This window comes from Magallana gigas, chromosome 9 (genome assembly GCF_963853765.1).
Source record: "Magallana gigas chromosome 9, xbMagGiga1.1, whole genome shotgun sequence".
NCBI classification, from domain to species: Eukaryota; Metazoa; Mollusca; class Bivalvia; order Ostreida; family Ostreidae; genus Magallana; species Magallana gigas.
Window position 1 is genome coordinate 40,890,275 of NC_088861.1, and position 144,179 is coordinate 41,034,453.

Here is a 144,179-nt window from a genome sequence, read left to right on the forward strand (position 1 = left end):
TTAAGTTATTTTATGAATATGAAATAATATAAACAAACGGACAATAATTAGTTTTAAGTTGTCTGTAAGTAAAATGAAAAATATAACAATCAGGGGTTTTTACCGAGTTCTTAAATTACCTTACCTTTCATATTAAGACAGTCAATATTGTTCATAAATACAGAGTATAGAAAAGAAAACAGTTTAAGTTTTAAATCTTAGAATTGTTTTTGTTGATTTCATGATGTAATTATTTTAACAATGGTTTTTAAAGAAGGATGAACAAAAAATATACAGTGTATTTGAATTGTAATATAACTCTAGTTTCTTCGCCATATTCCGAGATTTTTTCTTGTTTGGTCAAACAATGTTCATTATTATTTACACAATTAGGAAAGGTTGAAGTGATGGTTTGATATGAAAAAAATAAAGTAATTGTAAACTAAAATATCATGAACGAAATGTTGTCGAAAAGTATATTTAAAAACTACGAAGAGCTGGACTGTGTATATAAGAATCATTATTAATCCTGAACTGCATTTGGTTGTTTTTCATGATCTACTTTTATCTCAACAAACCAAAAGCTCATATCGTTGTTAAGGAAGAAGTATTGGTGTAAATTTTCTTAACGTCTACCTGTAAAGAAAAAAGGCCGAGGACTGTTGCTAGGATCCGTAAGTTAAGAACTTGTTTTTCGAGCTAAACAATAATGTCAATGAAAATCAGAATCGATCATTTGTTCATAAAGAGACAAGCCAATTGATGTCCTGACGTTCCGTTAATGTGCAATTATTACTGCTAAATTAATGAAGTATTTACCCCTCTCGTTTTTGGTTTGTTCGTTTGTTGGGTCTGTCGTTTGTCTTTTAATTTGTCGTGTTTAATACTTGTGTATTAACCAGCAGCAACAGAACAGTACCCCATGTAATATGTGTCCCCTCACTATTTTGAAACAATCCAATGCAAAGTTAGAAATTTTTTGAATGAACACTGTCTATTAAAGTTTTTTTGACTAAACAGAATACACCCAGTATAAAGTAATATTTTTTATTTTTTATTAACTACCAATTTGCAATATGAAATTATATCCACATTTATGAATTCAGGTAAACCCCAATTAGTTTTGTGTCTTTTAAGGAATTAGTGTTAGAGTTTACAGTTAAAGTGCCACTAATGATTTAAATCCCAGACTGTTATTTGATTTTGTAAATAAATATATGCTCCAATTTTTAAAAACCATTAGGTAATTCGGGAACAATCTTGTTCTTACAAAGTACAAATTAAACTGATTGCCATTGGGCCAAAAACACACAACTCTCATAAACCACTATTCAGCTAATGTTTTATAATACATGTACCATGCAAATAATCTGTCTTAAGTTGTTTTAAATCTTAATTCTATCTTAATTCAATCAATAAGTAACTTTTTACTATGCAAGCATCATAAGATAGTATGGATTTAAAAGTATTAAAAGTGTGATCCCTAAACCAGAACTGAGCATTTAGATAGGTTTGAAGTTCAACAAAGAAGTAAGTATTTCGGAAAAAAAATTCACAATTGATATATTCTTCTCGAGAACTACAATTCTACGTTTAGTTATTTATAAGGAATAAGGAATCATTCTTTGAGTATTATGAGGTGATCATTTCGGTCGGGGCGTGATCAAATCCAATAAAGCCCGAATTAGGGCTTAATGATAGATTTGATCACGCCACGACCGAAATTATCACCTCATAATATTCAAAGAATGATTCCTTATTACTTATATTTATATAATTTTTAGCCATTGTGCGATTAAATATTTAAATATAAATAAGCAAACCCCGCTGGCGCCTCAATTTGGCGTCACTTGTATTATGGGTTTTATAATACAAAATCGATACATAGTGTTATCACAGGCAAAGGCACTGGAAAATGTAAATATTACTAGATAACACGGTAACCTTCTTTCGCTTTGTATCTTTATCTATTATATAATAGTTCATTTTGTAGTTTTGTTATCTTTAATACGTTGACATCCAGGATAATAGTACTGGTAAGTTGACGCATCTTAAATCTTAGGATATAATGTAAAAAAAACCAAACTTCTTCGTATGTAATATGCTTGTAATTATCTTAAACTTTGAACTTCTCCAGGGACCCCAGTGTTGACTTAGGGCAAAGTTTTAATGATGTAGAATTTATATTATCCTATGATCGGTAATTTAGAACAATCAACATGATATGAAAGTGGCTAACAATGTATCTAAACTAGAAAGTCTACTGAATGCGTTACTCTAAGAAAGTTTTGTGAAACAGCCATGACAGATCTTAGGAACTCCCTAAGTTATAACTTAGACATATCTTAAGTTCAATCTTAGGAAACATCTTAGAAAATCTTTATGAAATTGGCTTCTGATGGCAATATTTTTTGTCAATCTGTGCAATTGTAAATACATATTTAAAATGCTGATAAAATTATACCAATTTATGATATACAAAATTAGTTTATAACTGTCTTTCAAATGCATTATTACAGCAATTACATAAATATCTATATCATGCGCGCAAAAAAGAAAATATAACTTTTTGTCTGTTTGAAATATATATCCGGTTGTCTCATTAATATTAATGTAAATAATGTTTTCTTTCAGGTTATTTTACTTATACCTAAGCTGAGGTTCTTTCCAGTTAACATTTAAAAAAAAAATAAAAAATGAAATCATTTACATTAGAAGATTGGAAAAAGGAAATACAATTGGCTCTTTCTGATGGTAAATACATACATCTAGTCAACCATGAAATACCAGAATTGAAGAAATACATGGAAACAGGCATAGGGGATGTTTTCCTCAAATTCGCCGATGCTATTGAATTACTAACAAGCATAACTGGAATTAATTCAATCCCAGTACATACATGTACATTTACCATATCCTTTGGCGTCATGTCAAACATCTTCAAAAAAATCGGCACACAATTTAAGTCCACTATTCCTCAGATAGACGAAGATAAAACATATTCAGCTTTACTACGCTTCCAAGACTCAGAGTTAAGAGCTGAAGCAGCGGGTTTGGAAGATTTACTTTTCCACACACACGCCTATTTAAACGAGATCGACGACCAAGCCCGTGAAAGTGTTGTAATCCGACTGGAGGACAAATTTCCAACCAACGACAGTGTGAGATTCCTTGGAAAATTAAAAGCGAAAACGTACGAACTACTGACGACGTCGGACCTACAGTCTGCTCATCGAGCATCAGTCTATGTGAATCTTTATTTTCGACTGGCAATATTGCGTACGTTAGTGTTATGGCAGGTTTTCTGCATCAAAGAACGAAGTGGCTTTGACAGACCAAGTACTCAAGGGGTTCTGGCATTGATCACCGAAAGTAATAAGTCTGACCTGGAAGTTCTTACATATGTCATGGAAACCAATTTCCAAAAGTCGGTGTTTCTGACCATATTTACTCCTACAGAATGCGAACATTATTTGCACTTTCTTCGCATTCACCGAATCAAAATTCCGACAGTAGGTGGAGATAAAAGCTTTTGTGGTTCAATACGTAACATTTGCCTGTCAAAATCGCCGGACATTAAGTTCAAAATGTCATCGCTCTACTGGGGCCGTATCTGTGGAAGTGAAAAAAAAAATTCTGCGTCTTGCAAATTCGAACTGGAACCTGTTGAAAATGAAAATATAAACTGTATATTTTACATCCGATCAACAAAGTATTCAGACTATTATGTTTATATGCACAAGGAAGGAAATTGCTTTTCCTTTAAAGGCCAACCAGGACCTGAAGGGCAATGGAAAGTCGTACAATTTGAGAATGGAAGCCAAGTGAAGTACATCATGTCCCCTGTCAAATGGCCCTGTCGATTTCTGTATCTTAAATCCTTTTTAGGAAATGCTCAGTTGTACATTGGAGGCACTTATGACTTAGAAGCAAACAAAGACCAGAGTCTTTGGGAAATTCCTGAGGCATAGAAAAAAATCGTCATTTGTCAGTGGGAACTGGGGATTTAACTTGCATTGGACTTTCCATGAGTTTGATTTAACACATACAAAGAAGCTTAAGTTACTTTTCAATTTATTCGATCAGGGCTTACAAACTATGCATGATATATTCCTAAAATCAGGTACATGTACTTTTTACACTATTGCGCTGAAAAATATATAGCTGAATTCCTGATCAACAGAAACAACGCTACAAAAAATATTTAGGATATCGATGAATATTTTATATGTGGAAGAAAACAAAATTGCCGTAAAACTATTTTTAAAAATTACCTTTCCTTAACGAATGTAAATGTGAATTCTTCATATGTCTGTGCCAGCTGTAAATTCAGTCTTTCTTTCGAAAATATAGGTCATTCTTCGACTGACAATTTGTTCACGAATGAATATTGCTTATTATATTATTACAGGGACCTATATCTTTAGTTAGTATATATACGTCCCTGATTATTACAATAATTTAGTTACTTTCGTGATTATTGTTTGTTTGTTATTTTCTTTACTTAAATACCGGAATGCTGTCGTGCAGACTCTGTAAAGGACGAGTGCACAGTTTGCTAATGATGCAAGACTAGTTGCAGTTTTAGCTACGGACATGGAGAACTATATACGCCATTTCCTTAATAAGTTTAGTGATACCCACCTATAGAGATCGGATTAGCAGAGTGAAAGTTTTTCAAAAGCCAAATATTTTGGATATGAAATAACCCGTATCTCTTCTTGTTATTACTGCAACCATCTAAGACTTTATCAATTTTGGTGCTCTGTTTTCAATCACATTGCCTTTTTCATGCATAAAGTATTTGATAATCAGAAAGAATATATAATTCTAACTGCGTTCTTTTCTTTCCATTTATGCAGTTTGACTTAGTATATGATAAGTCTACTTCATTCGAAAAATCAAGCCGTGGTTTATACAGAATGTTAAGAAGGAAACTGCATGGTCGTGATTTTATTATCGTGACAAAAAGTCATATCTGGTTAAAATATTGAACAGTGCGAGTAAATCACAGTCCAATATTGATTATTTGTATATCCGTTGATTATCTAAAGGCGGATTACAGAATCATTAAAATTATTGCTAATATATATATATTTCAATCTACCAAGTATTATTCCCTCTATTTCGTACGGAAACTTACAGTTAATTCATAGCTATATAGAAACAGTCGGACTGATATCTACACGCCCCGTTTATCGGTTGGTCGAAATCTACAGCGGCTGAAAGTGACGAGGTACTGACCACAGGGGCCAAGCCCGTTTTAACATTAATTTCAATGTAACCATAAATAAAGATTATGGTTACATTGAAATTAATGTTAAAACGGGTTTGGCCCCTGTGGTACTGACAGGACTGAAATTGAAACCGTGTTTATCGATTGGTCGCAAACCTACTGGACCTAAGAAATATCACGGACTGCACGAAAAAATCATGATGATGTAAGACTCAAAGTCTCACAGGTGGAGATTTGTCTGTTTCTTTAATCTAACATCCTTATGTACATTAACAGTAATTTAGTGAATTTTACTTACTTTTCATAATCAATTTACTAATAACTAGTTAAAAGAAATAATGTTAATATAAACAAACAAATTATAGTTGAAGAAAAAATTAACATAAGTAACTCGCTACTGCGGGTTATGTATTTTCTCTGCAATGTCGCTACACCTTTATATCCCGAATGAATCACCAAAGAAAGCATTTTATTGTTTGATTATTCACAGTGCGTTAATAAGGTCTAAAGAATCAAAACAAAAACATGCCAGAACGCATGGAACGTGAAAATTCAGTCTAAGAATACATGTACAAGTACCTAATTTGTGTGAAATCAGCTACATGTAGGACAGAATTACGCAGCTTCCAGACGGTGGCCTAAGACAGTTAGGCAGAATAATTTAGATATTCTTTTCATAACCTGTTTTTTATTTCCAACGTTTATATTCAAGTTCCTTAAGAAAAAGGTTTCTTTTAGCCGTTGCTGTTTTCATGAGTGGTATATAAAAATACGATTAAAGTTTTTCTAGGTTTACTTAAAGAAATGACTGTCACCACTGCTGATATTTTTAACTTCGTTTATTGATTGTCAATGGTTCTATAATTAGCAAAAATTTTACAATGGTGTCTTATGCAAAACGAAACTAAATCATCGTTGCTAAGGTAGATTTACTTTTGTTGTAACAATTGTTGTAACAATCTCATGTTTCGAAAACGGTGTAATGTTGAGTAGTTTTACTATCAAATAGACGGGTAAGTTGACTTTTTCTCTATATATATTGGTGAGAATTAAATACATAATACATATTATTTACTAAATTACACGAGACTTGCCAAGTATCCTTTAAAAAGATTTGATTTTGAGAATAAAAATTTGTATATAACAATTAAATTAAAATTGTTATTTTGATTCTCAATAATCTTAATATTTATAAAGGGCACCGGTCAAGTAGTATTTTGATTCCATTTAATAATTAGGGTCAAATTGTAAGTTCACATTCGTTTCATATTTAAATCAATGCCTTTTTCACATACGTTCCCTCCACATCTTTTTAGCTGATCTATTCTCAAAAAAAAAAATTCTCGAGTTTCATTTTAACTAAACATTTATCCTTACCGATAACCACCACTGTGTATCAACATTTATTTCAAGCTAACCTTAACATGTTCAATGTCTTTATAATGTAAACTACGTCTTGTGTCAAGAAGGAGTGCTGTTGGTTCAATCTTCAAAAAATCATTATATTGACCATTCAGCATTGTAATTAAAAAAAAAAGTTTGTATTTGTTATTAATCGATATGCATCGATATCTTAACCAAGGTAAATTTTATCCCAACCAATTTAACAATGTATATATTTTTTAATTTTTGTCTTCCTTTATTGCAGCTTATTCAGAAATGTCATCGTTTAGAATGCAAGATATGGAAGAAGAAATAGGATTGGCGTTTGGGAATGGAAAAACTGCATGTTCTGTAAAAGTTGAAATACAAGAATTAAACCAATCCATGGAGGTTGGAGCTGGGGATGTTTTCCTTAAAATATCAAAAGCTATTGCATTGTTGTCCAGCATTACTGGATATAATTCATTCCCGGTGCATCAATTTACAATATCCTTTTCAGTACTGTCGAACATTTTGCAGAAACTAGGCACACAACTCAAGTCCTCTACTCCTCAGGTAGAAGAAGATAAGGTATATTCAGCGTTACTACGCTACCAAGATTCAGAGCTAAGGTCAGAAGCAGTAGGTGTGGAAGACTTACTGTTCAACGCTCACGCCTATCTAAAAGAGATCGACGAAGAAGCCCACGAAAGTGTTGTAGTTAAATTGGAGGACAGGTTTCCAAATGACGATACCGTGAGATTTCTTGGAAAATTGAAAGCAAAAGCGTATGAACTCCTGACGAATTCAGACAGGGAGTCTGCTCATCGGGCATCGGTTTATATCAATCTTTATTTCCGACTTGCAATTCTGCGCACCCTGGTGTTATGGCAAGTTTTTTGCATCAAGCAGCGAAGTGGCCATGACAAAGCAAGTACTCAAGGGGTTCTCGCTATGTTGACAGAAAGTAAAAACTCGGATATGGAAGTTGTTAGATATGTCACCGAAACCAATCATCAAAAGGCAGTTTTTTTAACGGTCTTCCATCCAACAGAAAACGATAACTTTGTTAACTTTCTTCGCATACACCAAATCAAAATTCCCTGCATAGGTCAAAATAAACACTTTTTTGATCCAACACGTTATATTTGTTCTTCTCGTTCGCCGGAAATCAAATTAGAAATGTCTTCATGGTATAAGGGTCGTATTGGTGGAAGTAAGAGCAAATCGGCTGCTTGTGAATTTAAATTAGAACCTGTAGAAAAACTGAATATGGACAGTATATTCTTTATCAGATCGAAGAAGTGGTCTGACTTTTACGTTTACATGGAAGAAGGGGGGAAATGTTTTTCCGTTTCCGGTCAACCAGGGCCTGAAGGGCAATGGAAGGTCGTCCAATTTGAAAATGACGGAAGCCCTCCGAAGTACATGATGTCCCCCGTTAAATGGCCTTGTCAATTCTTAGTCGTGAAGTCTTTTCTGGGGATTGTTAGCATAGAAGGGACGAAAAATCTAAAGAAAGTAAAGGACAGAGGATCGTGGGATATTTTGGACGTGAAGGACAGTTCGCCAAAATAGAACTGCTGAAACAAAAAAGAGAAAAATGTACGCGAGCTGGTTTTCTTTAACATAATTAAGAGAATTTTTAGAAAAGAAACTCTTACTAGTAAGTTATATTTTGAAAGCTAAAAGTAGATCCAAACAACTTTTTAAGTGATTTGTAAAATAACTTTTTGCCCCAGAATTGAACACATGTACAAGATGTGTCGTCAAACGATAGCCATATCTTACAAAGACATCATACCGAGATTGTATTTGTAAGCTATGAAGAGCGAAAAAGGGGAACAACCTCTAATTTCTACAATTCAGTCACCGCACTCATTTCATAACTTTTTGGAAAGTAATTGGCGGGTTGTTAAAACATCAAAAAGGGGGAGAAATAAATGACTTGGTTGGGGATTTTATGTTAGCAAAAATTGTCATATGAAAGCAATGTATTTTTTATGGACAGATGAACATTAAAAAATATATTAATATAAATGACTTATAACTTATGACTTATAACATGACTTTTGGATTGTTAAATTATTATGAGTGAAATGAACATGACTGTTATGAGAAGCAAAACTTAACTTCTTCCTTTTGACGTTTTTCACGATTGATTTTCCTTTTAAAAACATGAAAAAAATAATTATTATATCTCTGAATATGCACCATGAAATCATCTATTTTAATTAAGAGAAAGTACCAAGCAATTTTTTACTAAACAAGAGGCCAATTGGCCTTAAAGGTCACCTGAGTAGCATATATCCCATACACAAACTTGTCATGGAGTCTCATATATGCATCTAATTAATTAGGTTTCATACTGGAGTAGAAAAATTATAAATTTGTAATGACCACCACATTTCAAAAAGAACTGTGAAACCTATAATTTGGTGAAAAACTAAAAGATCTGGTCTATAAAATCATGAATTCAGTTTTCCTTTCAGGTGTGTGGGAGTAAAGAAGATAATTTTTTAACGTTATATGCATTAACATCTATACACCCATTTTGGCCCTGCCCTAGAGTCAAAACCCATACCCCAGGGGACATGAAAATTAAAATTTCAGTAGAGGACTTCCTTGTAAACATAACTATTAGTCAGTTTTTTTTTATACAGATGTGTGAGAATAGAGAAAAATATTTTTAAACATTATATGCATTAACACTATATTGCCATATTGCCCCCCCCCCCCCCCCTCATGTCCTGAACCCTGACCCAGGGGCCATGATTTTCACAATTTAGGTAAAGGAGATTGTGGATATCATTACCATGCATTCAGTTTTTTGCCAACATGTGTGGGAGTAGAGAAGAAGATCTTTTAAGATTTAAAACATTTTTACTATATGGCCATATTGGCCCCACCCTAGAGCCTGAACACCTAATTAAGGGGTAATGAATTTCACAATTCTGGTAGAGGGCCTCATGGACATCATAACCTTGCATTTAGTTTTTAGCAAATATATATGGGAGTAGAGAAGAAGATTTTCTAATATTTAATACATTTTTACTATTTGGCCATATTAGCCCCACCCTAGAGCCTGAACCCATGACCAAGGGGTCCTAAATTTCACAATTTAGGCTGAGGGCTTCATGGATATCAATATCATGCATTTAGTTTTTAACAAATATATATAGGAGTAGAGAAGAAGATTTTCTTAGATTTAATACATTTTTACTATATGGCCATATTGGCCCCACCCTAGAGCCTAAACCCCTGACCCAGGGGTCATGAATTTCACAATTTTGATAGAGGGCTTCATGGACATCAATATCATGCATTTAGTTTTTAACAAACTCATGGACATCATAACCATGCAACCAGTTTTTTCCTCACATGAGTGGGAGTAGAGAAGAAGATTTTTGAAAATTTGGCTTCTTTTGCATATTTGGCCCCGCCCGTGGCACCCTAGGGGTGGTAGAGCCATAAATTTCACAATTTAGGTTCTTCTTACCACAGAGATGCTTCACACCAAAAATGGTAACGATTGGCCTGGTAGTTTTCAAGAAGAAGTTAAAAATGTAAAATTATTAACGCACGAAGACGGACGAAGACCAATTGCAATAAGTCACCTGAGTGACTCAGGTGACCTAAAAATATAAACATGGTAATCTATTAAACTAAAAAATAAATTTAAAAATAAGAACTTCAGACTAGGAACAGAGAAAGTGCAAGTGACATATAAGAGTAAAGCCTTGAAATATTTAGATTTTTTCAAGCTTCATCAAATACATACATGTATAACTTTAACACAATGGATGCACATTTCTCCTTTCATATTCATTTCATATACCATATTAATTAAGTCACAATTTTTTTTAAGGAATATGTTTAAAATACATGTTTAACATTAGAGTGATAAGACAGGTTTTTAGCAATGTATTTTAATATCAATTCAAATATCTATCAAGAAATTCAAAACAGAAATAGGCGAAGCTCAAACAACCAATACAAGCATTGTACAATGTAAAGCGAATTATCAAAGAACATATCTAAAAATGTTATGTCAAAAATGCACCTTGATACAAATAGCCTAAAATATTTGGCTAATATCTTATATTGTTTATATTCCCCATGCGCATATAGGTAAATAATGCTTACCGGTATTTGAATTTAACAAACAAATGTCAATCAATTTGTTCTTTCAGTCAAGCCTATAATATCATGTTACATGTAGCAATATGCATACAGTGCATAAACTTCTTTAGGATGTGCATTACACACAATCTTAATAATTGATACATGTATACGTATCTCATTCAGATGTGAATCATCAATAATAAAAGTCTGTAATTTTTAATATAATCATTGAATAATTATTAAAATTCCATTAAACAGTCCCATTGTTGGATATCTCAATGACGACTCTAACACAAGGTTCACCAAAAGTCACAAAATACATCAATCAATCAAGATCAGCCTTGCGTTGGACCGATATTGGCAGACAATTGCAGAATGTTTTTAGCTTGTAACACTGATGGCATGTCTATCATCTTTCCATGGAATGTGAAGGCTCCCTAAAATGAATAAAAATACATGTACACAATATTGTAAATGAACAATTTAGTTGACCAATAGTTTAGTATTTGAATAAGATGAAGCATTGACTGTTTACTGAATGCCTTCAACAAATCATGTTATTCTCTCTCTCGCTCTCTCTCTTCTCTCTCTCTCTCTCTCATTTCCTGTCTCAGTCTGTTTGTTGATTCAATCTCTCTCTCTCTCTCTCTCTCTCTCTCTCTCTCTCTCTCTCTCTCTCTCTCTCTCTCACCTTTCCTGACTCGGTGTGTTTACTGAATGCCTCCACTAACTCTGCGGCCCAGGCCACCTGTTCCTGGGTGGGGGAGAAGGCTCTCTGGACAATGGGGACATGTGAGGGATGGATGACCTGTTTCCCTGTGAACCCCATCCTTGCCCCCTCCAAGGACTGCCTCTCTATACCCTCCAAATCTAAAACAATTACAAATCACAGACTGGGATGAATTATCGGTGTACCATTCAAGCATGAAAATGAAATTCAAATACATGTTAATTTTTTGGCACCAACAGACATACCAACCAATAGAAAAATTACCTATCTATTACTGGTTTGAACAGTATGTTTCTGAAATCAAATGAAGGATTCTGACCAATGTTAAAGAGGACAAACAAACCTTTTAGATCAATATGCACCATGTCTATAGCCTGCAGTTTGAAGGCTTTGGCACAGGTTACAATTTTCTGTCTGGCATACAATAATTCTTTTGCATCAGCAGTTCTGGTTGCTCCTGTACAAATCAAAGGAAACATCAGTCATGACTTCTCCCCCATTTCTTATATAATCAAAATAGTGTGATAAATCTTACTACATGTAAAATGTTCATATAACATATCATTTTATTTCCTTTTAAATTTACTTTATTATATGGATTGCATTAAATCAAATTTTTTAAAACTTTTTTCACACCTGTTTTTACAATGGTATAAAACTATAATTATTGGTAGTCACTAAGCACTTCTGTAAAATAAGGAATCTATAGCAAACTAACCTATGTCTGCACAGAAGTCGTCCGATCCAAACACAACGCCATCCAGGACGTACAACTGTTCCTTGAGCTGTAGATCAATCGTCTTTTTAAACACGTCCCTTAGGTTCATCAGACCCATCGCACTCTCCACGTAAGTTATGAGGAAAGGACGGGTCTCCAGTTGTCTCCCTTGCAATACTTCTTTCAACCGTTTAGTAAACTGTTAAAAGGAAAAATTGCTGTTGCCATTAAAGTTATTATTACATTCAAGGTTCATGTTATTTTGCGACAAAAAATCTATGAAAATTTTTTTAAATTCTTGGTAATTGTGATGAAGAGTTCTCAATATATTCCGATTAAGATTTTACAGTCCAAAATACTAACTAGTGCTACCGTAGCAAAATTGAAACACACTCAGTGAGACCAAATTGAAACACATTAATCCAAAGACAAATTTCATAGAGTATGCAAGTTTAAGAACTGCAGTTACAACCAGACTACATACACAAGATATACACTTACCAAACCTACAGAACACATTACAATATGGACCAATTGTCCCTAATCATATTCTATTGTTTATTAATACTTGTAAAGGTTGTAAACCCATGTACAACATACTATTAGACAAAAAAAGAGAAATATGTACATCGATATCAAAATGGAGAGAAAAGGGTTATAACTATTCACAAACTTCTTGGAGTAGAATTTTTGAACTCCCTTTTAAGTGTACACAGGAATCAAAACTACATTGGCTGCAATATCAAATACTTCATAGGATTGTCCCTACAAATAAATATCTTTTTAATATAAAAAAAGCAGAATCTGCTGTTTGCACCTTTTGTAAAAAAGATGAAGAAAGTATTGGTCATTTATTTTATGAATGTAATATAGTAAAAGAATTGTGGTGTGATGTTGAAGAGTGGATTTTTACACAGTTTGAAATCTCGATTACATCTGATATTCAATCAGTTCTTTTTGGAAAATACAAAAATAAAGAAAGTTATAAATTTTTTAACCTGATAGCTCTTATTGTGAAGCAATATATTTTTTCATGTAAATATAAAAGTAATCCGACACCAAATATACATGCCTTGAAAAAGGTCATAACAGAAAGAATCTTAACTGAAAAATATTTGCTGTTGAAAAGATGTAATTATAAGGAATACGAAAGCCACTGGCAGAATATCTGTGAAAAATTGTAGTTATAGAGATAAGTTTGTTTTTTTTGATCGATGTGAACCCTCATATCATTTCATTTGTTTCCAGTATAGCATAGTCTATACTTGTATTGTAATCCACCTGCATAATCTCTATCTCTCTCTCTCTCTCTCTCTCTCTCTCTCTCTCTCTCTCTCTCTCTCTCTCAAAATCAGCTTCACTTCATATGAAATATACAAAACTGTACTATTAAGTAGAAATAGTATAAAGACTATGTAATATGTTTATAAAAATGTTACAATCAGTATTATGTTACATATGTACATGTGTTGTGAAATGAAAAACCCAATAAAAAAAAAAAAAAAAAAAAAAAAAAAAAAAAAAATTGAAACAGGAAAAATTTTAAACACAGAGTTACTGCTGAGGCAAGTTATTTGCATTTAATAGCATATCAAAAGAGATAAAATAAAATAACATTGCCAGTAAAGATTGGTATGAATTAAATTATATTATCATATAGTCAGTCTTGCAACATGTTTAATCTGTGCATTAGTTTTACAGAACAATATAAAAACACCAACATACATGACAATACAAACACAACCTTTATACCATGTCAATGTCCTGTGGCCGCTCGACTTTAGGCAGCATCAGAGTGTCTGGCATTCTCTTCGCCCCAAGCACCTCCCCGAGATCATCCTCCATGAGTCCACTCGTGACCGAGTTCACTCGTACAACACACTCAGTGAGACCAAAGTCACACTCGTCCAGTGCACGTCTTATTGTGGAGCGAGCTTCTTCCTTAAGATAAAAATAGAAAATATTTTGAATTGATAAAATGGAAATAAGTTTTTAATCAGGAGTAAAATGGGGAAGTTTGAATATATGCACAATGAATATTTCTGTGGTAGTAATAAATTCTCAGTCTTACATCAACATTTTCATTAAAATTTACATTAATATTTAATGAAATAGAAAACATAAAAACATTCACAAATTTAAAATCAAATGAATTAACCCCTTCACAGTAACTGCAGTTTTGCTCTTTTACAGGGGAAAATGACAAAATTTGGTGAAATATGATGTATCGTCAATTGTTTCATTTACATCATTTAACTATCTACCTACTAAAATTTCAGCAAAGTATATCAATTTGCCCTGCGAGAGAGCCGTACTGCAGTTATTGTGAAGGGGTCGATTGTGTATTGTATCCTTGATGTTCAAATTAAGAATACATGATGCAGATATTGGCCCTCAATCTTTATCCTGCTCTTAATCAATAAAATTCTCACTTTTTTGTTTGCTGCCACACCATCTTCACAGTCCAGAACCGCGCAGTCAAGGTCAAGGGAGGTAACCTTCTGAATTTTTTTCTGATCATTCCCGGGAACGTACATGACGGCTCTCCTGGGGGTGTAGGGCTTGGACTGGGATTCTGTCTGCCCTCCATAAACCCCTGCCACTAAAACATAAAAACCACAACGTCTGAAGACCATTATTGGTACAAATAGGCCTATATAGCCAATGACTGCTGGTTTTATATCTGCTTTGAACAGATGTCAATTAGTCTATGGAAATGTTACACTGATCTATACAGATCAGTAAAAATATATATACTGTACATGCAGTTATTGTAAACATACAATGATGTTCCTGTATATCCATTGGGCCTTTGCCAATTATTGTAATTGTGGTTGTGCCAATAAAATATTTGTATTTGTATATGCATGTATATATATTTTTATACTATCATCTGCAGGATAAATACCCTCCAGCTATAGTTGGGGTGATTAGTTTATAATTCAAGATTTTTTAAAATGAAAATAATACTTTACCTGCAGTTTGCCTTATGAAAGTCTTAAGACATAGCAAACTATTTTTATATCTCCAAAGTAACATGGTATCAGTTGTTTCCGACGGAAAGATCAGCTCAACATACTCACATCAGATGTCTGTCAAAAAAAAAATGTACAGGTGCATGCGATGAACACTAAAAATAAATAGCTTGAAAAACAAGAATTGAAATATGATAAATTAATTATGTTGCATACACTGTGTTCCAGCAAATGTCATGTGTAGCATGCTTAAATATTCCCTGACGAAATCAGTTTTACATGAAATTAAATAATTTTCAGTTTACGTGGTTAGTGCAGAGATATAAATAAATGTTATTTATGTCTCTGGTTAGTGTCTTATTAATACAATGGAGTAAATTCGGATAAAACAGTTTACCATAGTCCATTTATTCTCAGTCGAAGAAAATGTGATTTCTTTTGCGCCCGATTTAATCTGAGATATATCCTACACTTCCTAACAGCTATATAAATCCCAAAATTTTCGATTATCAAGCTGTGCAGTGTCCAGTTTTTTCATCCCGTCTCTGATGGCCAGTATTGGTTCTAAAATTACTTACTTAGCTTGCACCAAAAACGGTCTCAGCTGTGTTCGTGCTTCCTATAAATCATACACGGGAATAATCAAAGTACTGAAAGTACTGTTAGACGGTGGCGTCGTTTGAATATGGCATATTACATGTATGATCATCATTGTCGTCAAAAACCTGCGGTCAGTATCGCATACATGTATTATGGATAATTGTGTGGAAATCGTAGTTGTTATCTCAATCCATATTTCACAAAAGCTACGTTTGTTGGCCGTCGTCTTTGGCGGAAAACCCGTAGATTTATCATAGTATCCTTTGTAGTATAGAAGTTTGTATCTATATGTTTGTATTTATGTCATTTGAAATTAAAATCCGTTTTCGGTGTGTATTTGTCAATATATGGGTTGCCATATACACCACATAAAGAAAAAATAAATAAAATTCAAAACGATTTCATTACAGTACGCCCAAATACTTGATTGTATAAAGAAGGGAAATTTGGGGTTTTTTCCCATTTGACCTTTGGTTTAAACCTGCAAAGGGGAAAAAACTTTGAAAAGTGTGGATTGGACTATTATGCTTTAAAGATATTGTAGATTTCTCAAAGTAACGAACACAAATTTTAACAAATAAAATATACAATATACAGTAATTGTATATTTTGTTTGTTAAAAATAAGTTATAGCAGAAAGGTATACAATTGATATATAAATATAATTTATTTTAACAAATAAAATATATACCTCATTAATGTACTGTATATTTTATTTGCTTAAATAAATTATATAGAAAGAACACCATGTTTCTTTTTTGTGAATTTGTCATGTCACATGCAGGGAAGGTTGGGGATTCATTGATCACTATATATATTCTATTACTATTTGTTTATCTAAACAATACTCTTTTATTATGTTTTATCATTGTTGATTTGTAACATGCCAGGAAATCTCTCTTTTAATTTGCATGAAAGATTTATCACAGCATGGTTTGTAATAAATTTTTCTCTCACAAATTCACTAAGTTTACAATCAATGTCTCTTTCCCCAATTCGTGCTTAATTACAGAAAACACAAACCAAATAAAATAAGACATTTAAATAGTTTTTATTTTTCATTTTTTTCCACACTTCAAATGAAAAACATATTGTTTCAAGTTATGCTTGAAAAATTTAAAATAAAAGATTAAATGACGCATATAATTGTAGCGTATAACCTTATATTTGCATTTCCATTGTTCTTTCCCACTGTAAGCCCATACGGAGGAGCTGCAATTATTTCTCTATAATCGCAATTGCTCTGTCAGTATACTATGACGTCATAAAGGTGTAACGTTATATTATTTAAGAAATGAAGATAATAATTTTTCTATTGATCGACGTATCAAAGAAAAAATTGACCGGAAAACTTCATCAATGCGCGTAGCGCATTGATGAAAAAGTTTTCCGGTCAATTTTTTCTTTGATACGTCGATCAATAGAAAAATTATTATCTTCATTTCTTATCATTTAATAAAACATTTTCAAATAAAAAAATGTGATGTGTCATTGATCAAAAATGTAAATAATGTAAATGAAGCGGCGCGTATGAATACAAAACAACAACAGCAACAATATTCAAAATGGATGCGCCTCAGCTGATGCAGAGCTACTGAGCTGAATTAAAGGATGAAACACAAATAGTGAGTTAAAATCTGAACCGGCTGAATTGAAAACGAAAGGAAAATACATGCGATAGCTTGTGATATTATTCACTGTGCAGAAAAACTCGTAATAAAACTAGTTTTCATGTGAGATCGCTGGAATATGCAACTGGACATAACCATCCAAGGAAAGGCGATCGTGGATGAAAATAGCTGATATGTCGACAGAGAATAGTATGTATAAGCGACTTTTGTAAACGTTGTGGTAACTAGATAGCCAGTGATGTACTTAAATGGTATATTAGCCGCTTGGAATGCGCAGAAGGAGTTGATGCATCACTCATAGCTTTTCTTTACGACGCTTATTCTGATGACCGATCATGTACGTGTGTAAATTTAAAAATTATCGTTACCAAATTTGAACAGCAGTGTTACCTTGAAAGTTTATAGGCCTATATGTTCGTTATAATATTCCTGGAAAAGGAACAGCCAGCCTCGCTGTAAATGTTGATTGATCTCAAGCAGACGAAATCGTGAGAAGACGCTTAATTTTCTATTTCGTGAATCAAATAATGTGTTTTGTTTATTTTTGAAGGTTAAACTTTCAATTTTTTATATTCACAAGGTTGCATTTTGTTTGCTGACAATAAAACAGACACAACTTTACTTTTCTTGACAGTGTTTATCTTGGAAATTCCCGTTCTATAAATAGTGTTAGATCAGAACAGTTGAGAAAAGTAGATCCGGCAAAAATTTTATTGATGCAGGTATCAAAGAAATTTTTCGACCAATCAGAAGCGCCGATATCTCATCAAATGAATAAATATTAAATGATATACTTTTCCATGACGTTATAGATTTAAACCACTGTGTTTTTCTCCAACTCCATTAAAATTGACGTATTTACATGTAATATTAAAACATGTTTTTGATAACATTTAAAAGGAATTACTGTTATAACATATCATTGATTCTGTTAACAAATCTATGTGAATTAAAAAGATACATTACAGTCTGAATGTTTACTTTTGATGCGATAGCTAAATGTCAAGGTCTAGGCTAATACAGGGTATTTGCGAGTGGTAAAATGCAAATATAAGTAATAAACAATGATTATTTAGTGAACATGGCGTTATGAATAGCAATTGCTCTGCTGGCATATTTTCCATGATGCGCTAGCGCGCATCATGGAATATGCCAACAGAGCAATTGCTATTCATAACGCCATGTTCACTAAATAACGTTGTTTATTTCTTAAATAAATTACAAGATGACTGTTGCTCAGTCTGACGCTACACCCCCACATTCCACTCAGGCGGTGAGAGTCCAGATAGAGATGAGGGTGTGGAAGAAACTCCTCCCTTTCATTCGGAACTCAACCTTGTCTCCCTGCCAAAGCCTCTTCACCATCACGACTTTACTATCGTTAATGAAGTAGTCATTGTCCGGCCCGTCGCTAAGCAACATGTCAACAACATCCCCGTTTACGACAATCTGATACGTGGTATCCACTTGCATTCCGAGGAGATTAGCGGAAATGACGTAGGTGTCAGAGCGTTTGGCCGTGAAAATTCCAGTTGTGGCGTCGAAACTGGAATCGATGTCAAGAAAGACTTTTCCTTGGACGAGCAGGTTGCAGAAGTCAGTGCAGTCTTTTCGTGTCTGGTTCTGTTGCACTGTGACTGCTGTTACATCTGGTTCTGTAACATGGAGAAGTATTATGTCTAGTAAAGCAACTACTACGCAAAGATAAGCTTTAAGGTGGTAAGAGACACCTCCAAGTTGTGACGTAATGTTTATCGGTTAAAACACGAAAACCAAATGTAATTTTGTAAATATAGTTTCTTTTCCCCAAAATAATTGTCACATAACAGTGTAGTACATTGGGTTGAGGGTTTACTATGAATCTGTTCGTCTTAAAATCGAATTCCGCTGTGGATTCCACAGGTTTTAAAAAAAAGTTTTTTACCTTTCAAAAAATAACTTAAAAGTATTTTTGGGTTAAAATTTGTAAAATTTGAAATTTGTAAACCGGTGAAAGTATTTTAATTGATTTTAATGTACTTTAATCCATATTAATATCGACAGATGTCCCATACTATCTTAGGAGGCTGAGTGGTCTATACATATTACTCATAAGATCTGCAACAAACTTTAAAAAAAAATGTTTTCCAATATCTTTACTCAAAACTCTTATTTTTAATATTTATATATAAATTTTGAAAATAGCAACGAACATCTGGCTCGCTTAATAGCAAATATCCAGCTGAAAAAAGAAGCAAACCCACCCCAGATGACATGCATGTAGTAAATACGGATATTGTTAATCAAACTGAAAATGAATAATGATTCTAGACCATGAACAAACCGTCAATGCTGAAGTACTTGAACACAGCAATGGAGGTCTCGCTCGACAGATGAGTCTCGTTTTCAGCGTAAAATGTGTTGGAGATGACTTCACTCTCATTGAACCTCATGATAAAAGTATAGGAGTTGGTGCTCCGAGCGGGCGTTTTCACTGTCGTATACCGCAATATTTTAAACTTCAAGTTGATGAAAGAGGCATGCACGGGGTCATTATGGGTTGCTGACGTCAGCGTAACCACGTAGATGCCGTCGCTAGGGATGGTGTAGTTCGTTTTACCCACGAAAGCCCCAGCCGTGTCTAAATGGACGTGGTCATAGGACAGGGGCTGATAACTACTGTAAGGGAGGACTTTGTTGTCCTGGACTGTGGCGTATAATATGGCAGGGGGTCCGTCCATCAGCGCTGGAAAATAATGACAAGTACTTGCAAATTTCAAGTTAACATAATTGTGCATATCTGTTGATATAAATTGCCAAGAAGACAAATACATCGAGAACCCATATTTTTGTTTTTGATCATTTGCAAACTTTTGATTTTCATAACCCTTTCTGAATTGTGTATAATCTACACGATTATTTCTGTATCATATTATTATGTTTGATTCTCAATGTGCTATCCTCATTTTTTCGTGTAGCTATTATCTTTAAAAATCAAGTTTGTCGACTTTCTTAACTTGAGTATTGAAGAAATAAACATTGCTTTAATATAAAATAAACAAAACATATCTAATTTTTTTTACCTTGACTTGCATTGCATCACAAAGCAAGTTAACAAAACAGCACTTGCTTAAAAATCAAACGCGTTAATAACTATTGAAATCTCCTTACTTCGCAGAGAAAAACAAGACAATGAAGAGCCACTCTGAAGAGTTCCATTCGAGTACACGCTAATTTCGTCCCCCAACTTCAGCTTTAACACAATGGCAGTGGCGCCGTCCTCAAATTCCCATCCATGCTCGACTAGGACATCGTTTGTAATGGAGGCTACAGCGACGCCATTTTTCCTGAGCTCCATTTTGGTGTATCGATCGGTCTTGGTCCGAGCCGTCATATAGAAGGTGTAGTAGGCCTCTCTTTTGGGTTTAAATAACCCTTGTGTTTCGTTATATGAAAGCATCATGTTTGAGCTGATTTTGTCAAAACGGATGTAGCCTGGTCCGGCGGGTACCTCAATACTTCCGGAAAAACTTTCCATGACTTAAAATTATATGAAAAACCCCAAATGAATCTTAGTTTATGATGAAACTATATGGATGAAACCATATAAAATAATTGTTCTTCTTGTAAATTAAAAAACCGCTCATGTAATCGATATGATCTACTATCCCGGTAACACACCGTTATTCAACTCTTGGGACTTTCTAAGCAAATATTATCAAGAAGGGGATTTGAAAAACTTTGCTAATTAAAGGTTTAATCTCCTCTAAGTTTTTTTTTAATTAAAAAGATTCCACTTATTATAATTTAAATAAAAGTTGTATCATTTCCAATTAAAGCATTTAATAATTAAGATTGCCAGTTTTTCTCGTAATAATATGGTTAGGCTACTACTGGATAAAGCCATGCCTTTCAGTCAAAGAATTGTAACCGGAAGTTCTTAAAAGGTGACTGAATGACACATTTATGTAATTCAGTCATCTTATAATCATCTATCAGTTGACTGAATGACACATTTATGTAATTCAGTCATCTTATAGTCATCTATCAGTTGACTGAATGACAGAGCTATGTAATTCAATCACCTACATATAGTCATCTATCAATTGACTAAAAGACACATCTTCATTAGGTAGAGGTACATATTGTTACTCACTCTCAGTCATGACCGCAATTGTGGAGTAGCCTTTGTGCCCATCCTCGGTGGCGACCTCGATCTCGTACAACTTATTGTCAACAAGGCCCCCCTGACAGAAGACTACTTGAGTTTGGAACTGGTCTTTGATGCCGCCAAACGATGAGTTGCAGCCTCTGCATAGAACGTTGTAGCTGACATCAGCTGCCCCATCGCGAGGCTGTATTTTGTATTTTAGCGTTACGTTGCGAAACATCGGGCATTTCACCGTGCACATTGCCGGTTTGTTAGTAAAGAAAACCTCTTGATATTTTCTGTCTAAAACGAGTTTTGGAGCAACTGCAAAACATTAAATAAAACATACATAAAATTGTTAATTTTATTTTCTGAAGTGAGGAAAGGGGGGGGGGGGTAGTGAATGGAATCACTTAGAAAGCATTATTGGTATATACGAGTATACAGAAAATTATAGTGCATTTCAAAATAAATAAATCTAAATTTATCTTGTCAAAGACACCTATGTTGAAATATTTTGAAATAACATTAAAGTCATATAAAAGACACTTCTATCAGTGGAATATAAGGACCTATTACGACTCACGTGGGTAATCATTTTTAAACCGGAAGCAACCCCTGGGTGGACTATAATTTTTCTACAATAAACACAAAACGCATAGGTATACTACATGTATTTTTAAAAAATACATATGGGAACTCAAAATAAAAAGAAACTCATGCTGTAGTTGATAATGAACCATGATCTTAAAATATGATTTACAGCTGCTTCATTCTAAGTAAAGGTGTTTGTTTGCAGATCACAAATATTAAGATATTTCACATAAAAACTAGAATTAAATACAAATAATAGATTATAATAATTGACAATGATACAATAGCATATGATATCATACTTCTATAAACTTCTGTAAAATCAATTATTTAAGAAAAAATAGGTTTTTAGACAACAACGTGTGGTGTTTTGGTTATTGTTTTCATTACAAAATAAAATAATACCTACATTCATATTAATGCCGTCGTTTGTCCCCATCTGAAAGGATCTCAGAGTCAGGAGGATGTTCACGATGGTCGTCATGTTGGCTTTAGATAACTTGGACATTGCATCCATCGGTTATATAGCGCGCTAAAGTACCACGTGACCACGCCGATGTATCACGTGACTATCTAATATGAGATGAGATTATAGATAGCGCCAAAGTGCATTACCAGTAGACCGCGTATTTTTCAAGTCGTATTTCAGAGGTGTAGGTCAATGTTAAGATTTCAATTATTGATAATTTAGGGTTCATTGTTTCTGTCAACTAAGTTAAGCATCGTTGGTATTGCTCTTAGATTCCTAATTAATATATTATATGTGATATCTAGAATGTCATTAATATATACTTGACGATGATACACTGGATGCATATTTTTCCTCTAAAACCAGACAAGGCAAAATGTGTTGTAATGCATCGCACTGCGGAAAAGAAATCACAAGTCCTAAGACTTTGACATCTTCGTGTTTGATCTTTCTTTTACAATAAAAAATTATTTACATGACTCATGTGATTCAGATACATTTAACCCCCAACCACCCCTAAAAAAAGACCAAAAAACAACCCCCCCCCCCCAAAAAAAAAAAAAAAAAAAAAAAAAACCAACAACCCAGAATATTCATGCTTTTATAAATAATCTATTTCTGTTGTATCTTCAAAGATAAAACTATGTCAGTGAAAAATTGATTAAATTCAAGGTTTGAATAGGAAAAAACAATAGGACAATGGACTGCATTTTACAGTAACTGTTGTCAAAAGGAAAGATAGAATATCTGTTTACATATATGAACAGCCTATATATAATTATATGTAAAGAAAAACAGATGTGTGGTTTTGCATGTTTCCTTTTCTTTATTGAATGTCCCATTACCTTCTATAGCACAAACCAGACAATTTTATTTTGAATATTATCCGTAAAAAACCGTAAACGTTAATCTAAAAAAATCAAGATGAATTATCGTATAAAATAAAAAATACTTGCAATTAAAAAACCGCTTAATGCTTTTTTATTCACCAATTTGCAAAATTTCAACAATATTCGAATTCTACGAAAATTTAATGAATGCAATAACAATTTAAAATCAGTTGGGCAAAAACTGGAATATATTTTGCAGGTAAAGTTGACCAGAAGTGGTACAATTTTTATCATTAAAGACACACAATGTTAAATTAAAGTAATAGGTAAAAAGTTTTCAATGTTCAGAGAAATAATTTCTAGATTTTTGCAGATAATTTATTCGAAAAAATATAAATGATTATAAACAAATGTCTGACATCCTTGTTAATTTCAGGGATCAGTATTGCATATGCTGATTGATATTATTATTATAATAATGACTGTTATGCACATGATTTACCCACAAATGTTAGCAAAATGATACACAAATGAATACACAATCAAGATATCTACAAATATAATCTGTCTTTTCAATTATATTAACAAATCTACTTCCGTTTGCTTTCAGTTATCAAGTTTATTGTTTTGACTTCCTTAACAAATTTGAAATATTGAACATAAATCAGTATATGTTCTTGGTGGAAAGTTTGTGGAACCTGAGTACATACATTTAATAAATCAATACGTTTTTATATTTTGTAACCGAAAACAATGTACTAGATTAGGGTTAAAAAGAACAGGTGTCGCCTCTGCGATGTTATAAAACTACTAAAATATTAATTCATGTTTCATTTTGATAGCCTGTTTTAATTCAATTATCTAAATAAAATGGTTCATTTTTTTTAATTGTCAGTTTTGCCGGACCTGTAAGAGTACATACCTACTTACAAAACATGAAAACAAAACAGGCTACAAAGTGACAAATGGACTAATGGACCAGAAAACAATCTTCTTCAAGGTCACTAGATACAGATCTCCAAAACTAGTCACAATTATAACCACTCTAAAGAAAGGATACAGGATTCAGGACTATAGTTCTTCCATCTGATAAAGAGATTACCTGCTCTAAATGATGTTCGTTTTGAGCAAACAAATCTCAATTTTAATCCGTTATTACATTAAACATAATTACAATCTTGTTATCATCAGAAGGAGGTTACAAACAAGGCAATAAATTTTGTACTTATTTTTATTTTTGAAAAGATGAAGATGAAATCTTTTAATGCGCAAAAGCTGCTCTGTATTGATACAATCTATCACCTGATGACTGCAATAATCCCCATACGTCGTTTTATCTTGTAAAGTAGGAAATAAGACTCAGATATCTAATAATGACATCAGTAATTAAAATTTGTGATAGCATAGCAAAATAAATTGGATTAAAATTGGTTTGTTGATTAGAAAAGCCCAAACAACAATCAAATGGTTTTTAAAAACACAAAAGTACATGCAAGGTGCATCAATAAAGAGACCTTTTTAAAACAAATTGATTTCTGTATATTTGTATCTAATTTAATTTTTAAAAAAAGTGTGATTTTCAACCTCTATAATAATGCATTTTGTTCTCATTTCTTAATTGCATTTTTAAGTTTATATTTAGAGGCCATAATGGATGGAATATTGCTAAAATATGAAGGTAATATTTAATGTAATGTTATTAACAGCCAGTGAATAAATTATGCATACTGTATTAAGGGTTATTTTCGCCCCGTGTAATTGTCGCCCATCTACACTTGCTAACAGGTTTGCCCCGTATTGAATTCGCCCAGACACAGTCGTATTCAAAGATAGATAAAAGGAGACATTAGATTTCGCCAAGTCTTGAATTCACATACGGACAACGAAGGCGAAAGGGGCGAAAATAAAACGTTTTAATAAAACGGAGACGAATACTTCCCTGTATTCAGTACTGTAAACCAACTTTTGTTCGCGAGGATTGGTTTGAGGCGAGAAATATTCGCGACGACGATACCCTCGCAAAGCTCGCGAAAATTTAACGCACGCAAATAAAAGTTGGTTTAGAGTACTTCAAACAAAGTATCAAACACTTGGACATTGACTTTAAAGGATCACGACCATGATGCTGATATTTATAACTTTAGGCTCATCAAAGTTGACGTTTGTTATTTTTTTAATACATATTTAATGCTATGAATAGTAAATTAAGGTATCTTTCATTTTGAAGAATTATTTGGATATGTCGATTGTCAACATTTTTTGAGAACACAGAGCTGGGGATTCTTTACAAGTTTCAAATAATATCTGCAATATGACTACTTTTTAAAAGTAGTCATATTGCAGATATTATTTTAAAAATAATATATGTCAGAAAGGACACAAGGCTTTGTTTAGAGATACATTGATAAATAAATTAAAAAAATTAATCTAAAACAATTATGTTTTATGTTATGTGAGCATGTTACACTTGCAAGTGGTATGATTTTTAAATTTGTTACGAAGCAAACATTTAAACAATTTCAACCTTTGATTGTTACCAAAAACCATAACACGATTCTTCTTTATATAGAATACATTAATTTTTTATCTCCGTATCTCGCTCCAATCTCGACACTGACTTTGAATTTTAGATAGTATTAGATAATTTTAGATACTTTTAGATACTTTCGGATAAATTTAGATACTTTTAGATAATTTAGATACTTTTTATCAATACTGTTGTAGACTAAGTAACCTGCGATACAAATTGGGAAAAAGAATATAACGCTATGCCTCATTACATGTATTTTATTTAAATACTTGTAAATGTTAATCTCAGTAACCTATTCTAAACAATTAAAATGGACAAAATTACTTCTTGACTTACTAATAAATCTTGACCATGTCCTTTTAAATTTATTCACATTTAGATTTATTTTTCTAGACTGGTAAAGTGCAAATTTTATGATATACATGTATTAACTCGTACAGATTCCGTCTTAAAGTGAGATTTAAAGTGCAGGGACCATAGAAAGATAGTCACTGTTCACAACAAGCATTAATCTTCTTTTCGTTTATCTACAAATGGTATCATCAGTGTCTACATTTTTATTGTTTGTCCCTGTATCCTTTCGTCTAAAAAAACCGAGCTGTTTTTCATCAGATAAACAAACAATAGCTTTAGCCTTACCGAGCTGATTAATATCTCATCAATGATAATAATTATATGTTCTAAAAACTAAAATACGGGGCGCTGTTCGCTTCTTCGGACTGGTATAAGAGTAAAACTCTCGTGCGTTATTGTACCAGACTTCGTCGAGACCCTGACAAGATGTTGCCCATTTTGGCGGAGAACTTTGCCTCTTCAGTTTACTTTATGTCGATAACCACTATGGTCCTCAATTACCCGAATCTCAGCAAGGTAATGTCAGTTTCATCTCTTATTACATTAATTTTATTTTCTCAGTTCATACAATTAACTTGTATGTTGAAAAATTAATTGATTTCAATTCAATGAGATTTTCTTCGATCATGAGTTCACGAGATAAGTTTTACTTAAACACAATACATGTACTTGGATTTTTTACTTTATTTTTCTGATATGAATTTTAAAAAGTACTTGACTGTTCTCTCTCTCTCTCTCTCTCTCTCTCTCTCTCTCTCTCTCTCTCTCTCTCTCTCTCTCTCTCTCTCTCTCTCTCTCTCTCTCTCTCTCTCTCTCTCTCTCTCTCTCTCTCTTATTCAATTAATACTGCCTATGTACATGTATGTCGTTTAATCCACTTTTATCTTTCAATTGTACTTTAACTAGAATCAGATGAACCAGGACTTTTGCTTTGAAGACATGACAAGGACCAGCTATCCGCGTATGTATGACATAGCTTTACCGTAGTTAGATGCATCTCATGGCTCTCTAACACTCTCCATGTTGCTAATTTCTTTATTTTCTTCTGACTATGAATACTAGCAATAAATATAGTAGGTAAATGCTTTCCCTTGGCTTTTAATGAGGTTGGATAATAGACAAATTAATCATTAGATCTGCCTTACACTTTGATATACTAGTATGCATGATAATTTGGACCATAAACTAATACTGAGTTAAGGTACTTCACTACACCGAGACTTATACTTCTTAAGACACTACCTCACAAGATGGCGATTTAAATGTTTTGTTAGACTGTTTGTATCAATTGATTCAGATGTATGTCGTCATAGCTCAGTGGTTAAAGTATCAGGCTTGTGAACCACAGGCCATGAGTTCGAATCCACTTGGGGCTTTTGTTTATGTTTACTGAATGAAATTTTTGAAAATATCATTTTTTAAAATCTAAAATTGCACATTTTTTCGCGTATTTGACATATACACTTCTTATCCATCATGCATCTATGTTGGCCCAATGTCGGAAAATAACATCGGCCCAATGTAATTTTGCTCATCGGCGCAACATTGCCCCAACGCGTTGGCGTGACGTTGGCCCATTGCCAGTAGACTTATAGTTTTAATTTTGGCCCAATGTCATCAACATAATGTTTATTTTTGTATTGTGTTCTCTATATGTTTTTTTTCCTGTAAATCAACCAATCATCGCTTCTGTTACAGTGCTGCCACTTATTACACTGAGACATCCAATAAAACTTCTCGATCAAAGCCAGAGCTGTCAGGTCTGCTGTCAGTCTGACAATTCCGCGACGCTTAACTTCCGCTATTACGACCCCTTAATGGAGAACAAGATTACCCTACACCTGAGTTTTAATGGCCAATCCCTGCCTTTCCATGCCTCGAAGACTCGCCACATCTTTGGAAGCATGTTCCACATCCACTTCTCTTACCCGGAATATATCCCCAGTGTTTACGAACTTCGCATTGAGAATCGGTACGGGATGACGAGGGTTGAGTTTGAAGTCTTGAATCAACCCAAATCTATAGGTAATCAGCTAATCAATAAGCTGGACTGTTTAATTTAGATGACATAAATTCTTACTGCCAGATTAAAAACGTTAAGGGGCGCTTCGTAATTATAACCATGTTGCAAATTATAAACTATTTGATAAAGCCTTATTTCAAAACAAGCCAAAATCGTAGTTTATTTTTCTATTTTTCATAACTCATCCAAAACTATATGTAGCTAGGTTGAGAGAGTATTAGTAGTGTTCAATAAAGCTACAGGTTATTTGATTTTAATTTTGCAATGTGTTCCAATTCCTACTTGCATTTTTGTACTACGACTATCATCATCTTAGTAATGACGATTTACGATGGTTTCATCAGATTTTACGAATGTTATTAATGTTAAACTTACTACCCGTTATCTTAAAGCAATAAGTAAGACAATCTTGATTTATTTCAGCAACAACTAAGGCCCCGTGTACATCGCTGGCCTGTAAGCTGGGGAGATCGGTCAGGAACGACCTCATTGGTGTCCCAAGAAATCTGACCACGAGCGCGTAGTCTGCTGGAGACTTGCAGGTAAAATAAAGGGAACAAAAGCTGCAGGAACTTTCTCAAGATTAGATCTATTTTATAACGGATTTGTCTATGTAATGTTGAATCTGGAGTGCCGCTGTTGAATTTGAAATTTTTTTTAATTGAAATAGTGTACAGTTAACATAGTCAAGAATTGTATCACTGTTCCATATATGGCATGATTTCTCTCTTTTTTTGGCCTGAAAGTGTTTTTTAAAAAATCCATCTAATATTTACCAATTTTCTGAAATTTTCATTTTGCTCTTTTTCAGTGTTTGTTTGCAGAGGATAAGACATGAGTAATTTAACAGTATGTTTGAACGTTGGATCACACAGTCGTCTTATCAACAAAATATATAAAAATGAACAATTTGTATAATAAACAATATATATTGTTAAGCTTGATGAATTTCCGTCATTGTGTATGCACAAACCTTTCATTAAAAATATAACTACAAAAACATTTTTATTTATTAATTTTGTTTCACTGATCATAAGATTGATTAAAGTATCCAATCAAGAATATTGCGCTTATCAGTTCTGGTGAAGATACATGTACAATCACTCACTGCATATCCGGAAATATTCGCCCCTGTTTTATTTTCGCGCCTTTCGCCCTCGTTGTCAGCCGTGCGGGGCGAATTTAAGACTGCATGGGCAAATTCCAATGTTTTAAATTATCTTTCTTTAAACATAGCTGTATCTGTGCGAATTCAACACCGGGTAAAATTGTTTGCAAGTGTAAAAGGGCGCAAATTGCACGAGGCGAAAATAACACTGCATGTATACAATGTAATGTAATTTGAATAGTATTTATCAAGCTACAATTAATGTATATATGTAGCACGGGAACTATGTTAAATTGTTTTAATTGTTTTATTGCTCTCTCTCTCTCTCTCTCTCTCTCTCTCTCTCTCTCTCTCTCTCTCTCTGCAAATAACATATCATTACTTGACAGTGTAAGGGACGTCATCGTCACATGACCGTCATTTATTTTTCATCGCAAACAATATAAAATCATTGAGCGATGTTTAAAAATTAAATAATACAAGTGTACAACGTTTACAATTAGTTTACATTTATTTCAATAAGAGAATTTAAGTCATGAAGAATCTACGTCAGTAACTCGCTGTTGACTTTTTTTCTTGTGAATCCACTTTATCAGAGAAATAGCACCACCTGTGCCCACAAGCAGCGCCCCCGCACCCACCCCGATGTACACATAAGTCTTCGTGTTATTCGCCGTTTTGGACTGTGAGCTGTTCCTTTGTTGGTTTGTGGTAATGGCAATCGTTACCGTTGTTTTTCTACCTTGACCAGTATTAGATATTAGAGATCCTCTGCAGGCAGGGAAAAAACAATCAACAGCGTCAGTTTTTGGTATCAATATTGGTTGTCCGAACTCTTCTGTGGGTCGGATAAACTCGTTATTTAATGATTGACGATGTTTTAAATTATTCATTAAAACATTAATGAGGGCGATTTTTTTCAGTCGTAATTCAACGACAATCGGCTTTGACCTCCATGTTTTAATTGGCCTTGTAGGTACTTGGGCCAGTTCGCCTTTTCAAAAGATAAAACGCCCATTAGTATTTTTGAAACAATGTATGCTTGAATAATTTTGAAAACTGAAATTAAAATGGCATATCAAATTGACAAAAAGACAATATGTGAGTTTAAAAATCTTGTGAGAAAAAAAACCCACTACAATATCTTAATGACATTCTTACCTTTTAAGATGAATGCAAATATAAAAACTGCCAGAGGTAGCATGCTATCTAAAACACAATATGTAATAATTATGTAGGGACAAACTTATGTCCGCTTGTGTGAAATTTATTTTTTCTATTAAAATAAAATTATGTCGTCATGCATGATAAATATCTTGACATGCACGTTGGTTAAGTCAACATGCAACATAAATATGATGGCATGCAAAAACATTGCAATCATGCATGATTTGGTTCATATTCTAAAATATTTCAACGTATACATGTACTTACAATCGATGATAGATTGCTAATATAGTCACGCTAATCTCTCTATATTGGTCACGTACCAAACTTTGTTACAATCGTGTAAAGTTCTAAGTTGTCGTCGATTTTTTTAGTTCTTTCGCAATAAGTGAGCCAGCACACATAAATGCCCCTTATATACCAATTGATATCAGGTTATCGGATTTCTGAATTTTTGATTGGGGGTTGCAAAACGATGAGTTAATTTATTCTAAAAATTTTAAAATATAGGTTTAATCTATATACGTATTTTACATATCGCTAGCTAATTAGTTTACATATTGGCAGATGAAAAAAATGTTTCATTATTGAAACGAGTCCTATTCATAAAACTCTAATTATTTAATTTATTATATCTAATATACAACGACCAAAACTATCTGTGATTGTTAAAACCACGTATTTGATAAAATTATTATTTATGTCCGCAACTTTTTTAACATTTAGTTGCGACTGTTTCTTCATTAATGTTCATTGTTTTAAAATACTTTAAAATGCATGTATGATTTTAATTACTCTTCTTCCTAGCGCTTATTTAGAATTTTAATATGCTTTGATCATTTTTATTAGAAATTTAAACAAACTAGAAATAACGTATATAGAATTGTCGACTTTGTTTGAACTCTAAGCATCCTTATCAAACGGTCCATTCGTATACAATTATTAGTAAATATACGAAAAGGTATAGGAAAAATGAATAACATGAATTTTAAGACACTCTTACAATATATCCATCATTCAGTAGAATAAAAAGAACCCCTTTACTTCCATATGAAGATCGAAAGCTGTGATGGATGGAATAACATTTTATTTTTTAAGTTCTATTTTTAAAGTGCTCTTAGTTAAAGTGATTCAGAAACATGTCAAACTACAATGTAGCAATGAATACAATGTTGTCATTAAAACCCCGCGCAGTTTAGTGTCCCAATTGAAATAAAATAAATTGGACAGATATTGAATTTTTTATTTACTCAAACTATACACAAAGGGTACAACTTCTTTGCTAACATTCATTTGAAGGATTTCAATTTTAAACTGCAAACATTGTCTTACCTTTTTGCGATTCGCTCCACGATAATTTAGATTCTGCACAATTTACAAACGTTTTTATCAATTCTTTAAGACATCGTCCAGTTTAACAAAACAGAAATCTTATCTATTTTCTCCAAGCAACTTGGAAGTTGACGGATAGAAATATAAATTGTACCAATATACCAGAATTGGTTAAGTGTCTTGTCGTGGAAGATAAATAGGTCAATCATACATTATGCCTTTTATACATGTAGTTTAATGTTAATCGTTACGGTAAAATAAGATATACCATAAGTTTTATAAGTACATGTTATAAAAATTTAAACAAACTGCTTGGTTGTTTTGGTTTCTACATAAAATCAGTGCATTTCAAGGTACTTGTAACAAAGACTAACTAAAGGAGTTTTAAAAACTTGTCAAATGAAATGAACTCGTTACAATTCAATCAAAAATACAATATTAATGGGCTACGTTTGAAATATCTAGCCTTTAAAAGAATTTAATGCACAGTTTAATACACGTCCCAGACAACAATGATCTCTTAAAGCTTGTAAAAGATATAACGGTAAGTTAAACGTTGACGGTGTTTTGGTATGCTTTGGGTACACAACCCACGATTGTTTTGCAGCGCGTGACAATGCACAGTAACTATTACAGGGTGTCCCAGAATATCTGATACCTTTTGAAATTCATATAAATTAAATAATATTTGAAATGGCGAAAATGTGTAAATTGTGACTCAAATAAAAAGGAAAATCTCTTAATTTTGTTCCACAAACAAATTTGGGACAAGAATGCGCTTTTATTAGAAATATGATGTTAAATACAAAATAGCATCATATTTCTTTGGTTGAATTGGAATTTAGTCAATATAAATTGGACAAGAGAGCGGCCATCTTCCGTTTTAAATAACATTATCTAACACCAACTCCTTAGTATATGAATTATGAAAAAAAGAAGGCCTACAGGAATACCAACTAAACAAGCGACAGACTTCTTAAATTGCGAGAGGATTTCAGAAAATTGGATCCGTGCAGTGGATGTTGTAAGGAATTTTAGTCATCGACTTGAGGTTGTCATTGATAACAAAGACCGTTATTTGGAGCACTCTCTTTAAACTCGTTCTGTTTTTATAAACAATACTCATTTTTTTAAAAACATCTGAATGTTTGTGAAATTTGTTGAGTGAAAATTTACATCATATACACTTATGAATATGCATTTGACTTGTTGTTAAATAAATTTAATAAAACGTCATTCAATGAGTAAATGGTATCAAACATTATAGAACACCCTTACATGAATACGTCAAATGACGTACACTGCTAATGGGATAAAGGGGCGTGCATTATTTACATTATATATTTCATTATATCAGTTGGTATTTGTAAAAAATAAAATAAAAAATAAACTGTTTGTTTTTAAATTACTTGTTTAATTAATTGCTTTCTTGTAATAACAGGAATTATAACGACATAAATACAACTAGCTTATAAGTCAACAGAAATAAAACAACAACTTATAAAAACAAATCAACCCATTCAATATCCACTAACAAAATTATGTATACATAATTACATAACATCCAGCTATGCCTGTACTAGTGTTACAGCCATTGCTAGGCTTGTAAGTCATCGTCTCTCTAACTTAATGGACAAGAAGTGCGCTTATGATTTTCCTCATAGTAAAATGTATTAGTAGTACAATTTATCTTGAAGAACTCAATATACATGTACTAATATGTAATTAAAAACGAATTTACAACTGTTCAGTGCAGATATTAGGGATGGGACGAATGCAAGATAAAATTATTAAAGAAAATGTGCAAGTATCTTATAAAAGCAACAAAGCACAGAACTATTGGTTCAAAACGCCATTAATGATGTATCATTTTTAATTTAAGACTATGAAGAAGGTCATTTCCAAGTACATGACTGTTGTATCCTAATGAACAAAACTCTAACAATTGTTCAGAACATTATTTCTCTAAATATAATTTCTCTATATCATTCAGACTATATTGCCAACATTGATAAATCATCTAAAATTCTTTGGCTTATTATACAATCAGTTTGCACCATTTTCTTGTTCTTTTTCTCCCTAAAAAAATACTAAAATATCGCAAAATACAAAGTTACATAACTGTAATGGATGTTCAATTTAAACTTTACAAAGCAGAAAGAATCAATGATTTCTTAATGAATTTTTTATTGTATATAAAGTATATAAATAGTATAAATCGACTCGTAAAAAAAAATGAAACAATTTCTTGACTTGGAATAATTAATAATTTGCGTATCACTGATACACATTGTCATGTTCTATTTGAAAATCAATAAAAAATCTCCAAAAACATTGGATAAGCTGTTGTAAATGGTAATTTCAGGCCCCGCTATAATGGGATATAAAAATCAAATTATATTCCATCTTTGAATTTTTCAATAATAAGTGACACTTTGTCCTGACTTATTCTTTAAAAAAATCTAATATTAATGTCCATGTAATAATAATACTATTGATACAAATTTTCAATTTCATTGATTTAGAACATGTACATGCATTATATGGCTTGTATTGTGTGGCATATATGTGACTAGGTTTAAACATATATGTAAAATGTAGTTACACCATTGAACAACAACCGTCATAGCTAATAAAAATTATCATTAATCAACAAATCAGTATATAAACTCAGCAATTGTAATGTCTACAAGTGCAACAAGAGGAAACATAAAGAAAAGGGGGCAGTACATGTATGTAAAAAATTGATATGAAAATAAGGAAATTAGGAGTGAAATTGAAGTTATATACTACGCCTACGCTAGCCACCCCCCCTCCCATTTTTTGAAGATTTTGGGAAATTTCAAATTTCCTTTTTTTTTCCTTGTCAAGATTTTTTGGATGAGTCTGCCCCCCCCCCCCCTTTCAAAAACGATGCTACTTGCCTGGATACTAATATTATAATGAGTTACTTTATGAATATTATATATGTATTGCTAGACGTATTTATACAAATGAAGAATCTTTAACTGTTCTTATACTTTTAAGCGGGTGATAGAAGAATGATTGTTTGCAACATACGATAAAAAAGAGCTAGAATGTGTGATGTTAGAATTTAAAGAGTCTACTCATCAATATCACCAAAAAATAACATACCCCAATGTATAGAGTTTACAAGATAACAATCAAACCAAAACAAGAGAGTTTACCCATCATTATCACCACAAAATAACATATTACTCCCAATGTATAGAGTTTACAAGATAACAATCTGAATCAAAACAAAACAAGAAATAGAGATCAAAAAGTTACAACAAATCAGAAAAATAAACATATTATAATATAAAAAAATAAGCTTAAAAAGGTATATTGCACAGGAATAATATCATAAAAATAAACGACACTTATTGAGTCAGACTTCGTGTTATACCAAGTAAACCATGAACAGGGGTCTTTGAGTAGACATGTAATTACTGGATTTCTTGGAAACATGGCATCAAATGCAGCACTAGTCTGAGATATTCTTTCAAATGGCGGTAAGCATTAATCACATTCAACTGTCAATGAAGTGGCCCGTGGCAACAGCAGACTTCATTATTTCATGGAAAATTCCCAGATACTAAACAGTCCCTCTAGTTGGTTTAATAAAGGATCAGATCTCTCTATACAATCCATGATCATACAGGTCAGCTGTAAAATAAAGTTGTTTGTAAAAAACATAGAATTGATTTATTGTCACTGATAGTGTGTTGGGCTTTTTCAAATCAAGACAACACAAGTTTTGTTTTTCGACCAAATTTTTGGTGGTTACGTTAAGGTGGGAACATTATTGTCTTTGCACATACAGTACTCTAACATAAGATCTTATATTTTATTTCCTATTCCCCCAAAAATGACTTGAGAATTGAAACTGCACTTCAAGTATGGTAGGCCGGTAAACAAGTGATAACAAATTACTTTAGTTGTCACTGACATAATGTTAACTCAGCCCTTTTTAAACAACTCAACCCACTAGAATTCCAACCAATTTGAAAACAACCTTTCACATTCAGTTTTGTATATCTGTATAAATGATACAATATCAGTCAGAATGACCTTGACTACCTGCAATTAATAATCCTGATATTTACCTACACACGCTCCAGGCGTTCCTGCACCCATTTCAAAATCTCTGGACTGGAGCTAGATATCTCTATAATATTCCCCGAAAACATGGAACCTTTTTTATCCTGGAAGGCAAAATAATGACAAGGTTCAGATAGCTTCTGACTCTGGGGTTTATTTCATATTGCAGTAGAACATTCACAAAGTCTATAACTGAGATTACAAGCATTTAACCACTGGCATAATTTTATTGTACGTATTATGACTATACCTTAAGAGTGAAGACTAGTTTAGTGTCTGTCACTTCCGGAATCCCCATGATCCTCTCTCTCTCTACCTCCCATTTGACATCATACCCAGGTGAGAAGCGATTTTTTGACAAGCACAAAATGGTTCTGAAAATATTAAATTACTCAATAAATCAATGGACAAATTCAACTAGTAAGATCGACAATTTTAACCAAAAGTAATAACTAAAGTTTCTGTTAATTAAATTTCTTATCAAATGCTGATGTTAAAAGTAACTGAATATATTAAGTTCTTTTATTTAAAAGATTTAGATGCATAGTCATTTCTAGACATCACATTCCAACAGTTACTGTAGTAGAGCAATGCACGAGGTAGGATCATAATAATTATTCAAATTCTTAAGCTAAAACATTAGGGATTTTTTAACTTGGATATTTTATGGCTTAAAGAATTATATGTGAGTGTCAGGTTGACTACTCATCCACCTTATTTAAAAGAATAAAATCAAAAAGGATCCATGTACTGAGGAATCACTTTTATTCATGGGAGTCAATGTACATGTACATGGATAGCCAAAATTTCCCTGGTTCATGGGGAAGTAATTTCGTTGGTAGAAAGTTTTGGATAATTTTAATAAATTAATTGCTTGTATATACGCTCATGGGGATGTAAATTTGTGGGCAAGGGTTACCAACAAAAGACACAAACATTGGTTCCCCACGAACAATGATGATTCTACTAACACAGAATGAATAAGTATGATGCACAATTAGATGTGTTCTATTTAGACAACCATATTTAATGTATCATACAAGACATTCAAATTATTAAGCTGTCTATTAATTGATATACAGTTTTATTTCATTGATAAAAGTTCACCTGTCTGTGATAAAAAGAAGGTCGGCCCGGTCGTCATAGCTGAGGGGGGCAAAGTCCACAAAGATACTGGGGGCTCTCTGTTCTTCCCTCAGACTGGTCAGGATAAAGTTTCCCTGGGCCCGGTACCAGGAGTAAGGCTCCAGGCCCTGCAATACAGACACACTGACATTGTGAAGATGGAACATCGTAACGGTTGTGAAAGTTACAAAATGATCCTGAAACCTTAACTTTGCATTGTTAGAATACTACATTGAAATATTTTACATAGTACTCTAGTAGTAAGAAAATAAATTTTTTGCTCTTAGGAAATGAAAGTGAAAAAGTTTCAGCTTAAGAAATAGTAAATGTTAAACTTGTGGACTTACGTTGTAAGGATTGATGAACCGGGGCAGTCTCATACGTATGGCAACCACATCATTCTCTGCTGATCTGTAACAGAGAGGTCGGTGTACAGACAGACAGATCTTAAAGTTTACTTAACAGACACAGAGGTACTACATGTACATTCATATGTATATGATAAACTTATTGTGCATGTTTTATAGATACTATGTAAAAGAAACTACCTCCAAGAATAAAGGACAATTATATTTTGAAGTATCAACTATGATACATGTATCTGTCAAACTTTGTATTGTATACAGGTATGCTACTGAAATTGGGTGCTTTTAACATTCAAGCAGATTTTTTATGAAATCAATGTATTAACTAAAGGTAAATATTTCCATCCCAGTATTGTTATTTTGTCAGTTGTAATTGGCTATATAACAGTAACTAGATACTGTAAACCAGCTTTTATTCGCTACAATTTTTTGGGTGAATTACATGAGATAAATTCGGTTGAGGCAATCAGTATTTAAGTTTCACAATCGAGCTTTATCTACAACCCTGTTTTTGTAACAGGACAGTTTCTTGGCGAACCTCGCTCAAATTTCTTGAACACGTATTAAAGTTGGTTTACAGTAGACTAAAGCTAGTAGACTTCTGATCTCGACAAGCTTCTTCTAGTTCCTCACAGAACATATTATTTAAGGATGTTGTGGGTATGTAAGATATATACACTAATTACCTGCGGAGACCATCGAAGGCCATGCTGACCATGTCCATCACGCCCCCCAGGGGCTGGGTGATCAGCCCCAGCAAACCTTTACCTATCCCCTTAAAGAATCCCTCCACTCCCTCCTCTGAGGCACCTGCAAATACACGGAGTACAAAACATTGACTCCAAAACCAATTATAATGTTTCAAATCTAAGTTCTTGGTCTACGAAATATTTATTGTAATAGAGAATCCACTAATCAATAGATTATTGCATCACATCAATATTTCATATAATTTGCATGTAGACATATCTGCAAAAAAAATAGTGCTCACAAATTAAGCATTAACTTTTTTAAAACTGCACATTCATGATCATCATTTACTTTTGAGTTAACTTAAATAAGAGTAGAAGACAACAATATGTAGGCAATGTAATGGAGAGAGAGCTCCACCCACCACTTTAGTGACCCTGACCTACCGTGTATGGGGTCTAGCACCACCCCCAGCAGACCAAACTTCATCCCCGACAGGAATCCTTTCCCGGCCATGGCCATGCTGTGAGGCATATTCCTGGGCTGCTGCTGGACCCTACGAGCTCTCCTCTACAAGGTCAAGGACATTAGGTTACTAAAACGCTGAATCATTGCACAAAGACATTAGGAATACATGTGAAAATTCAACTGTAAGATGTTTATCATAATATGCATTTATTTTGTGTTTATATTTTAAACCCTGCAAACTCTAACAACATACTGAAAACAGGATGAACATAGTACAGCAATGTCTTTTAAGCTGGTTTTGTTTTGACTGAACAACTGCTAAATTACTTATTTACCAGTACATGTGTTACTTTTCTAGTTATTGCAGCATTGTTTATGTTGTCTTTAGTTTACAGTTAGACTCATGGCTACTGAGGCATCATACCATAGACAGTTTGACTGTTACTGTAACCTACATGCTATTTATGAGATATAAAAATACTCAGCACTTTAACTAAGGAGTAATTAACACTAAGAGAAGAGGCACCCACCTTCTGGAACTCATCATCCAGGGACAGGTATGCCAGGGTGTTCCCCAGAGTTCCCGAGATCCGGGCGACAGAGTTGGCTGTTCCACCTGTAAGTGAATGGGATTGTCCTGTTCAGTTTGTAGATACTATAATCATGTTTAAATGCTTGTTCTTATAGCAAGAAAACTTGGTTTTCTGCATACTGTCTACTCAGTAGTCTTTTGTCTTGTTACAATATTCAGACAACTTGAGGAGAAACTTCCAACATGTGGACGTATAAGCATTCAAATTCAAATATTAAATGGAAAAAATTAAATGTTTTAAAATTTTCTATATTTCAGTTCAAATTGTTAAGATTTTCAAAAATCACCAGTAAAGGGTCTCTTACCCACAATGTGGCCCATTGCGTTCTGGAACCCCCTGATCATGTTACTGGAGAAAGCATCCTCTCCCTGAATTGTGTCCTATTTACAGACAAAGCAGATGTACTCTTTATACAGTGTACAAATTTGTGGTAATACATTACAGTATCTTACTGCTAAATGTAGGCATGCCGCATTTATATTTAACACTGCAGTAACAGTGCAATGACTCTTAGAATAAAATAAGCAGAATTAAATAGCTGGGATAGAAATCAATGAAGAGATGTTTAGTTTTCTCTAATTGCACGACTTTCTATAGATAGGGTGAAAGAAAATAATGTCGAAAGACTACAAATGAATTGGTGTATTTTAAGCAACCATTTTCAATGTCCATTAATCAACAATAAATATTAAATAGCTTTTAGCTATGTAATAAAACTGAAGTGTGGGTAGGGTGTGGCGGTGACTGACCAGTAGAGGCTCATAGAACAGTTCCCCCAGTCCCTCTGTGATGTCCTTGATGAGTCCATAGGGATTCCCCAGAACATCCAGTCCAAAAATAACCACGTAGATCTGTAGCATCAGTTGCTGCCGGTAGTGGGAGACAGCCTGGGTCTGCATCTGTGCTGAGGAAAGGAGGACACCACGCCTCTCAAAGAATCCAAGCCTGTCAATCATACAATATATTTTACATATTCCCCGCCTCTCAAAAAATCCTAGCCTGTCAATAATACAATATATTTTACATATTCCCGCCTCTCAAAGAATCCAAGCCTGTCAATCATACAATATATTTTACATATTCCCCGCCTCTCAAAGAATCCAAGCCTGTCAATCATACAATATATTTTACATATTCCCACCTCTCAAAAGATCCAAGCCTGTCAATCATACAATATATTTTACATATTCCCCCCTCTCAAATCCAAACCTGTCAATCATACAATATATTTTACATATTCCCGCCTCTCAAAGAATCCAAGCCTGTCAATTATACAATATATTTTACATATACCCCCCTCTCAAAGAATCCAAGCCTGTCAATCATACAATATATTTTACATATTCCCACCTCTCAAAGAATCCAAGCCTGTCAATTATACAATATATTTTACATATTCCCACCTCTCAAAAGATCCAAGCCTGTCAATCATACAATATATTTTATATATTCCCCCCTCTCAAATCCAAACCTGTCAATCATACAATATATTTTACATATTCCCACCTCTCAAAGAATCCAAACCTCTCAATCATACAATATATTTTACATATTCCCACCTCTCAAAGAATCCAAGCCTGTCAATAATACAATATATTTTACATATTCCCACCTCTCAAAGAATCAAAGCCTGTCAATCATACAATATATTTTACATATTCCCACCTCTCAAAGAATCCAAACCTGTCAATCATACAATATATTTTACATATTCCCGCCTCTTAAAGAATCCAAGCCTGTCAATCATACAATATATTTTACAGTCATATTCCCACCTCTCAAAGAATCCAAGCCTGTCAATAATACAATATATTTTACATATTCCCGCCTCTCAAAGAATCCTAGCCTATCAATCACAAAATATATCATAAATTGCCTCACTTCTCAAGAACCCCTTACCTGTCACTCATCAATTATTAATACAATCATTATACTACTATTTAAACCATCTTTTATATCCATGCATTTTTATTTCGCAGTTTTCACTTAGGAGATATATAGGTTTGCGGCAACTTATAATCATGATTAAGATGTAGATTATCTTCTGAGTTCAACAGTTGAAAATTAAATACGAGAGTCAGAAACAATGACTACTGGTTCATGGCGAGAAATATTTGCAGTGACAAGGCTATCATGAACCTTAACCTCATTAAAATTTCTTGTACATAAATAAAGGTTGGTTTACAGTGTTTACTTCTGTTTTTCACAGAAACTAAGCCTGTTAATCACAAAATATATCAGGCATATGCCATCCCATCTCACAATAATAATTAAAAGCTCGATAGAATAACTTTTATGAAATAAATTTTGACTGACAAATTGTGTCAAGTTCTGACCTGAGCTCTATGTCCTTGACCTCTGTGAAGGTCGCACCAATGGAGTTCCGCAGGAATTCCTTAACATCAGATGCCACGCTTGGCTGAATATCACGGGTCAAGTGAGGATTCCCCCTCAGAGAAAAACTTACATGGACCTTAGAAACATCACAAAAGGAATCTCACTCAGAATGCTGCTTTTAAAATATATCAAGTATTTCAGAATCTGTTCATGTATAATCTAAATATTCTCTGCATTAAAAATCCAAATGAATGTACTATTTTGTCAAATAACAAAAAGGACAAACAATTTGTGTGCATTTTCATAATACACAATTACGACATAACATGAAATAGATTATTCAAAAACTGCTGAATATCTACTTGACCTGAAATCAATAGCAACATGTTTTCATCAAAGAATATACCTTTACTGGGGAAATCTTGAGCATTTCAAAGAATATTCTGTGTGGTGTCTTGTCAGCCTATAATACAAAAATATGTTCATTTGTTAAAAATCTTTAAAAAAAAATATTTCAGTAGCCTTGAAAATAAATAGGGTTCAACGGTTATTACATCACTTTAAATTTATCAATCAAAAATTCTATGATTCTGAGTGCTAGCTATTGGGTTGGGTTTCCTTTTAATCTTATTCACACACAACAAAACATCTAGAAGTACATACATTCGGTAATTTACATGTATATTTCTTCTGCAACAAGTTGCAAGATGGAATAATTACTTATAAAAGAGTAATTATATTTTCAGTACAAAATTTGAGTACTGAATCATTCCCAGAACAAAGTTGTTTCAGTAGAATTGTGAGTTACCATGACTTCGGCCACTTCCTCTAGGGGGCGCTGTAATACCAAGATGTCCGACTGTAACTTGTCACTCTGAAAGAAGAGACAGTGTAGTCTTTACATAAAAGACCTGCATCATAGCATTCTAGTTCTAGTGTTTACGCTTATACCACTAAGATTTTGAAAAAAAAAAATTGTATCTGACTCCTAAGCAAATAGATTCATAATCCATGACACTTTAAAAACTTGAAAATTAAATTCAAAGTACAATAATACAGGATGAAATAAAAGATAACGGCTAATATAGAGATAATGGCTAATGTAGAGATAATTGATTACCATATACAGACTATACTGTAGATTCCTAATTAAATGCGAGGAATTAATATTTACGTATATTCGCAAAAACACATCTCGCAAATTTAAAATCTCGCTTTTATTTTTCTGATATATGTTTATGACAAGAAACTATGATAAAAATTTGACATTGGCGATTTTTTGTTCCCGCTATTTGATGAAAAACAGTTAAATCGTGGAATTAAGTACTCTGAGACTCGTAAAATAGGAATTTACAGTAATATTACATATGTATTTGAAGGAACCCCTCAGTCTTTGATCTCTAGCTATGTTTTATTTCCATTAGATCTCTTACTTCTGTAGCTTCTTTGGGCATCAAGTCAGCAAACGTGTCCTGTATGGACTCAATGAATCCCCAGTCTACAGCCAAACGCAGCTCTTGTATGATCAACTGGAACTGCCTGCAAACCAACAAAACTACTGCACATATTTTAATACAATGAATTACCTATTATGTACATGAATGCAATGAGGACATCACCTGTAAATTGCTTGAAGCACAATGAATGGCTGATGCCTCAGAACTTTTCTCACTGACAGGTACAAACTTAAGGAACAACTCGTTTATTCCAGACTCAATCGAATCTATCTTCTTAGTTATTCTAGGCTTACCTAAATGTATCCACATTGTTCTCAGGTACGACTCTCCGAATCATTCCAAACTCAATACAGGGCTTGGGTCCCTTCTTCTTGACTAGGTAGGCGGGGGTTGGAACACAGCTTAATACAGTCTGGTGGTAGGCATCTAACAGCTGATTGTCAATCTGAAGGTGTGATCAAATAGTATTACACGCCCATCAGAAATGTCCAAAATCATGCTTTCACGTAAATAATAACAAAAAATCTGTAATAGCTAAACTTTCTCAGTCTGTATGGTTTGGAGTATTGAAGCAATGAAAAGCTACCAAATGAAGTTCAATAACGTCAATTTGACCTTGAACCCACACAGTGACTTACCTTTTACATCAGTTTTGACCTTCAAGGCCATTAAGTATGATTTAAGAGGGAGGTCAAGATTCTATTATAAATTCTCACAGAGTCAGACCAAAAGCAATATATGATCCCAATTTTAAAATCATGTGAAAATACGTGTAAAGCATATGTATTGGAGTTAATGCTTTTTACCTGATTTCACGAAGTCTTACCTGAATTTTGTAGACTCTCGCATGGAACAGGGTTTGGTGCTCAGAGATGCGATGCTGGAAATACAGGCCAGGGTAGGCTACTCTCCTCAGATCTCCAATGTATGGCTTGGTCATCCGCATGCTTCTAAAGTCCACCTACAATATAAAGACAGTTTAGAGATGGAAGAAAGGGGTAACTATCCAATGGCATAGACTCTCTGGAAATAGTTTTTTTGCACCTGATCCGATCCATAGACTCCCTCGTAAAAGTTTCTTGACTGAACTCAGATCTTACTTGAAATCAGCAACCTTTCAAGTCAATCCCTGGAATTATTATTTTTTAAAATGCCTCCAAGACAAACATTAACCTGATGGCATCTGCAATCCTTAACTCTCAGACTTGCACAGTCATGTACCTTATGACGGTACTTGTTATATTACCTGTACCTTTGTCTAATTGCATCCAAATTGTCACATGTATGCATCTGTGATGAACAAAACTACCTCAAAATCATACTAAGTCTTGTAACTTAAAATTACACCTGTATCCCTGATCTAAAACTTGTATTTCTGACAACCCTCAGATTAACACCAGTACAGTATTTCAGAATATTAACAATACTGTACATGAACCTCTGACAACATAAAGATTTACACTTGTACCTCATTTACACTAGAGATTTACACCAGTCCTGTAGACCTGTACCACAGATTTTCCTCTCAGATTTACACCTGTCTGTCTGATTTAATCCTCAGATTTACACCTGTCTATCTGATTTAATCCTCAGATTTACACCTGTCTATCTGATTTAATCCTCAGATTTACACCTGTCTATCTGATTTAATCCTCAGATTTACACCTGTCTATCTGACTTAATCCTCAGATTTACACCTGTCTGTCTGACTTACTCCTCAGGTTTACACCTGTCTAATTTAATCCTAAGATTTACACCTGTACCTCAATCCTATTGTCCCAGCTGGCCTGGTCCACACCATTCTTCCATTTGTCTTCCAGCCAAGTCACCAAGGTGATATCCTCCAGCATCTTCCACCTGTTTTTGACCTCGATTTCCCAGCTCGCCGGGAGGCTACTCAGACTGACCAGTGCTACTTCTTCATATGCCTCGTTGATGACCGACAATGATATACCGTCCAATGAAATCAGAGAGAACCAGGTCACATGTTCTCCCTCGTACATCTGTAATGCATTATGGAAATCATTTAATACAATGTAAAATTACCGGTATGTAACATTTTTCTGATCATCACTTAATTCATAAACTATTTAAATAAATAATGAATCTGCAAATAGCTATCAAGGACATCACAAATATGGTGTAAAAAGCACTATAGGTAATAATTTTGATTTTTATTAATAAAGAAAAAAATTCTCAACTGAAAATTATTGTAATAACAATTTAGGAACACTATAAATCTTTAAAAGATTTGAATACAATAATTCTAATTGTTCTACATTCTTATTAAATTTTCTTACAAGCTGAACAAGGATTTTTGTAATACAATTAAGTACTAGTAGATGTGAAATATTTAATAACATAAATTTTCTGATTTTTGTATGATGAATCATCACAACTTTTAGCCCAGAGAGTGTTATTACATTTTTTTTTAAGTTAACCATTGGAACTAGCCTATCTAGTGCATATACACACAAAATAAGCAAAACATTGAAAGCATACACTTAATACAAACTGACACAACATCCTTTAAAACCATGCAATCTAGCGTAAAAAAAAACCCTGCAAAGTCAAATTCTTCTTCTTTATTTTAACTATAACTTTTTTAAAAGGAATAAATACTAGTTCCATTAGAAGCCAAACTTGTCTCTCAATAGAAAGGGATGCTGTGTCTTCAGCTTCGCTGCTACAGACAATCTACTTATTAGTGCAGTGATGTGTGTAAATGACATTGCATTGCTAATTACAATCTATCTATCAGTAGCTGGTGTGGTGTGGCAATTACAATTATATTATGATAGTGTCCTAACACGAGAGAGAGAGAGAGAGAGAAAGAGAGAGAGAGAGAGAGTTAGCTCGTATATACAATAAGTCATGTATTTCCTGGATGTGTATTATATTTTAATTATTGTGAGAATAATAAACATTTTTATTAATGATATATAAATTAATATTAAAAATGGAAAGTGTTAAATAAGTTTTGTCTTAACTGAGTCTTTTTTTTTGTCTTGTTCAGACTTGCATATACATATACCTGTTTTTGACTATTAAGTAATGATGGTCAGAAATGCCAGATGCGTGTGTTCAATCAGTCTATATAATTTTTATCATTCAGTCAGTCTATAAATATATATCATAACACAAGACCAATTACCTGTAGCTAGATATTTTCATTAATCAAAACCCAATACATACTACACATATGATTAAATATTCTTGAAGACATTCACATAAATTAAATAAACAAATGCAATTGCAAATGAATATGTAGTACAAGAAACTTCTAAAATCCTGTGACATTATGCAGTCACATAAATGCACCATTATTTGAAATTAAAAAAAAAATCTCAATTAATTACTTTCTACATACCCAACAATGCAATAATTATTATAATAATTTGGTATGTTTTAAGTCATTCCTATACATGGTTTAGTATCTGACAATAATTTTCTTGTTTACGAAAAGATGTTTTTGGACACCAGTAGTTAGAGCAAGAGGCAAGGAATTAGGCTAAGGCAGTAACAAGGAATTGCTTCACGAAGACGAGAAAGAGTTACCAATGGCATTAGCCGGTGTGAATGCGCAGAATCAACCCCTGAGCAGTGTGCCTTAAATTAAACCAGCGGACACATTAATATTACGATGAAAAGCAATACTTAATGATTAATAAAAAATTGCCTGCAACAAATTCTACAAAGGAGAAATAAACATAACATGCATTCCAAAATAAACAACAGCAAACAGCAATTGTCAAGTTCTATGTGCACACTCACAAAAAAAGCTCAATTTTTTTTTAAAAATCTAATGTAAGCTTTATTTGTTATTAAATAAAGACATTTTATACACAAACATGTTTTGCAAATGTCACTGCATGAACGAGTGAATGCAAAATGGCAGATGCATGGTAAACAATTATCTAAATGTTAGAGTGGATCGAGCTCAATGTTTCTGACACACCAACATCACTTTTCTTTAGAAAGTCACTCAAATGTATAGAATGAAATGACTCACATTCAAGTTTTTCATGTAAGTTGTATGCTGCATAAATCAAATAATGCAACACCAACTTATGTTATATATGATAAATATAAATAAAGCCAAAAAAAATAAATATTAAATAATAAAACCTGATGACCACATGCTGAACTTATGGAAGTACAACAGAAAAAAATCACCTAATATCATGAAAGGTAAAGACATAAATTGCACAGTTTTAATGTAATTGAGATGGAAGGAATTTCACTAAACATATTAATGTCTAAAGCATTGAAATAAAAAATTATACATTCAAAGCTGACTTTGCATCATGCATTACATATAGTAAATTAATCAGATGAGTGCTTAATTTTGTGCATCCTGTTTAGTTTCAAAATAACAATTTGAAATTTAACTCGGTTTTTTTTCATGGAACTGTATATCTTTCAAAATAATTTCATTTGTGTCATGCTATTTTGTTTCAATATTTAATAATAAATCCAAGGATTATAACTCTTTCCTTATTCTACAGCGTCCATTAAAAAGAATCGTTTAAAGTAATCCGTAATCCTTGATTTAAAACTTACCATCCTTGCAGCCTCCGCCACCCGAGGGTCTTGGGTAAATAGCACCACCCTCTGTTGCTGGTCAAGGAAGGAGACCCAGTAGATGGTCATTTTGTAGGCCTTGGTCTTCAGTTTGGACCGGAAGCCCAACCCTCCATCTACGCTGTCCCCACCCCCCTCCTCCTCCTCCCCGGGGTCAGTCTCGTCTGTGAAATAGAAAATATTGTAACTGCTGATTAAAAATCCGCTCACTGCTAACGAAGTGGGTAGCGCACTGGCGACCCACTACTAGTAGAGTGGGTTCCAGAAGTCATTAGTTTTTGTGATATTAATTTAAATCTACATAAGGGATATATTTATAATACATGTACAATGTATAAATGATCTATGGTGTGTAAGAAACATACAAATTACGTGTCACAGAGAAGTTTGCATATCATCTATTGACTGCAGTGTCAAGAAAAATACCCAAATATTTATTCTTGTTAAGTGATATCAATTAAATAAGAAAACACGAAATAATTCAAAAACCAAAATTTGTCATAAAGGAACATCTAGATATGTAGACCCACCCTCAGGGCTGGAGTCCACCCGACCGTCCACCGCGTCGTTATAGTTGTATGTACTAGAGGACTGTACTAACTTCACTGTCAGTCGCTTTGGGTTGTAACTATCCTGTTTGTACAAAATCAGAAATTCCTCTGTTATTGTATGGCGTGTGATTCCTTGTGATCTCCATATAGTTCTCGTTTATACACATTTTACAAACACAAGAGACGCATAGAACTATACTGACTTTAAAGAGATTAAATTTTTAAGTTGGTGATATCAAGAAAATTTGACCTACGTGTTATCAGTTAATTTTGACTAAGCGATATCAATTGTAACAGATGTTGGTGATACCAATTCTAACAGACATCGGTAAAAACAATTCTAGCAGATATTGGTGATATCAATTGCAAAAGACATTCCTTTGGTGATATCGATTGTAACCGACCTTGGTGATATCAATCTCTGACTCCTGGCTTTTCTTCCCATTGTACACGTTCCAGAGCAGTGTCCGGTTTCCTGTCGGATTGTCCCAGGTGTACAGTATAGCCTGGTCCTGTCCTAATACCGTCATCTGGTGCTGGCCCCTAAAAGGCGAGTGTCAAAATATGGAATACATGTAGACCAATGCAAAAACTGTATAATATGTACATTAAGGTCAGACGACACGTTCTTCAATTTTAGATAACTTTTTCCAGGAATTTGTTAATAGTTTACTACTACTTTGACAAGCTTTCTTGCAAAAAATTAGGGTACCTTACCAGGCATTTCTGCAAAATACTACAGTATGCAATTTCCTATATAATCTTCTTGAAAATGCACTTGAATTGCTGATATAAAAATAAATACATCTACAGCACAGCGAAATTCACTAAATTAGAACTATATCTCCGCCGGGGCGGGGATTTAAACTCACGACCTCTAGAACCTATACGCTTTTGGCAGTGAGTGACCACAGTTCTAACCACTCGATCATGTACACATATAACCAAATTCAAGTAAATTTTGATCATTTTTAAAGTAACTATAAAATTTAAATTAATATTTCTTATTGGAACTCTTTATTACGAGGAGATACAAAAAAGATTCTCGAGGAACGTGTCGTCTGACCTTAATTCATTCAAAAAGATGAGGACTCAATGTGAGTTGAGAAAATTTTTGAGAATACCTTAGTTTTTATAAATTTTTTCTTACACAGTTATATTAACATTTTTTACTTAATATGCTTCTGGTAAAACAAACCTTGTATCACCAAGCTCAAAATTCCTAAATGTGCATGCATTTTAATTAACATTACCAAATCCTTTTAATTAATAAGCTATAAATCAATCTGAGTTTATCATCCTAGAGCTTGAATGTTTAATCCATTGAAATATCATATGATTAAATATAAGTTTAGATCATATAATTCTATTCAAGATCTTACTTTTGTCGGATGACAATGAAAACATCCTCACACAGGTTCTCTATCTTTACGGGGGCGTCGCCGATGTCGTAGTCCGTGAAGGAAATGGTGCGTGACGTCTCCAGTCCCCCAGTCACCTCCACACAGACTGCCGTCTGATAACAGCAAAAACTCAGTCATCCAATATTCTTATACTGAACTACATACTACAGTAAACTTTAAGGTGGCAGGGGACAGTTTTTTTTATACAATTCATTGTAGCCAAGGGATGCATGTCTTCGGAACTTTGTAACTAGAATTTCCTCAGTTCCCATTCAGCACAAATACCTTTGATTCACTCTTTATAAGGCTAATCACCATTTTCTAAAGAAAATTACTAATCAAAACCTGTAAAATTCTCTACATACTGGTTTTTATGAGATTTTGACCCTTTCGTATTTTGCTAATTTTTCATGATTTTTCAGCTTTTTAGACCTCCCCCAACTAATTCCCTGCAGAGGGTTGACCTTCCGTACCGCATGCATGTTGCACTATCACATGTCACAAACTTACCGGTGTATAGTTTTCAATGTCCCATCCACCTACTTTTCGTGTTATTTTACCTCCCGTCTGTAACTTGCAATTTCACTGTGTACAGTCAGCACAACAGTCATAGCCGCAGGTTTCGCATTTTACTTCTGATTCTCATGTACCTAACATAAGGGGCCTACATATTGCATATCAATTTCAACAAGAGACACCCCTCTAACTAATGATAATCATTAAAAATCATTTCATGAATTTTAGCAACACTCATAAGCCTTCAAGTACAGCAACTCTCAATTTTACAAAAATATTGACGGGTACTTTATTCGAAACTGTCCCTTGCTACCTAAATTGTAACACTTTCTCCTAACTTTCAGTAATCAAAGTTTACATAAATCTACATTCATCATCTACCATGCCAAATTTTAGTGATCAAGTGACTAATCTTATCACATGTGACCTTGATCTTTTAAACCATTTTCAACTCTCATTCTAACCTTTCCATCTACCACCCCTCCTAGTTTTCAATGATCAAGATCTATTTGTGTCCCCTATAATCCAGATATTCTACCTCTTTTCAGCTGTCATATTTAAGTTTCCAATTGATCGATCAACACTCCTTCAAATTTACATGTATATTCAATGATCTGCAAATTCTATATACACATGTATCTCATATTTTTAGGTCCCTTACCCCGTTCTCCATCCTGAGTACTGTGTTATGCAGACTGTTGATAGGGAAGTGCTCCGATGTGATGCTGCTCTCACTGTATCTGATGAACATCTTGTCACTGGATGTCACAGGCCAGTAGGGTTTACACTGTAAGCATAAAATTTACATTATTTGTCACTGGATGTCACAGGCCAGTAGGATTTACACTGTAAACATAGAATTTACATTATTTGTCACTGGATGTCACAGGCCAGTAGGGTTTACACTATAAGCATAGAATTTACATTATTTGTCACTGGATGTCACAGGACAGTAGGGTTTACACTGTAAGCATAGAATTTACATTATTTGCAAGAAAAGCTTAGTCTAAGAACTACACCGAAATAGGCATCACTAGACTAGCAGTGTTTTTTTTGTGTCCATGTATTAATAAATTAAATGAAAATTAATCAGAAAATACTAAGTGTCATCCACCTATGTAAACACAATCATCTCAAAATATTCAAATTGCAAAAAGTACTCACTGTTTTAATGTCTTAAACTTCTCATTTTATCTACTGCTTTTTGTCTATAATTTTGGCAAACTCAGATCATCATTTTCATTTTTTATGAGATGGTCACTGTATCATTATCTCGCTCACCTCTCCCACCGAGATGTCCATCCACAGATCTGTCGTCTCGTTCTCCTCCATGAATCTCAGTGCTCGAGATGTTTTATTGACCACAAGGAAGAATGGCGTAATGGTCAAAATCCTGGTCAACTTCAGATCGGACCAATTAAACTGCAGCATCAGCTACAAAATTGATATTAAAGTGATAAAACATCGTAGAAGCTCTCAATATTAATTAATATATTTACAAAAACAGAAAGATAAGTACATTTAAAATTAAGAAATAAAGTTCACTTTTTGAAAACTCATGAGATAATGATTATGATCTACGTAATATCACAGGGCATATTCCAGTGAAGTTCAAGCATGTTCCCATAATTTTGTTTTATGAATTAATTATCATTATTTGAAGAAATTTAAAGAACAATGTAAAATAAATATAAACAGTAATATGCTCTCTGTGGTTTTAAATAAAGGTAATTTAAACTATTAACATTAAGGTCACTGCAGAAATAAATATACATGCTGACACTGGCAATGTTTTTATCCAGCATTGATAATGCCCATTCATGCAGTACCTTCACAGTCAATTAAAACCGCCAAAAAACAGCATACAGTAAAACAAGGTTATGGCGAACAGACTTACAATGAATTGACGCTTACAGCAAAGTGATTTTCATTCCTCGTGACTAAATCATGTTGTAATCTTGATGGATACAACGAATTATGTTTATAACAAATCAAAAAACGCCTGTCCCTGGGACTTTGTTATATGCATGTTTTACTGTACATCCAAAATGTTTAAATTCTCAGTAACATGACAACATAATAAACATGTATATTGCAAGTAAAACCAATTAAAACATTCAGTACAATGAGAAAGAAAAATTGTCAGATTTTCTGAGGGTCCAATTCCCTGCATAGTTTATCTCATAACTTTGAAACATTTCACCTGCAGTACTATTATGAGATGATTTTACTGTGTGATGATTCTAGCTGCATGTGTATCAGATCAACTTTCATATGTCTGAAATTTTCAACAACTGGAGGAAAATGTCAATACAAAATTAGCACGTGCTCCCATACTGTACATTATGTTTTTACAGTTGATGTGCATAAATTATATACATAAATTTACAGTGAATTTATATAGTTTTTATTTACAGAATGAGAATATTAGCAAGTGGCTAAATTTACATCAATATTATATTTAACAGTCAGTATTGCTTTTCCTTACACAACTCAAGAAAACCTGGAAAATTATTCAAATATTGTGACTGAAATTGAAAAAATCATAAAGATATTCAGGGTTATCCTTTTTTCACTAGGCTTTCAGACTATAATACAATTATAAACTAAATGATCAATAATAATTAATATCTTTTCTGATTTATCCCAGTACTTTGATCTGTAATACACAGCCAACTTTTCATAATTTTCTGACTTTTATTATGTTATTCAATCAATTAATGAGATTATCTCATATTCATTTCATTAATCTATAATATTAAAACAACTGCTGATTGACAATTTGATTTAAACCTTTCATATATGACTAAAAACTGATTTCTTGCCGTGAAAGATCTTCCTGTTATACTAGTATAATGGTATTCCCCTTAAAGAACCTGAGCAACTGTTTTCCCCTCTCCTTGATGCTATTACATTTGATTGCCTGTCTCTCTGATGCTATTACATTTGTTTGTCCCTCTCCCTAATGCTATTACATAAGTTTGCCCATCTCCCTAATGCTATTACATGTGTTTGCCCCTCTCCCTGATGCTACTACATTAGTTTGCCTCTCTCCTTAATGCTATTACATGTGTTTTCCCTCTCCCCGATGCTATTACATTTGTTTTCCTCACTCTCCTTGATGCTATTATGTTTGTTTACCCCACTCTCACTGATGCTATTTATTGTTTTGTCCCTCTCTCTCTCTCTGATGCTATTACATTTGTTTGCTTCTCTCCCTGATGCTATTACATTTGTCTGCCCCTCTCCCTGATGCTATTACATTTGTCTGCCCCTCTCCCTGATGCTATTATGTTTGTTTGCTCCTCTCCCTAATGCTATTACGTTTGTTTGCTCCTCTCCCTGATGCTATAACATTTGTTTGCCTTTCTCTCCCTGATTCTATTACATTTGTTTGCTTCTCTCCCTGATGCGCCTCATTTGTTTGTCCCTCTCTCTTTCTGATGCCATTACATTTGTTTGCCTCTCTCCCTGATGCTATTACATTTGTTTGCCTTTCTCTCCCTGATGCTATTACATTTGTTTGCCCCTCTCCCTGATGCTATTACATTTGTTTGCCTTTCTCTCCCTGATTCTATTACATTTGTTTGCCTCTCTCTCCCTGATGTTTTTACATTTGTTTGCCCCTGTCCGTGATGTTTTTACATTTGTTTGCCCCTGTCCGTGATGTTTTTACATTTGTTTGCCCCTGTCCGTGATGTTTTTACATTTGTTTGCCTCTCTCCCTGATGTTATTACATTTGTTTGCCCCTCCTCCTGATGCTATTACCCACCCTATACTTGGTCTTTCTCTCCTTGTCGTTACAGATGACCACCCCCGAATTCCCAACGGTGTCCAGGGAAAATGACTGAGACCAGCGGGAGTTATACACCTTGATTTTGGCCTGAAAAGAAATCGGGTAAAAATCTCAGGATGCATCACTGGCCATAAAACATGTAGTACACTATTTTTTAATCATAACTAATTTATATAATTATCATTTATATATCATGTATATTTTAATCTATAAGTAAGAATTTCCCATATTAAAAAGCATATCAATGATAGTGAAGATACATAGTTAAAAAAATTTGAAAGTAAGGCTAAACAATTCATGTCGGAGGAAAACTCTTAACTAACTTAAAGTATTTTTGGTGTTATCGTTTCTCATGCAATTTGAATTTTTGCACTTGAATTAATGTGGGTTTACAGCATATGTCAAACTATACCGAACATAGTTTTTCTCTCAGTTATTACTTTACATACCTTTTTAGGTCTGTTTTTCTTGAATCTGAATAAAATTGGTGATGTCAAGTTTGGAGGACAGTCAAATACTGCTTCAGATTTTGATCCCTTAAAAGACAGCAAGTAATTAATAATTATTCCAGTAAAAGTCAAACCATCGGAAATAATATAGCAACAACACCACCGCCAGCTTGAGGCACAGTTTCTTTGATACATGCAAATCTCTGATCATAATTCAATAAATCTTCACTAAATTCCCTCACCTTGACCTGAATGTCCAGATCTGTTTTGTTGATCAGCCAATAGGGGCTGTACACATATAGGTCAACAGTGGGCTGCTGGGTCGCATGAACTGTCAAGGTCAAATGCTTATTGTTGCTCCCTTCAAATCCAAAGTCATAGGGTGACATGGAAACGGCCTTGAACTCCTCCAGACTCTGTATGATCTCATAGACCCCAGTCCAGTCCACACTCTGGTAGTCCTGTAACTGTAATACAGAACAAGGTCAGGTCAAGGCTGAGGTAAGCCAAGGTCAAAGATATCAAAACGATCAATATTACTGAGCAATGTTTAGTCGGAGAGAAAGAGAGAAGGTGGAGGCGCTAGTTTATAAAAGGGGGAGAGGGAGGGTTTAAGAAGAGAGAAAGAGGACTCGGACATGGAGAGAGAGAGAGAGAGATTTAATTGAATGTTCAGTAGTGTACCTGAAGGTGTAGCTTGTAGCTGTCTTTCAGGTTGACATTGTTGAGGTGACAGGAGTCTCCCATCTTTAACATCACAAAGGCAGATCTTGTTCCCTGTGTAAAAATGGCAAATGGCGAAATAACCTATAAAATGTTTTTATTCACTTAGTTCAAAATCAACAAAAACACTTAACATTCCTTCTGGAAGACATGTTTTATGAGGAACATCAAATGGGCATATAATAAACACTTCATAATTATAAAGGCATGTATAGTTTCACATGTACAGTCCCTGAAAAAGTTCTACTTTCCCACTTGAACAGTTAGTGAACGGTGAGCGCACAGTGAGTGCACTCTGAATGAACTTGGGTGAGCGCTTATGAATAGTGAACAATGAGTGAACACAAGATAAATAATTTATTCAGAGTGCCTAGGGAGTTATCCTTACATTATGTTTTGTCGGTAATCAAGAAAAAATAAATATCGTAAACTTTATGTACATGTATGTATCGTTATCAGCCTAAATATGATATCTGACTGAACAATAAGTGAACTCTGAACGAACAGTGAGCGAAAGGTGAATGCTTTGTAAACGCATGGTGAGCGCTTTGTGAATGGAGGGCTTGAATGAAGAGGAGCGTAGAGCGCAAGTGAAAGCACTGTGGACACACAGAAAGATGGGAAAGTATATGTAGAATGTTTCAGGGACTGTATTGATAGCTTTGATGATATTTCAATGCATCATGCCTGACAAGACAAACCATTAGCCTTAGATGCACCAATTACCGTAACTGATTATGTTTTAAGACCTAAGGCCAAAAAATGCCCATAAAGTGACCTTTATAAATGATCAGCCATCGTAACCTTTCAAAATGTGGCTCCTAAAGTTGTTTTCCTCAAGAACAGAACATTTTTTATCACCTTTTTTCAATGCAGTACAGCTGAGTTAATAAAAGTGCTCAATGTACACATAAGCCATACCAATACGTGATGATTGTTAATACAAGTATATGTGTCAACCTGACAATTTATTGATTAAGCGTGAATATATATTCATAAAGACTACTGGTACTGAGTGAATAATTATGTGGCGAGGAGAAGGGAGTACTTATTATTTACTGGTCACTGACAGTTAAATTACATTCAAATTGATACTTTCTAAATTGTTACTTCTCAACACAAGATCAACTAAAATTATACAAAATGAAATTATATTAAGTCTACTTTGTTTTTACCTATAATTCACAAACTTTGTAATAATTAACGTTAAATCAGTTGGCAAAATCTAGATACCTCTACCAAGAAAATATGTGTTGGTATAAAAAAAACAACCAAAAAAAACTAGAACTGTCCTAATGGGACTTATACCCCCGCTAGGCTAATTTCAAATGGGACAAATAATTGAATTGAATAATAATTAAGGTTTGGAACACATAAAAAAAAAAATTCTAGAATTGTAAAAAAAAAAAAAATAGTTAACAAAGAAAAATCAAAATTGTCAGAATTTCACTGTAAATACATATCTATAACAGTAATACATTTACAAATGTATGTATTTGATGATATATTTTTTTAATTTAATTGATTTAAAGAAAAACCAACAAAATGACAAAAACCCCTCCCTTTGCAGTGAATAGAAATACCGGTAGCCAAGCAATGCTCTTCTGTTGATAAAACTTTCAATATCTTTCTTATAAGAGTCTTGACAGATGCAATTAGTTGTTTCAAATTTTCCTCACTTTCTCCTATGGCACAATTGAACTCCATATCAGAAAATTGATCCCATAGGACTATGATTTTCTTTGATGAGCTTGTTAAATTTAATAAACTCCCAAAACATTACCATAATTACCATACTATGTAAAAATATGTAAAAAAGAAAATTTAATATTACTAACAATTTTAAATTGCCAAAACACTACAATCATATCAGTAATTTTGAATTTCATTTAAATTAATGCCCAATAGGGTCACTTCATCAAATTACTTGACAAATAAATTTAAACAACCTCTAAAAATAGTTTAACTTCTTTATTAATAATTATATTATTTATTTCCTTATAATGATAGACCTTTTGGTTTACATGAAACAGTTTTAAAATAGCCCCAAAACCATCACCCATTTTACAGATTATCAATTTCCCCTAAACACATGCTCCATCTGAACCATGCAGATAATGGCTCCCTTGGGACAAATGAATTCAGCCACACTTGTCTTTGATGTTCTCATTAGCTCCTAAGAATTTATCATTGACAAACAAAAACTTTGCATTGTCAGTTGATAGAATACTTAAAAAAAATAATTTTTTTTTTATTAATTAAGACATAAAGACAAAAAACTCCATCTGGATGTATTTATATAAATATAATTTAGAGTGTTTTCTATTAATTAATTAATAAAATCTGTAAGGATTACCTCCCTTACTTTTCAACATTAGTGTACAATATATAGAATAAGGAAAATGAAAAATGTCATAAAATCATTAAATCTTGTCTGATCTTAAAAAAAATTGCAGGTGCACATCTTCAGATGGTGTTCAACATATGTACAAATTTTCAAACTGTTCCATGCAGTAATAAAAAATTCTATAGGGGGGACAAAGTTGCGTCTACAGACAGACGGACAGACGGACAGACGGACAGACAGACAGACGGACAGACGGACAGGGTGAAACCAATATACCCCCCTAAACTTCGTTTGCGGGGGTATAAAAAAAGAACTAAACAAGTCATGCTCATTCATTGAACTGAATCCAAAATAATTCCTAGAGATACTTAGATAATTCCTAGAGATACTTAGGATTAATGCAATAGAATGATTGATACACAAGTTTTCTGACTCAATCCTTCTATGTCTAAAAATGACTATGTAGTGTCTATAAAAGCCATTAAAATAAGCACAGGGAAATGTATGGCATACATTCACTCCTCTAAACATTAAACCATACTTACAGATTTCTGAAAACAAGTGCAAACAAAATAAAACTGTATCAATAGAAAATTAGCATATATTATATTATGAAGAAAATATGAATCTGTACTTATTTATTCAACTCATATTTCATAAAATAAACTAAAATGACACTAAATCTGCACTCCAAATAAATTTTCAACATCTTTACAAATTTTTCAGTGAAAGTCTATTGGCTAGACTGATGTTAGAAATGTGAGTACCTAGTAAGTACTCCACTGTTTTGTATCAAATCTAGAGTCTCAGAATATTCTGAGACTCTAGATTATTTGACTTTTTAAGTCTTTTAGTTTATGACAAGATTCTGAAGTCATTATCCACTTTTTTGAATTATCAGGAATTAAAACATGACAATAAAACCATTACAATGATGCAGAAGTTTGTTTCTTCCAATCTAGCTAGTATGCAAAATAGATCACTTTTCCAACAAGCTTAATAGTTAAGCAACTACATGCTATGTGCACATACTCTACAGGATCATTAAACAAATTTTCCTTAGCATGTGTTAATATTGTTTTTGTCTAATCAATTCATTTGTGTATCCTAAATAAGTTGTCATTAGAGACTGTATATACATAAAAAAGTGAAAATAAATACATGTAGTGTGCAATGCTACCTCTTTTTGGGGTTTAAATCTCAAAGTCCCTATTTTTTACCACCAAAGGCTATTAACATGATTGTATTGAAAGCAATAAAATTTTTGATAATTTCTTAAATCATAATAAATCATGTATGATATCAATGTAATGTACAACTTATTATTTCTGTTGCGTTTAGTAATTACATGCATAATAGATCCTGCTGCTTTCAGTTTAAATATGTCAATGCATTAGCTCCATCTATGCTGTTACAAGGAGAGACAACTTACCTCCAGGGAATATTGTATGTTGTAGGGGAGGTAATTGTGAAGGATGACCGGGGGACTGAGGGTTAGCTGGTAGTAGGGGACCCCTGCAGGTACAGCTTGTGGGGGGACCAGTTTACTGCCCTCTGCCCAAATGACCTTCAGGTAGAAAATGATTTTAAAGATAATGTGAAAAAAAACTTGATAAATTATCATCATGAATAAAAAACTATCATAAGGCTTGAATATTCAAAGTATAACTATAGCATTTTTCATCTTGATTGCTTTAGTTCAATAAAAGACATTTCACCGTGCTGCTATTTGTATTATAATAATTTACAAGAAGAATAAATTATCTGAGTGTATAGTATCTAAAATTATCTCGATGATTTATCAAAAACCACTGGTTGTGATTACACATGTACAACAGTTCATATCGTATTTAACCCTATTTTTCTTTTTTCATTTCAATGTGCAGAAAATGTTCAATTTATAAACAACAATTGTCCTCTCACCATGAAATAGAAAGGCTCAGTGTCAGCCTCTGCTAGAGGACAGCTGAAGACCTTGGATTTGTCCCGACCCTGGAAGTCCTTCCACCAAATCCCGTCACTGGTCATCTTGTAACTGCAATATCATCAGAAACAATTATATCTAAAACTGTGCAGGCAAAACTCAAATTTTACACTTAATATTCAGGAAAAAGAATTATTAAAAGATTCCACATATGATTAAATAAAGGTACATAAGTTTCTCAGGAGAAAATATATTGCTGCAGACAGGTATTTCTTTTCATCCTTTTTGAAAAATTTGCAATGGGGGAATAATTCAATGTTCCTTTCATTACTTGAAAAATGGCACAAAAATTAATCAGCTTGAGATCAAAAAGAATATTAATTGTTTAAGCCTAAAGTGATTTTTTCATGTTTCAGCTCTGAATGGCCATATAATTTTGCGTCTAACCCACAATTTTACATGAAAATACATGTATTGTACTTCCTTGCATGACAAAAACATTCAGTTAAAGAATCATGGAAACAAAACTTCAAAATTCCAGACGCTCCATGTACCTGCTGTCAGAGGGAGCCATGAACAGAGGAAGATGGAAGGCTACGAATAGTGGAACATCGTACACATCTCCTGTTGCCAAGGTAACCAGCTTAACAAACTCTTCTGTGTCACTCTCCACGGTCTGGTAAACCTTCAAGTCCTTGGTTTTACAGAAAACGTCCATAGACCATCCCAAGTTGTTCTTGATCTGTTAAACATAGATGGACTGTGTTTTTTAATCGATTCAATTATGTTTTAAGTGAGAATATTTGAATTTGTTGTCTATTACAACTTTCTACCCCTTCACTCCTTTCTCACTGACCTGAAGGGGCGACAGGAAATTTATGACCTTCCTTCCATGCCATACATCAATGTCCAGCAGGTACCAGTACTTTGTCTTGTTCTGAAATAAAGCCAAACCTCATCGTTTGATTATTGCAGCCATAGATCTACAAAATAGACCAAAGTCACTGAAAAGATCTGGCCCCGGGGCCATAAAACTTAGACGAGCTCACTTTTGATCTCAGTCTCACTTTTCCACTATATGTTCCTTTTGTAAAAGTGAGACTTAGATCAAAAGTGAGCTCGTCTAAGTTTTATGGCCCCGGGGCCTGTTCTAACCATGCTTGTCCATGCATCTCTCTACATCACCAATGATTATGATTTACAAACAACAGTGATTATAATGATGCATAATATCCTTTTATAAACAGACTGATCAGGAAAGGTTTTAGCACACTAGCAGGTATACTGATGGAAATTGATGGATAATGCACCTTATACACACTTAATGTCTGCTTGCTGGTTTTGCCAGTTAAGCTATCTCATTGTCTTGCCAAGATGATTTAATTTTTCCATTTCTCTCCATGTCATGCTAAATATGTGTTCCAAATACCGTAAAAACAACTTTTATTTGTGACAACTTTATTTTGCAATTAAAATTTACCCGAGAGATAAACTTGGTTTGCAGCAACTTTTTTTGGCAATCAAGCTTAAGATTTTAAAAATAATACACCATAAACATGAACTGTGAGGACTGGTTTGCTGTGAGAAGTATTTGCGATAATGAGGCTCTTGCAAACTTCACGAAAATTTCTCACACGCAAATAATTTTATAAAGTATTTTTAAAGTAATTTTAAAGATGGAGTTTTGAATATCATACTGAATACATCCAAGAACTTTACACATCATGTTATTAAAGTCTTTTGTAGTTTTAGCAAATGTTTGTAATATTTTTACCTTCCTGTGGCCGATTTACTGTAAATCATATCATTTTTGGGGAATTTTTTTTTCAATGAATCTGAACCAAAATGAATCAAGGTTTTGGATTTGTACATATTTCATGCATGAACATACATAATATGTACACAAACCCACAAAGCAATGCAGTAATTAAATCAAAGTGTTCATTACCAGTTGTTTGACTTCTGTACCGTCCTCTGGCTGTTATGAAACAAAAGAACATCAAATATCTAGTAAAAGCTTCATATTATGGTAGAAGTTTAGGAACAATGAACAATGTGATGAAATGAGTGAACTGACAATGATGTTTTGATTGATTCTGATTATGAGGCATTTTATTGAAAGTCATGATCGTGATGAATTGACAGATTTTGACAAATTTGATTGAAAGTAATGTTGAATTATTAATTATAATGAATTTGACACATTTGATGAACAGTAAGACATGATAAACTGACAGAATGTGAGATGAACTGAATGAATTTGACACTCCTGATGAAAAGTAAGCTGTGATGACTTGAATGATTTGTGACACATTTGATTGACAGCCTCACCTTGTGTGGGAGCAGAGGCATCAGCTGTCGACAGGCTCTTCTGTGAGAAACTGTTGAGGAGAGGTGGAAGCCATCCACCTGAAGAAACAAAGTTCATATACATGTATCATACTCATTAATTTATAATTATAATTATGATCCACGAGTACACTGTAGTTTCAAACTAACATTAGCCTATTCAGTTTCAGATAAACAGTTTTGTCTGTTACCGCATACAACTGAGTTGATAAAGGTAAGTAACAATATATAACATGAAATTGCACTGACTTGCAGCTTAACTTGATCAGACTTACATGTACATAGATAAATTGTGATTTCAACTTGTGCTTGAGTTGAACAGAATTATTTGTTTACCATTGTGTATATTTGTCTTATAACTTGTGCTTGAATTGATCACTTATTTGTTTGCTATTGTGTATATTTGTCTTACAATTTGTGCTTGAATTGATCAGACTTATTTGTTTGCAATTTCATCAATTTGTCATACAACTTGTGCTCGAGTTGACAATACTTACATGGAGTCTGAACCTGTTGAGGCTGAGTTGCTGACCAGACAGGTAATCCTCATCATTGTCAAACACATATGCCCCCGCAGACACTGCCATGTGGCCCACCCGACCCAGAATGCTGGAAATCAAGCCGTCTGCTTCATCCGTCTCACTGTCAGCACGTAATGATGTTAATTATACTCATCATAATTTCCAACATCATCAAATTTACTAATTAAAGTCAGTATCATGATGATAAAGCATTCTCTCTAGAGACCATGTAACATACTGAATAATGAAAGTAGGATTTTTTCCTTCCTTAGTAAATGAAATAAAGTGAAGATTGACATGAATGTCGTCAACACTGACCTTTTCACATTGACCTCGCTAGAATCGACCGTGTCAAAGTCGCATGGCTGAGGACTCTCCCCATCTTTGTATAGCTTACATCCTCCAATGTTTTCCTCATGAACCTGTATTTAAATAGATTTAACAAAATTTGTTTTGTCAATGAGTAAAAACTCTACCAACTTGAGAAATTGTAAATAACAAAATTCTTCAACTTGGGTGATAGCATGACTGTACAAATCATTTAATGATCAATAGTTAGTATCCTGAATTATCGTGACTTTTCCTGAATTATCACATATAAAGAATGATCATTCTTTTTTTTTTTTTTAGATAAAATGTATGTCTATGCATTACATTTGTTTCTACTCTGTCTTTGCAGTCAGTTCTACCATACCTAATTACTAATGGATGACTTACATTGATATGGGCTAAATAGCAAACCAGACTCATATTAACATCAGGATAGAGAGTTACCTACCTTGATATCAGGATGAAGAGTTACCTACCTTGATATCAGGATGGAGAGCTAACTACCTTGACATCAGGATGGAGAGTTACCTACCTTGATATCCAGATGGAGAGCTACCTACCTTGATATCAGTATAGAGAGTTACTAATCCTGATATGGTGTCATCAGGATAGAAATTTACCTAATAGACCTTGATATCAGGATGAAGAGCTACCTACCTTGATATCAGGATGGAGAGTTGCCTACCTTGATATCAGGATGGGGAGTTACCTACCTTGACATCAGGGTGGAGAGTTACCTACCTTGATATCAGTATAGAGAGGTACTAACCCTGATATGGTGTTATCAGGATAGAAATTTACCTACCTTGATATCAGGATGGAGAGTTACCTAGTACCTTGATATCAGGATGGAGAGTTACTTACCTTGACATCAGGATGGAGAGTTACATACCTTGACATCAGGATGGAGAGTTACCTACCTTGATATCAGGATGGAGAGTTACAGAAGCATTGACACCAAGCTAAAAAGAGGAGAAAATTAAAGGTTATTTACAAGTGCACTCTTACATAGATTATACAGTCAATGATGATTAAAAAAACAACTTATTACAATCCCATGGCTACATTTCTACAAAATTTCTACAAAATGTAAACAGTATATGATTTCGTATAGTCATTGAGAACTAAGTTTCAGGATAAATCCTAATTGCAAAACCTTGACATGTTTTTGTTGTGAATGTATAAATTGCAACAGTTTGAAATTTTCATGGAGAAGATCTTTACTTAGTGAATGGAAAAATTTTGTAATATTTCAGTAGGCTAGTAAGTTGTGTTCAATTCTTTTTGATCATAAAAATTCAAATTGTGTGTGATTTTTTTACCCATTGCAATCAAAAACATTTAGTCTAAAGCTATGAATAGGGAAATAACTCTGACTTGTAATATAAGAAAGCATGCCTCTATCTCATTATTTTCTTAATTTTGGCACAAGAGATGACAATGGCTTTAGAACAGTTAAAAAATATTAAAATAGCTATAAGAGTAACAGACAAAATTTACATAATTATAAATAATTATTGTTGATATTGACCTTGTTGAAGATTTGCAGTGCTGGTAGATTCAGCGTATCCATTTCAAGAGACTCTGGCTTGGTCATTGCCTGTCCACACAGAGAGAGGTTATAAACTTAATAATGCATACTAATTCACAAAATAATAGGTTCCAAGACAATTCACAGTTAATCATAATTTCTAATAATTATGTAGATTTCTATAGATTTGCACTGAACATCATTTCTGCTGACTTAAAATTATCCCACGGATTACGTAAATATGGATGGCCATTAATGTTACTGTAATTAAAATGATACAAGACTTGGAATTAGTACACTTGCCTTGTTGATGTCGGTGAGTACATTTATGGCCCGTGGGGTCACGTTGAGCAGTAGCTGGTCCTGGGAGGCCATGATGAAGTAGTAGGACTGGGGGACATCCTCTCCCGGCTCCGCCTCCTCTATGGTGTCCTGTTCAGACACAAGCAATGGGGCATCCACCTCATCCTGGTCTACAAAACCAGTGTACTGTGTCAGCATCAAAATGTCGGCCTTTCAACTGATCAGTTTTTTTTTAAAGTAAAATTTCACTCTAAATTGAAAAGCTGGTAGAACTACACAAAATTTTATTTTGAAATTAAACATCATTCTCTATGTTGTACAAGATTTCATCAATTTAGTTTAAGATATTCGAATGTAAATTTTGTTTAGCTGAAGGCTTATTTTTACATTCAATTTATTCTAATGCATTAAGTGTTTAAGAATAAGTGCAAATTCTAATACTTTATAAAATAATATTGAATTCTAATACAAACAGGCAAATAAATGCTATATATCATCATAAAAAATTCAAATTGAGTAATATCATAATATGATATATACATTATTTTTTGTTCATTCAGTTGAAAGTACATACACTATACTTATTTTTCTGAATACACACGCATATGTATTAATAACAATTAAACTAATTGTGTTTATCATCAGATTGAATGTAAAGATGATTTGAAATGTTAATTTATAGAACTGATAACTTAAACTCTGCCTCCTTCTCACACTTGTCAGAGGCTCTATAACTTCTACATGTAGTTTACAGGATTTTGTCAGACTTTTCTTTTAAAGAGCTTGATCAATTAAACTTTAGAATTTAAAATATTACTAAGTCTTAATGATGATGACATGAAAATAAGACATAAAACCAGATGAAATGAAGAAGAAATGACCTTCGCTGTGAGGAGTGAAGCAAGAGCACAAAGGACAGGAAGTAACTCTTCTGTCTGAAAACAACAAAAGGTACACCAAGGATAAAATGAAAGGAAAATTCAAACTCATGAACATTGTGAAAGAGAATAAAAACAATACAACTCTAGCATCATAATGCAACATTCATGCTAAAAACAAAGACCCAATATTTCCATCCTGTTATTCCTAGAAAAAACAGAAAGGATTGTCTTATATATTCACATATTAACCATTCCTGGTGAAGCCAACAAAATAATGAGTCAGTTAGAATGAAAACAAAAAATTCTAATCAAGGCTTAATCTGCTTTAAAATAAAAACATCCCATCAGTGCATAAAACAAAGCAAAGCTAGTTAAAGGAAGGTGGACAACATGCATGCATAAGCATTCTTCTGAAAACACCAATGGCTTTACCCCTGCCAGCTTGCATGGGTCCCTTAGGGGTTAGAAACACGGGTTTATCCAGGGAGGGATCAAACAGTTCATCGTTATCATCCGTGTCACTGATATCCGCGTCCTCGCTACTGTCATCATCAGAGAAAATCCCCCCGAGTTTGTTAGTAATGCTCTGTATTAGTCCGTCGGGTTCGGTGTCCGATTCCCCCTGTATGCTGGCTTGATGGCTGAGCGATTCTGTAAAACCAGACACTATCTGACTACCAGAGTCCAAGCGGCTACCTTCACCACTCGCTCTATACATTAAACCAATCTCACTAGCTTTGTCCCTAGTACGGGAATTCATGAATCTGAATCTTTCTAATACGGAATAATTTTTACAGCTCCCTCTTTATATAAAGTCATTCTTCTTGTAAGCTTTGCCCTTGCAATCACTATACCACCATTTAGCCTACACGGTTACATGGATATCAAGCTATCTTGATAAAGCAGTTTTGAAAATGATGACTATGTAAAGCTCGGAAAAACCCTTACAAAAAACTTGCTAAAATTTTTCTTCTTACATGTAGAGTATATTGTACATATTAATGTGTTTAAAAACACTTAAACTATGTTTTAACATGGTTATGCAAATTCTCTCGTCAAAAGATGTATTATTGACTGTAAAATTGATTATCTATTCAATTTGGTAGTTTCTTTGAAAAGAACACATATAACTGAACACATCTGACTATGTATAGTACTTAATCCTCATTTTGGATTGTAAATAGCTACTGTAACATCGTCACTGCTATCAGACTCATTAGACACAGCTATGTCATTCTGTTACTTCACCAAAAGAAAGACAAAAATTCACAAATGCAACATGTTATCATGATAATGGCATTATGGCATATATACTTTAAAAAATGCTGAAAAGTCATATATCAACCAATTTGAAATTCAAGATAACTGCCTCAGGAATGAGGATATTTTCCTTTGAAAGATTTTGTAGATAGCTTTAGTCTCATCAAAGCGCCATTGCTCTGCCATGCTTGTATTGCACTTAACAGCAGCTATGTCTTTCTAGCACACTACCACCATGAATTCCTGATGATCCTTAACTTTGATATGTACCAGGTATATAAATGATAAATAGTTTTAATTTGATTTAAGGGATTCTACTATCACGTTAATAAAAGCAGCACTTTCTATGGGCTTAAGCAGATGGGGATACAGAGTCAACCTGGTTCAAACTTAAGTCCATGAAACTACCATGCAAATACAAGTGTATATTGTTCATTAGCTATAAAATTGGTGTATTTTATATAATCAATACGATATCAACTTTAATTTTGGTTTTGTCTAAATTGAAGCATTAGACATACAATAACCTGATTATACATTTATATAAGAATTCTATATTCAGATTTAGTCTTAATTAGAAGAGATTGGAAAATGAATTATTATAATTGAATACTATGACTACATGTACATGTACATTATGACTGAACACTTCATAAATTAGATTTGTTTTAGAAGGGAAATAAACCATAAACAGATATTACTTCCATTTCATTGGCTGACAGACTCACCATGACTGCGCTCACTGGCCAGACGAGACGCCCTGCCGTTCAGTTTCGGTCGTAGGACGGTCATTTCCGTGGACCCATCTGTCTCGGATTCTGAGGTGCTAGATCGCCTCTGACTCTTGTGTAGCAGGTGCTGAACATCGTTTCTTAGACAGTCCTCCATGTTGAAATTTTCTTGGACATGGTTAAAAGCCATGGGATAGCTTCTACCTTTCACAATCTGTAAATTTTAATTTCAAAATAATGTAAATGTTCAATATCAAGATATTAAAACTAAGCCAAGCTGTACTAAATTAATAAATAATGACTACTTGCCAAAAAATGTCAAATCTCTTCACTATATGCATGTTTTGCAATCTGCTAGTCACATCATTGGTACACAGTGTATTTAAATTTTAAGTCTGATATTTGAAAGTTAAAAATTAATTGAAAGATTAATTGAAAGATTGGGAGTTAGACTTATAGGTGAAACTTACTGTCATGCATTTTCCAAGAGCAGTTAATATGTCTTTAATATCTTAGATGTGTTTATGAGTCATTTGTCACATTTAAAATTCAAATTTTAACAAAATTAGTCCGCATCTTGAATAAAAAAAGAATACAAATCAATTAATTTAAAATTTTTTTAAATCAAGAGTTTGGTTTTACTTCTCGTCATCTAGACAATTTAACAAGTTCAAATTCTACCTGTGGAAATAAAACACACAATACAGTATAGAGTTTTAAAGTACCTTGATGACAGCCCACCAGGGTCTGTACACCCCCACTGTCTCACACACTGGCTCTATGAGGGGTTCCCACACACTCAGCCGCTCGTTGAAGTATGACGCCTTCAACTCAACATCAGCCTTCATGTGTAACTACAGCACAAATTAACATTTTAAAATCTGAATTGGTTTTAAGTTTATCAAAAATATTTCAAACAAAACCCCAACTGGACAAAAATTATATTATAATTTCATGAATTCGAATATGTAAGTCAATATATCTGGTGTCACTCAATCAGTTGTTCAGATATTGATAGATATATATCAGAATCTGAATGGAGGTGATTCAATAAAACCAGAACAAACCTGTCTGGACCAGTCTTGGATGGTGGTTTCCACAGAGCAGAACAGATGGAGTAGATCCACGTGATGATCCAGATTCCGGATCCGGAAGTAAACGTTGATCTTCTCCAATGTGGCCACCAGCGTCTCCGACGGAGCTCTCCTCTGGGCAAGCGGGTTTGTGGGCTTCTCTGGGTCTGTACACAGGTTTTGAGAAAATAAAAACAGGTTCAAACATGTATAAGCAATTGATATTTTATGTTAACAAAAAATTTACAAGTTATCTTCATAAATTATCAATACTACAACTTCAAACTATTTTTTGCAAGAAAGTGATGTTACAACAAACTAAAACCTTTCTCAAGTAACTTTTCTTTTAGGAGAGTAAGGGGGTGGAGTTGGGTGGAGTGGGGGATAACTCTTCTGCTGTTACCTATTTTTTCTATCCACTTCTTGGCGGAGGTCTTGTGGATGCTCCACAGATTGGTCAGAGTTATCTTCTCCTTCTTGTCCTTGTCTTCTCCCTGCTCACCAAAGTAAAACAACCAAACAGTCTGAGATAGTAGAAAAGGTCAAAGAAGGTCAGAGAAGGTCAGAGGTCACCTGGCAAGAATGTCGGATCATGGTAACACATGTAGCTACCTCCTTTTTTCCAAGTTAATGTACATTGTTAAACTGTTAAAACATCTGACTTAAGGCTTCATGTTCTTAATTGAAATGAAAAATTGACAAGACATAATAAATAAAGATCTGCCCCTCAGGAGTCTCTCTACAATAAGACTTTGCTATACCTGCAAATCCTCTTCTGATGTCAACATCTTGGAGACGTCATAACACAGGTGGATGACCTGTGGCGACACATACACCTCAAGGTCAGACAGCAACACCTGGTGGTGGGCGTGGTTGTTGCTGACGCGACGCTCCATCTCCACCTGACACGGCTCAATGACCTGTAGGACAAAGAAAGTCAAGGTCATACGGAAATGATGATCAGCAGGATATCAAATCAGTCCTTAAAGCTATCAATGAATTTTTTGTTCTGTGGGTGCTACAGGGCTAAGGTATGTAACATAAATAAACTGCATAATCACATCAGACTCTATTGTCATATTATGTTTAATAGTTAAATCACATTTACTACAAATTAAATAAAATTTTATACTACTTTGTAATGATTAATTATTATGATGAGTATTCAATTATTATATCTAAGTTTCATTTCATGAAGTTGGAAATTAACAAAAAAATTCTATAGAAAATTTCTTTATCCATAATTTTCCATGAATTTCTTTTGATTGATTGATTAAGCAGTCATCTGTGACTGACCCACTGTTTGGAGGTCGTCCGTATCCCCATCCTTGAACTGTACATCTTTAGCTCCTTGACCTTTGCCCCCAGCTTCTGTTCCAAGCTATCATTCCTCATGTTAAATTCTATGTCAGCCTACAACAAAATAGTAGCAACTCTATTTACATAGCAATTTGTTTAACAATGAAAATGCACTGTAGAGTAACAATAACTGACAAATTTCAATAGATAACTAAGTCTATAAAGCTGCAACCATTAAACCTGTTTAAAATTGTGAGCCCGTTAAATCCTGCATCAGTTTGATTCAAGTCAGAAATTTCAGACAGAATACTGAATTTGATCTTGTATTTGAAAATTGTTTAATATCTAATGAGTTGTTACTTTGAGACACACAAATCTATTAACCAAGATTTTTTCTGTATATTAAAAATAATTAAATGAATTTCTAGATGGCTTCTTCACAATGTACAAGTGCTCTATAACTTTGCAATGATAAAACCAGAACAAGCTTTAGAGTGGGTGACTTACACCCAGGACTAGTATCCTATCATCCGTCACCCCAGCACTTCCATGCAGAATGAACTCTGGCTGTTTGATGGTCCCATACAGAGTGAAAACCCCTGTGGGCTGGGGCTCGGGGGGAGGGGAGTCGATGACGTCCCCTCCCTCAGTACTGGTACTGTCCCGTGGGGTGGGGGTGGTGGGGTTGTCCTTCTCTAAGGCCTGCATGAAGAACTGGTACAGGGACTGGAGGTAGGGAATGTGGATGTTGACTGTTATCTTCTCCATCCGGATGTCAGCTGGAAGTACACAAAGAAAGCTACAGGCACATGTACATGAATATTGTACAATTGTCATTCTATCTCAATTAGCTGTCAATTAAAATCACTTTTTTTGTTGTAACGTCTTTTGTGACGAACTAAATATGTGAAATTATAATTAAAACCAACATTAATTGAATGCAGAATTATCATCTTTAATAATCTGCATATCAATCTTATTTTAATACATTCAATGTCATGTTTTACATATCATTTTTTCTTCAGCCAATAAACATGTTTTTATGGGTTTTTTTTAACTAAGTAAGATTTAGGGATATATACATATCACAATAAGTTAGACACAATAATGGTTGAACAAGACCATAATTATTACATATTACAATAAGTTAGACACAATAATGGTTGAACAAGGCCATAATTATTACATATTACAATAAGTTAGACACAATAATGGTTGAACAAGACCATAATTATTACATATTACAATAAGTTAGACACAATAATGGTTGAACAAGACCATAATTATTACATATTACAATAAGTTAGATACAATAATGGTTGAACAAGACCATAATTATTGCATATTACAATAAGTTAGACACAATAATGGTTGAACAAGACCATAATTATTCTACCTTCTTGGTTTCCATCCGTCTTTTCTTTGTAAATAACAGAAATCAAGGGAAGTAACTCTTCCTCTTGTTCATTGATTGTTTCCCTTACGCAGTCTATAATTCTGCAAGAAAAATAAGATACCAATTCCATTACAAATTACATAATTATTAATGCCAGGAGTACTTTTTAATAACTGTATCGATACCATTTTCATCCATAATGAGGAATTGCCTCACATCTAATCAAATAATCTGACTGGCTTACCTTTTTGATTGTCTCATCTTTCGTTTACAACGATATTCTTACATTTTGTTTACAATATGCGTCATACTTTTGTTTACAATTAGTCTTATCTTTTGTTTACAAAGATTGTTTTACCTTTTCTTTACAATGAAAGGTGACCTTTAGTTTACAAGGATTTTCTTACCTTTGTTAACAATGAGTTTTACCTTTTGTTTACGATGACACTGCTTGGTCTAGTGTCGTCCAATGACAGCGTCTGTAGTGACAGATTGACGTCCGTCCGGATGTCTCCGTCCGCCTGGGTGTTTAGACGCCCAACCAGTTTCCCAATCTCTACACGACTCAACACCGAGGGCTTCTAAACACCAAAAAATCAACAACACTGTGATTAATAGACAGATTATCATTCTTTATGGTATGACAACATAAAATCACATAACGCAGAGAGAGAGAGAGAGAGAGAGAGAGAGAGAGAGAGAGAGAGAGAGAGAGAGAGAGAGAGAAACTGACAAAGAAAAAGGGGAGAAATTGTTACAGTTATACTGTTTAAAAGATAAAAAAAGGGATTAGGAAAAGATTGATAGGAGGAGAAGTACACAAAGAGAGAAAGAAAAAGGGAGAGGACAAGAGGACATTAGTTGTCTGTTTACCACAGATCCATCCTGACCCTGCTTCTCTTCAAACAGCTGCACCACCAGCCCCTGGAAGGTCAGCACCGCGTTGTAGGGGGTGGTTGGGGCTGGGGCGGTGTCAGTTGTCTCAGGGGCAGTTAACTCCTCCTCATCTCTTGATTGATGGGGAGATAACTCTTGTTCTGTCACTGTCAAACAAAAATTACCATACTGTAACAGTTATATGGTTAATATATTGTTAAAAGTCTACAAAAGACCCATGGGCCACATCACTCACCTGAACAACAGTTTATTGTATCATTCTATTTCATTTTATAAAACATTTTCCCTATACAAACATATATTTCTATGTTAAAAATTGAACCCCTCTTGGGTTCAAAGTTTTAATGTTTTGTTTGATTTTAATGAGGTGCATCAACTCCACACAGATTTTGACACCAATGTACAGAAATCTCCAGTTTCATTATAGCAATCACACCGTACACCTTCCATACTGACCCTTGCTTGGTTTTGGTGCCCCTTCCTGAAAGTTCAGACTCATGACATCCATCACAAGTTTCAGATCAGACTGAAACATGTTAACCTACAAAAAAAGTTTTTAATTTTTGTTTTATAAAATCCTCTCATCAGTTATTTTATCTCACTACATGTACATACAAAACAACTAACAGAGACTGAGAATAGGAGTTCAACTTTCATTTTAAAAGAGCAAGGCATACCTTCATTAGCTGGAGATCCCCTGACACATCGTACAAGACCTTTGACCTCACTGGTTCCAAAGCAAGGCTGACTGAGGCCAGGAAGTTGACAGGTTCGGCCAGGTTATGACAGACAACAAAACCGTCATTCAGGACCTTTGCTCTGTAGGGAGAGGAGAATAATGGGGTCATTTTCTGTGAATGTCTTGGCCAGTAAATACTAGCACACACATCTGGTCAATATTTCAACATATTCAAAATATCATTTGAAAGTGTATATTAAATATTTTATTTAAAACTCTGAATCAAAGAAGAGTTATCATTATGATTCTAGACTTCATTCAAATAAATTCAATGGGTAGGAGGAAAAGTTATTTTGAATTCTGTTTTTGTCTTAGCTTAGGCAGTGAAAAATAAATCAAATTCAAATATCATTGAAAAAAAATTGATTCCCATTCAATTAAATTGAAAAGAGTCCTTCAGCTGTAATCAATATATTAAAAAAGCTCTGAAAAGTAACATTTTTCATTTTTTGAATTCAGGTAATAATAAAGATATTATGTAAAATGAATATTAATCAACTTAACAAATAGATTAGAATGTACCTGCTTATCTGCATGGCTTTGACTTTGAAGCTGATGTCGTTCCACTCCTGGGTGGATTCGTCCGCCAAATACTCTGTCTTGATGGAGTTACTGATCTGTAGGGAGTCGAATCTAAACAGTAGCAGGTCTGGAGACTTGGACATTTTAGGCATGATAATCGTCGGAGTTCTCATATTTATCTTCAGTCCCACACGAACAGAGGAAGGCTGGATTTCTGCAACCTTCACAAAAAAATGCACGAAAATTTATACAAGTTTCGTTTAATTTAAAAGTTGCATGATTAGCTTTGCCTCTTAACATTTATTACATTGAAGATAAGTTTTAATCTTTAAATTTAATATTCAAGACCTTAGCCTGTTGAAAGACCTAAAGTTTTCATAGTCATTAGTCCTTGAAATTGTTCCGAAATAGTCAAACTATATCTTGTAAAGTTTGGAAGGATAAGCAAAGTAAAAGTCAAAGACAATTATCTAAAAAATCTTAAATCTAAATGGTGTACAAAATGCAAAGTCGCATGGATAAAACAATAATCTAGTCACTTTACATAAAATAAATATCTCCATAATAATCTAGAGCAGTGAAGAAAATATGATTGTGTGTCTCCTATATACTGGGCAGCAAAAACACTGACCAGTGTATGTCACACTTCAACAATTTCTACAGACCAATATTCCTGTACCTGTTTGGTGACATTTTCCATAGTGGCTGTTGCTACCTCAACAAATTCTGGGGTCTTTAGCGGCTCAAAGAATTTCTGTGAAAAAGACAAAATTTCATGCCTCTAAAAAAATATCAAGTTCAACATAGAATACACTCATTAATATTGATTACTTGATTAACAACAGATATCAAAATAAAGTGCCAATTTGAAATATTATTCCCAAACTTGATTAATCTTGTAATCATAGAATCAAATCTATAATAATTGGACTGTTTTTAGCATGACTCTTTAAATTAGCATTTCTTCTGGCTTTCAGATATTCAGTAATAATGCCAGGAGTTTTAATCTTATTCAGTGTAAAGGAATTACAGTGTACATTGTATATTAATCATATAAAGAAGAAAATAAAACAAAATAAAGTTGTTCATTCATATTGCTAATCTACAGTTGAGGGGGCATGAAAATTGAACCTGATGCTTCCTTAATTAAGGCTCATTACTCTACAAGCACATCCATGAACAATTGGGACAACAACCCAAAAGAGATTTGAAAAAACCCAGATTAAAACCAGATTATAACGTTCCTGCTGTTGACTTACAGTGATGTCCCACAGGAATCTGTTGACATAGGCCAACTGAAGGTCTCCGATAACAAGCTCAACATTGTAGTCCAGTTTCTTGCCACCACGGCGAACCTTAGTCTTCTTGGTTCTGTGCCAAAACTGCTCGACCTGCATCAATGAACATTTAACATATAAAATACCAAGTCAGAAATAATCTGTTTTGCAGTTGCTTGTAATTTCAAGAAAATCATTGAATCAGGTGCTTTCATATTGAATGATTTAAGATTTTCAAGACCTATTACCTTCATGTAAAAGAATGGGCTATCTTTTTCTTCCAACATCAGAATCTGTCATATACAAATAAATAAAGAGAAAATATTGATATCATTAGTTCAAACATAATAAAATTCAAAAATTCTACAATCATGGTTACTTTAGAGGCATGTTTCATCCTAGACTCTTCATAATCTAGCTATCATACCAAAAAGCTTTCACTCTTTCCATGATAACAAATTTATCTACATGTCATTTAGAATTTAATGAACCCCCTTATTTATCCCCAGTCTTACATGAGGGTACAGTGTCCCTGTGGTTTTATCCAACACACTCATGTCCTTGATCTGGCTTCTAACACATGCCTTTCTCTTCTCAACACTGATTTGGCTGTCCATTTCTAAAAAGAAGCAGCAAATACTTATAACCTCACCAAATCCCAAAAGATGTTACATATTGTCAGTGTTTCAATTTTAATTTCAATTTTTGCATTCGTTTTATCAAACCTTTAAAAATCTGAAAGAGTGTGTTTTAACTCTATAAACCTATTTCTTATGCAAAACAACAACAAGCACATTACATACCTGTAAAATCCACCTCAGCCAGTGGGTTGTCAAGGTTACTCAGATGAATGGTAACCTTTTGAACCTTGGAGGTCAGATGGAATTTGACCAGATTCTTCTGCTTGGGTACAACATTGGACATTTCAGCATCAACTATGAGAGAAAGGCCTAAATTCATAATCATGTAATTCCTGCATTACTAACGATTTCCAGGACTTTCTTTTTCCTTTAGACACACTTTGGAGAAATATTAACCCATACAAACAAGAAAAATACATGCATGTTTATTAGTTGGGGGTCACTCTGTACCTTCATCGACAAATGCAGAGATCCTGTGGGCGAGCTGTGAGATTCTCTGGCTGGTGATGGAGGACGTGTCCCGACTCCGGCGTCTGATGTTTGGGAGAACCTGGGGAGCGTCCACACTGTCAAGGACCGGCCCAGCCCACCTCTTCTCCACCTCACTGATACTGAAAACATTATTAATTATGTAATCTCAAACATAAAAATGTACAATTATATGCATGATATGATCATTTAATTTAATTCTTGGGTTTTTTTGTTAACGTGATCATGCCATTTTTAAAAATTTCGGTAACAAAAACAAGATTTATTATCAATTTTACAATTTTTTCTTTATAGAACAAAAAACCACTAATCATTGGATTAAATTATTCTTAATTAAAACTTTAAAAATAACAAAACAAGATTTATTATCAATTTTTTCTGTATGGACAAAAAAAATTAATCATTGGGTTAAATTATTCTGAAATAGTTACTTTAGGAATAATCTAGCCCCATGATTTATTTTTATTCTTAATTCACAGATTTATCATGACAATCACTACTTATTTATAAAACTTCATTTGGGATTTTTAAATGAATGTTCTTTTACAGAATCATGTTACAACACTTTTTACCTTAGTAAATCTTCTCAGAGCAAAAACCAAAGAACATTGACTTAACATAACTGTCTGAATTTTGACCATATAACTTCTTACATACCTGTTCTGTAGATCCTCCAGGAACTTTTTGAAGTAGCACATCCCGATCTGGTCGAGTCGGACGGTCAGACTATTACACACCAGTGTGGCTTTGTTCTCCGTGCTGTCAAACACAGAATCAAAGTCGGGACAGTCCGTGTTTATCTGTAACATTAAGGCAGGGCATTGTAATAAATAACACAGTTAACACGCAGGCATATTGTGACAAGTGAAATAAACTTATATACAACATAATAATGAAACAATTAAATAAAGTTAAATTATGGTAAGAATTATGAGTTCATTCACATGTTCTTAAGTTTCAGAAAAAAATCTTTACCATACGTACTTAAAACCACTACATAAGGCTAATTAAGAAAACTAAAAATGCTTAATCATGTACTTTAGCAACATCAAGAAATATTCTTTTTTACATTTATTTAGTATCTGTATAATATTGATTCAGTAATACATGTCTTTATCACATTACTTGTCTGTATTATATGAATTACCTGTCTGTATTATATGAATTACCTGTCTGTATTATATGAATTACCTGTCTGTATTAATATATAAATTACCTGTCTGTATTATATGAATTACCTGTCTGTATTATATGAATTACCTGTCTGTATTATTTTACCTGTCTGTAGCTGAAGGTGATCAGTTCTTTATCAGACTCTGTCCTCAGCAACTCCAAGTACGCACCTGTCGCTCCTACAAAATGGCCATTGGGTCAAACAAAAGTCAAGTGACAGAGCAAAAGAAAAGACAAGTTGAATTGAAAACAGGTGTGCTAAAAGCATACCACCTAAGAGTTCTAACCACATTGAACTTAACTTAAATGAGTTAAAAAAAGATGAGCAGTTTTTTAATAACTTTAACCTTACAGTGACAAGTTCCTGAGATGATAGTCAAAATTCTACCCCTCGTTAATGATCTTAGCTTTCTCATTGACCACATTCAACTGTATGTTACCTATAAACTACCTCCCACTAACCATTTACCTGTGTGTACCTGAGTCGTCCCATCGACCACACTTACCTGTGTGTAACTTATCAGCCAAACTCAGGGCCCCTACACTGGCAAACATGGCCGACCCACACTGACGGGGGGCCCCAGAGTCCCCCACAAAGTTCAACAACGCCGTGTCGGCACTAATCCGGTCCAGACGGAACATCAAGTAGTCCCGGGACTCGCTGCCCTCCCCCTGGGAGATCTGGAGTACCATCTCTGCCACCTGTAGCCTCAGGTATGTCTTCATCTTGACCCGGTCAGTCAGGTAGTCCTCTACTGAGCGAACACTGGTGTCACTGTAATACAAAATCAGTTGTCTCTCTTGTACAAAGTTATCTCCCTCATTCAAGGTTGTCTCCCTTGTTCAGAGCCACAGAATAAGTGATGTACTTTACTTAGTTCAAAGATTTTTTTCCATACAACAGTTTGTCTAGACTATTGCATTTGATATTTTGTATAGCTAGATAATAATATTTAGATTTAGACAAGTGTAGTTGGCCATGTACATAAAACCAAGTAGACACTAGTTCAATGTTTCAATTTGTAAATGAGTACCCACTCCTGTAATTTATTTACCTCTTCCACTGCCTATCTTCATCTTCCAGATCCTCCTCTGAAGACGTCATCAGTTCCTCTACCGACTGAATAGGTGGAAGTGCTCCTGGCCCACCGACCCCTCCCTCTTCTGTAATTGTCTTGTGAGCGCGGGAAACAGGCCGCCTCAGGATGCTCTTACGGATTGCCCTCAGTGTGGCGATGTCTGGATCTAACTGGACATCAGACAGCACCTGTAACAAACACCAGTCTCATTACTCTATTGAATAGGTACTACATGTGGTAGCTGCAGTTTATTCTTAATCTTACAGAATAATTTTTTGGTTTATTTTAGAATAACATACAATAATTATTATAATACAAATGTAGTATAGAATATTGTACATGTAATTCTTAAATTTATTATATCACTGACTGCAAAATTGATTTCCATTAGATTAGAAAATTAATGTACTAAGTCTTCTCTCAAGAGAAAATAATCGTTTACCATTCTGTGCGGAGTAGGCTCCCCTGTATCTCGGGTTGTCTCAAGCTTGGGGGGCACCAGAGAGGGGCTTGGGAAATGAAACAGGAAGTTGTACAGAACCAGAATCTGCTTGTCATTCAAGGTCAAGGTCAAAGAAGGCAGCTGTACATCAAACTTTTGGCTGGAAAGGAAAAACAAAATTATGGACTAATGCAAATGAATAGAGAGATTTATCTGATAAGCCACAAATTGCTGTTAAAAAACTTGCATACACTCTTTCCGATGATTTTAATCCGACTGTCAGATTTCAAAACTATTTGGCCATTTATGGGTGTAAATAATTTACATAATGACTGTACCTCTCTAATACAACCATGGTAAAAAAAAACTCTCAGACTGGTAGATTTACTAACAGTAAATGCAAGTAATATTGCAACAAAATGTACTTGTAAAAATTGAAAATATTTCTTGCAGGAAAATAAAGATAGGTATTGTCACAATATTTCTCTTTCTCAAACACTATAGACATTATAGATGCATCTAAAAAAACTTCTACAAAATGAATAAAGTTCGCATAGATTAATGCTGCCGCCTGGAAAATGAAATCTGCACTCACTGTGGTATCATGTAGTTGTCCGGTACAATGATTTTATGGAATGATACAGACATTTGTGTACTTACTGTGGTATCTGGTAGTTGTCCGGTACAATGGTTTTATGGAATGATACAGACAGTTGTGTACTGGGGAGGATGTGGAATCTAGAATTGCTCTTTGTCTGGTACTGCGGCCAATCCTCCGCTGTAAATAAAGTCAAGTTATAGTAACCCTCAGACGAACAGAACTTTCTTATAATAATAATTCTAAATCCAAAGCTTTACTTTCTCTTTTTTTCCCACCTTTTTAGTATATCAATTTTTATATCTCAGACTGTAAGTTTCTCTGTCTCTGTCTGTCTGTCTGTCTGTCTCTGTCTGTCTGTCTGTCTGTCTGTCTGTCTGTCTGTCTGTCTGTCTGTCTGTCTCTCTCTCTCTCTCTCTCTCTCTCTGATATTTAGAAAATTAATGTCAGAGTTTTTTTTGGCATAGTTATATTTGCATTTAAACAGTTACCGGTATGTATTCAATATAAATATTTATCAACAGAAAGATTTTGCCTAAAGTTTAAGTTAATATTCTCTTTGATCAAGCACAACTTATTTGAATTATATATTTTGAACATGTATGCAATTTTGATAAAAATATCTTCAGTTGATGATGCAATATCATTACATAAAATCATTATTAACCTTTCAATACAATAAATACACTCTTAGTCTAATTGTACTGTATTAACTTCATGTTAACTAAGCAGATGTGTATTGAGTGTCACAGACCTCCCTCTAATTGGGAAAAAATTTCAAGAGGGTGATCGAAATCTCTGTCTTAAATGTACATTGTGCATCTTGATTAACTTCATTATGGTAAACTCTTTGCAATACTCCAATTTCTATTTTCAGCTGGTTTGTTGATTAAAACAATACAAAATGATAGTTACAATGTGTTAAGCCCATTAACACTGATAATGATCGAATCACCCAAAACTACCGGTAGATTTAAACAACGATCTTCTTGTAATTCCCAACAACCACTGCACCATGCATTCCACAGATAGTTGAGCCTAATATAAATTGTAATTCATATGTTTCATCACATAAAAGAAGCTTTCAAATTTCCTGTGGAAGTTAATGTGAGAGAATGTTTTGAAATATTAAACAGCAAAAGAATTAACTGACACATTTTAACATCACAAGTTTTACATGGAGACTATAACCTGATTACAAATTCAGTTTCTGAGAAACTCTCCTTGAATTTTTATGTGAAATATAGTCATGTGCTTTGGGTTGCTCTTTTCACATGAAGTTCATATGAACAACAACACAATTTGGTTAAGGATCATGTGTTTTCAATGAAGTTGACTTCTTAACAATAAACTGCCACCGAGTAAGTGATAAACCAATCAGTACTCCGTAAACTTACTTTCCATCTCAGTCTTTGCTGAAAATTTTTAAGCATACACATTATTGAAAATGTTTAAAATTTCCCTCTTTGATCGGAGAGTTTTGGATAAGATACAATAATTATTTCAAAGTGGAATGGTACAAACTGAAATATACATATTGATGAAAGCACTGCTGTTTTAAACTACATGACTGTACACTTCTGTAACAATCATTGTTTGAAAACTATCTAGAGTGGATTACAAAGTTTAACACATAGATTAAAAGGGCTCGATGGTCGTGGCCATATTTTAGGCTATATTAATCTCCTTAAAAGGAAGAATTCCAAATTTAAAAGGTTAAATATATGAATTAATCTTTTATCAATAATTAATACCGAGCGCAGCGAAGCGAGGATTAATGGTAACACGTATATATAAGAAAATCAGTGAAAAATGAAAGTTGAATCGGGGGTACTAAGGCCAAAAACAATTTCTTCCAGCCCTGGGCGCCGCCATATTGGCAGCCATTTTGTTTTTAAAAAGTTAATTCGATCATTGATTGACTGGTACTTATCGATGTTTATTGCCCATAAACTTGATTAAATAAGTTCCAGTGTTTGAAGAAAAGGTAATTTGAATTAAAAGAAATTAATTTGAATTAAAAGAAATTAAAAAGGAAACCAGATAAGTTTCAGTAGTGCTTCAATCAAGAAACACGACTAGTTCTATGTATATCTTATCAAATTATCAGATGGAAAATAAAAAAAACATTAACATCAAGGAACTGATCTTTTAGATACTGAATAAAGTATTCAATTTTATTACCGCGTTTTTTATATGATTAAATTGATAAACAATGAAAGAAGAAAAAAAAAGTTCGGAATAACTTTACTGTCTTCGGCTATTTCCGAAGACAAAACGTGTACGTTTTACGTCTGAAACATGACGCCATAATGTAGACTGAGCACGCGACGTTTACTTAAACTTTGGCTAATCATTTGAGTAGGCAACCAGGCGGATCCTACTGTGTGCGTTTCAAATAAATTTTGTTCTACAAAAATCAAACTGCACTGTGTTAAATCTGCGCTCGGTCCAACGGTCACACCGTTTACATATTAGTTGATAGCTTAACAATTCATATCATAATTTCAGGAGTATTTGATGGTTATTTTGCTGACCAATGAGCCTCAATAAGGTTTGTGTGTTTCTTGCTGTTTACAAAGACAACAACAGACCTGAGTCGGCGATCAGAGCTTTGACCTCGGTGACCTTGACCTGGAAGATGTCGTACATCTGGTTCTGGAGGACTGTGCTGGGGAGGGACGACTGGAAACATACAGACACGACGATCAATTGTTATATCAAGGTACACCACACACCTACTGGTAGATAGCTTATTTCACATGATATATCTCTCATACAATCATGTATTATATACATCTGAGGTGTGTTTAGCAGAGCAGGAGCTTGCGAGCGCTCGCCAAAATTTACATTGTGGGTATATGAAATTTTGGCGATCGCTCACAAGCATTCGCTTTGCTGAACAAGCCTCTAGTTCTGGAAGAGGAGGGGATAGCTGGAAACATAGAGACATGTTTTTTGATGATGAATAATACATACACTATATCTTTTTGACATATGTCTAATCCTACATGTACATTAATTTACTTAGCTTTAATTTACAGAATACACAGTACATGTTCTTGCAAAGAAAGCAAAAACTTGATTGATACAAAGACCAGAAAACTTATAATATAAAAGATGGCACAGAAAAGCATCTTATGACATAACTCATAAACAGGTAAAACAAGATATCTGTGAGCCAATGCTCACTAGTGATACCCCCGCTCTGATGTGAATATGCAAAATAAGCAAAATTTAACAGAAAGCTGGCATCCGATTGGTACAGAAATATATCCCACAATATGGCATGCCTAAACAAATAGTGTGTTAAAATTTCAAGCATCTGCGATAAATAGCTGCTGAGAAATCTTTGACGGAAATTTGTTTGAAAATTTTGGCTAAAATAATTAAAGTACTCATTTAACAGGAAGATGACGTCCGATTGGTACAAAAATATATCCCACGATATGGCATGCCTAAACAAACACTGTGTAAAAATTTCAAGCATCTCCGATAAATAGCTGCTGAGAAATCTTTGACGGAAATTTGTTTGAAAATTTTGGCAAAAAATAAACAGTCATTATTTAACAGGAAGTTGACGTCCGATTGATACAAAAATATATCCCACAATATGGCATGCCAAAACAAATAGTGTGTTAAAATTTCAAGCATCTGCGATAAATAGCTGCTGAGAAATCTTTGACTGAAATTTGTTTGAAAATTTTGGCTAAAAATAAACAAAGTCGTCATTTAACACCCGATTGGTACAGAAATATATCCCACGATATGGCATGCCTATTCAGATATTGTGTAAAAATTTCAAGCATCTGCGATAAATAGTTGCTGAGAAATCTTTGACGGAAAGGACTAGATAGGATATATATAGTAGAAATGCCCCCAATTTTTCTTTAAAATATACTGCACGTACATTAACAAATATCATATTTTTCATAAAGTTGATAACAAGCACTAACTATAGAAACTGTTTGATTTCTTCACAAGTGTTTGTAAAATAAAATTAAATGGATGGAATACATGCATATTTCTAAAAAACACCAAGAAAACCACTATTTTCAACTTTCTTGCGTTCTAAAAAAATATGAGCGACTAAGAATACCACAACAAAATTTCGTCTGTAGTAAGCAATAGATATGTACTTTCTTTGTTTAAATTTTTTTCGTGGTATTCTTAGTCGCTCATGTTCAAATATCGAAAATTCGGAGAAAAAATCGTGTGAAAAATTATAATAATCGGTCTGAATCGATCGGCGTAATTTTTTCCGGAAACAAACATATTGTGACGGTGAAGCTGAACTTGCAGAAGTTTGGTAAATGCACATTATTTTATGTAGTTACATATTTTTTTTTTCACAAAATTATCAGCAATTTTACTTTTCATTATGATTTTATTTAGTTTTCATCCTTTAAAGTATGAATTTTAATGTGAACAACACAATAAGTATCAAGATTGACGCGGCGTACGTAGCGTTCCTGCAGTACAGCTGCCGACTGCTTGAAATGACTACAAACCATATCCTTATAAAAAGTTAAAATTTACTAATTTAGAACAAATATTATTAAAAATGTTCATATGTATTAAAATAGAATGTGTTTTATTATTTTTTTATTGATGAAAAAAAGTGGTGTAAACAAACGCATTCGTTTTTACAGACGACGATTGTCGCCTGATGTCACTATAGAAACTATAGTAGCCTCTACAGTGAAATTGTGCACAGAAGCCATGTAGTACTTAGTAGCTCGAAGTAATGTAAGTACTGATTGGTTTTTGTTAATCCTTTTAACATTTTACAATGCTAAATCACGATTGTATTGCTGAAAACCAAATTCATCTTCAAACCCCTCGAAATCTATATTTAGAATGTGGAAAGCCCCCAACTTTGTTGACAGTACATAATCAAAGTACTGAAGGTACTGAAAAGCAGATATTGATTGTATTTGCATTAAGGTGGAATATTACATTGAAACATTACCATATGGATCGTTTAAGTATCAAATCTAAAACAAGATTTTGTTGTTCAAAGAAGAATATAAAATGCTCTTAAAATTATTTTATACAATATTTTTTTTGTATTTCTGAAAATGTAGAAATATGTTTGTTTCAATAACATCAAATAAATTAATTATACATTTCATTCTTTATTAAAATTTATTTATGAAAATAATTAAAACATTCATATTTTTCAAACTTATATGAATAAAAAATTGCAGTAGTTGGCCATAAGTATGTTTCCAAAATGGCCGCCGTAACATTTTTTTCTGTAAGGTACATTTCAAAAGGAAATAAAGCATATTTTCTTTGATGGCTAGATTTAAAAAATGTGTCCTATGATTCTCCGACTTTTTTCCTGCTTTTGCCGAGTTTATTTTTGGAGTTATTCCCCTTTGGTAAACATTTATTGTCTGCACAACAACATGGCGACGAACGACAAAAAACGTATGGGAAGACAGAAACAAGTCGTAAAACAGATGTCAGATTTGGTATTTATACATAAATAAAACTGGAAAGATCAACGGAATAAACAGCCGAAACTGTTATGTAAAGTTTAAAAATACGGAAGACCGGAATAATGGTAAAATCGTAACTTGATCTGAAAGTTGTAAGATTAGGTAACCACGAGATGATCCGATTTCAAAGTCCCCAGGACCAACCAAAAACATGCTTTTAAAAATCAAACAGCTTGATTTACAGCAAAACCAAAGTATAATGTGATGAATAAAACTGTAAGTAGACTGCTTCTCATCAGTAATTGTTCGTCACTTCACAAATCGCCAATAGTTTGTTAGAAAAAGATAACCAGACTTCTAAGCCCAGTTAAACAGAGGAGAATGACAGCATCACAATACATACTGTTCAGACATTAATATCATTGAAATTATGTGAAAAATGCTAATAATACGGTTACAAAAGTCAAAAAACGAAATCCGAGTTTTCTGTGACCTAGAAAAAGTTGTAGTTGACATTTCGAGTAGTCTCACTTTATATTGATTGCGAGCCTTTACATCGGTAAACGAGGAAAATTGCAAGAATATTTCATATCCTAGGATATAATACAAAGTAATATATATGTTTGCTTAGTCATTTTACTTTGTTGTTAAAAGTAGTTAGTTAAAAAACTTCAGGCGATGACGAGATCTACGTTAACGTCGACCATTTTGGGAACATACTTATGGCCAACTATAGTACCTCATTTGGATTTTTTAAAATGCTTTGTTAAATTGTATCAATCATTATGGTTGAACATCATCACAGCACAGGGGTAAGGTATTGAGCTATTAAACAGATGAAGTGATTGAGTAAGTGCCCTTGAGAAGAATAGTGTCTTAATTGAATTATTAAGACAATTTGATAATTAAATTGAATCAAAATAGTGAAACCTTAGAAATATTGCTTATGAATGCATTTCATGGCATATGTTTAAGAAATGTGTTTTGTATTGTTGATTTTTTTTTCAGATCATGAATCTTCATTGTATGTGCTAGCTTGTGGGTAGATCTGCTTCTGATCATGAAAATTGGACTCAATTCAGATGAAAATGCAAAGTAAATGGCCATGAAAGAATATTACATATAACAGAATTTTTGTGAGCAGGCATATACTGTAAACCAACTTTTATTTGTATGCGAGAAATTTTTGCAAGGGCTTTGTCATCTCGAATATATCTCACCATGAACCATTCTTTGGCGTATGATTGTAATAACAAAACGTACGTGAATAAATGTTAGTTTACAGTATGTATATAGCATATATTTTTAAAAGTGTGTTGTTAAAAGTTGATTTTTTCTTTCAGATAATGAAACCTTATTACAGTGCACATGTGTACATGTAATTGTTATATGTATTTGCTAATGTACATGAATGTACCATACATTGTGTTGATAGTACGATAAATTCTGTTGATTATTTAATTTACATGTAGCCTGTTGTGAAGAATTCTTTGATGTGTATACAACATGTGTACATGTACAATCACAATGTTGTTGAATATAATATGATTTCTTGAAACCATTACTTTAATATGAATACTATATGTTATGTGTGCTTGCTTAAGCCATTATATGTGAAGTATAATGGACGATACTAATTTTTACATGTGTTTCATTCATGTTTGTTAATAATTTAGGGAGATATGTATCATTCTTATTTACATGTACAGGTACCAATCATTGGATTTGAAATGTAATAGATAATACTATTTTGTACATTATCTTCTCTCTCTCTGTGAACACATATATTCTGGAATGTGTAGCTAGGAAACATGCATATTTCAATATGTAGAAAAAATAAGGAGAAAAATAACTGCAATGTTAAATACTGTGTACCTTTTTTACTTATGCATGCTGTTTGTATTTGGGCTAGAAATATTATTTAATTGGTTACCGAAAAAAGTCATTGAATAAATGAATTTCTGAATTTAAATTACGTTTTTCTTTTGATGTGTTTATGTTATTGATAGTTTTAAAAGTTTTAAAAAGAAGGATGATAAATACATGATTTATTGTAACTACCATATAAGTAAATGGACAAGGAGTTTCCTTTATCTATTTAATAACAGAACCCTCACTCATATCTTTTGAATTGCATGATTCTACATATATATCGTAAACCAAGAAAATCCTCGAAGATGTCGAGAACTAAGGTCAATGCTATGTTAAGCACAAACAACCTTATACATTTGCAGATCTATCTATATTCATATGGTTGCTATGGAATGTTTTTATTGGTAACAGGAAACACAATGTCATTAACATTAATGTAAAAAAAATATGTTACATTATTTATTTAAAAGTTTTTTATTAACTTGTATACTTCTCAGAATGCAATCGGGCTTGAAATAGAAGTTATTTAGATGGTTTCTAAGGAAATCCATGGTTGCCATGGAAACGCTGAGTAAATAATTTTATGCATTGAATGCATTAATTCATGTTGGTACTTCAATTAAATAAACTTATGCTAATCAAATAACAGTAACTTAAAATTTCCCAATTGAATGAAGAGTTTTTTTTTCTTAATTTAGACCGAAACCATGGTCACGTTTGTTTCGTTGCTAGGCAACTGTACTGAAGGGTTACCAAGAAAAAAATCCTATCATGTTGATTACTGAGGTCAATACTATGCATGGTAGTAAAATGAACATATTTGCTAAAGGGGCCATAAATGGCCCTTATCCTATCTTGTTCTTTGTTTGAAAATTTTGGTTAAAAAATAAGCAAAGTCATCATTTAACAGGAAGATGAAGTCCGATTGGTACAAAAATATATCCAACAATATGGCATGCCAAAACAAATAGTGTGTAAAAATTTCAAGCATCTGCGATAAATAGTTGCTGAGAATTCTTTGACGGAAATTTGTTTGAAAATTTTGGCAAAAAATAAACAAAGTCGTCATTTAACAGGAAGTTGACATCTGATTGGTACAAAAATACATCCCATGATATAGCATGCCTATACAAATACTGTGTAAAAATTTCAAGCATCTGCGATAAACAGTTGCTGAGAATTCTTTGACGGAAATTTGTTTGAAAATTTTTGCTAAAAATAAACAAAGTCGTCATTTAACAGGAAGTTGACATCTGATTGGTACAAAAATATATCCCACGATATGGCATGCCTATACAAATACTGTGTAAAAATTTCAAGCATCTGTGATAAACAGTTGCTGAGAAATCTTTGAAGAAAATTTGTTTGAAAATTTTGATTAAAAAATAAGCAAAGTCGTCATTTAACAGGAAGTTGACGTTCGATTGGTACAAAAATATATCCCACGATATGGCATGCCTTAATAAACACTGTGTTAAAATTTCAAGCATCTGCGATAAATAGTTGCTGAGATAAATGCGACAGAAATTTTAGTTACGGACGGACAGACAGACGGACAGACAGACACACAAGGGTAAAACAGTATACCCCCTCTCCTTCGGAGTGGGGGTATAATTAGATGAGTACAGATAAAATTAAAACTTCACATAAAAAAACTATTCAGTTGGATGGTTAACATTGAAATAACAGGAGAGGACAGTGTCCCTACCCCGAGGTCCTCTGATTTGTCCTGTAGCTGACTCTCCACTGACAGGGTCCCAAAGTCCACCACCAAAACATGGCCCCCACTGAAAGAGGGTAAAACAAGAAACACTTGAAACATAAATAGCATGCATGGCGCGCAGGGCTAAAAACGAAGTTGACCAAATGCTTTTTAAAGTCCTACTAGTTACCATATACATTTTGATTCAAATCTGAATCTGAATCTGAATTTGAAGTCATACTAATTTATCTTACTTGTGCAGAGTTCCATTCTCTGGTATCACAATATATGGGGACCTCATGTGAATAGATACATAAAAGGTCTGAAATACAGGAAACACCAAAAACTTTTAAATTATTTAGAAATTATCTTAATTCTTACTAACAGTTATCATTGTAATAGATAAAGAACCTGGTATTAAAAAATATTATGTTAAATATAAATTTCATTCTATATAAATCTCAAAAATGTATATTGCTCAAAAGTTAAATTGTACTATTTATTTTAAAAAAAAACTCTACATGACCACAAAAATTCTAAGTCTGCTGTAGGTATATAAGGGTGACATAACTCCTCCCTACCGACTGCTGTTCAATAGCGTACAGAAGCATGTCTTTGCTGTACTTGACCACCCCGCTTAGTTTCTCCATGGCCAGAGCATTCATGTCCGTGTCTGGTGTGTGGTCCGAGGATTGGAAGAAATTGAAAATCTCCGCAATGGCGTGCTGGAAACAAATATCAATAGCTCCTTCAGATATACAGTCATGTACTAATGTATTACTGGTACACACACAAAATAAACATTTATCTAAAATTTCCATTTAAATTTTTAACATTTCTTCCTTATTTTTTTTCAGAATTCTCTTTAATAAATACTGTAGATTCCTAATTAAATGTTAGGAATTAATATCCGCGTAAAATCGCAAGAAGCACTCTTCGCGAATTTTAAAATCTAACCATTATTTTTTAAGTGTTGAAAATTGTAAGAAATAAAGATGAAAGTTCCACCTTCGCGATTTTATATTCTCGGAATTTGAAATGAAACAGCGGTATCCATACCTGTTAACCCTCCTGCATTGCGCGGGAGACTCCCGCAAAACGGCCTAAAAATCTAAGATCTCCCGCATCCAACATATCTCCCGCGCGGGAGACAAATTTCTCCCGCAATCGTATTTGTCTATCCCATACCCCCCCCCCCCCCAAAAAAAAACTTCTGAATCTTTACATGCAAATTTTAACAACCACTGCGGGTTTTTCTCTGATTTTGAGATCAAAAAGCTGCTGTGTAGCTTGAATATATCAAAATCCATCCAAGTATTTTCTACCGTGATCATAGTATGACATCTTATAGTCCAGCTTACTTTTTACGATTACTTCCGGTTTTGACTTAAATCAGTTACGTATTTAGTTATGCATAGGCCTTAGAAAAAAATAAGTGAAAGCTTAAAACATCTTGATTTTACTCTGTAACACCAAAGAAAACAATACACAGCGAGTGGTGTCACTTAACAGGTGCACAGGTAAAGCACCCAAGCCACGTGCAGTGAGTCGTGACTAATTCTGTCTGGACAGTACGGTAAAAATCAATGTGAGTTTGGAACACAGAGTGTTTATACAAGCTACCAATAAAAAAAGCATTTCACAAGAGTTTTTAAAGTTTATAGTACCGGTGCAATGAATTACAGGGATGCTATAGATATAACAACAGAGATCATATTTAAATGCATGTTGTTTTGTGAATTAAAAATCAATCCTATATATAAGGCAAAAAATAATTTGAATGAATATTATTTACTGGTATTTTCTTAACTGAATGAATATTATTTACTGGTATTTTCTTAACTTGGTTTCACTGCAAATTCAAAATACACAAAATAAATTTTCTGTGTTTACCCTAGATGTCAGCATGCAGTGATGGTTCAATACTGAACAATTAGACTTAAGTTAATATAAAAAGTGGCACTATTGACTTCTTGTATTGTACCATGCAAATAAATATAATAGTTTTCTGAACATGTACAGCAACACAAGTTGTAATTGCACACTGGTAGTCATAGAAATAATAAAATTTAAAATGATTGCAAATTCATTAAGTACAATGGAAAAATAAGGTATCTAACAGTATTTTTAATATATATTTGCATTTCACATGAAAAAAGGTCGTTTACGCAAAATCTCCCCCTTAGCCAAGTTGGTAAGGGGGAGATTCTCCCACATAGCAGCTTTGAAAGGTCAACAGGTATGGGTATCGCGAAATTACATGTAAGTACTCGTGTAATATAATTTAGGAATTAACAGTAACATTTGAAACAAGAGTTCACAGAATAATGAAACAGATAAGAAACATGTTTTTTTTTTATATATATGAGACTAAGAGTAGTACTTGGTCATAGAAGATTTCCACGGGCCTCACTGTCATCTTCAGTGATTGGTCAGCTTTGATATGCAAAGGTCGAAGTTCATATTCCATGGAAAACATCTGACCTGATAAATCTGCAGCTATAGGCAACAAAATAGGTTTAGGTTTATTCACATGTATTACATGTTTCTGCCAACATTAACTTAAGGTATTTGATGTATAACGGCCACATTTTGTACCAAATAAATGAATGGTCCGATATTCTTCATCATGATATCATTATGAAGGTGTTATCAAAATAAAATGCTCCACCGAAGGAATTTTCAAAATGTTGATTATGGTCCAACTAATTACACCTTGAATTTTGCATTGAAGTCTATGGGCAACATATGTTTTATTAAGATATTGTAAAAAGTAACTTATGATTAGTAAAACTCTTTTGGTTAATACCTGCATAACCTGTCTCTTTATTAAAATATAAAATAAAATTAATCATTTACCGCATATATTTTCTTTTTTTTATCATGGGGAGATAACTCTTTAAAAAAAATTTTAGGTGCAAAATGACCAGCTCCTTATATGTTGTTTGTCATGTTAATTTGGTTCATTTCACTATCATAGTTATCGAGCAATACATATTTAACTACTTTAAAATGATTCAAAATTGTTCAATATGCCTTCGTTATGCATTGAATACATTAAATGAACATTTCTCTCAAGTTCATACAAAACAGGTAAAACAATTTTAAGCAAAAAGTATTTGCTTCTCCAGTTAATTTCTAAACTGGTACATGAAGATTGTTATCAAAGATTTTTTTTTATTTAGATAAGTTTGGTGGAAAAAAATCAAACAGGTCTGTATATTCTATTACCGGTAATTATCCTGAAAACATTAATTAGCTAGTGAAATATACAACTTTGGATCCGCTGACTTACTGTATATTCCACCATTTGAGGTCAGCAGTTTGACCTGTTTGTTGTCGAGGGAAACGCCAGAGATCACAAAACTCTCTGTGTTACTGACTACCCTGTAGTAAAAGAGAGAAAGTATAGGAAAAAATGAAAACAAACCAAATTAAAAAACAAAGTAACAGATAGGAGGCATAACTATATGGAATACAGTCAGAAAAGATTTAATTCAAATTAAATCAAATACAAAAAACAGAGTTATGTGGTAGGCATAATTATATAGCATAAGCAAAATATGGTCATCTTTTAAAAGTTTCTGGAAAATGATCATTGAAAATCAGCTTCAACAGATTGTTACTAACTTATTATATTAATTTGACTAGTAGATTGTACAAATCTGGGTCAAACTGCAATGAATCCATAGTGTGCCAGATATGTTTAAAGTCTGATTTTTATTGATGAGAAGCAACAAAAACAAACAATGGATTCTAGCCATTTGTCTTATAGAATCTGGATGTTATTTACTATACAAATCACCTCTGTACCTGATTCCCTCCCCTCTGGACCCCTCCCCCCCCCCCCCCCCTCTGTACCTGATTCCCTCCCCTCCAGGTCTGTTTTCGTACGAGGTCCTCATCTCGTCCATGATGACCTGTAGTATACAGGATGACCCCGGGGACTCGGTGCTGGTCAGACAGCCACTGATCTTCTGGACCTCCAGCTGTATCTTGTATGCCACATACTGAAACAGTCAAATTACCATTACTTACTCTTAAGCTCACAACAGGGAACAAATGAAAATAAGAAATGGAAACTATTTTATTTTGAGACCCCTTTAAAGCCATTGATAGGGGTTTTTATAAACTAGAAATTTAACCAGTTTTGAGACTTTCAATTTTATTTTGATATAATACAGTCATATGTCTGTATCCATGAGTGATTTCTTGAGGCACATTGAGATTGATTAATCCTATGCTAAATATAAGTTCTGACCTCCTTTGGCATCCTCTGAGGATTCTGTGCCTCCTTGTAGCCCACTCCTTCATAGATCTCCCTCTTCTCTTCCTCAGACAGCCCAAACAACTCCTCTGTAATGTGACAAAAATCATACAGGGCAAAAGATAATACAAACTTTAACTATACTTAAACTTGTACCTTCAAAGATAATACTATTACATATCAGTCTCATAACTTATGTTGTTATTGCATTAGATATCAGACTTGTACCTTCTGTTATCATATCATTACTAGATTCCAAACTCATAGATTTTGCTTAAATATATTACTAAGTTATCTGTCTCAAACCTTCCCCTGTGACCTAACTTGTAATTATGTGGCATAAGACTCATATCTTTTCATGTGATATCAGTTGAGATATCAACCTGAAGCCTTCTGCAATAATATAACAAAATATCAGCTTTGTACCTTCTGTTGCAATGTATTTAGATATCAGATTCATACTGTCTACTCTTATCTATTAGATATATTAGACTTGTACCTTCTGCTGTGATATCATTAGATGTCACTTTTACCGTCTGCTGTGATATCATTAGAATGATGTCAAACTTTTACTTTCTGCTGTGATATCATTAGATGTCAAACTATTACCGTCTGCTGTGATATCATTAGATGTCAAACTTTTACTTTCTGCTGTGATATCACTAGATATCAAACATGTACCTTCTGCTGTGATATCATCCAGAGCCTCCTCCTCCTCAGTTCCACCCCAGAACCAGCTGAACCACCCCCCTCCTGCATTCTTCTTTTCTTCCTTCTTTCTTCTCATCTCCTCTCTCTTCTCTTTCTCTCTCTCCTCTGTTTCCTCAGCAAACTTAAAAGTAATGTACAAAACTTAATCTGAATTTAGTAAAACTGAATAACTGGACAATATATTTAATATAGCATTGAATCATGATTTTTTGAAGTATACACTCTCATAACTGCAGCGGTGTGTGCATACAAATTTTCATAACGCGCGTCAGCGCGTTACTCAATTTGTATGCACACACCGCTGCAGTTATGAGAGTGTATACTTAAAAAAATCATGATTTAATGCTTATATTCACATTTTTTAACTTCTTGCCTTGTCTGCAAATGTGATTCATACCTTAAAATGCTTATCTTATCCTAAGGGTAAGTTATTATTAATGGAAGAGCCACAGTAACAGCCACAAGCGTGAACTTTGATTTTCGCTGCATTGTGACGTTGCAGTTTACAGTGTTCAACATTTGTGACTTCATAATAAAACTCATCAATTTGACCTTTGACTACTTGTTGCATTTAGAGGCATTTGAAGATCACAGAATTTAATGGAAAAACACAGTAGAATGTAAATATTCTCAATTAATCTTAATATCATTATTAATCTCTGGTACAATTCTCAGATATTGTATAATTACTGTATATCAAAATTATCATACATATGTACAAATAACTCTGATAAAGAATTAAGCAAATTAATGGGTTTTTTTACTGCTAATACATTGGCCTTTAGATTTCGAAGCATAGAATTTAAGAATTTATTGCAAACATCCAATTAAAAGAACTCAAGGAATTATTACAATGAAATAAAAATGTAAATTAATCATTAGATGTCTTGTCACTGACTGATGACCTTGACCTCAGTGTTACCTCGACCTTGGCCTGTGCCCTGGCCTTCAGGATGTTGGTGACGTCCATGGATTTCTCCCACTCCTCCAGCCTCTGTTTGATGCTGACATCTTTGTCAGACTCCAGGTATTTCTTGTACAGCTTCCAGTACTTCTCATACTCCTGCCTGTGTGCATTACAAAGGTAACATGCTTCATAAATTATAAATTAAAAATCAAAGGCCTGAAGGGCCACAATGGCGTCGAGTTAAAGTTAATTTGAAGAGTAAAAACCTAAATAATTTTTTAAACAAGTGAAAAGCTGTCAATGAGACAGCTAACTGGGTTTTCTTTTTATATGTGAACTGTATCCATAATCCATGTCAACCCATATCCAGTGAAATAAAGTACCTCATATGCAATATTTTGCTAAAAAAAGACTAAGTTCAAAAGCTGGTATTTTTTTCAGAAATAATCAGAAATAAAAATCCTAAAAATATTCACACCTCTGATACATGTACAATTAATCTGCAAAAGAACAACTTTTTATCTATAAAACTGTAGGAATAGTTATCCGTACAATGAGGTAACCCTATATGCAATATTTTGCTAAAAATTGACTAACTTCAAAAGCTGGTATTTTTTTCACAAATTATCAGTAATCAAAATCCTAGCAATATGCACACCTCTGATATATGTATAACTGATCTGCAAAAGAAAAATTTCCTATCTTGAGAACTGTAGGAGGAGTTATCCGTACAATGAGGGTACCCTATATGCAATATTTTGCCAAAAAATGACAAAGTTCAAAAGCTGGTATTTTTTTCATAAATTATCGAAAATCAAAATCCTAGCAATATGCATACCTCTGATATATGTATAACTGATCTGCAAAAGAACAACTTCCTATTTTGAAAACTGTAGGAGGACTTATCCGTACAATGAGGGTACCCTATATGCAATATTTTGCCAAAAAATGACCAAGTTCAAAAGCTGGTATTATTTTCATAAATTATCGAAAATCAAAATCCTAGCAATATGCATACCTCTGATATATGTTTAATTGATCCGCAAAAGAACAACTTCCTATTTTGAAAACTGTAGGAGGACTTATCCATACAATGATGGTACCCTATATGCAATATTTTGCCAAAAAATGACCAAGTTCAAAAGCTGGTATTTTGTTTTCCATAAATTATCAAAAAAATTTTTTTTCAAAAAAAATAGAAAATGTTATTTATCACATAACTAATAAAATTACAATTCATTACAAATTTGCTCACCTAATTCTTAAAAAGTTTTGAATTTCAATTGAAAATTTAAGTTTTATATAGTAATATCTTAGGAGTTAAAATTTTTTAGATTTTTTTTCTCTATTTATATGGAAATAAATATTTAAATTATTATTGTGTTTAATTCTATATATTGTATACTGCTGATAACCACTCTGTCTCTTATTATCAATTTCATATAAAATTCACAAGGATCCAAATGACACGGGCCGAAAAGATCGGGGGTAGATAAAAGAAAGCACCCATTCACGTTGTTTACAAAGTGAAAGTAGTTCACTAGTTGGTTTATGTAGATGTACTTATCGCTCGATTAGGAAGTTTTGTTTCTACAAGATCAAACATTTGTGCATTGTCAATTTTCGATATGGATACAAAATCATCGGGTGTATTTGATTTGATAGCACTAGTGTCGATTCGGGTTAATATCAAGCATGCGCACAAACAAACACGACCTCTTTTCAATCAAACGTCAAGAACAGGACTCGAGTGTTAAGATGGATGCTGTTTTTTTTTTTTTTTATCGACGATTTTTTTGAAAGCGAGGAAAAAGAGGAATTCGATACGGAAATCTCCGACGATTTGTTGTTTTTTTCTCTTATCCTTCGCACTAGAATAAAGGATGGCTATCATGTGCCGAAAATTGACAAATTCGTAGAGGAAATAGTACCAAGAATGAATGAAATTGAATTTAAAAAACATTTTCGTTTGTCGAGAGATACATATAATATTCTTCTAACTGAATTAGGACCATCTCTTAAATACAGACAACGTAGTACGGGTAAGCCTGCCTTAACTCCTGACAAACAACTCCTTGTATTCTTGTGGTACATGGCTAACCAAGACTCTATGCGAGAAGATGCATGCTTATTTGGAGTTAGTCCATTTAGTGTTCACAGGTGTGTTCGCAGAACATCAAAGACGTTGTGTGATAAGCTTTTGCGAAAATTTATTGTTTGGCCAGATCATGATGCTCAGGAACAAATATCTAATGTTATATACGAGTCTAGTGGTTTACCAAATTGTATTGGATTTATTGATGGAACTCATATTGGTCTATCATTTCTTCCAAATGGTGACAAGGATTACATAAACCGAAAAGGTTATCCTTCTATTCAATTACAACTTGTTGTTGATGACAAGATGATGATAAGAGACACTTACGTTGGGTGGCCCGGCTGCGTACATGACGCTAGAGTGTACCGCAATTCTCCAATTTTTAACTGTTTGGAGCACGACAGTGGTGTTCACCTGGCACCAGGCAAATATTTGATTGGTAAAATACACTTTTTACACTCAGTAATTCATAATTATTTAAAATGGATACCTACATGTTTTTGCAATATTGTGTTCAATTACATGTAATATTGATATTGATTTGGTTCTTTTCAGGAGATGCAGCATATCCTCTTTCACCTTTCATGATGACACCGTTTAAAGCAGTAGGTAATCTATCAAATGCTCAAAAGCTTTACAATCGTAAGGTGTCATCAGTCAGACAAACGGTTGAGAGAACAATAGGTCATTTAAAAGGGCGTTTCCGTCGGTTGCGTGAGCTGTATTGCATGAATATTGAAGACTGTTGCTATCTTATTACATCAGCATGTATTCTGCATAATTTGTGTGTCCTGAAGAAAGATGATATAGAAGATTATTTGGAACCAAATCCAAATCATTTGAACAGAGTGAATTATTATCCTAATGTATACAGAAATGATCCACGGGGTGTTAACAAAAGAAATGCTCTTGTGCTCTGTATTCATAATTGCTACATGCAACATTAAAATCCAACGATGAATCGTAAGCCTGTCATAAATAAAAGTAAAAAAGAAAACCTTATTTTTTTTTCAGTTTTTAATATGTATCAATACAAAACACACTACTAGTACTAGTAGTAACAATATTTTTGTTGCTAAAATAAGGGAAATTCAAAATAAAATATGCAAACAATTAACTTGTTTTTTTCATATATATATATATATATATAAATCTTAATATATGGGTCATTTGAGATATACAAAACAATTCTGTTTCATATGATGTGTCAGTTAGTCTGCAAATATCAATGGCTAAGTTCCACCTATTTGGAGGCAAATAGAGATCAATATTCGCCAGATGGATTTGGGATGCTGTAAAATGATCTTGGATAGTGCAACAAGGATGATCGCACAGAATCAATGATGTCATGTCCAAAACATATTTTTCCTGCATATTTATTAATTACAATAGCCCATTCCTTTTGCTCTTCAACATTACAATCAATGGAGGCTTCTATAAATTTCATATTTTTTTTCACAGCCAACAAACAGGAAACAAACTGTAAAGTAAATGGTGTTGATGCCTTTGCACAAATTATTTCTAGTGACTTTGCATTGACAATAATTTGGTGAAGTATAGAAAAATCTATTTGAACACCAGAGAATTTAATACATTTGAGTGCATGGAAGTCCTGAACATATACAGCAAGCATTCTAAGTGCTTCCAAATGGCATTTTTTCTCATCATAATGCCCAATAACAGACAATTTTCTTAAACTTTTCATACAATTCAAAAAACAAACATTGTTGCCAAGAGCACTACAAGAAATGCAAAAATCCTCAACAATACTGAAAACAATGAACCTGCAGTATCTGCTCACACCTGCAAAGGAAATCTGACTTTTTCTGTCTAGAAATGATGCTATTCTCAAATTAACTTCTTCCGGAAGGTCAATCAAATTTCTGGAACAGAATAACAAATTACATGTAATTATGATTAATTTTAATTATCATGAAATGTATAAACTAGCTTCTATTCAATTATTTTTCTTCTCTAGAGCATTCAAGAGCTTTCCCATCATTTGCATCTTCTCATCATGCATCTCTTTAATTTTTTCCAGCTTGTTTCTCTGAAATTCAACTTGCCTTTCTTCGTATTGCTGAAGCCATTCTGTGACTCCATCTGTCTTCCTTTTTTGAACATCTTTCTTATTTCTAGTGTGTTTCTCTTTTGAACTGGGGAGCTGTTCATCAGAGCTGGAAAAAGATTCCTGCATTTGAGATCTATCACTACCTGAGAAACTACCAATGGTAAATTTAGGCCTTGACCCTGCTTTCATTCCATATAATTCACTGAACTCCTCAAAAAAGGCACATGATTTTCTATCATTTCCACTTCTGCTATTGTGGTCAATTGTTGCTCTGTATTCTCTCTTCAGTGACTTGTATTTATTTTCACATTGTCTGGCTGTTACTAAACACCCAGCACTTTTCAACTCCTTTGCTATTTTGTCCCAAAGTGTTTTATGAGATCTTGCTTCGGAAAATTCCTTCTCCAACTTCATCCTTGCATGAAATAACAGTTGAGTCTCTTTCTTATTCCACACTTTTGGCAATTCTTTCTCACTACCTGCAAAATAAGATATTTTCATAGGAAAAATCATCAGACTGCCGGATAATAAAGCAATCACAAAAATAACAGATTTTTAAAGAATGTTTAGAATATACAAGACTGTCACATTATGAGCCATAAATGTAATGATTACATGTACCCTGTTTAATTTACAATTTCATTTGACATTGCCCATAGTTCATAAATAGAAATGAAGAATCTAACTGTAATTTAACAAGCAACAAATATATGACAGCTAGTATATACAGATGCACATATATGTAGGATAAATATGATACAAAATAAAAATTATCCAGTTTTCTTACTTTGTGTATTGTGTACTGTAAATATCATATTTTTAATTAATTGGATTATATTATGTATTTGATTTATGTTTTGTATATCATATCTTACTTGTGCTTGGTTCAGAACCTGATTCAGGACTTGGCATGGGTGTTTGAGGACATGCTGAAAGTCAGAATAAACATATACATTTTGAAAAGGTTTTTTTATACAAAGCAAACATTATAAAACATGTACAATGTATCTGCAGTAGCTCTCCTTTTTTTTTTTGTCATGTGAGTAATTATCTGGAATGATCAGATGATTCTGTAGGTTTTTAATAAAAGTACATCACAATAAATATCTACATCAAATATATATTCAACTTACCATGAACGAGGTCATCCACAACATTTCCAATCGACTGTGTTGACATCTTCTCTGAACAATCAGCTAAAACATAATAATTTTACTCTGAGTGTAATTTGGTATTTGTAATCAATTGTAATTAAGTGATAACTTTTGCCTTTAATTTGTTCTTTTGATGCTTTAGATCATTTATGTTTCACAGCTAAGTCATTAAAGGTTTAGGCCTCATTCTGATGTCAAATGGTAAAAGTAATTGATTAACAATTTGGTTGTACATTTATCAATGACAATATGATTAAGTAACAAATGTGCAAACCCCCTTAAAAATACACTCGACACCAGATAATAATCATATATATGTATCTACCCAGTATATCACTTTGCTTTTCAATTCTTGAATTACAGTTTTGATTTTGAAACAAGATTCCATTTCTTTCATTAATATTATAAAATGCATGTTAAATGCAATAGCCAATAATCCATTTATAATAAATAAATAGACTGGTACCCGGTAAAGGAACTCCAGTTTCTTTTATGTTTTTCTTTATGTCAGCCATCAATTTCATATCTGAAAAGGTCAATAAAGCATTTTACTTCAGGCAGCTTAAATTCCTGCATTGAATTAGGAACCAAACAACAAGAAACTACACTTGTTTTTTTGACAGATGTATAGTGTAGTTCTCCTTTATCACTCTATCATTTGAATATCAAATTTAAAAAATAGCTTATTTCGTACATGCACAAGTGACAGCAAAATAGCCAATTAATTTACACTGTTAATACTGGTTAATGTGAACTAAAATTATTTTTTATAATTAGTAATATGTTCATATTAACTTTTTTCAAAACCATTCGAGTTTTTGACAGTTGTCTTAATTGATTATTACAGAATTGTGATTATAATTATGGCATACATTTCATCACTTACCACCTTCTTGTAGTCTAGTTATGATTGGAGCCGGTAACACAACTGTAATCTCCTCGTCCGGATACACTAATGTAATTTCCCGCCAATAACTATCAATGAAACATAACATGCAATTTTATACATTGAAAATACCAATGGCTTGGCAATACGATCAGTTTAATGATAAACAGCGAAAATACTTATATTTTTTAGATGCCCCAATAATAGATTGAGACAGATTTCATTATTACCTATCAAATTAATTTCTTATTTCTAAATCTTACACAATTACTCAGCCTCACCTAACTTTTTCTCCCGCGCCGTCCGCCATCTTTGTTCTTGTAAACTCTTGTCAAATTGGAGAGTGGATTCGTGACCTAGTTCGACAACACGCGAGTTGTGTTCGAGGTGTTTTATTTAGGAATCCGACTCGAGTGTGGTGACTCGTGTTTAAATCAAATACGCCCATCTATTTTGCAGGCTAGTACATTTCATAACCAAATTGAGTATGTAAGCCCAGCTATCGCATGTGTCTCGGTGCTAGTGTATTCATCCGCTGAAACCGAGACATGTTGTTTTCAATAAAATGTGAACATTTTTAAAGACGGCAACCATTTCGAATCTGCAAACTTGTTTTGTTGACGTACAGTTCTGCTCGAAATTGAAGTATGTCATCTATTTTTCTTGAAACACATACGAAAACTTTGCACTCATTTGAGTTGTTTGGCTCCTAAAAATGTAACTTCCGGACGTACGATCCCTAGATGGCTTTCGAGCTTCGCTCGACGCCATAAAAAATTCTATTCCCATACTGAGATAGTGAAAAAAATTAATTAGAAAAGAAAGGATGTCCCAATCTAATTAAAATTAGATCTTTGATCCGCTCCTAATAGATCGCTACACAATTAGATCTTTGATCCGCTCCTAATAGATCGCACCTGTAGCGATCTATTAGGAGCGGATCAAAGATCTAATTTTAATTAGATTGAATGATGTCCTGTCCTTATCTCATTCAGCACAAAATGTAAAACACTTGTGCATTTCAATTTTCGAATCAGTAAACACAATTACATGTCACAGTTTGTGAATTGGAATACCGTTTGAATGAAATTCTTACTTTCATGTTTTAACATCTTCAGACTAAAAAAATATTTATGTCATTCAAATATGAGTCAGCGCCAGTATTTCAATTCTTTTATCAACAATTCGAATCTGACTTACTTTACATAAACTTCTAATAAATGCATTATTGCAGTAAGTATAAAAAATGCCTGAACTTAATGATAATTCACTAACAGAAACATACTGTGGAATCATTAAAATTCGTGGGGGCCAATTTCGTGGATTGCTTAAATTTTACAGGTTCGAGGGGACGTAATTTCATGTATTTTCGTATACATACAAAAGAATTATGACTTAATAGCCCTAGTTTATTAGTTCGTGGGGGTGTATATGAGAGGTAGCCACGAATTCCACGAAAATTGAGCCACCATGAAATCTAATGATTCCACAGTAGTTACTATCATGACAAGACTAGGACAAAACAAGATGGCAGTACTTGTACTGTACAATCCTGGGCCAGGAGTAAGGCCTGATGTTGTGCTCCAGTACCGATTCATAGGCATACCTCCACCATGACCTCACACTTGACTTCACGGAGGATGTCGGCCGGAACTTACGATATCGTCGATTTACATCCAACCTTTTGGAAAACTCTAACCACTGTGTTGCACTCACATACTGAAAAAAAATTACAATAGAAGTTCTACATGCACACCGGGACACTTAGCAATGTATCATATACGGTACACTAGAACCGATATCTAAATAATTATATATCAAATATGCTGTTCACAATAATGTAAATGTATAAATTCCTCAAAATTTTCACTTTGTACAAATCAAATAAAAGACACAGACAACAGCATTTGGGGAAAACAATTTTATCATTAACTTTTTATGTGTGGCACAACACATCTAGATCTTCACTGCTCGAACACATGCATGTCTTGTTGAGTCACTCTCTCTTATTGTCTCTTTCAGTTCTCTCTCTCTCTCTCTCTCTCTCTCTCTCTCTCTCTCTCTCTCTCTCTCTCTCTCCCCTCACCTGACTTCGGGACATCCTGGCCTCCGCGTCCTGCACAGACAGCTTTATGTAGATCTTTGGCATCTTGTAGTCATCAATGTTGTACAAAATGACCTTGGCCTCTGCTGAAAATGGGGTCAGTACTGTCCAACAAAGATATTATATTAATTTAGTACATCACTGTGATATCTACAGCTTAATATTCCATTGTCTCATTTACTTTCTTTGTTAATACTAAGTACTGGAATGTATTAAAAATAATGATGTCAGTGGAATACCTGGGGAAAATTTGTCTGCTGAAATCATCTTGGATCTGATGGACTGTTTCAATAGATTCTGTGAAAAATATATCAAATTGAAATCAATTTATGTAACTAAAAGGTAAATAAATATGAAATAGAAATTCTAAAGTCTTTACAAAGTTTTATTGACATTTAACATATTTATTAAATTTTCTGTATTCATTTGATTATTTTTCTGTAATACATGTAGAAGAAAAAGGAGGCTCTAACTTGGGACCATTCTATTTAAAAACCAATGCTCTACCGACTGAACTAAAGAGTTAACCCACTAGCTGGAGTTAGTAGGAGCGTGGCCGTACTGAGCCTTTAAATACACACTATTATACTTGTATAGTGGCTCTAACAATAAATGAATGACCACGCATAGATAAGTACATAGACTGAGTACCGATTTGCTGAATCAGCACTCACCTTCCAGCCCCCGGACTGAACCAGACCTGTGTCCCCTACAAGGTCACTGCTGCTAACCCGGGAGTTCCAGTACAGGGAAAAATCTGAGATCCTCCCCAGCTGTAAACAAGAAAATCATCAAAATTATACAGAAAAGATCTAAAATCAGGTGAAAAATTTTACTGGACAGGTTCTCAAAATAACATTAATGACTGGTACCCACCTTGTGTAGGATTTTTGACTGGTACCCACCTTGTGAAGGACTTTTGACTGGTACATACCTTGTGTAGGACTTTTGACTGGTGCCCACCTTGTGTAGGACTTTTGACTGGTGCCCACCTTGTGTAGGATTTTTGACTGGTACCCACCTTGTGAAGGACTTTTGACTGGTACATACCTTGTGTAGGACTTTTGACTGGTACCCACCTTGTGTAGGACTTTTGACTGGTACATACCTTGTGTAGGATTTTTGACTGGTGCCCACCTTGTGTAGGACTTTTGACTGGTGCCCACCTTGTGTAGGATTTTTGACTGGTACCCACCTTGTGTAGGACTTTTGACTGGTACCCACCTTGTGTAGGATTTTTGACTGGTACCCACCTTGTGTAGGACTTTTGACTGGTACATACCTTGTGTAGGACCTTTGACTGGTACATACCTTGTGTAGGACCTTTGACTGATACCCACCTTGTGTAGGATTTTTGACTGGTACCCACCTTGTGTAGGACTTTTGACTGGTACCCACCTTGTGTAGGACTTTTGACTGGTACCCACCTTGTGTAGGACTTTTGACTGGTACCCACCTTGTGTAGGACCTTTGACTGATACCAACCTTGTGTAGGATTTTTGCTGAGCTGTCGAGCTCTACTTCCTCCCATCTGTCGTTTGTTGTGAACACATACAGCCCTCCCAGAATTCCTCCTGCAGCAAAAGGTTTACCAGGATTGGAAACAATGTCCTCATATCGCACATGGACATTGCTTATCTTGATCTGAAATAAATCACCTACTTTAAATACACCATGAACATAGTAAATTCACAAATATTTATGAAAAAGTATCATCAAGTGAGCTGTACCTGGATGTTGTTAAGGATGTACTTCCCAATCTTCTCAAACAGACCAGGGTGCTTCTCTGCTTCCTTGGCTGCACGGAAAAGAAATTCATGTCTAAATATAAATGTTTCCTATAGACCAGTACTTTGAAGATAAATCAAAACAATTTATCAACAAATGTTTATTTAAAGTAAACCATTATAAACACAATATAATATAAAAAATATAAAATTTACAACCATTATATTCTGTAATAGGACTCATACAGTTGGCCTGTTTTAGACATACTTATAATATAAGCATGGCCTTTTTTGTCATATTTGTACAGCAGGAACTGTTTAAAAGATATCATGCTTATACAGCATTACCCTTTTGGATGTCCTGCTTTTATACACAGCATTGACAGCATGAAATATCAAGCTTTTACAACTTTATTTGAGAATTCATATATCACAATATGTCTTGTACATTATTGCCTGTTTCAAATATTATGTTATTTTTACAGCATTGTCTATTGAAGAAACCATACAATACTTACTCAGCATAAATTATTTGAGATAACATAGTTACATGTAATTACCCGTTATATACAAATATACATGTAGCATTGGATGATAAGTTTATAGATGGTTGAGCACACTCAGTATGGCCTGTTTGAGATATACTGACACACTTTCTGTATGACTGACGGGTTGAGCACACTCAGCATGGCCTGTTCGCCAAGGAGATATCATACTTAAACCCTTTCTCTATGACCGACAGGTTGAGTGCACTCAGCATGGCCTATTTGAGATATCGTGCTTACACACTTTCTGTATGACTGACAGGTCGAGCACACTCAGCATGGCCTATTTGGGATATCATACTTACACACTTTCTGTATGACTGAAGGATCGAGCGCCTTCAGCATGGCCTGTTTGAGTTTCTGCTCTATCTCCTCCACCCTCTCTTTGTTGTAGGTATCCATGGAGACAGGACTCAGTAGGATGTATAACCCATCCAGCTCCAGACGGACTTCTGTTCCCCCAAACAGGTTCCCCCATGGTATAGATAGGCGAATGTAATCTATAGTAAAGAATCAGCTCCATGTCACTGATTGTTTCAATGTAGCAATGTGTTCAAGTATGTCTGTTCTTAGACTTTTTTCCCTAATGTTATCTAACTATTCTACATGTACCTTTGTTCTGAGAATTTAAACTAACTTGATCGGAAGTGTATGCAACATCCATATCACTTAAAGGAAAATCAAGTGAGGTCACTGACAATGTTAAGGCATCAATCAATAATTTACCTAGATGTCCGACCTTGACCTCAAAGGCTTGCTCCTTTCCCAGCTGTAAAATAAAAGGGAAAGTTTTGCAATATGTCAAGATATTCACAATAATTTTACTGAGATGTATATTGATTAAAATATCTTGTAACAATTCTAATTTAATTATTATTTTTACATGATTGTATAAAATTGACATGAAATTTAAAAGCCAAATATAAAGTCTATAAGTTTATTTAACATCTGTTACTAGTAAGCTCTGGTCTTGGAATCCACCAGCTATATTTCTTACCTATTAAGCAACCATCCACTTTATGGAGGGTTGAGGGTCGCGTGTGTGTGTGTGTGTGTGGGGGGGGGGGGGGGGGGTAATATTAATAGAGTGATATGTAAATGTATATCAGTCTTTAAAAATTGAATTGAATTTCCATACCTGAAGAGTAAGGGCATCCTCCTGAAAAAGAATAAAAATTTAACATAAGAAAATTCAAAGAATTAACATAATAAATTAATAATCATTATAATGGATTACTCCTTGATTGCATTTCATTCCTTTAGGTAATAAATCTGAATCACAGATAATCTCTTCATTAAGAAATGAATTAACAGATCCCAATATGTTATCTAACATACAAGTACATGTATAGTCAATGCCGAGTATTGATTGGTGTAAAGGCAATGACAGATAGACAACATATCTAGTATTACATCTGATTCAGAAGTGAACAGGTACAGTCAAGTAATCAATGGAGATCGAGGCAGATAGAGGTGAATATAATAACAGATTAGAATTACTCATTCAATACACCAGGAATCAATGGGGAGGAGACAAGGTTGTATTGTGTAGAAGTCTTTATCCTACTCACCAAAGCACTGGGCTTCAGCACCAAGTCCGTCAACTCGACTTTGCCTGAAATTATATCAGATTTGTTTGAAAAGGTCATAATATCATCTCTTTAAATCCGACAATTTTACATGACAGTTGTACATCTTTCTATTGGTCTTAGACTGTCTCTCTCTCTCTCTCTCTCTCTCTCTCTCTCTCTCTCTCTCTCTCTCTCTCTCTCTCTCACACACACACACACACAAATTGTTTTAAATCACTTATAGTCTTCTTGTTATTACCGGTATACAGAGGAATTTTAATGAAATGTTTGGTACTGCAATATAAAAGAACATTCAATATCAAAACAATTAAATTAAACTAATGCTTGCCACACATTTACAGATTATGAAGTGACAAATAAATAACTCCTAGGTCAGTGAGACCTACATCATACTGCTGTTTGTCCGTTACAAAAAAGCTCTCCAATATACATAACGATAACCTTCACACCTCTCTCTCTCTCTCTCTCTCTCTCTCTCTCTCTCTCTCTCTCTCTCTCTCTCTCTCTCTCTCTCTCTCTTCCCCTCTCAGGTACTACGCTTAATATACCGGTATGACATGAACTTTTATGAAACAAACAGCTGCATACATGCAACCTAGTCCCTACACTTGACATCCTGTTTTTATCATCTAAATGAATATTAATAACCCAGTATCAATTACAAGTATAACAACAGACAATAAGTACATATATGTCATTGTACAATTTTTAAATTTGCTAAATATTGAATTCAAGAAATATGAAAAGATTTGAAGATAGAAGACTTGACCTGAGATAGAACAATGTCTTTTTAATATAATTTAATGAAATACTACAAGATGCGTAGAGGTGTTAGTCTGACCTTTTAACACGCTGTAGTTCAGGTTGTCATGGTTTATGTTCTCCACGAACCCACCCACGTACTCGTTGATGAGGTTCACTAGGCGGTCCTTAATCATGACTTCTCCTTATATTACACGCTCCATATCCACTAAAACAAAAACATACAGAATTAAAACAAGTTAACATTGCAACAAATAAACAAGCAGTTTCCGTTAGTTTTCACAGCTATCAGCCACTTCTTTCTTCAAGTATTTCAGCTGATTGTTAGCTTCAAGAAGCTTAAGGGTGAAAGCAAGTGATGCATAATTATATACCTGTATCATAAAATACTACTTCAATAAGATATCATAATCATGACAGTATGCAGGTTTGAACCTTCATGTACAGTTTGGTGAAATTAAACCTCAAATTCTGAAAAAGAGATGAGAGAAAAAAATATCAATTTTTAGGACTTCAATTTTGCTCCAAAATACTACTAAAAGGCATCTATTCATCAAACAATTCATATACTGTACACATATTTTTTATTTTAAAAAAACCAACTATATTTAGAAGAATTCTAAGTATCCTACTATATACTGAAGTGTTTTATATCCGTTTTGTATTAACTACCAGCACTTGAAAATCTAAGGGTTGGAATAATGATGGTATTATTTTATCATTTATCACATGTTTGCCCTGAACCTTGTTGTTGATATCAGCTATGCTGTACATTGTTTATAAATATTTTATATTGTGTTTCTAAGTTAAATATGTCATGCAAAAATATTTAATGTATAAATAGCAAGTTTGATCACAAATTCTACTCCAGTTACAGTTGTTTAATGCTTTAATATAGATTGAACTCCCTTTAGTCTGACGACAGAGGAACTCTGACTAGTTTAGCCTGAAGGTAAATTGTGGTCACTTGATAAATGGGATCAAGATGAAGGAAAAAGAAAAACTCAGATTTTTTAGTTTGATAAATCAACATGAAATTCTATTGATTTGTTAATTTTAACACACACACACACTTTGTATTTAATGTGTTTACATGCTGTACACTAATTAATTCTTAATTGGTGTTTGTAATTAAAAAAACCCAGCAATTTGTGTATATAAATGTCTTTAATGCTGCCCCTAGAATCATCAAAATAAATGTTGTAAAATTTTAAGGTACATGTATCAAATTCAATTCCTCTCCAAGATCAAAATCAATGGGGGTGGGGGGGGGGGCTTCAAACACACTACAAGTCATATTAATCAGATTCTGTTATCAAAGTAAGACATACACTGCAAATAAGATGTGCATTTTCCTTAGTGACTCTGTCTTACATATGTAATGGGATGGGAGAAATAATGACAGACCAGACCGAGATTCGAACCCGGGTCCCCTGAATATCTAGTCAGGAGCTCTACCAAATGAGCTATCTGGCGCCGGCATTCAAACTGGTCGCACCGTCACATTCCTCCCCCCTTAAATGATCTTCGCCCTCAAAGATTACCCCAGGCTCTTCTCCTTGCAGGAGTTCACCTGTCAGTTTCAGGAGTTGGTCACAGCACCAAATGTAACAGGATGGGAGAAATAATGATGGACCAGACCGGGATTCGAACCCGGGCCCCCTGAATCTCTAGTCAGGTGCTCTACCAACTGAGCTATCTGGCGCCGGTATTCGAACCGGTCTGACCATCACACATATAGATTAGAATTATTTATAATAGATTTACAAATTTATTTGAAGTCTAAAACTTTACATTCAAAGTAGATCAGAAAATACAGCCAAATCAAGAAATGTGCATTGCAGATAAACTTTTGACTCCCTCTTGTTCCACTTGTGGATGACTAAATTGATTGAGTTAGGTGTATGTGATGAATATAAATATGACAGGTGGTGAAATTAGTCAAGTCTCAACTGGTACTCGAACCCAGGGCCTCTGGCGTACTGTGCCGGCTCTCTAACCACTGAGCTATTGAGATCCGATATATTGACTGACAGTCACACATCTGTTAACCCGGTGACATTAAACAATACTGTTAAAAGATCTGATATTGATAATAAAAACCATAGAAATTTGTTCCCTTTTACAAAAGATAAATGTAAAATCAAACCTGATGAATGAAATCCATGTTTCTATAATTCATGAGGTGCATATCATTAGCATGAATATCTTACTGATAAGAGTTAAAATTGTGAAGCTAAACATGTAAGTAGGATAATATAAAAATAATACCTGATGTCATATGCAACAACCATTTACTAGCAATAAATATATAAACTGATTAATGATTAAGTTCTGCGTATCGATATTGCAACCAGTAAGTGTTATCACTTATCAAGGTGCAGATAGGATTATCTTCAAACGCACTTGGCAACAACTGACAAGATCAACTTTCTACTTTCACTTTCAAAACGCCATATACAAAACACAAATATATCAAGTTATGCCGCTTTTAAGATATCCCTAAAATACAAAGACTGAAAATATGCTTAGTTACCAAAATCATAATTTATGCATTCCTGGTTCTTGCAATATTGAAACCAAAAATTGATTCTAAATATCGATATTGAAGTTTTGACATTTAACACAAGTTAACTAAAATGGAAATGTCACTGTTGAATTAAATCGATTAGCATGCACGTCGTAAAGAGACCTGTTAATGAAGCACGCATCTCCTCCGACGAAGAAACAGCTGCAGTCATCTTCACTCGATGTAAAAATCAATGAAATTCTGATCAGCGGTCGACAGAAACAAAATAAAAATTTAGACAAGTCGTACAGAGCTAGGGTCGATCTGTCAAAAAACATTGCTAAGTTGTACGTAAAGAACATTGTCTAACATTTATTATTAAAGTTGTTTTTTTTTAATTCTTTTTTTTGTTTCCTGTTTCTTGGGGGGAAGGGGGGTTACAATTTTGGGGGTTTTTTGTTTTGGTTTTTTTCATTTATCTTTTCCTTTTTTTTTTGCTTTTTCTTGTTTAAGGTTTTCATTTCTATGAATGCTTGCATTTTTTTATGTAACAAATTTTGGTATTGTGGTTTTTTGAGAACATTTAAAAAAAGAAGAAGATTTTTCCCTTCTTTGAAACCCTTCTGAGTCCAAAGGGTATGCCCAGGGGTGACTGTCACAATTTTTTAAAAAGTTCTTTATATTTTGTTCTATACTATTCTATGCATTTTTGAACAAGCTTGATTATCGGTAGAACTACAAATTAATCTATTATGTCAGAAAGATTTTTTTCGTTAGCTCGTTTGAAAATATTCATATCATTATACATGTATATATATTCGATCTTATACAAGAATGCGTGTTACATTGTAAATATTTTCCCCCGGTGTAAAGTAGAATAATGGCACTATATCAGTTGTAACTAAATTGATCCTTGGGGAGAGGACTAAAATAGACATACACCTTCAGCTTCAAACAAACACATTTTTATAAAATTTAGACTTTGTAAACATAGTTTTGTAAAAAAAAAAAAAAAAAAAAAAAAAAAAAAATCTTTAATTTTGTTTATTTTAATAGAGAGTATGGCATATAACACGTAGCCTGATGTCCATTCCTATTATTTTTTATTTGCATAATAAAATATTTGTTAAATTGAAAAAAAAAATATTTCAAATAAACTTAGAGTGAAAGATGGGATATTTTTTCTACTAACAAACTTTAAAATAATATGGTTAATAAATAATTAACCTCCGTAATATTTGTCCATAAATAACTAAACTTAATTGATCGAATATGTTGATAAAACTGAAATATATCGCATATACAAAAAGTAAACCATTTGATACTTGGTTTCTAAATCATCATCTTAGTGAAAATCTATGTTTCATCATTTAATTTTTCCTCAAACAACTGCTCAATGATTTCGTATTCTATTTCCAATTTTTTAATGACGCAATTCAATTTTTCTCCTTCAGCACACAGTTCGCCTTTACCATTCATCTTTTATTTCCTCTATAAAGAGATACAGAATTACGATTTAAGTTAACACATTAATCTATATACAATTCAAATGATATTTTAGATAAATCATACACATAAAGTGATCAAGTGATACAAATGTTCCATTTGTTCTACACAAGTCATATGCGCGAGAGCGCTGCACATAGCCGTTGATATTGTGCGCATGCACGAACTAACAGTTTCGAGTTTAGAATTCTGAAGTTTCTTTCCTGAGATAAAGGTAAAACGGTTAGTGGATCGCGCCCCAGAACAACCAGAAAAAGATCTGTCTCACAAAGGTCACACAGTTCTGCTCCAAGGTCAATATGAAATGAATTAACAATCGTGTTCCACCATTCATTGTGGCAGTCAGAGAGAGCGCCGCAGGACAACGTAACGTGACAGAAAATGTCCTCATATGTGGAATTGCACAGATGACACGTTGAAAGACATAGAGTTTTTGTTGATACAATTAATTTGCAAGTAAACTTGAAGTTTCGAATATCACTTGCGTTATCCACGAATGACCAGATGTTACAAGGTTTGTTATGTTGAAAGAGTTGAAACGATGAAAGTCGGGATCCATGAGCATTCGTATTTGTCGCTGTTGAATGTGGAAGTCATTGATCGTGGATCGAACAATAGTTTTCCAAGAATATTTATGTGGGAAGGTACCTGTGGTCATCCAGGTAAGCAGGTAAGTGTGTAAGCTGTATTTCCTGAGAATATCGATAGTATCTGGAATGAAGCCCCTTGGATCTGCAACCAGCTGTGTCAGGAAGGAGAAAAGTCTTGAGATGAACATTTGTTTTGAGAGGCACAGAGTGCTCATGTTGCATAGCCTTCCTAAAAACATCAGTTTTCTGGCGTCAATTTCGGCATGGATGGGGAGTATATCAATAAGTTGTTCACACATGTCAGATCGAGTGAGCTTGGGCAGATTTAGGACAGCCGGTGTAATGAAGAATAATGACCCCCGTAGAATAATGACCGGGGGTCATTTTTCTACGTAGAATAATGACCCCCCGGTCATTATTCTACGCAGGAAAATGACCCCCCGGTCATTATTCTACGTAGAAAAATGACCCCTTTGCCTGAAGAATAAGTGTCATTTTCATAAAAATGAGCACACTCCACATGAAGAAAAGTGACCCCTGTAGAATAATGACCAGTGGCGGATCCAGCGCCGGCGCGCCGGGCGCGCGCCCCCCCCGTTTGATTTTTTTTTTTTTTGGTGGATGATTTTTTTCTGATCAAATAAAGTCATGCTTTACTTTAATATTAAATTCAATTTGTAAAATGAAAAATACAAAGATTTATAATTTGTAGGCATATTCATGTAGAAGTGTTATTTCATTCGATATAGTTTAGTAATTAAAAAAAAAATAGGAACGGTTCAACTTGTGTACGAGTGGACTTCTTGTGTAAGACTCGGTTTATGTAGTACATAATATTCACAGAATAATTACTCTTCTATTACTTATTCCTGTGTCGAGTGCTACTGTTGAACGAGGAAACTCAGCAATAAAACGTATTAAATCGTCCCAGAGAAGTACTATGGGACAGGACCGGTTAAACGCCCTTACTCTTCTCCAAATTCACAGAGATATTCCCCTAGACTACAAGAAAATTGTCGACATCTTCATTAACAAAAACCCAAGAAGAATGGTGTCTAACAATCCATTTAAATAAAACAGCTATAATTGTGTACGATATTTTGAAGTATTTCTTGTTTTTATTTATTTTAATTATTTACGACCGACAAACTCATTGGTGCAAATTTTCTCCTGGACAATTATGACAAATAACAATATTATTGAGTAAAATTGCAAAAGCCTACAAAATGAATAAAATTTAGTTAAAAGTCTTATCCCGGATACAATGAAATAAATACTTCTTATTTGTAAGAGCTCAATTGAAACTTTCTGCAGCTTTTGTTACTTCAAAATTAAATGTCTCATAACATTTTGGTAACATTTCTAGTGACTAAAATGACGGGAAAATAAGTAAAAATTGGCCCTCCAGACAACATGATTTTGCCTTTCAAAATATCTGGACCCCCACCAGGGCTTCGCCCTGGACCCACTGGGGGCCTCAAGGCAGCCCCCAGACGAGTGCGGGACGGTTCGCCCCTAAAGACCTTTCGCGCTGAGACGTTTCGCCCCGAGATGTTTCGCGCCTATTAATTATGTGGTACAACAGTAAATTGATATCAGCATGGAGAGCCTCCAAATAATGAGTTATAACACCTTAGGGTAATTAGAAATTTGATGAGACACATAATTATGATTGCTTGATTTAGATGTTTTGCGGCTTTTAATTATGTGGTAACAGTAAATTGATATTAACCTACCATTGAGAGCCTCTAAATAAGTTTTAACACCTTTGGCTAATCAAATTTTTCTAATATATGATTATAATTATATATATATATTAACATCGGATTATAAATTTCTGTTAGCCATACTTTTGTGGAAATGCCGAGCAAAATTGAATTATTGTCGCCCTGTACAAAAATTTATCTGTTGTATATATATTCCTTAGAAGAGAAATCATTCTACTGACAAAAATTAATGATTTATTCAAATCTTATTTATCATAAAAGTTTAATTTCACCTTTTTAGCTTGACATGGAGAGCCTCCAAATTAGTTATAATATCTTAATTAGAAAACCGATTCAGACACTTAATAATGATTGCTAAACAAACATAATTATATTTGAACGTGGATAGAATAATCGCTTTTTACATTATTAAAATTATCAGTGAATGTACCACATTAAACATGATCATTTGTAGATATGTTTTCAATAAAGTCAATTTTAATTATATATATATATAATTATATATATATAATATAGGTGCGAAACGTCTCAGCGCGAAAGGTCTTTAGGAGCGAAACGTCTCAGCGCGAAACGTCAATAGGGGCGAAACGTCCCGTTCCCGTCATCCCCCCCCCCCCCCCAGACCCCCTGCCTTTAACTGCGCCCCCCCGTTTTCAAATTCCTGGATCCGCCACTGATGACCCCCTTGTAGATTAAAGTTTTTCAGTATATTTTTGTATTATTTGTGAAATGGTCTTTACACTATTATTATATTAATTATATATAATTATATAAATTATAATTCATATTCGTATAAACCTAAAGTGAAAGAAGGGGTATATCTTAGAAAATAAAAATTCTTCCGTTATAACAAGATATTGAGGTATTGCATCGGGGTATGGTTGTCATCTTAACAATTACATTAATTTACATACAAGGGCGATAGTGCGAAGGTGAAGGAGCAAAAGTGCGAAGATGCGACGACGAAGCGCGAAGATGTGATGCCTAAAGTGCGAAAGTGCGAAGGCGAAGAAGCGATACTACTATCGCTCCTCCCCAACTTTGCACTCTGGCCTTCGCATCTTCGCACTTTCGCCTTCGCCTTTTTTGATTTCATTCAGCAAGTCTCGGTCGATTACATAGAACTTAATACAGGCACCGTACTCGCCAAGGTTTTCCGATTAATCCATGTTATTATTGGTACGCATGCACTAGGCCATCGCGCTTGCTATGAATGTTAACTTTTAAATATTTTAATGTGTACATGTAACATATATGTTTACCAGTGCTGGCTATGCCTAATCATTATCTACTTCACACAAAATTTAATGTCCGCCATAATGTATGCATATGCACTTCCAGACTCCTGTCACTTACCAGCCGTCTGTTTACCGTGGATCAAACACAGTAACATTCTAATTTCAATATGCGACACTCCTTGCTCATGCATGGATCTAGAGGGGGAGAGGGGGTCTCATAACTGCAACGGTGTGTGCATACAAAATGTATAACGCGCGCTAGCGCGTTATGAAAATTTGTTTGCACTCATCGTTGCATCCTTAAACACGTATTTCCTTCCCGCAAATATGATTTGTTTTTAAAAAAGCTCTGTCTTATTCAACGAGTTATGCGAAATTAACGGAATGGCACTGAAACAGCCGAAATATGCTGACAAAAATAGTGCACAGCGTTTTAAATTCTAATAACACAATTTTATTTTTCTTTCTGTAATTTAATGAATTTGCTCTTGGTAAACTAAGAAATTAATCAATTGAATTCATTGAACTGTCAAAATATATTTACATCAATGAAATATTTATCAACATAAGTATAATAACAGGTCGTTATCCGGTTTGAAGTCGCGAGAAGAGTCAGTTCCTGTTCTTCGAGAAATACTGAAGGAATACTAAATGTATTCATACGCCCCATATTTGTGATTGGGTCTTCTGTGTTGTGCGTAAATATCATTCAAATCAACCAATGCAATTTAATAGAGGGAAAGAAAGTAAATGTAAATATTATAGTATGATATTGTATTGTATGATACTGTATCATATTTGATACATAATATTATATTGTATTATATAATACAATATAATTTGAAACAACATTGTATCATATAAAATGATACAATATTAGGATAAAGTAAAACATTTTAAAATACAATCATATTATACACATTGTATCATATGATACAATAATATATATTAAAATATCATAAAATACAATTTCATGTGATATGATAATATATCATATAAACCAATATCATATTATACAATGTCGTATGATACGATATTTTATATTATTATGCCTTCTGTCAGTTTGTCACTACTGGCTCTGTACCAGTTATCGGCTATAATTTTACGTTTTCTTTTCGTGTTTCCTTATTTCTTGATATATTGGAAAAAAAACTTTCCATACTTTAAATTGTGAATTCCTTATTTATCCATCGGTTAGATTATATCATCATTTAGAACCCAAAACATATTGTTTCTGTGCTTTTTAGCAAGCCCTGAATTTGCCTAGGTTTTATAATTTACTGTACCAGTTTTCGGCTTCGTGATAATAAATAGTAAAATCCTTGTACATGTTGATTTTATATTCTGCAAAGTGTTGATTGAATTATGTCCCGTGCGGGGTCAGCCTATAGGTCGTAGGGGTTATTTTACATAAATTAAACTCATAAAATTATTCTTTTATCATCATACGGTAATACACACAATCATACGCTAATCAATGCATAATTATACAATCAGGCGTTCAACTGCGCCATGAATTTCTCGGAATTTAATGAGTTCCCTTTCTTTATAAATGTTATATGTATTGATATTATATGTCAAATCAAAGAAGGGATATAATTACGTATCACAAAGAGGTCATATTCTATTTTTAACGTATTACGTCACTTTCCCCACAGGTGAAAGTGCAAAGATGTAAATCAGCGGTAAACAATGATCATTAAAGCTCATGTTTAAAACATATTGAAGAAAGTTTTCAAGCAAACTTACTTTTCTTTATTAGAAACAGATGACTAAATTAAAAAATCTCGGATATTCGCGTGCTATAGACCCAAATCCTCAGTTTAGCCGATAACTGGTCTTAGCCGATAACTGGTACAGTACCAGTATATATTCAATACTCATCTATTTTCGCATAGTATCAAAGGATTTATATAGCGTAAGCATACTATGCCGAAATAGAGCACGGCAAATGTTTTCAACGAAAATCTTTCAAGCGCCGACAGCGGGATTCGAACTCACGACGCTAAAATCATACCAACTTGTACCCCAAAGCGTTATCGCTGCGCTAAATTAGCCGTTATTAAAATTAATGGTATTTATATATATAAAATGTAGATATGTACGATTGACATCAAGTAATTACAATTATTCATTTTTCCAAAAACACTTCATTATTGACGGTAATTTTAAAGTTAAAGTTTCTTATAAACTTTTGAACAAATTGATTGAACATTTTACAAAGAAATTCTACATGAGAATCACAAAAACGCTTTTTTAAATGAAGCTTGATAAAGAATGTACAAGAAAAAAAATTCAATGAGATTTCGTCTGCTAAACATTTCGAATTTCCTCGGTGAGGTAAAACGTCTCTCATTTCTTGAAAAGAACATAAATCTTTGTTGACTTTTCATTGTACAACAACTTGTTGATTAAATAAACAATCAAATCAATTGATTAATTTGAAGAAAAAAACAAACGCTTGCTTTTCCGGTGATTATTTTTAGGGACTTGTCAACACTCGAACGTCACAGCTACTAGCAAAGCACGTCAGTATATTCAACAGTCGGCATGATAATAACAATAGTGTTGTGTTGTGCATGTACTATGCCTAAATAGTAGTCAGGGTTTGATACATAGTGCACGAGCCGGAGTGCACTATGTATCAAACCCTGACTACTATTTAGGCATAGTACATGCACAACACAACACTATTATATAAATATTGTATCATAAAAATCAATACTATACATAACAATATCACGATACAATATCATAAAATATAAAAAAAAAATGATACAATATTTTATCGTATCATATAACATTTTACAATATAACATATGGTATTATATTGTATCCTATTAAACAATAGTGTTTCATATCATACAATACTTTTTCATAGGAATCATGTTATATCATTTAACAACAACCTCATTTTTCTATCAAGCAGGTTTGAGTGAGGTAGGAGATTTCTCTAGCATCCTTGATAATGGAGATCAGGCTCTGCATCTAAAGCAACATTTACGTTTCATTTATAATATAGTTAAATCAACTATGCAAGCTATCATCTATAAAACATGTGACCTGTTCCAAAAAGCTAAACCTTATATAAGAATCATAAACCTATGGCTCTGATTCAGTATTCAAGCCTTTCAGGTGCATCAGTATCATAAGACGCACCATCCATGGAAGTCTGGTGAAGTTAGGACAAGTAGTAACTAAGATATAATCATTAGAGGGCACCTGCAACAAAAACTTTAACCAGCTCCAAACGCCTTAACCTCCTCCATGATCCGAAACCTATAGCTCAGATTCAGCACTCAAGCCTGTCTGGTGCATCAGTGTCATAAGACACACCATCCATGCAAGTTTGGTGAAGTACGGACCAGGAGTAACTTAGATATTGCTATTAAAGGGCACCTGCAACAAAACACTTTAACCTGCTCCAAAAACCTAAACCTCCTCCAGCATCTGAAAGTTAGGTACCAGATTCAGTAGGTCCAGATGCATCATTTATGTAATTTTGGTGAAGAGAGGACAAGTAATTTAGCTTAGATACAGGCGCTGCAACTAAAACTTTAACCAGCTCCGGACGCCGACGCCGGGGTATAATATGCTCCCATTGACTTCGTCTCGGTGAGCTAAAAAGGCGAAAGCGCGAAGTTTCGAAGGCGAGAGTGCGAAGTTGCAAAGGCGAAGAAGCAATAGTAGTATCACTTCTTCGCCTTCGCAACTTGGCACTTTCGTCTTCGCATCTTCGCCGTCGCATCTTCTATATTTTTCATATTGTTCATGAATTATATTTGCATTGAGGATTTCCACAATACAAACTGCTGGGTATACAAGTTCATCAATGATGAAACCAAAAGTATGAAAAGTTTACTCCACTGTTAGGCATTATAACGAAGCTGAAGGTAGTAGGCACTGACAGCAGCCATTACGCCAGCAGAGGTTAACGGCCAATAAGGAAAATCGTCAAAGTACTGAGAGTACTCGTACAGAAAATATATTCTACTTTATCCTCGGCATACTTTAGTTTAGTTAATATAAAGATGATTAATGCTTCAGTAGTTTGTATGAGCATTGGTAACTTTGGATACAATAAAGATCGTGTGATCAAAATCAAGCGGGATATAAACCCCTAACATGGACCATAACCTCTTTTCAACGCTTTTAAAAACAATCTTTTCGTATTATAATCGATCAGTGTTTATTAACCATTAAGATTTACTATAGTCAGGTACTCTTCACAAATTTGCTCCAAAAGAATAAAGTATAATCATGATCACAAAACAACATCACAACAAATGTTTAGAATATTGACGTTCATGTATCACGTAGAAGAAATCAAAACTAACGCAGAGTGATTTTTTAAAAAATCACTTTCCCCAAGAAATGTAAATAAGAAATATTCATATTCCTACGTTACCTGCCCCTTAGTTTTTTTCCATAAAGATATATACATGTATCATTCTTCGATTGACAATTCATTTACCAATGAATATTGCTTATATCATTACAACAATTATTCTTTCATGATAATTGTTCGTTAATTATCACACAATATCCTCATTGTGTATGATTTTTTCTTTATTTGCGTCATTTCCCGCCGTATGTCGACGAGAGAAGTATCGTAACTGTTAACAATCAATTTGTGGCAATGTCAGAGTGTTTTGCGTGTGCTTGCTACGGATATGAATCAAAGTACTGAAGTACTGACGGGAGTTGACTTTATCGATTATTATTAATTTTAAAGTCAACGATATGTTATTTTGCATGGGAAGTAGTTTCTAATCTGTATTTGAATTACGCACATTTTTATAATATGAATTCTCGAACTTTACCGACAAGAATTTCGAGAAAACCACATATGAATCATGTAAATCTCAGACGAACAGAGAGTCTCTCTTAGTAGTCGGAGATAAAGATTTTAAGATAGAATTAATTCCATCAAACTATGTATCAGTAATCGAAATATTTTTAAAAATTGTACACATGTCTGGATCCAAGCCATACTGAACTCTAGTCTCGTTTAACCAGACGCTCGGCTGTCTCCGTTAATATCCGACTACCAAGAGATCTCTGTTCGTCTGAGATTTACGGATACAGCCGAGCGTCTGGTTGAACGAGACTAAATTGACCTCTGGCGTAGGAATACATACGACTACAAAAAATATCTAAATTATTTGTACTATTTAAAATCTGACTGATTTCAAGGTATTTATAATTACGTTTCCTTAAAAAAAAATGGTTCAGCATACAGTACACCGAATTTATATGTTATTTTCAAGATCTAAGTCTTGACAGCGGTGATGATTTGTGCTTAGGTCCAAACACTGTTTCACTTTCGGTTTGCCAGAGTAACTGCATAGGAGAGTTGATTAAAATAAATTCCCAAAAACTATATACAGCGATTTATTTACAAGTTTGGTGTTTATAACTTCAAACTCAGTTGAACAGAGTGAAAAATTAAGTAATTTCAAAGTCATTTCTTGGATACGGGGTAACCAATATCTATTCATGTTTACGGGGGGGGATTTTTTATGGGGGTCATTTTTCTTCATGTTTAACATGAAGAAAAATAACCCCTGGGTCTTTTTTCTTCAGAAAAATCCAATTTTTCTTCAGCTAGGGGGGTCATTATTCTACGTAGAAAAATGACCCCCGGTCATTATTCCTCGGGGGTCATTATTCTGCATTACACCGGCCTTGCAAACCCCATGTTGAAAAGTGCTTAAACGCCTGTGATCCTCTTGTGTTAAACTGCTCCACAATTCACATCCGTAGAGTACAGATGGAAGGACAATCGTTTTATAGATATAGTCATAGTAAGAGGATTAACACACGAGATATCGATGTCAGATAGGCCAAAGAAGGATTTCCACCCTTTGTTGCATGCGTTCAAGATGCAGTCTTTTGTTTTTGCTTTGTCATTTATGATAATACCCAAATGATTGTATTTTTGACCGTATGGTATTTCAGAGTTTCCAAGAAGTATTGGTTTATCCGGAGCACTATTGTGTTTGGCACGGAGTTTTAGAACGCAGGATTTTGATACGTTGAATGTAAAGCGCCATTTGCATGCATATGCGTAAGCTATATCCATCATGGATTGAAGATTTGCTAAGGATGTCGCGATGCAAGAAATGTCGTCACCTAGCATAGGACTCACGTATTTGGGATCCAGAACGCATTTTAGTTATGTTGAGTTGCAGTCTTCTAGTTCGTATAAAAGCTCGTTGACAAAAACAAGGTACAAAAATGTCGACAAGACCCCACCTTGTCTGACCCCTTGATGAACATCAAACCATCTGGATTGTTTTTGGTTTACGATAACGGCACTCACAGTATTGCAGTGGCAGTCATCGATAATCTGCCATATATAATTTGCCTTTAATACCTAGGTTGTGGAGTTTGTACATCAGTCCCTGTCTCCAGACTGTATCAAAAGCTTTACTTGTGTCCAAAAAACTGATATATATGTTGCTGCCTTGTTCAAGATTATGGTTCATTGTTTCATGAAGATTGAATGAAGCAGTTATACATCCTAGTTGTTTTTGGAAACCTTGTTGTTGTATATTGGGGAAGGTATTGGTTATTTCTATGGTAGATATTCTATTAGACAGAATTTTCTCAAACAGTTTGTAAATACAAGGCAGAAGAGCAACAGGTCTGTAGCTATTACAAGAATGTTTGGGTTTATCACCACCTTTGTATATGGGGACAATAAATCCTTGTTTCCACGTAGAAGGAACGGTTCCTGACGTCATTATCGCATTGTAAAGCTTACAGAGGCATTTTGGTCGCTAGCGAATGCAATATGCTCATTTGTTACGCCATCAATCCCTGGAGCTTTGCGCATTTTAAGAGAAGAGATTGCACTTATTACATCATTTTGTGTAATGTCATTTTCACTGGAAGATTCAGAAACACTTGTTTTTATGCGCGTATAATGACTCTCGATGACATGTTTAAAGCGCTTATCAAAATGATCATCTTCCAATGGGCGGTAAATTTCTTCATAAAATTCTGCAAAAGCATTTGCTACGCCGTCGGGATCGTTGTGGGTTGTACCACTTGCGTCGCAAATTTCTGGATATATTCTCGAAGGTCGAGGTCGCCTTTGTTTCACAAGACGCCAGAATAAACGTATGTCCATTTCCGCTGCTTCATCCAGATCTCCGTGAACAGATTTTAAATATATCTCGTATTCCAAGTTTTGGGCATTTCGAAAGTTGCGTTTTGCACGTTTGTAGTGTCTGTATGATTGAAAACCCATACCTCTGGGCTTGCCCTCGGAAACCCAAATGCGGCGCAGTGACCTTGCTATTGCGTGAAGCTCCTTTACGTTTTTAGTCCAGCCAGGTTTTGTGAATGGATTCATTTGCGATTTCGGGATAAAAGAGTTGGCACATGTAGTTAGGATGTACGAAAGCCGAATAGGGTCACATAAAAAAATATTTTTATCTCGTAATTACGAGAAAAGATCTCGTTATTACGAGTTAATTATCTCGTTATTACGAGAAAAGATCTCGTTATTACTAGTTAGTTATCTCGTTATTACGAGAAAAGATCTCGTAATTACGAGAAAAGATCTCGTTATTACGAGATAATTTTCTCGTTATTACGAGTAAAGATCTATATTTAATGGTGCGTTTCTGAAAAAGAATTCGACTGGATCACGCTTTAAGTCTATCTTTTTCATTCCAGAAACATTGATTCAATTTTGATCAATATTTAAAAATAACAACGATCATTATTCATTAATTTCTACACATCAAAATGATTGGTTTCGACATTTTATCTGGTATTAATAAAAGGAAAGAACTTTATGTAATTTTTCTATTCAACTTATATATATTATAATCCCACTCCGAAGTAAATACCAGGTAGTCCTATAGTCGTAAAAACACAGTTTTATTAGTTACAGATAACTTTAATGACTATATAGTTTTAGTCATGGATATGGATACACAGGATTTACCCGAATTTGTGTTTTATATGTTCATACACAACCTACATGTATATTGAAAATAATTGATTTTATATAAACATTTTGGAGTCTGAAGAAAAATAACACGTATCGTTTTTAATTATTGACATATAGTTCAATGAATTTTTTAATCAATTTGCTTTGCTAATTCTTCTGAAATTTCTTTAAAACTGCTTGGTCCGATTTTATATCAAATTATGCGTTTTAAACGATGATCATGCTAAGTAAGTGTATATTAATAGACATTGCAGTAGTTCATACACTTTATATAAAAAGAATAGAATAATGAAACGCGCCATTTCAAAAATAGATCTTTTCTCGTAATTACGAGATAATTAACTCGTAATAACGAGATCTTTTTTCGTAATAACGAGATCTTTTCTCGTAATAACGAGATCTTTTCTCGTAATTACGAGATAATTAACTCATAATAACGAGATCTTTTCTCGTAATTACGAGATCTTTTCTCGTAATTACGAGATAATTAACTCGTAATAACGAGATAATTAAATCGTAATAACGAGATCTTTTCTTGTAATTACAAGATCTGTTCTCGTAATAACGAGATAATTAACTCGTAATAACGAGATCTTTCCTCGTAATTACGAGATCTTTTCTCGTAATAACGAGATAATTAACTCGTAATAACGAGATCTTTTCTCGTTATTACGAGATAAAAATATTTTTTTTAAGTGGCCCTATTCGTCTTTCGTAAGGATGCGTACAATTGTTTGATAGAAGTTTTCAATGTTATCTTTTGTATGTAGTTGGTTATTAAGTATCTTGTGCAGCTCCTGTTCAGTATGTTGTTTATAGTTATCGATAGCCTCAGGACGAGCCTTATGCCATGCTGCAAGTTTGCAATGAAAATTTTCCAGGTAATGCAGTTTTGCTTTTAGACTGAAGGAAATCAAAATTGGTAAGTGATCAGATGTTATTGAAATTGCCCCTTCTTCGAAGACATAGTAAAGATCTAGATTACATGCAATTTTACAGTCAAACAAAATGTAATCGATCATAGTTTCTTTCGGTGTGAAGGTAAATTGTTCCCCTTCAACGCGGAAATCTATCATGGGAGTACACAAAGCACATCGCTTCACAAAGTTGTGTAAAATTTCCGATTTTGCGTTATTAACGTGGAATTCACGTAAGAGGCTTGCATTAAAGTCACCAGCAAATAAGACTTTACCGTACTGACATTATTGCTCGTACAGACCTTGCATAATGTCAATGTTTGCCTTGTAGTCGTCAAGTACATTATCAGTGGGTAGATATACGCCGAAGATGAACAGAGGCACAGTATCGCATAAAGTTACTTGTATACCAACAATGTTGTTAGTAGCGAGGCAGGGAATTTCCCTTGTAGAGAACTGTAGATTTTTGTTGATAAGGATAGCAACGCCACCTTTACCACAATGCCGCAAAATCTGTTGTGCCTTTTGCAACTTGTTTTGCTCCAGTTTCTGTAACTTTCTCCAAAACATTTTCTGCACAATCTTTTGCACTTTCTTTAATAATTTTTCAGCAACTTGCTTTGCCCCATTCTGTACAATCAGTTTGTAGCAAAGGATATACCTCTACAAACCAATTCATCAGATACCAGCAATTGTACAATAAATTCTGTTTGTTCTTTGAATGTATTTAAAAACTAAATTTTGTGGAACTGCAACGAGCATTCCTATTTCTTTCAAATGTTTGTAAATGTCTCTGATTTCTTGTTCTTCATCACATTTTATCTCTTGAATGATTTAATTTTATCTTTAATAATGTCAATGTCGTTTTTCAGTTCCAGAAAAAAATATTTGGTAAAATCTGACACGGTGTTTTCATGTGTCTGCAATGTGGTTTCAACTCTTTTAATCAATGTCCTAATCATGGACATTTTAATTGTTCTATTGAGAACATCTACAAAACCAAAAGTCATTCCCCCCATAACAGGCAGCTGTCATTGCAGTAGATAACCCCGCTGTCATTGGTGCCGTCAATAACGAGAAAAACCCCACTCCACCGCCTATTAGACTGGCCGATGAATACCCGACACAACATGACTTCTTGAGTTAAGTCATCTCTCATGTTGATTAAAGTCTGTATTACCGTTCTTTGTTCAGGGACAAATCTTTTCAAAAAAAAATTCCTGCCCGCACATATGAATTCATGTAATCCATTCTGATCTATAAAAGAAAAAAAATAGAAAAAAGTGTTTATATATCATATGGTAAAGTGTTTAAGTAAGATAAAAAATATTTTGATAATTGCAATGATTGATAGCAAAACGTTAAAATATAGGAATCGAATTAAATTTATGATTATGGTTTCGATTATAAATAGGATATGATTCAGAAACCTAAACTTTGTTTTTTTTTTATCGGTGTAGGATATGAATATATCATGTCTAACCACCTACTTATTAACGATGAAAATAAGGATATGTCATATAAAAACATTTAAAGCAAGCAAGTAAATTGTGTACAACTTCCACTCATTAAAATGTAATAAACAACACTAAGTATCTTAAAAATATCGGATCTGATATTTAAATAATAAGACAGTAAACTCAATATCAGGCACGTAGCATCGTTTTTGAAAGTGTGGGGGGGGGGGGGCAGACTCATCCCAAAAAATCATGACAAGCAAAAAAAAAAAGAAAAAAAAAAAGGGAAATTAAAAATTTCCCCAAAATCTTCAAAATCCTAATCCGTTGGGGCAAGGGGGGGGGGGGGGCTGGCGTAGTATATAACTTCAATTTCACTCCTCATTTCCTTATTTTTATATCATTTTTTTACATACTCCCAAAAAAGTGGGGGGGGGGGGGGGGGGCAACTCCATGATAATTCAATTTTTTATATGTAAATTTTAAAAAATTGGTTGCTGCGAGAAAAAGTGGGGGGGGGGGGCAGCCCCCCCTGGCCCCCCTGATGCTATGTGCCTGAATATACAAAGTACTAAGATTGTTAACGACACGAACACTCGACATTGTCATTTTTTCAGGACAACCAGTGGCTTCTCCATGATTTAAAACAAGGAACAGAAAATGAACACATGTAGCTTTACAATCAACTCTACCCAAGAAACAATAAAAGAAACAGGAACTTCATTTTGTACAGTTTAATTATAAATTTGTAATTTAATTTCAGTGTTTGGGATAAAGCTAAGGACTTTTGCCATAACATTAATACCGCGGCCGTCAATGATATTGACCTCATTTTAGATGACCTAGCCAGAGGAACGCGTGATTTCAATCAAGACAATATTTCTGATTTAACTAGTGATATTTGTAGTGTTTTCTCTAACGCTGCTAAGGAAACATTTGGTGTCGTTTATCCACATTCCAAACATGTAAGATGCAATAAACCATGGTTTAATCAGGAATGTAGATCCGCACGAAAAAAGTTCCACTCAGCCACAAAGAATTATTCTAAATGTAAATCTGCCGAAAACAAAGAAACTCTAAAATCAGCGAACAAAAATTATAAAAACATAATGGATAAGTGTATTAAAAACCATAAGTCGGAGCTAACAAAAAAATTAGTGAACTTGCATTCCAATAATCCAAAAGATTATTGGAAAATCCTTAATGCAGGTAGTAAAAACAACTCGAGTGCTGTAGATATTAATGATATGTTCGAGTTTCTGAAAGGTATGAATGAGTGCAAAGTCGATAACAATAATGAAAATTTACCAGAAGTGGCCGTTACGGATACATATGACTTTCTGAACCTCCCTATTAGCGACGAAGAAATTTTAGAAGCGGTTAAGAAACTTAAAAACAATAAATCACCAGGACATGATTTAGTGATTAATGAACACATTTTTACAACAGTTACAATATTTTTACCAGTTTATAGGAAACTATTTAATCTAATTTACGATAGAGGTTATGTACCAGACGAGTGGTTGATAGGAATTATTAAACCTATATTTAAGAATAAGGGCGACCCCACCCAGCCAGAAAATTATAGACCGATAACATTGCTTAGTTGCCTCGGAAAATTATTTACATGCATTTTGAGCAAGCGTTTAGATACGTATGCATCTGAAATCAACCTCATTACTAGCAGTCAGGCAGGTTTTAGGAAAAATCATTCAACTCTGGACCATATTCTAACTCTTCAATTTTTATCAAATACCTTACTATGTAGAAAGAAAGAATTATTCTGTGCTTTTGTTGACTTTAAACAAGCATTTGATACCGTCTGGAGAAATGGTCTATGGTATAAACTATTAGATAATGGAATAGGGGGGAAATGTTATGCTTTTATACGAAATATGTACAAAGGAATAAAATCTAAGATATGTATGAACGGTATGTCATCTGATTTTTTCAGTTGTAATATAGGTGTGCGTCAAGGAGAAAATTTATCTCCTTTTTTATTTTCATTGTATATTAATGACTTAGAAGATTTTTTATTAGATAAAAATATTGTTGGGTTACAAAGTATTAGTTCTTCCATTGAAGATGAGTTGATGTTATACTTGAAACTTTGCCTGTTATTTTATGCAGACGATACGGTTATTATGTCTGAGACCGCTGATGATCTCCAGAAAGCACTAGATGAATTCCATGTGTACTGTTCCCAATGGAAACTAAATGTCAATGTAGAAAAAACAAAGATATTAGTTTTTTCAAAAGGCCCTAAGCCAAAAAACATTTTTTATTATAATAATAACGTTGTTGAAATTGTGAGTGAATTCAAATATTTGGGTACTGTATTTTCCAGAAGTGGATCTTTTTGTAAAGCAAAAAAACACTTAGTTGAGCAAGCACAGAAAGCTATGTATAGTATTATAAGAAAAATAAGACTTTTTAATCTACCCATGGAACAACAGTTTGATTTGTTTGATAAAGTAGTAGTACCGGTTTTGCACTATGCTTGTGAAATCTGGGGTTACGAGAATATAGATATTATTGAAAAAATCCATTTGAATTTTTAAAAATATATTCTATGTATGAAAAGTATATAGTACTCCATCGTATATGGTCTATGGTGAATCAGGTCGTTATCCTTTATACGTAACTGTATATTCTCGAATGATTTCTTATTGGACAAAAATGATCCAAGGTCAAGACAATAAGATTGTGTTTACTGTTTACAAGTATTTAGCAAACCAATATATGTATAATAATGACTGTGTAAATCCATGGACTGATTTTATACGACATATTTTAGACTCATGTGGGTTCTCTAATATCTGGACAGAACAATGTACTGCAATAGTTAATGATAAGTGGATTTTTGCCGCCATCAAACAAAGATTGCAGGACCAGTTCATTCAGAAATGGGCAAAAGATATAGATAATTCATCTAAAGGTCAAATATATAAAATTTATAAACAAAAGTTTGGTTTTGAAAAATACTTAGGCATTCTTACTAAAAAATTTTGGAAACCACTTATTAAATTCAGAACAGCAAATCACCGTTTACCGATTGAAACCGGTAGATGGTATGGAATTCCTGTAAATGACAGAAGCTGCACACTCTGTAATAGTGGTAAATTAGCGGACGAATACCATTTTATTCTTGAATGTAAATTTTTCTTAACTTTACGTAAGCAATTTCTATGTACCAAGTATTTTCAAAAACCAAGTACATTAAAATTTAGGGAACTGCTGATGACAACGAACATCAAAACATTGAAAAAATTAAGCTCTTTTATATTGAATATCCAAGAGCAATTTTGTCCAGCCTAAACTATATTAGCATTTATTATTATTATTACTCTCCGCGTATTGAACACCAATGAAACATTGTATTAAATTTTTATATGATGATCTAATTTTTTTTTCTACCACTTTTTGTATTATTACTATTTTTTTTCCCTTACTTACTTATGCTTACTAACACATGTAATACTATGTTGTATTATAATTTATATATAATTTATTATACCCTTGACATCACAATTTAATGTAAATATGTTATTGTACCTCATGTACCATTGTATGATAATGGTTTGAGAGAATAAATTGAATTGAATTGAATTGGATGGCGCTGGCAATGCGGCTGATCGCTCCCAAGTTTTCAATTGGGTGTCAACTTTGCGCCTGATTGGGTTAATTGAGCTAATTAAAAATTGACGTCCAAGTAATATAATAACCGAAAATTTAAAACCCGTTGTAAGGTCGAACGGCACTTTAGTTTTATTTTGAATCATTTAATTAATCTAAGAAAGCAAATGACTGTTTTGAAAAAACGATTGGAACTCCCCTCTCAACTTCGCAGCACAGGGAAATGTGCATTATGACATCACAGTATATTACAAACCTCGAAAGTACTTATTAATCTATTTCTTAGTAAAATTAACTTATACTAATCTTTTAATTAAAAACAACAAATGCTATTACTTACAATTTTGATGTCCGTTATATCGTACACACTGAAAAATAAGCGAGATGTCGTTCTCGCTGTACTACAAAATATGACGTCATATGCTTCAAAATGACGCATTAAGTTAAATCATTGAAGGCTATCGTGCAGTTTTATAGCGAAGACAAATAAATATCATACATTAACGGAAAAGTATAAATGAATATTTTGTTTAAAATTATTATTAGTAGAATGCTACCTATATAGTCTTATTTTCATTTTGTTAAAAGTATGCATCGTATAAAGAAGCCACCTCGGTTTTGTATAAAATATCGTATATCTAAAATCTGAGTACCTAAATAAATCACTAAATTGCAAGGGCATACACTTACCTGATCCCGACAAACTTTTACATGTGAATTTGAGATATGCTATGTAACTTAAAAACTTCTACGATCCTTGTAAAATCTTACAAATTAATTATTTTTTTAATGAAATTAACCCTGTGACCTTCAAAATTATTCAGCATATGCATTATAAATTACGGTTTCTACTAACAAATATTCTTATCTTAAAAAGTTCGCACCGTTTTTCAAAATCTACGATATAACATCAAGTTATTTCATAATTCAGTTGTGAATTTTGACATGATTATGCCCTTGCAATATTGAATTTTTTAAATGACCTCAAAACCACAAATACATCTGCTTGTACCATGCGACTGCCATATCACGTGACCACTATGAACATAAAATATTGTACTGTTATATATATATTTTAGAAATATATTGCATTTGAGTGACTGTTATTGATTTTAAAAAGGACATGCCAGTTTAACTAAAGTATACGTGTTTTCATCACAAAAATTTGCCCATATTTTTATTGACCGCCTTAACTGTACTGCGTTCCCCGTTTTATGCAAACACATTAATTGCTTATTAATATATACGTAGAACACAATCTGTTCTTTTTTTTTCTTTTCTACAGATCAATGTTTAAGGTTATCCACCAATCCGTCGTGTTAGAAATGTATGGAAGTCAAACAACCTTGTGCATGAATATTTATTTGCATTTGTTAAACAAAAGTTGTCATATATGTTGTATAAACTATCTGCCAAATGGTTAACTCGCTGTACACTTTCCGCCATGTCGTTAATTAGAAACGATCATATCATTATAAATTAATCCATTTTATTTATCAGTTTTTTAAATTAACCATAGATTGCCGATTCTAGGTATCTGCCTGCGATGCAAGACGAACTCGCCTTGTCAACCGCGTCCTTGGTTACCCCGTTCTGGAAATTCTAACCTCTCTCTCAACAGAGGTCGTGCTTCGCAAGCGTCTGTCGAAACGAATTGACCCATTTTATTTAACAACATTTGTCAAATCGTAATTCTGATACATTTCCTAAATAAATTCCTAGTAAATATATATTAATTCACTCTTCACGTTATCATTTAATATTGGTTTATTTCAAGCATATTTTTTGCTGCAAACTCCCACCGACGTGAATCCGCCAAAGCGTGTCCACCACTGCTCTCATTTGTTGCTATTTCGGGCTGGTTTATCAAAACTTAAAGTAGGATTTTGATTTATTTCTCAATAGTTATTTATCAGGAAAAAATCAACTATAGCTTACTGACATCATATAACACGTGTTGAAATACCAAAGGTGTAAGCAGTTACTTTTGTTCAGGCGTTTTGTAGTTTTTTTTCATTGGCGAAATGTCTTCACTTTGGGAGGTCAATGAAGCGCATGAATACTCTAGGCCACTGCTTTTTCTATGTGCTCCAACTAACGGACTTGTGCTTAAACACACGTTATCGTAATGAAAACATAATTAAGGCATACAAAATAAACGTATATGTATTGTGTTATACGAAGTTTTATTCATTCATTTTCTTAAAATATATATATTTTGGAGGATAAATGATTCATGTAAGATATGCCTGTAAACAGAATAATGTTTATGAATTGACATCGTAACGAGGCGTTCTTGAAAATTAAAATTATAGCAATTTGTCAAAGGGGTTAATTCAGTTAAAGTTTTTTTCTGACTTTATGAGAAGCCTCGATCAAAATCGCAAACGCAATTTCACAGACCTCTAGTGTTTAGTCCATTCACGCATTACGGTCAAATTCAACTCCTTGTGTCCGTTTTGTTCCGTAAAAAGAACTTAGAAGTTGAAATTGCTTTCCTCTATAATGTCGGAGAAAAATCATTATGCTCTTGAATCTGATTCTGCAATAAAGTTTCCCCTGAATATACCTAAGTAGACTCTAATTGAACCTTCAATCGCCTTTTTTCAAATTTCAAACCGCTCTGCGACTTCAACAGATGTCATACTATTCCGTCAAGCTTCAATCGTTTTTTTTTAAATTGTACAAGTGAATTCTTTTTTCTGTTTTACTTTATTATAATTGAAATGAGTTATTTGTTAAAAATTAGTGTCATATTTATTTATAATGATAATCAAATACTTGCAGCATTGTTGTGCTATTTTTTGTTACGTCTTCTTAAACGAAGCAGCGTTCTGGATCTTCAAAAAAAGGAAAGTATGGAGCATTGTTATTGTCATAATTTGCAACAAATGTAAATAAAAGAAATAAGGAATCATTTTTGGATGTATATCGGGATATAGATACGGGTCGGTATGTGATCTAACTTTCCATAAAGCCCTTAGGGCTATATGGGATTTGATCACGTGACCATCGTGTTTAACGGGATATAAATACGGGTTGGTACGTGATCTAATCTTTTAAAAAGCCCTCCGGTCTTCATGGAATTTGTTCACGTATCAAACCCGTATTTATATCCCGATATATAACCAAAAATGATACCTTATTTCTTAAATATACATTGATACAGGTATACTACACAACACAATTACACGTCAACAGGCGTACACAGCAGCGAGTGTTCGATAAGGTGAAGCGCACAAACCAGCCTCAAAAAATGATGTATCATTACAAAAATCAAAATAAATACATCCAAAATTGAAGCGATAAAATCGATATCATTGCTTTTACGCTAAAATTCAGCACGACGTTTGCAGTTTTTTGGGTGTAAAAGGGTATTCTAAAATTGCGTTACCTTTAAACATATTGTTGAGAAAAACACGGCGTTTAAATGGACAGAAGATTGTCAATCTGCTTTTGATACATTGAAACAAGCTTTAACAAACACTCCGAATTTGGCATATCCAAAAAACAAATTCAAAAACAATTTATTTTATCTTGCAATGCATCTGGAATGGCAAAAGGTTATGTTTTGTCACAGATTGGGGATGATAATAAATAACATGTAATCGCATATTGGAGGAGAGCGCTTATTAATTCAGAAACATAGGTAATCACAGACAACAACGCTCACAAAGACTGGGAATTACCTTAAAGAGACCATCTTTATCATATTATATGAAAATCATAGTTAATGATCTTTGATATTTATGGATACAAGAGTGTGGTTTGACACAATATGTTAAAAAATATTTTGATAATCAAACGTTAATTTCATTTTTAATCAATACAGTAATATAAAATATGAAATTGCATACCATACAGTAATGTGTCATATGATATATCATATGATACATTATAATACTTTAATATATCACGAAACAATATGATATGTTGCAAACGGCATTGTATCATAAAATATAATATGGTATTGTATCGTGTTATAACTAATTGTATTTCATAACGCAATCAAATATAATAATATATTAATATATAGTATTCTATGGTAGAATATCACATAACATATATTTACAATATAAAAATATTTGATATTATGTTGTATGATATTATATGATATCATGTTATTAATTATGATTTTGTATCATATGATATTGATTTGTATGTTATTGTATCATATGATAAAATGATACAACGTTGTATCTTATATGATATCGTATGAAGCAATATCATGTGATAAAATTATATATTACATATAGAGAATAATACATACCCTTTTCCATATCACAGCCTGTATGAGCCCGAGACTCCAATATCAGCCCGAGGGCCAAAGGCCAGATAGATGATACTGGTTGAGGGCTGATACAGGCTGTGATATGGAAATAGGCTATTTATTATTATACTTATTTCAAACTTAGTAATGAAATTTAAAAAAAAAAAAGAATTTAACGAATTGATTTTGATTATTATTTGAAAGTATTTCGTACATGTATTGAATAAAAATATAAGATCTAATTGTTTTAACAAACAGTCATGTAGCTACAGAACCGGACTTTCCTCAGGTTTCAAAAGTCAACGGCTCCAAAACATGTGTGAGCATTTGAAGTTTTCAACTGAACTTAAACATGACGACTGTAATTTTTTTTATATTTTATTCTGTGAACATGCACAAATATCGAACCAAAAAAAGGCAGAGGAGTTCTGCAAGGGGTTTGGTACGTATCCGTATCAGCCCTAGGGCTGATAACCTGTATCAGCCCCGACGGCCGATACGAGTTTTGTGATGTTATCTGCATCACAAATGCAAAAAGCATGTATTTATTACTAAGTATGCTATAAAATACAATATCATATCAAATGTTATATTATTATTTATTGATTCTGTGAAATAATTAAATCTTTAGAAGAATGTTTTATAGATATCAGGGAACATTAACCTAAAATCTTAGCTTGATATAATATGAAGTTCTTTTCATTGTGCACTCTGTTGTACATGCTCTTTCACGAGCGATAAACATGCATATATAACAGAGAGCCAGACGAAAAATTTAATTTAAGGTCAGACGACACGAGCATCTTTTTTGTATCTCCTCGTAATAAAGAGTTCCAATAAAGATTATTATAAAAAAAAAAAATTTTTAAATTTTTTTAAAATGATTAAAATTTACTTGTATATGGATATATGCCTAGATTGCCGAGTGGTTAGAGCCGTGGCCACTCTTTGCCAGGAGCGTAGGTTCTAGAGGTTGTGAGTTCAAAGCCTGGCCCAACATAGTGAATTTTCGCTGTGCTGTATTATTTGATTTTTTTTATATCAGCAATTCAAATGTATTTCCTAGAAGATAATATAGGAAATTGCATTCTCTAGTATTTTGCAGAAATGCCCGGTAAGGTACCCTAATTTTTTGAAAAAAAGCTTGTCAGAGTAGTAGTAAACCATTAATAAATTTCTGGAAAATGTTATATAAAATTGAGGAACGTGTCGTCTGACCTTTATATTATAGGCGGTCGGGGAAACCAAGTGCAATCAGTGACTGGGGATGATTCATCGATTAAGAGTAAAAGGTCCATAATTCCCATTGTCAATCAGGAATATACCTGAATGGCTCAATTCTGTCACCACCGCTAAATGGCGCGAGCTCACTGACGACGACGACGTCAACGGGAATACAGAACAATTAATTTGGATGTACAAAGAGGTTCCTGACTGGTATTATAACAAACTGCGAGACCACAGAGACCCTTTCGACCGCCAGACAAAACTTACTACAGAACTTTGTAAGTTAATAGATGTACCTACTCATCACCCATTAGCCTTTTCAGATTTACATGCTTTCGAACAGTTTCTTGATGTCGATATTTTAGTGATTTAGGCTTCCGGGGGGAACAAGTTTATTAAAACCCCTCCAACAGGCAGCGAAAAACAGCGTCTTTATTTATATCTTTATGATGTCGAGGATAAAGACACCCGATTTAAAAGTACCGCATTTTGATGTTATTGCAAATATCTGCGGGTTTTTTGGCAACTCAAAGTTTTGCGAGCATTGTTTGATTCCTTACAGAAATTTACACCAATGCGAGCGTGCGTGTTATGTATGTAAAGAAAAAAGTGCAATTTCTCGGAAGTGAAATCAAGTTGCAAATTATGTCACATGACCTGTAGATCGCTCTCCTGTTACAAAAATCATTTGATTCCACATAGCAGGTTAGAGTACTAGTGTCCCGAAGGATATACTCACGACCCGGCGCGATGTAAATCTTAGCTGCACCGGACCGACTTGCGCATTGTGTTCAAATTGTCGCAAGTCACACTGTGGAAAGTTTGAACACGTCCCTAATTTGGTCATTGCACATAAGGTTTGTGAGATGTGTGTAGACGAGGCAATTACTACCGACTCTACATGTCAATGCGTTGTCCCGAATGTAGTCATTTTGATAAAGAAAACAAATGTTTACCCAAAGAACCATGCGAAGAGACCTGCGGTTTTCGCGAAGTCATGTGTCCCGGAGAAAACGTCAAACAAGAATTTGGTCGGTGGCTTTTTTCTGAACAGAATAAAAACTATACAGCTCTCGCTCACAACATTATTCGGGATCAAAACTCATGTATATACAAGTCGCAAAACAGTAAAACATCCGAATTCTCGATTCTCGAATTTTTTGCCGACCACATTACATGTATCTAAGCTACCCAGTGCGTTTGATTTAAGCGAATTAAAGAAAGGCTACTTCCCCCATTTTTTTAACACGTTTCAACACAGAATTATGTTGGTCCTTATCCTGACTCTTCTCTATACGGGTGTGATACGATGAGTGATAAACATCGCACCGAATTCTTAACCAGGCATCAATCAAAAATTAACAACAACGAACAATTTCAGTTTGCAAAAGAAATTGTTGAATATTGTCGAAGTGATGTTGATATACTGCGTCAAGCATGTCTAAAATTTAGAGAAATTTTAATGGAAATTACGGGTAAGGGTGATTTTGACCTCAATGATGAGAGAAACATAGAATACTATCTAAATGGTAGTGTAGATCCTTTAAGTACATTACAATATAAAGCGTTTGCATGGCTGTCTTTAAGTTCAAATTTTTAAAAGAGGACTTGAGAGTTAAGTTTCGTCACCATGACGAATGGGTAGAGGGTAGGCGGTCAGATGGGGAAATTTCCTGGGGATGGGATGGGTAAACACTCGGACTTTACAAGACCATGAATTTTATGTCGAGAAAGAGGAGTATTTGGTAGTCCTATTGCCCAGGTTCCGTCAGCCGGATACCACTGTGATCAGTACAGCAAAGCTTCGATCAGGTGGTTAGAGTGTCTAATGGAAAAAGAAAACAGGAGAGGAATTGTTCCAATATATATTCGGCATGCTTTAAATGAGGGAGAATATAAAGTTCCAAATTCAAATTTTAAATTAGATGGTTATTGTTCAGAAACAAATATAGCTTATGAGTTTAACAGATGTATGTGGCACTGATGCCCTACATGCTACATAGACAAACGTCGACTCCTCGTCCCGCGCACACACAAACAATACAAGAACGTTATGCACAAACTTTAGAAAAACAAAGGTACCTCAAATCCATTGGTATGATTGTGGTGACAATGTGGGAGCACGAGTTTACAGAGTTAGTGCTAGAAAATAAGGAGGTTTTAGATTTTGTGACCTCTTTAGACATTCACGAGAGACTAAATCCAAGAGATGCATTTTTCGGGGGAAAAATAACGCTGTTAAATTGTACAAAAAAGTAGAAAATGGAGAAAAAATTCATTATTTAGATTTTTGATCTCTGTACCCGTCAGTCAATAAATACTGTAAATATCCTTTAAAACATCACCGCATCATAATTGAGGCATTTGAAAACATTGAAAATTATTTTGGCATAGCTGAAGTTAAAGTGTTACCCCCTAGAAATCTTTATTTTCCCGTTTTACCCCAAAAATAATGGCAAATTAGTTTTTGCTTTGTGTAGAAACTGCGCAGAGCAAGGGAGGCAACTGCGTTGTACTTGCTCGAACGAGGACCGGTGCATCACGGGAACGTGGTGTACACCAGAGATAGTTCGGGCAGTTCAAGTCGGTTACGAGATTGTCAAAATGTATGACGTCACGTCGTGTATCACATTGATAGCGTCTCTTCACCTGGTGACCCCGATAATGACCTTTTTGGAGGATTTATTGATTTATTTCTTAAAATTAAACAAGAATCAAGCGGTTGACCTGCAGATATTCAAATGGAACAGGAGGCAATTCAGTACATTAGGGATTATGCGTCTAGAGAAAATATTAAACTTAATTCTTAGGCTTTCACCAAAAACCTTGCAATAAGATCTATTGCCAAATTGCTTTTAAATTCATTTGGGGGAAAATTTGGACAACGCTTAAATATGCCAAAAACCTCTTTTTTCACGAAACTGAAGCTGACAATTTTTTTTAAAAAGTCTCTTTGATCCGTCTAAAGAGGTTATAGATTTTCATATTATTAACAACGAAATGATCCATACTACATGGAAAAACAAAATTAACCTCGTTAAAGAAGATAATCAGACAAATATATTTACTACCTGTTGGCCTAGGCTAAAACTTTATGACGTTATACACATGCTCGAATGTGTCTTATACTTCGATACAGATTCCGTTATTTTTGTCAGTAGACCCGGTGATGTCGAACTGGAAATTGGGACTTTTATCATCAGGTCTCATTGACCCTCTGATATTATTTTTATTATATATAATTTTAATGTAATATATCATTTCTCAAACTTATTCAAAAATAGTTCTTTTTGGTTACCGGTAAATGTCCCCTTTACTCAATTACTGTCAGGATTACGGATTAGCGCTGCTTTTGTTTAGGCCACGCTACATCCCTCCTTTCGGGTATGAGGCCCCCGACAGGGAAATAATTTTGTTTTCTTATTAACTTAAATATTGTAAACCTATCGTGTACCCTACCTTGACCAAGAGGAATTTTTGTATCGAAGCCCAGCGCGTCACTTTTGCTGGACGCTTCCTAAATAAAAGACGTTTTCTTCACATTTGAACTCTTGGTCATATTTTACAGGTCAACGTTAATTATATATTTAAACCCCAAATTCCATGATGGAGAGCTCACAAATGAGTTAGCTTCTCCTGATGATTATATTATAAAGTTCGTGTCTGGTGGACCTAATAACTATGCTTTTAGAACCAAACAAGGAGAGCAGATCTGTCGCATTCGAGGATTTTCACTGAATTATCAAAATGCACAAATTTTAAATGTTCACTCCATGTTAGATATTGTAACAACTGATCAGAGCAAAACTTTGACTGTCACAAATCCTAGCAAAATCACAAGGTCCAAATTCCCGATAAAAATTTATAACAGTGTAGAAAACAAACAGTACCACCTTGTGTATTCCAAGAGAGCAATACAACTAAATTCTTATGACACTCTTCCTTACGGATATTGAGGGAGATTTAAAAAAAAAACAACAAACCCACACACACATGTGTCAGTATTCTATTTATTATTATTGTATATGAACAACATGTAGATTGCCTATTAAAGTTTAAAACTACTGCACACTCTTCTTCTTTTGTATTGTCTTATGTACACTGTGTTTTGAAAATCCAGGGGGAGGTCCATTTGTTTGTTTCTTTACAATGAATCCATACCCTCGTTGACTTCTTTTTGGCGTGGTCGTTTTCCGGACATTAATTGTCTTTGACGGTTCCTTCATTTGGATTTCACTTGATACATCCTCTTTTTGCGTAGCAGCAGTAGTAGTAGTAGTCATTCGAGGGTCTTTTTCTTCTTTTGATTTTAAAATCATTTCATACTTTTCTTTTGGTATTAGAAGTAATTTCCAAGACATTATTAAGTACACTTAAAGCTGGTTTAAATAAAATCGGTATTATGTATTTTGTTGTAGCAATAGTTTTCGTTTGACACTCTTCTTTACCGTCTTGCTGGTCAGTTTATAAATGACCTGTTGATGCGGAGACAATCGCTTAATATACGAGAAATAAATAAAGTACAGATTTGAATTTTTCAGTATTGTTTGCCAAAGGGTCATTGAAGAAAACATAGAAGTCTAATGAAATTGCAGTGAACAAATTAAATATTATGTGTCCTGTCTACATTATTTTGGGACGACCCTCGGAGTACTTAGTAAGTGGAAAGGTCCCTTTGTACACATTTAAAATTACCTCACACAATGCTTGCTGTTGATTTTCAGTCAGTATATTACAGCTTTTCTTTGTTTGGTATCTATCGAATACAATTATATCTTGAGAAAGGCTGCATTCGATGTTACCAGATGGCTTATGGTTCCTGAAAATAACCACTCCTGTTTATTCCTTTGGTAAATATATGAGTGATTCTTCTTGCGGAAATATATGCGTGAGCAATCTATATTTATCAGGACTGGCGGGGTTCATATCATCGAGTAGGTATCCGTACGATTTAAATGTTGCTTTTTTTTTTTTTTATAATTTATTTCTTTTTCAAAGAAACAGACATGCAAAACAGACATTCAATCATACACACACACATACACACTTATGAATAAACACTGAAATTTATTATTTTGTGGTTACTTGCTTATATGGGAAAAAAATTAAGTATAGGAAAAAAAATATTCATGTTGCTTTTTGATATGCATCCTTAAAAAATGACGACTGGCCTGGGTACACTTGAGCTCCAAATGACAATATTTGCCTCGAGTCTCTCAATGACCGAAATAATACGACATAATGACAATCTAATGACAAACTGCGAAACATTTTGGACTGCAAAAATAAATTTTGTGTTAAAAAAAACACAGTGCAGTTCTTGTGATGCGCCGTGATGCTAAATACTGCAACAGTTCTTCGCTTTTCGCTACTTGAGACTTGAGTCATTAAATCGTCTAAAATTACCCGGGTATGTTTTATGCCTTCTGTCCATTCTTCTATTTGCTCTTAAGACGGTAGTCCTTGATATAGAACAAGACTCGTAATGTTACGTTCCATCTCCTCGAACAAAGGTTGATACTGACTATAACAGTATATTATTTTTTGAGGAGGAATCTCGAACATCCCGTTTGCTTCAATAAAATGCGATAGATTAAATGAGTTTTTCCTGACATGGTTGCACCAAAACCATACTGGTTGTAGGTGATCGAAATGGTAAAATTGATTCGTTCTTCCACCAATGCATACTTCCTCTGACTCAAATGATAATAAGTCTATTTTACAAAACCTTTTTTTTTTTTTTTTTTTTATACAAAATACCATCATCTTGATTGACACATTGGTAGAATGATAATATATAATCTTTCACCTCAATATGTAAAACATCACATAATATGCAATGTTTTTTTTTCTTTTACAAATATTTATGTACAAATTCTTTAACATAAGCGTCGGGATTAATGCAGTGGCTTTGTAGTCTTATTACTTGTGACATCAAATAATTATAACATTTCATCCATATATAAAACAATACATGATATCCGCAAGAATCACTGTCCCTGTGTTGAATTTGAACGTTATTGTATACACAATATTTACAGTTATTTTGTAAAAATACATTAAACGCAACGCCGTTAAATCCATCCAAATTTCTAAAACTGTCGTAAAACTCGGCTCGTATTGGACTGTGGATCCAGAACACTACCAAATGACTTCCTGTCAAATAAGTATGGTCGGTGTTGCAAATGTATGCAGATGGGTATCTGGATACCTTTTGTGGCAGATTGTTTGATGAAAAAACTCCCCTCATGACATCTGCAATATGTCTTTTATTTCTTGTTAGACCTAGTAACTCATGTCCATTCATACTCGGGTGTACGTGATATCTCTTGACTGATCAATTTCGAGCAAAGCGGGAAATTCAGCATACGCCAAACAATTCAATGTCTCTGTAGCATGCGTTGCAAATTTTTACCTCTAATCTGATGCTTCCCTGGCGAACCAAATTTATATATTCTTCACCAAGATCGCTGGGAGCGATACTAAATGCGTAAACTGTGTACCCCTCACTAAACATTTTACGCGTTATGTTAAGTCCGGAGTCCTTGTTCCATTTCTCAGCCACCTCAAATAAATCAATAAATGGTGTGACGCAATTCTTGTTATCCCCTACATCAATTTTCATGGGTCTCGCTGGAATGCTTTCGCCATCTACGTAAAGTGCAATTTCCTCCGCCATATTTTGGAAATTAAATATGTTTTTTGTGAAATCTCCATTTACAGCAGCTTGTGAAATTAATGCAAAACATGCTTTTGATGGTAGATTGGTAGACGATACCTTCTGCCAAATGAAACTTCCAGAGCCCGTGGAACAGGTGTTCATTTTCACTTTGGTTCTGACCAATGGGTATTTTGCTGTGGCTTCTTTCAATATTTCCGCGTGATTTATTAACACACCACTGTCCACTTTGATCATGCAGGCTTTAACAGATGCATCGAACAGCTGCACTTTGTACGAAGGAGATCCATCTGCACTCTTTATCAATAGAGGGGCTCTGTTTCGAAATAATTTTAGGTTAAGGTCTACACCATTCACAATGTATTTATCCAACCGGAAAATGTCATCGTATAAAGGTCCTTCCAAATCAAAAACTTTACTTAACTGTGTAAATGTATACCTCTTCGCCAAACCGCAGTTCGTCCCATCGTATGCATTTGCATCGTCCATAGCTTCATCGTCCGGGAAAATAGGTGAGATTCCTATTGCGATTCTGAGCCATCGGTGCCACTGGACAAGATGATTTTTAAATAGGCTTTCCATGGGTAATAGTTAGTGTTCAGAGACACTAACTTCCCGTTCATATAAGTGTCTATCTGTGACCAAAGCGATTGTAAAGGGAGGTTTATGATGCAAGTTTTTTTCTTGAGCTTCTAAAGCTGTTCCATCTGTTATGACAATTTTACATTTTGCATATAAACGACCCCTTCGCAAATCAATGTATTCGTTTCCTTGACCTGGTATAGAAATTTCTATCGGGGCATCTTCCGTATTATATGCTGAGACGTCGACTGGTCTGTGTTCCGCAAAATATATTTTTTCTACTACAACCAGGCTTGGGGTATTACAAGTAATGGTAATGTAATGCATTACTTTTCAAAATCTAGTGTAATGCTGGCATTACATGGCATTATCTTGCATTGCTATGCCTTTCTATGCATGTTCATTTTTTAAAATTGTGATGAATTGAATAATTGAAATTGTATTTAATTAAAAATTGTTGTCAATATATAACTAGCTTTTAACAACACAATTTCATAACATTTTAGGAGTGTTGTTATTAAGAATTTTGTATCATTTGAAAAATTTACTCCAATTAGTTGTGCATTCAGTGAATTCTTTACTGTGAAGAATGTGTCAACAACACACAAAGCCCCTAAGATAATCTAAGTATCAAAACAATCTATTGCTTTAAGAGGTGCTAAACACCCCAATCCCCACCCGTCTCTTAACTGTGTTCCATTAAAACAGACATACACCCTTAAAAGCAAACAAGAATGCACAACCATGATCTCTAAAAGCTCAAAAATTACATCCAGTATTAAAACACACTTGAAAATATTTTCTCTCTCTCTCTCTCTCTCTCTCTCTCTCTCTCTCTCTCTCTCTCTCTCTCTCTCTCTCTCTCTCTCTTTCTCTCTCTTGTACATGTATATTAAGTACAATAGTTTGGACTGACAGAAAATACAAGATTCGTGTATTTTTTTCTATTATTGCCTAAACACTTACATCTTTTATTTTCAAACCCGACAGGATGCAGTTAAAGATGAAACCTTTTAAAACTTTACTGATCATAAATTGCAACAGCAATCATGTGTAAGTCATTAAAATTGAACCTGATAATGAGCATGAACCTGTAAATATGTTTAAGTGTGGTTTTTTTTTTTACATATGAAACATTTGCAAAAACTTTTCAATCAGCTCATAAATGACTTTTTTAAAACTTATAGTCGACTTTTCACAAAGTACTGGTAATGGTAATGCATTACTATACTCATTACTTTTTTTTCTTATATATACTTTGTCTTTGTTTTCTTTGAAAGAAGTATATTGGAATCGAAGTCTGTGGCCTCTGTTTTCTTGAAGTAATGTATGATGGTACAACTTTTTTAATTGGGTTCTTCTTCTTCTTCTTCTTCTTCCTGATCTTAGGAGAACTGTGAGATTTCTGATCGCTTTCTGCTTTTATACTGTCCACAGGAACGTGCTAAACATTGTCACGCATTTCTTCGTTCAAGTCTTCTTTGGGTCGTTCTTCTACTGCCGCCATGGGAGTCACATGTTTACTAAATATTTCTTTAGGTTCTTCTACAGTAATATGTGGATTAACGGGAATCATGTAAGAATTCTTAGAATACATCCCAGCTATTCCGCTTCCTGACTGTCTACCTTTATAACTTCTAGGGTTAAAATTTCCATCTAACATGTTTTTGTTAAATGTTTTCCATATTCTAGGATCAGACACGTACGTGGGACCAGACATCCTTTTTATAGACTTTTCCACTTCAAGAAGAGTGTCACAGATGTTTGTTTTTGTAGAAATGACGCTTCCTGACCATCTGTATCATATATATATATATATATATATATATATATATATATATATATATATATATATATATATATATATATATATGTGTGTGTGTGTGTGTGTGTGAACATCATGAACCTGTCCAAGTCTCGTAGATACTTCGTACGGATATTTAAATACACACGCCTTAATAATGGAAGTTCTTTGCCCCCGACTATTGTATCTTCGCAGAGGTTTGAGTAAATACAGACATCCGTTTGAGATTCCGACGAAGGTAAACAGGTCTCTAACAGTGATACTGACCACTGTCCATTTAAAGTTAACGGTCTTGGAAAATGAACGTGAAAGTCACAAGGTTTATTGTTTCTGTAAAAAGCAAAACTGTCTGTAGACTTTAAGATCATCCGAATATCCAGAACACAAGATTTATATGTCAATCAATTCTGATTTTTTAATTCACATACTTTGAAGGCCACTGGTACCAAGAGACTGAAACCTGCTTTTCATCTTTTCCTGTCCGCTCTTTCAATATTTTACGCACTTTCCAAACAGTATCTTCCTTTTTGTTGTCTTTTTGTAGTTCCTGTGCATAAAATGTACCGGAAATAGATCCATCTGCATAGTCTTTTAGGTGGCAGGGGACAGTTTTTTTTATACAATTCATTGTAGCCAAGGGATGCATGTCTTCGGAACTCTGTAAGTAGAATTTCCTCAGTTCCCATTCAGCACAAATACCTTTAATTCACTCTTTATAAGGCCAATCACCAATTTCTGAAGAAAATTACTAATCAAAACCTATAAAATTCTCTACATACTGGTTTTTATGAGATTTTGACCCTTTCATATTTTGCTAATTTTTCATGATTTTTCAGCTTTTTGGACCTCCCCCAGCTAATTCCATGCAGAGGGTTGACCTTCCGTACCGCGTGCATGTTGCACTATCACATGTCAGAAACTTACCGGTGTATAGTTTACAATGTCCCATCCACCTACTTTCCGTGTTATTTTACCTCCCGTCTGTAACTTGCATTTTCATTGTGTAAAGTCAGCACAACAGTCATGGCCGCAGGTTTCGCATTTTATTTCTAATTCTCATGTACCTAACATAAGGGGCCTACATATTGCATATCAATTTCAACAAGAGATTTCTAATGATAATCATTAAAAATCATTTCATGAATTTTAGCAACACTCATAAGCCTTCAAGTACAGCAACTCTCAATTTTACAAAAATATTGACGGGTACTTTATTCGAAACTGTCCCTTGCTACCTTCGACAATATACTTCAATGCCTTGACGACGAAATCTATGGGTTAGAACGAATATTTCACCTGTCCATTTCTGATCATACTTGAGTTGAAAGGTGTGCTTTAGATGTGAAATTCTAACTCGATCATTTACT

The 144,179-nt window shown here is 33.8% G+C and overlaps 7 protein-coding genes and 1 non-coding gene across 20 annotated transcripts; 3 read left to right on the plus strand and 5 right to left on the minus strand.

The window, feature by feature from the left end:
* Positions 1-1,874: 1,874 nt before the first annotated feature.
* LOC136271694 (toxin CaTX-A-like) lies at positions 1,875-4,457 on the plus strand. Its single transcript, XM_066072118.1, has 2 exons — positions 1,875-2,015; positions 2,614-4,457. Exon 2 carries the CDS (start codon positions 2,676-2,678, stop codon positions 3,948-3,950), a length of 1,275 nt encoding a protein of 424 aa, XP_065928190.1. The 5' UTR covers positions 1,875-2,015; positions 2,614-2,675; the 3' UTR covers positions 3,951-4,457.
* Positions 4,458-10,823: 6,366 nt separating this feature from the next.
* Positions 10,824-15,710, minus strand: LOC105320500 (citramalyl-CoA lyase, mitochondrial). The gene is made up of 8 exons (XM_011418454.4): positions 15,523-15,710; positions 15,126-15,242; positions 14,583-14,752; positions 13,903-14,091; positions 12,151-12,349; positions 11,776-11,889; positions 11,394-11,572; positions 10,824-11,139 (listed from the first exon to the last, which is right to left on the minus strand). The coding sequence occupies exons 2-8, from the start codon at positions 15,187-15,189 to the stop codon at positions 11,038-11,040; spliced, it is 1,017 nt and encodes a 338-aa protein (XP_011416756.3). The 5' UTR covers positions 15,190-15,242; positions 15,523-15,710; the 3' UTR covers positions 10,824-11,037.
* A 2,865-nt stretch (positions 15,711-18,575) lies between these two features.
* LOC105320523 (uncharacterized) lies at positions 18,576-22,579 on the minus strand. The gene is made up of 6 exons (XM_020064150.3): positions 22,489-22,579; positions 22,072-22,123; positions 21,492-21,809; positions 20,507-20,875; positions 19,680-20,081; positions 18,576-19,011 (listed from the first exon to the last, which is right to left on the minus strand). The coding sequence occupies exons 1-6, from the start codon at positions 22,561-22,563 to the stop codon at positions 18,623-18,625; spliced, it is 1,605 nt and encodes a 534-aa protein (XP_019919709.3). The 5' UTR covers positions 22,564-22,579; the 3' UTR covers positions 18,576-18,622.
* Positions 22,580-26,545: 3,966 nt separating this feature from the next.
* LOC105320522 (uncharacterized) lies at positions 26,546-29,253 on the plus strand. The gene is made up of 5 exons (XM_066072161.1): positions 26,546-26,778; positions 27,169-27,223; positions 27,961-28,287; positions 28,709-28,827; positions 29,097-29,253. The coding sequence occupies exons 1-4, from the start codon at positions 26,689-26,691 to the stop codon at positions 28,807-28,809; spliced, it is 573 nt and encodes a 190-aa protein (XP_065928233.1). The 5' UTR covers positions 26,546-26,688; the 3' UTR covers positions 28,810-28,827; positions 29,097-29,253.
* Positions 29,254-33,283: 4,030 nt separating this feature from the next.
* On the minus strand, positions 33,284-109,529 carry LOC105320499 (intermembrane lipid transfer protein VPS13A). 13 transcript variants are annotated; one of them, XM_066072235.1, is made up of 89 exons: positions 109,394-109,529; positions 106,781-106,909; positions 105,919-105,962; positions 105,486-105,506; positions 105,074-105,116; positions 104,653-104,847; positions 103,806-103,873; positions 103,561-103,719; positions 102,750-102,848; positions 102,315-102,372; positions 102,058-102,179; positions 101,509-101,690; positions 93,778-93,922; positions 92,826-92,976; positions 92,139-92,233; positions 91,739-91,887; positions 91,173-91,264; positions 90,261-90,376; positions 88,459-88,602; positions 88,132-88,199; positions 87,884-87,962; positions 81,451-81,541; positions 80,254-80,271; positions 78,919-79,036; positions 78,259-78,418; positions 77,793-78,004; positions 77,244-77,512; positions 76,843-76,916; positions 76,222-76,364; positions 75,526-75,686; positions 75,238-75,369; positions 74,950-75,053; positions 74,683-74,727; positions 74,417-74,548; positions 73,837-73,911; positions 73,158-73,378; positions 72,574-72,715; positions 72,353-72,437; positions 71,873-72,036; positions 71,429-71,580; positions 71,000-71,100; positions 70,111-70,382; positions 69,601-69,717; positions 69,066-69,224; positions 68,708-68,798; positions 68,299-68,471; positions 67,957-68,085; positions 67,229-67,445; positions 65,673-65,891; positions 65,241-65,294; positions 64,360-64,529; positions 64,057-64,125; positions 63,446-63,487; positions 62,514-62,617; positions 62,172-62,316; positions 61,657-61,734; positions 61,274-61,303; positions 60,182-60,262; positions 59,880-60,067; positions 59,325-59,436; positions 58,834-58,968; positions 55,016-55,108; positions 54,574-54,798; positions 54,332-54,418; positions 53,859-53,969; positions 51,367-51,519; positions 50,747-50,872; positions 49,549-49,682; positions 48,571-48,709; positions 48,146-48,248; positions 47,595-47,779; positions 46,590-46,640; positions 44,795-45,034; positions 43,858-43,992; positions 43,325-43,476; positions 43,008-43,113; positions 42,383-42,448; positions 41,981-42,037; positions 41,574-41,710; positions 39,987-40,182; positions 39,542-39,617; positions 39,175-39,260; positions 38,623-38,746; positions 38,173-38,296; positions 37,469-37,532; positions 37,104-37,249; positions 36,247-36,370; positions 36,002-36,100; positions 33,284-35,561 (listed from the first exon to the last, which is right to left on the minus strand). In XM_066072235.1, exons 2-88 carry the CDS (start codon positions 106,875-106,877, stop codon positions 36,002-36,004), a joined length of 10,650 nt encoding a protein of 3,549 aa, XP_065928307.1. In that variant the 5' UTR covers positions 106,878-106,909; positions 109,394-109,529; the 3' UTR covers positions 33,284-35,561. The 13 variants fall into 13 exon arrangements, with proteins under 13 accessions (XP_065928307.1, XP_065928306.1, XP_065928309.1 ...); XM_066072234.1 differs by having other exon boundaries at positions 71,873-72,042; XM_066072237.1 differs by lacking the exon at positions 46,590-46,640 and adding an exon at positions 47,044-47,070 and having other exon boundaries at positions 71,873-72,042.
* On the plus strand, positions 95,414-97,094 carry LOC136271773 (putative nuclease HARBI1). The gene is made up of 2 exons (XM_066072247.1): positions 95,414-96,299; positions 96,416-97,094. Exons 1-2 carry the CDS (start codon positions 95,525-95,527, stop codon positions 96,805-96,807), a joined length of 1,167 nt encoding a protein of 388 aa, XP_065928319.1. The 5' UTR covers positions 95,414-95,524; the 3' UTR covers positions 96,808-97,094.
* On the minus strand, positions 97,817-100,413 carry LOC117691570 (uncharacterized). Its single transcript, XM_034477884.2, has 6 exons — positions 100,253-100,413; positions 99,972-100,060; positions 99,552-99,611; positions 99,065-99,127; positions 98,807-98,860; positions 97,817-98,410 (listed from the first exon to the last, which is right to left on the minus strand). The coding sequence occupies exons 1-6, from the start codon at positions 100,279-100,281 to the stop codon at positions 97,818-97,820; spliced, it is 888 nt and encodes a 295-aa protein (XP_034333775.2). The 5' UTR covers positions 100,282-100,413; the 3' UTR covers position 97,817.
* Trnas-aga (transfer RNA serine (anticodon AGA)) lies at positions 108,333-108,405 on the minus strand. Its single transcript has one exon. It is a non-coding gene; the product is annotated as a tRNA-Ser (tRNA).
* Positions 109,530-144,179: the final 34,650 nt, after the last annotated feature.

What these genes read in the sequence shown, in the direction of transcription:
- LOC105320523 (XM_020064150.3), bottom strand. Translation starts at nt 22,563, where the DNA reads ATGACGACCATCGTGAACATCCTCCTGACTCTGAGATCCTTTCAGATG. An exon ending in ACGACGGCATTAATATGAAT is followed by an intron (nt 22,124 to 22,488) that starts GTAGGTATTATT and finishes TGTTTATTGTAG; the next exon opens with AAAAATTATAGTCCACCCAG. An exon ending in GTCTTGTTTTTCTCTGCGAA is followed by an intron (nt 20,082 to 20,506) that starts GTAAGGAGATTT and finishes ATTATTTTCCAG; the next exon opens with CGCTGATGGACGGACCCCCT.
- LOC117691570 (XM_034477884.2), bottom strand. Translation starts at nt 100,281, where the DNA reads ATGGCGGACGGCGCGGGAGAAAAAGTTAG. An exon ending in TGTGGATGACCTCGTTCATG is followed by an intron (nt 98,861 to 99,064) that starts GTAAGTTGAATA and finishes TCTGACTTTCAG; the next exon opens with CATGTCCTCAAACACCCATG. An exon ending in AGGTTCTGAACCAAGCACAA is followed by an intron (nt 98,411 to 98,806) that starts GTAAGATATGAT and finishes CTTATTTTGCAG; the next exon opens with GTAGTGAGAAAGAATTGCCA.
- LOC105320499 (XM_066072234.1), bottom strand. Translation starts at nt 106,877, where the DNA reads ATGATTAAGGACCGCCTAGTGAACCTCATCAACGAGTACGTGGGTGGG. An exon ending in GGGCACAGGCCAAGGTCGAG is followed by an intron (nt 92,977 to 93,777) that starts GTAACACTGAGG and finishes ATTACTTTTAAG; the next exon opens with TTTGCTGAGGAAACAGAGGA. An exon ending in GGCCAGTGAGCGCAGTCATG is followed by an intron (nt 65,892 to 67,228) that starts GTGAGTCTGTCA and finishes CTGGTTTTACAG; the next exon opens with AATCGCTCAGCCATCAAGCC.
- LOC136271694 (XM_066072118.1), top strand. Translation starts at nt 2,676, where the DNA reads ATGAAATCATTTACATTAGAAGATTGGAAAAAGGAAATACAATTGGCT.
- LOC136271773 (XM_066072247.1), top strand. Translation starts at nt 95,525, where the DNA reads ATGCTGTTTTTTTTTTTTTTTATCGACGATTTTTTTGAAAGCGAGGAA. An exon ending in ACCAGGCAAATATTTGATTG is followed by an intron (nt 96,300 to 96,415) that starts GTAAAATACACT and finishes GGTTCTTTTCAG; the next exon opens with GAGATGCAGCATATCCTCTT.
- LOC105320522 (XM_066072161.1), top strand. Translation starts at nt 26,689, where the DNA reads ATGTTGCCCATTTTGGCGGAGAACTTTGCCTCTTCAGTTTACTTTATG. An exon ending in ATTACCCGAATCTCAGCAAG is followed by an intron (nt 26,779 to 27,168) that starts GTAATGTCAGTT and finishes TACTTTAACTAG; the next exon opens with AATCAGATGAACCAGGACTT. An exon ending in GACAAGGACCAGCTATCCGC is followed by an intron (nt 27,224 to 27,960) that starts GTATGTATGACA and finishes CTTCTGTTACAG; the next exon opens with TGCTGCCACTTATTACACTG.
- LOC105320500 (XM_011418454.4), bottom strand. Translation starts at nt 15,189, where the DNA reads ATGTTACTTTGGAGATATAAAAATAGTTTGCTATGTCTTAAGACTTTC. An exon ending in CGACTTCTGTGCAGACATAG is followed by an intron (nt 11,890 to 12,150) that starts GTTAGTTTGCTA and finishes TGATTTGTACAG; the next exon opens with GAGCAACCAGAACTGCTGAT. An exon ending in GGTGCATATTGATCTAAAAG is followed by an intron (nt 11,573 to 11,775) that starts GTTTGTTTGTCC and finishes TAATTGTTTTAG; the next exon opens with ATTTGGAGGGTATAGAGAGG.